Below are 134,094 nucleotides of genomic sequence, written 5' to 3'. Positions count from 1 at the left end.
GCATTGTGTACTGTTGTAGAACAGAGGGACCTAGGTGTGCAGGTACATAATTCTTTAAAGTTTGCATCAAATATAGACAGAGTGGTTAAAAAGGCATTTGGCATGCTTGCCTTCATTGCTCAGTCCTTTATGTATTGGAGTTGAGATGTTATGATGAGGTTGTACAGGACATTGGTGAGGCCTCTTCTGGAATATTGTGTCTGATTGCCCAGTTATAGAAAGGACACTATCGATCTGGAGAGGTTCAGAAGGGATTTCTGAGAACATTGCCAAATATGGAAGGCTTGAGTTGTAATGAAAGGCTGGATAGGCTGGGACTTCTCTCACTGGAGCGTAGAAGTTTGAGAGGTTACCTGATAGAAGTTTATAAAATAATGACAGGTATAGATAGAGCTGATTGTCATTGTCTTTTCTCTCAGTTGGGAAATTCCAAGATGAGGGGGCACATTTTTAAGGTGAGAGGACAAAGATTTAAAAATGTACATAAGAGGCAAATATTTTACAGAGAGTGGTTGGCGGGTGGAATGAACTTCCTGAGGAAGTGATGGATGCAGTTACAACTACAATATTTAAAAGACACTTGGATGAATACATGAGTAGGAAAGTTTTGGAGGGATATGGGTCAAGAGCAGGCAGGTGGGACTAGTTTAGTTTGGGATTATGTTCAGCATGGACTGGTTGGACCAAAGGTTCTGTTTCTGTACCGTATGATTCTATGATCTATGACTCTCTGATCTTATGGAATTTTGGAGCATGCTGGAGAGGATGGATGTCGTATTCTTGTTCCTATTTCCTATGTTATTATGCCTCATTATCCCCACACCACATCTCAATAGTGCCCCATTTGTTGTATTCTCCCAGAGGTACTGAGGCACATCAGTTGAAAACCACTGGTCTAGTAACCTTTCTTGAACAGTTTCTCATGCATTAACATCCTGGCTTAAGTCCAGTGACCAGTACCTAGTTGACATTGGATGATCTTTTTACATTTTAGACTATGAAAAGAGATTGTACACACATTTCACCTCTCTATTTTTTAAATAATGAACCATGTTGTCAAATAGATTTGCTTTCAAAGCTTATAGGTCATTTTATTTGCTTTGTGTGATTTTCTGTCTTCCTCTCCTTTGCTTCTCAAATTTATCAAACCAATTGTGTTCTTGGGGTCACTTTCTTCTTGTTGTTTACTTTGTAAACTAAGGATTACGGATAAACACATTGTCTTGTGCATTGAATGGTCTTTTGTTGTTTCTTTCCCCCAGAAGAATTCAATGGTCTTTCAATTTACAACTCCATCCATAAGCTCCTGAGATAGGACACAATGCCCATAGTCTTAATTAAGATGTTACATCTGAAAGGAGACACAAGGATTGCATTGAAGTGGGAGGGTAGTTGCAATGGAAGATCCTATTTCAGATAGCCAGGCAGAATTCTTAATGCTGAAAACTGTATGGGAAGATTCAATTTGTATGGCTGCTTGCACAGTCAGGAACGTGCCAGCATTGTTTAATTTCACACTCAAGTGCTGGAGTGTGACTGCGTATATAGTCTCCAAACTATTTTAACTAGTGGCTGAGTTGGAGTTGGACACAGAAAATGATATTCACAGATAAACTAGCGTGAAGCAAGTGGGGATGGGAGGGGAACATTGTAGGGGTGGGGAGGACTTTTTGTATTGCAAATTCTTTAAAACTGGAATACATTAATTGAAAGTGTGTTAGAAGCAAATGTATTGGCAACACAATTTAATATAATAAGGCATTTACTAACAAAAATTACAGAGCTATTTCAGAAAATCAGGGGAATGGGAATAATTTGATAGCTTTTTCAACTTGGCATATGCCACTGCTTAAACCTTTGGGTCTAGTCTGCTAAAGGCAGAAGATTCCATGATTCTATGAAGACTGACAATACTACCCTTGGCTGAAAGAATAAGCATTCCTGCTTGAACTGCTGTTGACAAGAAGAGTTTTGTGTCCGAATCATGAATCAAATCATTTGACACTAACGGTCATGTACAAGCTACTTTTACAGCCCTTTGTGTTGTCTTAAATTAAGCATGTCAGAGTTTCAGAAACTGAATGAAGGAATGAAATGGCAAGAATTAGTGTTGGTAAGGAAAGAGTGTGATCTTACATAAAACAGAGTTACATAAAGCAGAGAAAGGATTAGAAGATTAACTCTCCGTAATTCCCAACCAAATTCTCCTGAAACTGCCAGCTCTCTTGGCACAGTAATTTTGTCAAAAACAAATGTGGAAATGTACGTATAAAATTCTCAAATGTTGTGATCTTCTAAAAACAATTGTGGCAAAATTCTTTAAATGATAATATTGATTCTCCCCACCATTGCATAATGAGTTCAATGCAATAGAATATTTAACAACTTCTCATCTTCATTATTTATGTTGCATAGCTGCTTCCTTGTTTTTTTCAATCCTCATTTTGCACTCTGCTGTTGTCCTGTTTGAGAACAGCAAACTCCACCAGGGTTCCAGCCTCAGATCATCACAGAAACCCTTGGCAAAGGGGTCAAATGTAAGGATGCGATGCATTTACCTTTCATATACAGCAACAACAACATTTCCATTTATATAGTGCTCATAATGTCAGAAAACATTCTCTTCACAAATTTCTCAAGAGTGCTTTCCAACAAGACTTGATACTGAGCTGTGCGGTAACATCACCTGGAAGTTCTTTTCCAAGCTACATAACTTCTGGATTCGGAAATACATCTCAGTTCCTTTGCTGTTGTGAAAATGCTGGGACTCTCTCCCTAACAGCACTGTGAGTGTTCCTACACCAAATGAACTGCAGCTGTTCAAGTAGGCAGCTCCACACCTTCCTTCTCCAGGACAATTAGGGATGGCCAACAAATGTTGTCCCAACCAGCAATATCCACATCCTGCAAGGTAATGAAGAAAACACAAGTGGATATTAATGCATATTTAACCAAAGGCTTGGTCAAAGAAGTTGATTTTTAAAAATACCTAGAGTATGGGGCAGATAGGTAGAAAGGCAAAGACACTCAGAGAGGAAACTCCAGGTCTTCGGGCCTATCAGCTTGAAGACACAGTCAGAATTGGATTTTCCCACATGAATTTTGTGGATTTGGAATTTTAATGAAGAGCTGTAAGTGCTTTTTAATATATTTGTGGATTAATCCTAAATTCTCTTCGGAAGAGATTTGTTAGTGTCTGAATTTATATTTGCTTCCGTAAATACAAGTTCAGACACTGACAATTTGTTTTCTCTATGTGTGCCCCAAAGTTCCAGGTATTCTCCTAAAAAAATCTAAAGACAGAAATTATGTGCACTCAGGTCTCAGGTTCACGTGTAATATGGTGCTTTTAATCAAATGGCACACCCTGGCAACTGACAGGAGATGCAGAGTTCTGGACACACTAGCCAGGGCATTAGAACAGAGACCTTTACAGGCCTCCAACATAAAATCAAATGCCTCCTGTTTTGGTCACAATGTTAGTGCACACGCCTTCCTGCTGTTTGGTTTCTTCAGTTTGTTTAATGGCATACCTTAGTGAGATCGACAACTGAGGAAAATCCAGCTGATTGCTACTAATGAAAAGCAGCTGGCAGAAAGAACAGCAGCTCAGGGAGTGACTTATTCCTCACACTGCATTCATTGAAGGGCTGAACACTTTATTTCTGTGCTCCAGAAAGGTACCGGATACCTACGTGGAAACAGGAGCTTGCTCAGATCACGTTGACTGGAGCCTGTGTTGTAAAATCCTCCTGAAAACAGGCACCAGTGGGAGGCTAAAGTGGGAAGAATACCATCATTGTGTTAGTTTCCTAGCCAAGTAAAACTAAGCCAAAATGTTATTTTCTTAGCATGAAGTGAGGGGAAGGCAACTGGTTCATTGTAACTAAACTTGCAATTGGCCATGTTCTGATTCCCCCAGTATGGCTTCATAACTTCACAAAACAAATCCAACTTACTCTGCTCGTTGGTTACGTAAATAAATGTTTGCACTTGTATAATAATGGTTCCATTTATTGGCTTGTATTCTGAATTTTCAATGTAAGTCCACAAGAACACCAGAAAATCCAGAGCAATGGAAGTGAATGGTTCAGTTCCATCAATCATGTTTGATTTCTCAATTGGTCTTTCTGTCATAACTTCTGGATCTCTTCATTTCCATGAAATTTAATTTGCCAACCAATCAGCACCCATTGTTTCTGTTGTATATATTGTGCTTGTTTGAATTTTGGCATTCTTGCATGTGTCCTGATAAGAACAATAAAAAGCCTTTACAACCCATTTCCCGATTCAGGGGTATTTGAGATATGGATTGAAAGTACATATTTATTATTGTTGTTGTTAGATTTAATATGAAACCTTTTGCATGGAGCTGATTCTGCCAAGATTGGAGGTATCTTCATATCTGGAGGCATGTTGTGATCATTATTCACCCTGGAACTGGGACTGGGATTTTGATTTCATTGATGTCATTGCTGAAAATAACTTAGGAGAGGTGTTTGTACAAAACATGACCAAGGCCTCCTGAGATGCAGAAGAGGCAATGCTGAATTCAGTGGTGTATTCACATCCAGAAGCCTCATCTTTCTTGTTAACTGGAGCTCTCGCTGTCTCCAATACATAGAGTCCTTACTGTCTCTGGTGGGGAGTCAATTAGCTCAGGTGGTTCCAGTTCTCAGTTCAATTCCATGGATGTCCCACCTTCTTGAACACGCCTGTCGCCTGAGGCATGGTGACCCTCAGGTTAAACATGTAACTGGTCATTTGTCCCATGTGAGATTAGCCCTATGGTACTCTGGGACTATGGTGACTACTACTGTCTCTGATACCCAGAACCTTTGCTGCTTCTAATCTGTGTCACTCTCCCTCTGTCAAACTTTAATGGTGGATTAAAGCAAAGAAGAAAAGTGGAAGGAGAAGTCACAGTAAACAGACACCACAAGGGTTAACTGGATAAAGAATTTTCCTGTGATGTTCTTGGGTCAAGTGCTCACCAAGAGTAATCCTAATTTAGATTATCCCTTTCTGCATAAAGAGGGCATTCTGTGATACCTGCTTCATTGGTACTTAGAAAATTTACTTTGCTCTAAATTACACGCTGCCTCGCAGCTTAACTCATAAACAATGGTTTCTCATTCATGAAGTGGATTTGTTTGGAGCAAATAACCTTCTGTGCACAGGGGATCCTATTCTCCATTTGAGAGTTACATTATTACTGGCACTAACACTGCACCACAATTTTCAAATCCGTTATCTAAGCGAAGTGAACATTAACCTAATTTTCTTCACAAGGACACAACTCTAAAATTGAACTGCAATCCAGCTTCTCAGCATATAAGATAGGGAGGGGATCAAACTATTGAGCACAATATGCCACCTCAATAGCTAGCTAGCAAATTTATTTTTTGGTCGGACTGATATGGGACTTTATTTTTCACATTTTATTCCTTCCTCCCCTGAGCTCAGTGTCTTTCACTGTGCTATAATTTTATCACTGACCCAGTTAGCTTTGCCAACTCTGGTTGAATGTATTCCTGGAGACTTTGTCTCATGATTTCCAACCACACTCTCACCATCATGCTTCAACTATTGCTCACTTGATTTCCCCATCCTTATGCTGGACCATCTGCTGACACCAATCAAAAAGTGAAAAGACTCTTCATTATCTGATGAAGTGATTCTTGACTAACAAATTTTCCTGATCTCCGATGTTTTTCCACATTACTAAGAAGGCATGTAGGTTAAAAAAGGAATAATAAAACATAGGCAATTCTCTTCTACATCGGGGAGACAGGAGGCCAACTCACATAGCAGTTCGGGGTACATCTCTGGTCCACACTCACCAAACAACCCCACCACCCTGTGGCTAACCACTTCAACTCCCCCTCACATTCACCTAAGGGCATGCAAATCCTGGGCCTCCTCCATTACCAAATCAAAGTTTCCCACTAACTGGAGGAAGAATGCCTCATCTTCTGCCTTGGGACCCTACAACCGCACAGCATCAACATTGACTTCACCAATTTCCAAAACTGTCCTCCACCCACCTCATCCCAGATCCGGCAACCCGGCACCACCCTCTTGACCTGTCCTACCTGTCCATCTTCCTTCCCACCTATTCGCTCTACCCTGCCCACTGACCTCTCACAATTACTTCCGATCTGCATCCACCTATCATCATCCCACCTACCTTCCCCCAAGCCCCCCTATTTATCTGCCAGCCCCCTTCCCCCTCCACATTCCTGTTGAAGGGCTTACGCTCAAAACATTGACTCTCCTGCTCCTCGGATGCTGCCTGACCTGCTGTGCTTTTCCAACACCACACATCTTGAGTCTCAATTATCTTTTGTCCCCAGGGTTACTTATGGCAGTGTTCCATGGAGATTAATCTTCAGAGACTCGAAACCTCTCCTGGAGGGTTGGCAATCCTGTCTCAGTCCTACCCTATCTCAATCCAATTGTCCATTCTTAATGTGTTAGCCAAGACCATAATGTTGTCGGGTATTCAACTTTTGGATTTGATGGTGGGGGCATAGCATGACCAAGACTGATTCTTGACTTAGTCAAAACCTACACCTCCTTTCCCAGTAGGAATCATAAGGAAATGATGAGGAACCACTCTCTTCCTGATCTCCCTGTATCAGTTCATTGACAAAACATATTGTATGATTGATTGGGATCGTGGTCTTTGGGGTGCTATGGCCAGAAACTATTCTGAGAACATGGATTCCCAATCACAAGAGCAATAAATTAGCATCAGAACTGGGGAGGAGATCAGAGATGGACCTAGCACAGTGGCTTAGTTTTAAAAACTCAGGTAGGAACTGACACAATTCTTCATAAAATATTGAGAGCAGGTTGTAAAAATTCCTTTTCATTTCCAGGAGATTCCTATATTAGCTTGTGCTAATTGGCATTGAGCAGATATGACAGGTTCCCTGTGTCTCAGGAAAGGCTTAGGTATTGAGACCCATTGACCTCAGTTTTAGTGAAGCTTCTTGGTTCTCTATTCCTATCAACTCTTGCCTTATATTTTGCAGGCAGTTACTCTCAATCCGCCATTGTTTAGTATTAAAACAAAAGATGCTGGAAATCGCAGCAGGTCAGGCAGCATCCATGGAGTATCTTGATTGTGATCAAGGATGTGATTAAGTTTAAGAACTGGAGGGGACATAACAAAGTGCATATGGAAAGAATATTTCCTGTTGCGGGAGAATCTAATGCGAGGGCTCACTGTTTTAAAATAACAGGCTACCTATTTAGGGAAGGGAAGAGGAGAATCTGTTTCTCACAAAAGATCGTGAATCTTTGAAACACTTCCTGAAAAGGTAGGTGGAAAACTGAGTCTTTGAATGCTTTTAAGGTGAAGGTAGGTAGGTTCTTGATGACCAAGGGGTGAAATGTTACTATTGATGGTAGGAATGTGGAGTAATCAGATCAGCCATTACCTTATTGAATGATGGGACTACCCCGTTCCTAATTCACATGTTTTTACATCTGCAGTTTCCTGTGGACCTTCTGCTCCTGGACATGACGAGACTTGAGTTGGGAAAGGCTTTTAATGAGGCAAGCTGATGGCATACATAAAATTTATCGCTTCCACCGGAATTATGTTCTGTGCCAGAAAGTCCAAGTTGGCTGCCAATTGAAGCCCATAAGTGGCCAGTAAAGGACTGGTTAAGGGGCTTAGCCCACTGTCATTGGTATTAACTCAGTAACAGGTAGCATGTTACTATGGGGCATTGTCTGTTGCTGCTCTCCAGTGGCTGACTCATCATTTTGGAGGTGTGGGGATCAGAGGGAATTTGGGACAAAGGACCACCTGCCAAGGCAATCAGATCCCGATGAAAACATAGAAAATAGGAGCAATGGTAGTCTAAATGGCCCTTCGAGATTGCTCTGCCACTCAATATGATTATGGCTGATTCAGCACCCTGTTCCTGCTTTCTCTCCACATCCTTTGACCCCTTTCGATCTAAGAGCTGTATCTAACTGTCATGAAATCTTTCGATGTTTTGACCTCAAGTGCTTTCTGTGGCAGAGATTTCCATAGGGTCACCATTCTGCATGGAGAAACTGGGCATAGGGCAGCAAAGTGTCCACTGCCCTAGATTCAGAACCGTCTGTTCCCATACATCCCAGAGACTCTCAACCCATGAAACATTCACCCCCCTCCCCCATCACATCTACATCATTTACCCTTGCTCTAGATCCAAGGATGCTCTTCCTGGTAGAAGTCATGACCTCCTTCATTGAGCTGCGAAGTGCAAGGTCTGATTGGTTGTTGTCTGTGTTTTATTGATTGTATTTGTGGAAAATGACCTTTTGTCTTCTTCTCTGAAATTTTAAGGATTCTTCTTTAAACACCGAACCCAAGAATTATTCAACATGCTACGCATAACTGTTCCACAACTGTGAAAACGCATAGGATACAAACATCAGATCAGGTAGAATTTCATCTTGACATGATTAATAGATGTCTTGATTAAGAAGGAGTGGGTGAACTGTGTTTACTTTGGATGAGGGTAATTAGGAGAGACCGGAACTATATTTATGAAAGGCCCAGTGATTATTTGAAAGCTCAGCGACATTAGCCATTAATGACCTGTAACCCAAAGGGGTCAAAGTGCGGGTTGTAACCACTGAGCCAAATGATCTGATCTTAATTGGATGGCAAAGGTTATAGCTAGGTATATTTGTTCACACGACAAGGAGATGGAATGCCACACTGATTCCCACAGTTAAAGGTAATGTTGTTTTTACTGGGGCAGAACCTTTAATTGCAGTTAGTGCCGAGAGGCCAGAATGACTCAAATGATTATTTTTGATAGTCATTTCCTGTGTGGGTGATGCGCTATTAGGAGCCTATTTAGACTTAGTCCAAAGATGCACCCAATTTCTCCTTCTTTGGCCAAAGACCAGAATTCTCTTGGAAATACTGGGAATTAAAGTTTAAATTAATCTCTTCGACACTGCTACTAGCAAGGTAAAAACAATAACTGCAGATGCTGGAAAGCAAATACTGGATTAGTGGTGCTGGAAGAGCACAGCAGTTCAGGCAGCATCCAATGAGCAGCGAAATCGACATTTCGGGCAAAAGCCCTTCATCAGGAATAAAGGCAGTGAGCCTGAAGCGTGGAGAGATAAGCTAGAGGAGGGTGGGGGTGGGGAGAGAGTAGCATAGAGTATAATGGGTGAGTGGGGGAGGAGATAAAGGTGATAGGTCAAGGAGGAGAGGGTGGAGTGGATAGGTGGAAAAGGAGATAGGCAGGTCGGACAATTCCAGACAAGTCAAGGAGACAGTGCTGAGCTGGAAGTTTGAAACTAGGATGAGGTGGGGGAAGGGGAAATGAGGAAGCTGTTGAAGTCCACATTGATGCCCTGGGGTTGAAGTGTTCCGAGGCGGAAGATGAGGTGTTCTTCCTCCAGGCGTCTGGTGGTGAGGGAGCGGCGGTGAAGGAGGCCCAGGACCTCCATGTCCTCGGCAGAGTGGGAGGGGGAATTGAAATGTTGTGCCACGGGGCGGTTTGGATGATTGGTGCGGGTGTCTCTGAGATGTTCCCTAAAGCGCTCTGCTAGGAGGCGCCCAGTCTCCCCAATGTAGAGGAGACCACATCGGGGGCAATGGATACAATAAATAATATTAGTGGATGTGCAGGTAAAACTTTGATGGATGTGGAAGGCTCCTTTAGGGCCTTGGATAGAGGTGAGGGAGGAGGTGTGGGCACAGGTTTTACAGTTCATGCGGTGGCAGGGGAAAGTGCCAGAATGGGAGGGTGGGTCGTAGGAGGGTGTGGACCTGACCAGGTAGTCACGGATGGAACGGTCTTTGCGGAAGGCAGAAAGGGATGGGGAGGGAAATATATCCCTGGTGGTGGGGTCTTTTTGGAGGTGGCGGAAATGTCGGCGGATGATTTGGTTTATGCGAAGGTTGGTAGGGTGGAAGGTAAGCACCAGGGGCGTTCTGTCCTTGTTACGGTTGGAGGGGTGGGGTCTGAGGGCGAAGGTGCGGGATGTGGACGAGATGCGTTGGAGGGCATCTTTAACCACGTGGGAAGGGAAATTGCGGTCTCTAAAGAAGGAGACCATCTGGTGTGTTCTATGGTGGAACTGGTCCTCCTGGGAGCAGATACGGCGGAAGCGGAGAAATTGGGAATACGGGATGGCATTTTTGCAAGAGATAGGGTGGGAAGAGGTGTAATCCAGGTAGCTGTGGGAGTCGGTGGGTTTGTAAAAAATGTCAGTATCAAGTCGGTCGTCACTAATGGAGATGGAGAGGTCCAGGAAGGGGAGCGAGGTGTCAGAGATGGTCCAGGTAAATTTAAGGTCAGGATGGAATGTGTTGGTGAAGTTGATGAATTGCTCAACCTCCTCACGGGAGCACGAGGTGGTGCCAATGCAGTCATCAATGTAGCGGAGGAAGAGGTGGGGAGTGGTGCCAGTGTAATTACGGAAGATCAACTGCTCTACATAGCCAACAAAGAGACAGGCATAGCTGGGGCCCATACGTGTGCCCATGGCTACGCCTTTGGTCTGGAGGAAGTGGGAGGATTCAAAGGAGAAATTGTTAAGGGTGAGGACCAGTTCGGCCAAATGAATGAGAGTGTCGGTGGAAGGGTACTGTTTGGGATGTCTGGAGAGGAAAAAATGGAGGGCTTGGAGGCCGTGATCATGGCGGATGGAGGTGTAGAGGGATTGGATATCCATGGTGAAGATGAGGCATTGGGGGCCGGGGAAAATGAAGTCTTGGAGGAGGTGGAGGGCCAGGGTGGTGTCTCGAATGTATGTGGGGAGTTTCTGGACTAGGGAGGATAGGACAGTGTCAAGGTAGGTAGAGATGAGTTCAGTGGGGCAGGAGCATGCTGAGACAATGGATCGGCCAGGGTGGTCAGGCCTGTGGATCTTGGGAAGGAGGTAGAACCGGGCAGTGCGGGGTTCCCGGACTATGAGGTTGGAAGCTGCGGGTGGGAGATCTCCTGAGGTGATGAGATTTTGTATGGTCTGGGAGATGATGGTTTGGTGATGGGGGGTGGGGTCATGGTCAAGGGGCAGTAGGAAGAGGTGTCCTCGAGTTGGCGTTTGGCTTCAGCGGTGTAGAGGTCAGTGCGCCAGACTACCACTGCGCCCCCTTTATCCGCTGGCTTAATGGTGAGGTTGGGATTAGAGCAGAGGGATTGGAGGGCTGCACGTTGTGAGGGAGAGGGGTTGGAGTGGGGGAGGGGGGTTGACAGGTTGAGGCGGTTAATGTCCCGGCGGCAGTTGGAAATGAAGAGGTCGAGGGCAGGTAATAGGCCAGCGCGGGGTGTCCAGGTGGATGCAGTGTGTTGGAGGTGGGCGAAGGGGTCCTCGGAAGGTGGGCGGGAGTCCTGATTGTGAAAGTAAGCTCGGAGGCGGAGGCGACGGAAGAATTGTTCGATGTCACGTCGTGTATTAAATTCATTGATGTGTGGACGGAGGGGGATGAAGGTGAGTCCTTTGCTGAGGACTGATCATTCGTCCTCAGTGAGTGGGAGGTCTGGAGGGATGGTGAAAACTCGGCAGGGCCGGGAGCTAGGATCTGGTGTGGGTGTGGTGCTGGGAGTGGGATCGGAGCCAGTACCTGGAGTGGGTGTGATGGTGGGGGAAATGGGGGTGGAGGCATGAGCAGGGGTAGTGTTCCCCTCGGGGTTCTGGGGGGTGGGGATAGTGACAGTGGGGTCTGTGGGGGGCGTGTCAGCAGAATGCATGTGAGTGGCGCTGGTGGGGGCGGAAGTGGTGGTGATCATGGCAGTAGGGGTGGCGGAAGTCATTGAGTGTGAGGCATCAGCGATGATGTGAGCGCCGGAAGTGCCTGTGGGAGTGGACATGATGGGGGCGGAAGTGACATCATCACTCAGCGTGGGGGTGGTAGCTGCGTCAGCCGCATGGCTCATGGCGTTTCCGAGGCCAGGGGAATCTTCTGGAATGTTTGAGGAGCACTGGTTATGGAGGTGGGTGGATAAAAGTTTGTTGTACTTACAGTTTTTGATGTTTGAGATGGAATTGAAATACTGTTTGTTGAGAGTATGAATTGTCCTGAGGATGTAGTACAGAGTGGGTCCTTTACAATTCTGAGAGAGTGTGGCCCTCAGCTGAGGCAGGGCTGACTGTAGAGAGGTTAGGTGCCGGCGCATTGCTGCAAGCGTGGAGCGGAGGATCTTGAAGGAGAACTGTTGCTGGTGTCAATCCCAGTGAAGAATTCCTGGGGCCTTAAAAAAATTGCAGTACTTCTTAAAATTTTGATCAACACTTTTAGTTATGAATTATAAAAATGTTGGTGATGTGGAGAATAACTGTTTGACAGTTGGAGGTGGGAGGATACATGATAAAATCTCATGGGTTAAACCAGAATTGACAATCCTAACAACGAGGCTAATTATAGTGCATGATTTGGAGATGCCAGTGTTGGACTGGGGTCTTACAATCTTATATTCCACAACCACCTGATGAAGGAGCGGTGCTCTGAAACCTAATGCTTCCAACTAAACCTGAGGGACTACAACCTGCAACTTCAGTGCAGCCAGTCCTGGTTGAAATTTGCTAATGCACACACCAGGTGGAAACAGAAGACCCTTCAGTTCGGTTACTCTCCAAGAAGTGGTCAGTGCATTGAGTACAGGCATTGGGAAGTCATGTTGTGGCTGTACAGGACATTGGTTAGGTCACTTTTGGAATATTGCGTGCAGATCTGGTCTCCTGTGCTATAAGAAGGATGTTTGAAACTTGAAAAGGTTCAGAAAAGATTTACGAGGATGTTGTCAGTGTTGGAGAGTTTGAGCTATAGGGATAGTCTGAATAGGCTGGAGCTGTTTTCCCTGGAACGCCAGAGGCTGAGGGGTGACCTTGTAGAGACTTATACAATCATAAGGGGGTATGGATAGGGTGAATAAACAAAGTCTTTTCCCTTGGGTGGGGGAATCCAAAACTAGAGGGAAAAGGTTAAGGTGAGAAAGGAAATGTTTATAAGGGACCTAAGGGGCAACTTTTTCACACAGAGGGTGGTTCGTGTATGGAATGAACTTCTAGAGAGAGTGATGGAAGCTGATACAATTACAACATTTAAAAAGCATCTGGATATAAATAGGAAGGGTTTAGAAGGATATGGGCCAAATGCTGGCAAATGGGACTAGATTAATTTAAGATATCTGGTTGGTATGGATGGGTTGGACCAAAGGGTCTGTTTCCATGTTTTACAGCTCTATAACTCCATGACTCTAAAGGCCACTAGGTCAGGACTTTTGTATCCGTCATTGTCACCAGTCTCTTGGAACAAGGATGATGTCATAGAAAGTTATTGTATCATAGAGTTGCATGGCATAGAAGAGGTCCTTCAGCCTATCAAGTCTGAACCAACCTCTGTACACTCATGTCCAACACCTAGTCTTGAATATTATGACTTTTCAAGTGGTTATCCACATGAGTTTTACATGCTGAGATGTTTCCTGCCTCTATCTCCCTCCCAGGCAGTGCATTCCAGATTTCCACAATCCTCTGGATGAAAACATTTTCCTCAAGTCCTCTCTAAATTTCTTGCCCTTAAAAATACACCCGCTTGTTATCACCCCTGCCAGACTTTGTGATTTGTCTATCCTCAGCTGGCTCAGCAGACCAACTCTGGAGCACAGGTCTTTTAGATGTACAGCATCCAAGAGCTGCCCATGGACTGCTTTGTCTCCTTTCTCTTTCACCTCTTCTCCAAAGTGCAGTTTATATGGTCAGTCTTGGACTGTACTATGCCAGACACCATCACTTGACATGTTTTCTGGCAAAACGCTTCCACACAACCATTTCAATAAGGCCTTCGGATTGCCCTTAAAATGTGTTCCCTGCCATCTTTGAGATTGGGTGCCATCCGTAAGTTGTGAAAGGAGGAATCACTTTGGATGTTGATTGTTTGGTAGATGGTTGCTGTGTCTAGCCCATTGCGGCTGGTTTCAAAGGAGCATGGTTGTGTGATGTGGGAGGAATTGGTGAGGATGCTGGTAGTTGTTCAACTGTTTTCCCACTTGACTCTTTGGAGAAACGACTAGTGGGAATTCTACAACTTCCAGAAGTGTGTTTGGCAATAGACTCAAGACCTCTGCTGTATATGATATAAGCTGGTGACAGAGCAGCAGAACTGCACGCAGGGTCTTGACAGTGAGCCATCTGCTCCTGCGTGCTTTGTTTATTTTGTTTCTTTCTTTTACTTCTGCTCTGTCTCATTCAGTTTTCTTTTACTTGGAGCCTTTTGCAGTGGGTGGGTTGGCAAAAATGGAGGGGCAGCTGGAGGGGGCCATGTGTGGGATGCCGGCTCCTCCTGGCAGTCGGACAAAGCAACAGTCATGGCTCCTAATGGAGGTGGTAGTGGTGGCTGCAGCAGAGGCACCCATCCCCACCCCCACCCCTACCCCAGCGTTTGGGGCTGGCAGCAGCAGCAGCGGCAAATGTCCTCCAATGATCGGACAGGGTGGTGGCAGCGAACTTTTCACAGTGGAGGAGGCCAGCTGGAGCAAGACTCTCGGCAAGACCATGGTAGCAGCCTGACCTAGCAGCAGAACTGGGGACTCTTGGTTGCAGTAGGTCCGAAGTTGGGACTCCTGGTTGCAGTAGGCCCAGAGCTGGATCTCCTTGTTGGAGTAGGCCCGGAGCTGGGATTCCTGGTTGTAGTAGGCCCGAAGTTGGAACTTCTTGTTGCTCTAGGCCCGGAGCAGGGTCTCCTAGTTGCAGTAGGCCCGGAGCTGGGTCTCCTGGTTGCTGGGTCTCTATCATTGACATTGGCAGCTGTGTTGGCGAGGTGGGCCCAGCAGCGAAGAGATAATGCTTAAAGAGTTGCAGCTCCCACATTAGTGGGTCTGGTGGCAAGGCAGTGAAGGAGGGGTGGTGGTGCAGCATTCAGGAAGCTCCTTCAGTGATATATTTTTTCCTTTTCATTCTTAAACTATTCAAAATGGCAGCAGGTTGAAGTAGTGAAGAAGCTTTTCACTCTATTTTACTGTATTATTCAAGTGACGACAACTAAATAAATCAAACATAGAAACAACAGCAGTGGTGTGAATTAATCCAGCACCATGCTTAACAATGGAGTGATTAACCTGTTGTATGTCTCAAAGAAATTCAATAATTTTCCTCAAATGATCCTCCAACAAAATATGTGTATCTTGTGGATTCTCTTGGAATATTTTAGAATTTTAACACTTTATTTTTGTCATATTTAATTATGGCTTGCAGGTATCACAGACTAGGCCAGCATTTATTATCCATCCCAATTCCCTTTAAGAAGGTATTCAAAATGACTCTTTTGAATTACTGAAATCTGTAGGGCGTAGGTACAAACGCAGGATATTTAGGGACAGAGTTCAGGCTTTTGAGAGTGAAAGTGAAAGAATAGTGATAGGTTTTCAGCAGAGATGGGCTTAGAGGGGAACTTTAAGGTGGTGATGTTTCCAGGCATCTACTGCCCTTGTCCTTTTGGATGGTGGAGGTTGTGTTTGGAAGATGCTGTCAGAGTAACAATGTTGAGGAGTTACTTTATTTCATATTGTAGTGCCTCTGTGTCAGTGATGAAGGAAGTCAATGTACAAGTTGGTGGAAAAGGTGCTTTTGGCTGGATCGCGTCAAACATCTGAGTGTTGTTGGAGTGCACCCATTCAAGCATGTGGAGAGTATTCCATCACATTCCTGACCTATGTCTCGTACATGGAGGACAGGCACTGCAGAGTCAGGAGCTAAGTTAACCACCACAGAGTTCCTAGCCTCTGACCTGCTGTTGTAGCCACAGTATTTATTTGGCTGGTTTAGTCCAGTTTTTGATTAGTGGAGAACCTCCAGGGTGTTTAATAGGTGAAGGGTTCACGCAGTGAGGCCATATCATTGACTGTCAAGCAGTGACTGTTAGCAAATGGTCATTGTACAGCAATTCATTGACATGAATGTTACTTGCCATATATTAGTCTACCTTGGATATCGTTCAGGTCTTGCTGTATACGAACACAATCTGGTTCAATGGCTGAGGAGTTGTGAATGATGTTGTGCAATAATCAGTGAACTTGCCCACTTCTGATCTTGCAGTGGAACGAAGCCTGTGACCAGTGGTTTGCCACAAGGATCGGTGTTGGATCCACTACTTTTCATCATTTATGTAAATGATTTGGATGTGATCGTAAGAGGTATAGTTAGTGAGTTTGCAGTTGACACCAAAATTGGAGTTGTAGTGGACATTGAAGAACGTTATGTCAGATTACAACTGAATCTTGACCAGAGGGCTAATCGGCTGATGAGTGGCAGATGGAGTTTAATTTAGATAAATGCGAGGTGTTGCATTTTGGGAAAGCAAATCTTAGCAGAACTTACATACTCAATGGTCAGGTCCTAGGGAGTGTTGTTGAACAAAGAGACCTTGGAGTGCCGGTTCATAGCTCCTTGAAAGTGGAGTCGCAGGTAGATAAGATAGTGAAGAAGGCGTTTGGTATGATTTTGTTTATATGTCAGAGTATTCTGTACAGGAGTTGGGAGGTCATTTTGCAGCTGTAGGCCACTTTTGGAATATTGCATGCAATTCTGGTCTCCTTCCTATTGGAAGGATGTTGTGAAACTTGAAAGTATTCAGAAAAGATTTACAAGGATGTTGCCAGGGTTGGAGGATTTGAGCTATAGGGAGAGGTTGAATAGGCTGAGGCTGTTTTCCCTGGAGCGTTGGTGGTTGAGGGGTGACATTTTTCGAGGTTTATAAAGTCATGAAGGGAATAAATAGGATAAATAGACAACATTTAAAAGGCATTTGGATGGGTATGTGAATAAGAAGGGTTTGGAGGGATATGGGCCAGACGTTGGCAGGTGGGACTAGATTGAATTGGGATATCTGGTCGGCATAGATGAGTTGGACCAAAGAGTATGTTTCCGTGCTGTACATCTCTATGACTCTGACGCTAAGTGCCATTAAAGATGCAGCTGAAAATGGTGGGCCTCGCACAGTACCTGAGGAATTAAGGATTCTTATGATGCAGCGGTAGCGTCCTGGCCTCGAGGTCAGACAGCCTGGGTTCAAAATCCATCCTGCTAAAGTGTGTATTATGCCAAGTTTGATTAAAATATATATTCCCTGAGAAACTGGGGCATTTGTAGTGCATTGGTAGTATCCCTACATCTGAGCCAGGGCAATTAGGTTCAAATCCAACCTCCTACAGGTATGTAATGACATCTCTGAATAGGTTGGTTAGAATACATCTACCCCATGGAATCCATGCAGTGGCATCCTGGGACTGAGATCATTGATCTCCTCCAAACAGTCTTCCTTTGTTTTAGGTGTAAGTCCAATCTATGTAGAGTTTTCTGCCCTGATTTCCACTGATTCCAGTTTTGCTAGGGCTGTTTGATGCCAAACTGAGTCAAGTGTAGTCTTGATGTCAAGGGCAGTCACTCTCATCCAAGTTTGAACTAAGGCTCTAATGAGATCAGGAGCTGAAAAGTCCTGGCGGAACCCAAACTGAGTGTCAGTGGGCATATTATTGATAAGCAAATTGCATTTGATATCTATGCTGATGCTGCTTCCATCACTTTGCTGATGATTGAGAGTAGATAAGGTCATAATTTGCGGGATTAGCTTTGCCTGCTTTTTAATACTTGAGGAATTTTCTAATGTCATCCTAGCCTTTCTTCTCTGGCCCCTTCTTAAGGTCTGGCCACAATGACATATAAATTTTTCCCTTTCTTTAACGCTTGTTAAAACCGCAGCTTAGCAGTTGTGCCATGAAACTGTTAAAACTCCTGAGCTTCTCCAGTCTTCCCTTCCTGGAACAAACTTCAGGCTCAGAAAACCTGAACACAGCATCAGCTAATCACCACTTTCTGAGTTACTTTTCCTTCTACACTGTGCGACTTTCTTGGGTTTGCTCATTGATTAAAAAAAGTGAATAAATGCAAACTAGAGATGGCAAAAATCATGCAGCAAAGAGTTTAAATTGATTGTAGATCTCCCTGCAGGGTTAGCTCGGCACCTTCAGGAAAAGATGCAGAGGGAAAGAATGACAACTCTTGAACAAATAAATTGAATGAAGACTTGCCTGCAGCGGAAAGATAATAATTCCACGAGCCTTCCACTCTGATCATCTCCTTGTGGGAAAACACAAATCTATATGTGAACACTTCAATGTCATCCAGGAAATGGACAGGCACATCCTTTTTGCTGATCCTCAGATCTCAGGCTGCTGTGTTCTCTTTTTCTCTGGTTGGATGTAATTTGCAGATTTCCCTTCGACCCCCAGGTCCAAAGGCAGCTGTTTCCAGCCATTCTTCACAAGTGAAGTGTAGACACAGGGAGAGGAAGAGTTTGAGCCTCCTTATGAAGCTACGAGGAAGTGAGGTCTTGATTGGGGTCAGTGCGACATTAGTGGTGTGTAAATTTGTCGACCCTCCTCTTTCCTCCCTCATGTTATAGCTTGTCTCTTGGCTTGATGTCTAACAAAAGAAAATCCAACCCAATTTGTTTTTATATTCCAAGTTTTGTATTTTTCAAAGGCACCTAAATACGATAGTAGCTGTTCAAGTGTCACAGAATGATGGAAGTGTTATAGTACCAAAGGCCATTCAGTTCATCATGTTGTACTGGATCTTCAAATGAGTGTCATTCCCTACTGCCATTCTACTACTTATTTCCCCAAACCCATGCACATTACATCCGAATAACCATCCAATACCCCTTGAATGCCTCAATTGAACCTGCTTCTAACATGCTTCAAGGCAGTGCATTCCATATCCTAACTTCGTGTTGTGTAAAACAGTTTTTGCCATCAACGAAAAGCAAAGCCTTACATTTACAAAATACTTCTCATAAAAGGCAGACGTCTCTTGACACTTTATTGCCAATGAATTGGTTTTGAAGTGTAACTATTGTAATGTGGGAAACACAGCGGTAATTTTGCACTCAGCAAAACGTCAGAAACAGTAATCTCTTTTTGAGGAATAAAACGTAGCCAGTTAATTCCTTCACTCTTCTTTCAACTAAAGTGTGGACGTGCTGGTGTTGGACTGGGGTTGCCAAGGTTGGCAGTCACATGACACCAAGTTATAGTCCAATAGGTTTATTTGAAATCACAAGCTTTCGGAGCATAGCCCCTTTGTCAGTTGAAGTCAGATGTCTGATGACATCTGACCTTCAACGAAAGTGGCAGCGTCTCTTATTTTCATGCAATCAGGTAGATGGAAGCTTGATTTCAAGCTTTACCTGAGAGATGATCATTCCAACAGCACATGCTCAGTGTTATGCTGGAATGTCAACCTTGATTTTACGCCTTGAAGCTTTGAATTGGGACTTATGGCTCAGAGATCTATCAACTGAACCACAGTGGTCCTTTAAGAGAAGAACATTTGTCTGCAGTCTCTTGTCAATATTCTTTAACCAACAACAGACAAATTAACTGAACATTGCTTTTAATTGATATGTGGAATCACTTTCAGTGTGAAAAAGGTTAACTAATAATTCCAAAAATAAAATACTTCATCTTCAGCCCTACATACTTCGCAATCCTACACTGACCTAGAAGGTCCAACTTTAACTTCATTCATTATTTATCATGCAAATCTGTGATCATTGCAGTGGTGGAATTCTACCAAACGTTGACAAGGAAATAGTCCTTGAATGGTCATTTAAGCAGTCACAACCTCCGCGTGATCCCATTTTCTAAACTCTGTCTGCAGCACAAAGAGCTATTGAGTCTTCATTGCCGCCTATTCATGTTGTTCACTACCTGAGTGTTACAGGCATCTGAGACAATCAAGGCTTTGAGCACAGCAGAAGGAAGTGACTAGTATTGGAAATTCAAACTGAACGTTACCATTCCTGGAAGTTTATCATAGCGGGCAGTCACTGAAGCACAGAGGTATGTTATTTTGAGCAGGAAACTTTGGTAGAAACAGAAAGAAAACAGAGCAGCCAGAAGGGATCAATTCATTTTAACACCCACCCAATACTTCCAATGTCATGATTTAAATATTTACATAGGAGAAATGCAATGGTTTTCAGGGACAGAGCAAAATTCCAATTTCCACACAAACTTCAGACAATCTGATGGAATTTTCCATCGAACCTGTGAACTATAAGATTCTTCCTCCTTTATTGAACATGTCCTGCTGTAAAGACCGATCATTGTGTCATGCTAAAGTTGAAGATGTTATCCGAGGTCATAGTGATTCATATGGGACAGCAAGTTGTGTAACCTTCTGCCCCACCTCTTTACCAAACAGTTCATCATTGTTAATTTGTAAAAATATGTAAGCAGTTTCTTCTATCTGCTTTTTAAAATATATGAATCTATGAATTGGTAGTATTTGTTCCTGAGTTAAACACATCAACGTTTCTACATCCAGAGCTTAAGCTCTCTTAAAATAACATTGCTCTTAGGAATTTACAGTGCCCCAGTCAGGGCGGATACTGGCAAATGGGCACTTGGCAGAAGTCAGGAATTTCTCTCTTCTCAGCCAAGTTTTTGATATTTGTACCTTATTAAATGAGTGAAGACTCAGTGTTCCAATGCATTAATTTATTGACACATACACATTAGGACAATATTGAAAGGTCACACACAGTTGAGAAACAAATTAACTTGTATCTGACAATATGCTCAGTCCGAGATAGTGTTTTCCATAGGCTATGAGTGCTTGATGAGAAAGACTACAGAGTGCTTCAATCTGCATCTAACATCAAAATGTTTTTGAGTTAGGGGAATAGTTCCAGCAAAATGGGAGGGGAAGGGAGATGAGGATTTTTTTTCACTTTAACTTCCTGGTGAAAAACGAGTATTAGATTTGAGGTTTGTTTTGCACATATCCATTCTTCAACCCCCACCAATGCCATTGAAAGTTGTGGTGTTTGCAAAGCAACAGGCTATCCACCATTGGATCAGGGTAGACGATCATGTGGGGAGGTGTTGAGAGTTATTTGGAGTAGGGGGAAGTGATACACAGATATTTGACTGAGCCGCTGTTAGAGACAATGCGTAGTTCCTGCTTTCAAGAAATTTGTCAGTGTTATGCAGTCAGAACACAAAGGCACAATTCCCAGTTTATGGTAAATTAGCCAATCTCACTCAGAAGGGAAATAAACAAATTGGTCTTACTGCCTGGAATGGGAGGGATAGTCAATTTTGTTGAACCCAATTACAATCCAGTGAATCACATTGGGTTTGAAAGAGGAGGAAGTGGAATTAACATTGGAGCTATTAGTAAATTTTGCTGGTCACAGAAGAATAATACATTTCAACAAACTCACTCTAGTGTTTTGAATGATTGCTTTTGTCTGGAATAAAGTCTTGTGCCCACCTAGTTTTTCCCTGAAATCAATGACTTTTATTTGTTCAGGCATGTTATTCTTTGTGTGCAGCTAGACAGGATATTGAACATCCTATTGGACAGGATATTATTATATTGAACAGGATATTGAATCAATATGGGAAGCAAGGGGATGGGTGGAGTTACAGACGATGGCAGCCTTGATCTCACCGAGGGTGGGTGGGGGGTCAGGTCACGATGAGAAATTGGTCACAGTCGCTCACTAAACATTTTGTTCCCTACCTTGAGGTACAAATTCCAATGCTGCTCAGCTGTCTCAGAGATTGGCACTTAGGTAGCTGCTTGGTTTGCTCTAGGGATCATTAATATAAGGCACACATAATCTCATAGGGAATTTGGAAGGAACCTCCTTACTCAAAGATAATAAGAACGTGGAATTGTTATCACAGGAAATGGTTGAATCGCTTAGTATATTATTAGTTGAAAGAAAAGCTAGACAGGTATGAGAGAAAAAACTGAATATTATGTTAAAATGGTAGATTTAGAAGACAAAAGACAGGAGGTGACACAAATGCAAAATGAACAGCAGAGTGGACTGACTACCAGAAGATCAGTGCTGTACATCCTATTTGATTCTTCATGGAATTATCAAATAAATGGTGATATTTAAATTGTGATTAATAAATCTAAACAAACATTATTATATAAATATAGAGTTGCATGCAGCTTGATTGGAACAGGTCTTGTTGCATAATGGCAGCATCCCTTCCTCTGAACCAGGAGGCCTGGGTTCAAGTCCAACCTGCTCTAGAAGTTTGTCATAACACAGCTGAACAGATTAATTTAAAATATCTAGAGGATGAAAGGATTTTGTTACTCTAGGTTTCTCACTTTCCTTCTGATGTTTTTCCATGGCCTGAAGAGACATTATCCTTGGCCTCTGTTTAATCTTATGTGAGCAGCCAGCTAATGTCTATGAGCCCAATCAATGATTGTAACACAGCCAGTTATCAGCATGTCACAAACAGCCATGATTATGTCCTCATCCCACACAACCACTGTACAAGACAATAGCAGCAATGAGGAGGAGGATTCAAAGCCAATTTTTACTCTCAGGTACAATCCACATACAAACTGCCCCAGCCTCGTCTGATTTATGAGATTATCTGTAATTTGAACAAGAACAAAGCTACAGACCAGTCCACTCTATATTGGTTAGTGTCATATATGGAGCCTGTACTCTTAAAATACATCCAATCATAACCCTTTCCATTAGAAACCAAATGGATGGTTATTTAAAACTAGATATCTCAAAATGAATTTCAGATGAAAGATATTCCTCTGGCAGTCTCCTAACTAACAAGATCGTGACAATATTATGCAGACAAAATTAAACTTCTTATTCCAGATGTTAGGTTACAGTAACTAGTCATTAAACAATACAAAGAAATTGTTGTATGACAGTGTTTGGGAATGATATCAAACTATTGTTTCCTCTTTCCTATTCAATGTTCAAAGTTTTGTTATTAAATCTACTTTTTCCCTCTCAGAAAATCAGAAATGGTGAACTTTCTTTTCAACTCTATATCTTACCCCTAAAACCAGTGTTCCCTAGTTCCTGTCTATTCTCTTTGGGCTCATGCTATCTACAGCACAGAGGAAGATGAGTTAGCCTCAACAGGTCCACACAAGCATACTTTCTACTGATGGTGGCTCACTGGACCCTGAGCATAAACTCTGCTTTCTCTCCATAGATTCTGCCAGACCAGCTGAATTTTTCCAGCAATTTCTGTTTTTGTTTCATACTTTTCACTTCTTTGTTTAACCCCCATCTACACATCTTTTCTCTTTCTTAAGACTTGTCCTTAAATGTATCTGATATTCACTTCAGTTACTTCCTGTGGTAGCAAACTCTAACCACAGCTCAGTCAATAAGTCTCTCCTAAATTACTCATGCATTTGTTAGTGACCATCTTTTATCTAAGGCCCCTAGTATTGGTCACTGCTAAAAATGGAAACATCGTATCAAATCTTTTCCAAATCTTAAAATCATACAATTCCACACTGGAAAAAGTCTGCCAAGTATTCTTCATGTATAATTCTAGACAGATTGTGTGCATCCATAATGACCCAATAATAATCAGAAACTGGAACCCCAGCTAAAATATTTCCTCCCTGGAATGATGGAACCAATAAAGGGCACCAATTGAAGGCAAAAATCATGGGGAAAATAGTGATAAATTCAGGATTTTCAACATTTCAGCTGCAGATATTTCCGAGTCATTCAGCATGTACTGTATGAAAAGCATAATCCAGGTATTACAGGCCAGTTGCCATTTTAACTGAACCAAGCATGACCCCTAGAGGACATGTAGAGGTGGAACTCAAATAATGCAAATGCTGTCTGCAGATTGTTACCATAATCTAGTTTGACATTTCTCATTAGTGTTCTATTCCTGTAGAAACTTATCACAATCAGATTGGCCATTTATTTTCTTTCAAGATCAGATTCAGTTGACGCACACGATTCCTGTCTAGAATTATACATGAAGAATACTTGGCAGACATTTTCCAGGGTGGAATTGTATGATTTTAAGATTTGGAAAGGATTTGATAGGGTACATTTAATGATATTACCATTTTCTGCAAGGATAGTATTAGGGGTGTTAAGATGGTCATGAACAAACACATAAGTAATTTAGGAGAAACTTCTTCACCCAGGTGTGCTTAGTGTGTGCTACCACAAGAAGTAGCTGAAGTGAGTAACAAACCTTCAGTTTGTCTAATATCACTGGTATCTCAAATCCTGAAAACAGTGCCACTGTGATAAACTGACAGGACCAATGAATAAAATGCATTCTGCCTGATGGAGTCTCACATCATTGATAATAACCAAAGACGCACCAGCGTTCTGTAGAGCCTCTGGAAGAACAGTTTTTTGGGGGGTGAACTATTGGGAAGCCACTAACAATTGTGAAATGTGAAACTAGATAAATCAATGGGCAGCACAGTAGTTAGCAATGCTGCCTCACAGTGCCAGAGACCCGGGTTCAATTCCCACCTCAGGCGATTGACTGTGTGGAGTTTGCACATTCTCCCTGTGTCTGCGTGGGTTTCCTCTGGGTGCTCCGGTTTCCTCCCACAGTCCAAACATGTGCAGGTTAGGTGAATTGGCTATGCTAAATTGCCCGTAGTGTTAGGTGAAGGGGTAAATGTAGGGGAATGGGTCTGGGTGGGTTACGCTTCGACGGGTCGGTGTGGACTTGTTGGGCCGAAGGACCTGTTTCCACACTGTAAGTAATCTAAACTTAACCACTGTTAAAGAGACATCAAATCAAATGTTTTTGCCTCCTAACGGAAACAAAAGAAAATTGAAAGCTAGTGATAATTTATATAATGTACGCTGATTAGTTGAATAGCCTTTGGGCAATAATGTTTAATTCATACAGTAACTTGGAAAACAACTTCTGATACAAGGAGAAAGCTTTAAACCATCAGTTCAATTAGATATGGAGGACATCTGCTGGCAAAATCAGGAACTACATATAGTTATCCCACTGCTGGTCTCACGCTTTGAAAGCTACCCAGAAACCAGGTGCAACTACTTGCTGATAGACTTGGTTGACTAGTAGTAAACTACACAAGTATGCAAGTATACAGAATATGCAGTGGAGGGAGAATAAACCAATGTTTCAGGTTCATACCGATGTCAGATGTTGAACTTTTTTTCTCTTTAGACATCAATGGTTGACAAACTTACTTCAGGCAGTTTAAACTGAATAGTTTTTCTATTCCTCCCTTCCCAGATGTTGTACATTATCAGTATGTGTTCCACGTGATATGGAGTTCTCAAAAGAGTGAAACATTTGACTTGTTCTTTTTATACAACATGGTTTATTGCTGTTGCAATTAGCTTAGTTTGAATATTCTACCTTTCTGCGATCTTAATTTGATTTTCCAAGCGATGTTGTCTTACTTTGCTCTCAAATAATGACGATACTTTAGATTTAAGCAACCAAACTGCATGCATCCATCTTGTAGAGCATGCTGTCTTGGGCATGTGTCTTCAATGGACTACAAACAGCAGAGTCAACAAAAGATTCAACAAAAGAACAATCATAGTCGATTTTTTAAAAAAAAGTGTCACTAGAATTGAAACATTAACCCTGATTTCTCGCCAAATACTGTCAGACTTGCTGTGATTTTCCAGCAATTTTTGTTTTTGTTGTAGTCTTTTTGCTTGACGATTTGGATGAATCCATGGAAGACAGAGGGCTGGAAAGCGTATCCTACCAATGTATTCTCTCATCAATTAAAGCAACCCACTGCAAATCAACTTTTCAATCATTTAAAAGAGTCATCCTCAAACATAACTTATCACAATGCCCTGAGATAGCGTTCCCTAATATTGAGAAAACAAAGATTACCAGTTAGTTAACCAAATTCTCTTGGTGAACTGACTCATCCTTGACCTCAGGCTTGAGGATGTTTAATGTAAAATGTGTATTTGCAACAAATCAATGCCAGGCAGAGAAATTGCTCACAATGTTCATAGAATGCTTACTTAAGGAAGCAAGGATCTGGCAAAGCTTTAGAATATTACAGGGTAGCTAGGAAATAACTCAAAAATGGACTAAGATCTAGGCATGGAAAGCCTTGGTGGGAAGGATTAGAGAATACCCAAAGGCTTTCTACACTGAGATGAGGAATAAGAGCATGATCAGAGAGTGGGTTGAGCCAATCAGGGATAGTTGATGGAACTTGTGCCTGGAGTCTGAAGAGGTAGGCGAGGCCCTAAGTGAGTTTTTTGCTTCTGTATTCACTTGAGAGGCACCTTGTTGCTAGTGAGAACACTATGGACTAGGATAATAGGCTTGAACAGATGGATATTAAGAAAGTGGATGTGCTGGAAATTCTGAAAAGCATCAAGATAGATAAGTCCCAAGGGCTGGACCAGATAAATCCAAAGTTACTACGGGAAGCGAGGAATGAGATTGCTGCACCTCTGGCAACAATCTTTGCATCCTCACTCTCCATGGGTATAGTATTGGATGATATAGACAGACAAATGTTGTTCCACTGATCAATAAAAAGGAACAGGGAAATCCTTGGGAATTACAGAGCAGTCATCTTACATCTGTGGTAAGCAAGGTACTGGAAAGGATTCAGAGAGTTAGGATTTAGGATTATTTGGAAAAACATAGTTTGTTTAAAGATAGTCACCATGGTTTTTGTGAGGGGCAGGTCATGCCTTACAAACCTTATTGAATTCTTTGAGAATGTGATGAGACATGTTGACAAAGGTCAAGCAGTGGTTGTGGTGTATATGGATTTCAGTAAGACATTTCATAAGGCTCCTCACGGTAGGCTCATTCATAAAGTGAGGAGATATGGGATACAGGGAAATTTGGCTGCCTGGATACAGATTTGGCTGGCCGAAAGAAGACAACGAGTGGTAGTGGAGGGAAAGTATTCCATCTGGAGGTCAGTGACCAGTGTTATCCTACAGGAATCTGTTCTTGGGACTCTGCTGTTTGTAGTTTTTATAAATGACTTGCATGAAGAAGTGAAAGTGTGGGTTAGTAAGTTTGCTGATGACACAAAGGTTGCTGGTGTTGTGGGTAGCGTCAAAAGCTGTTGCAGGCTAAAAGACATTGACAGGATGCAGAGCTGGGCTAAGTGGCAGATGGAGTTCAACCTGGATAAATGCAAAGTGATTCACTTTGGAAGGTCACATTTGAATGCTGAAAACAGGGTTAAGGATAGGATTCTTTGCATTGTAAGAAACTGCAGAATCTTGGGGTCCCTCAAAGTTGCCACTCAAGTTGATAAGGTTGTTAAGAGGGCATATGGTGTTCTGACTTTCATTAACAGGGAGATTGAGTTTAAGAGCCATGAGGTTTTGCTGTACCTCTTATAAAATCCTGGTTAGACCACACTTGGAATATTGTGTCCAGTTCTGGTCGCTTTATTATAGGAAGGATGTTGTATAGTAGATGCTTTGGAGAGGGTGCAGAGATTTACCAGAATGCTGCCTGGATTGGAGAGCATGTGTCATGGTGAGCTAGGGCTTTTCATACTGAAGAGGAGTTGGAAGAGAGGCGACTTAATAGAGGATTACAAGGTAATAAGAGGCATCGAGAGATAGCAAGAGATCTACCAGAAATGGCTGTCACTGGGGATCATAATTTGAAGGTGAATGGAGGAAGGTATAGGGGAGATGTCAGAGGTAGGTTGCTTACTCAGTGGTGGGTGCATGGAATGCACTGCCAGCAGTGGTAATGGAGTCAGAGACATTAGGGACATTTAAGCGACTGTTGGACATGGATGGCACTAAATTGAGGGGTGTGTAGGTATGTTGATCTTAGATTAAGATAAATGCTCATCACAACATTGTGGGCCGAAGGGCCTGCACTATTTTATGTCCTAAATTACAGATCAGAAGTGGGCCAATTGGCCCAAAGACCCAACGTGTACCAAAGTATCTAACTCACCCATTACACATGTAGGTATTTCAAATAAGCTTCATATATTGAGGATATTTCCTTCTAAACTTAGAATACATGGATTTGTGAAAGACTGTATTCTTGACTTCAAATCATAAGCTGGTTAGTTCCTCAACTGACACCATAATAAAAGTGACTGATTAGCTGTTAAATTCTGGCAAAAAAAAAAGACTGTTTGCCTTCATATATCACATACATCAGTATCTAATTTTATGTCCTGGTTGAGAGTTTGAAAGAAACAACTCACTAAAATAGGGAAGGTTGAAAAATCTGATGGAGGTATCATAGTTTGGAGGTACTTTGATAAGGTAAACTAGTTAAATTTTTTTATAATGGTTAGCAAGTTGGTAACCAGAGGACGCAATTGACAAAAATCAGAAGAACAAATGGAGAAGGTGGGAGTTTACTTTTATTTTAGATGATAAAGGTGGTTAGAATATGAAATACTCTATCAATATCTGTGGAAGTTACAGAATTCATAAGCCAGAAATTGAAGCGAGTCAGTCCCAAAAAAGAAATAAGCGATTGGAACCATAGGGATAGCTTTTTCAGAGATATGGTAGACTTTGAGGCATATTGCACTCTTGTACATTGCTGGTTTTGTGATTAGAAATTATACAAATGAAAAAAGTTTCATAATTCTTCACGGAAGAAAATGCCCAAATTGGAGCTGAAACCAGAAAACTTTAAATTCATGTAATAGGTAGGTCAGCACCAGAAAATCAGATCTGTTTGCTCCAACGCAAGTCAACACAATGTTATGAAGGTTTTTAATACAATGTGACTTGGGAATTTAGATTCTAATATAGAGGTTAATGAGCTTTCAGCTTATGGCGCTGCAACTCTGTTTTCTTTTGAAAAAGAGTCAGAAAGTCATTGAGAACCGTGAGTTAGACAGTTGTTCCAAGAAATCATGCAACCACAACTAAATGAATTAACAAGCAACTTGGTAAGCTAAATGCTGTTGCTGACTTGAGATTTTATGAACCATAGAAGAGGCTAGAAACAGATGATAGTTTAGAAGAAATGATCCACACCAGCAATTGTGATGGTGTGCAACTTGAAAGAAGTCACATCCTTGAGTTTTGTCCTTAGACATCAAGGACAGAATCAGCGAGTTAGCCTACCTGTTCATGGGCTGACCATGATGACCACCAAACTGGAAAAATAAAACTGATGGTCTTTTTAATCCTGGTTTTCACTCTGAAATCTGAACTGTCTGGTAAGATGATCAGCTGGATTGGAAGAGTTTTATGTATTGTGTAACACGTACAAAGTGCATACTTTCTGAACATGGTGATAAATTCATCATTTATTTTAGCAAATAACTGTACAGAATGTTTCAATAGCTTTCAATTAAAAACACTTTACATCATTTTTACATCCACACCCCAAAATTTGTAAAACTTTATAGGCAATTTGCTATTTAATAAAAATTTGAAACATCACCCAGTGATCTGCATTCAACATCATGTGGCTAGTCCATATTCCTACCACATGGATCAAGATACCCTCTTTTTAGGTATTTAACACAAATCTAAAAGCCAGCAGCATCTCTGCAATTCCATTCTGTGAAATGCGTTTAAAATTAAAAGTGACAACTGCCAAGAAGTGCAACACTTGAAAAGATCAAATTACATTGAAGAGATTTAACAACACCTAACAGGTGTTCCTTCAACAAGAGTTAGCTTCAGAAAACATTCCATAACTCCAGTTTATAAACAAAAATTAAGTAGTAACTGAACTTCTCAAACTATCTACTTTGTGAGGAACAGAAATAAATAGTTTAAGATAAAGAACACCCACATTTCTCTGAAAGCATGTCTAGTACTGGATTAATAACCCTAAAAGTCTTAGCAAATGGATAGCCAAAGATAGCTGCTTTGAAATATTCTATGTGTCTTTTCACATTGATGCTCTAAAATAAGCATTGGCAGTTTAAACACAAGGCAAGACAAACCTTGAAGGTACTAAATTGACACCACTTAAATTATTGCAAATCGACCTAACTTCAATATTTAAAACTTGCAATGATACTGATCTCAAGTTGGATCAAAATGGACCTCCAGCCCATTCAATTTTATCTTCCCAGAATATTAACCTTCTTATCAGCAACTGCACTGCTACCCTCTCCCTAATACTTAAAGGAACTTCACTGAACTGACTATTTCAAACACATAACATTAGCTCTATATCTAGAATGAATCCCTCTTTTCACATGCTTGACACTTTATGGAAAAGATCTAGTAATTGGCCCATAGCATGTAAGCATGGATGTTCAGCCTTGCTTTCCATTAATCTTGGTTGTCTCAGCCAGCTTGCACTGAAACTTTGGGACATAAAACAAGGTTCAATCACAATGCACACCCATAATACAAATAAAAAAAACAACAAAATTTGACACATAAATAAATGAAATTTTAACATTCAGTCAGCCTTAACATATGAACACAGAATGTAGTGTTGTATTCTCTCTCCACTTCAAGTGCCACTTCACATCCACGATAATCACAAAGCAGTTTCCACTGTTTAAATATTTACTGCATTTCATATCATACATCTTCACAGAAAGGAACAATAACAAAGCAAGTTGAAGATAAAGCCAAGATTGAGATGCTCGCATTAACTGATTAGTTTTTTTCTGGAGTATGTTTTTGTGATGCAACGACGAACAGGCACCTTGGTGAAAGGAGAATAATCCTGGTCAGTGTCACCAGCAATTGTCATTCTCTTGCTAGCCAGGTTATCAGTCTGCAAATCCTCATGCGTAGCATCTGTCAAAAGATTCAGTACAATCAAAAACAGTACTTCAGTCACAAAACTCAAACTAAATGACTAAAAGGATTCTGGAACCAAAGATTCAGGTTCAATTTCTGGCCTATTCAGGGAACCCAAATTCAGGTGGATCTGTGACTTAAATTAAGCACAGAATAGACAAACAACCAGGCAGGCAAGATCATTCTAAATAAATCTCTAGTGGTAATGAAAAATCCACATGAGGCAGTCAGATAAGGACAGTAATAGTTGGGTCAGCAACGCTCGTCAGGGCAAAATGTTTTGCAATAGCAAGATCATCTAAGCTGCACAAAAAATGGCCACAATGCCAGCGACGAAGGAGGCCGAGAGCACGAAGAGAATTGTACTCCACAATGAGGCATCACCCAGAGTAGGAAATTTTAAAGAGCTGAAAGACGGGCAGAACTGGCTAATGAACTGAAGATAGGTTAATAGAAATACAAAAACTGAAAGAACTGCAGATGCAGTAAATCAGAAACAAGAACAGAAGTTGCTGGAGGAAGGGTCACCGGACCTGAAACGTTAACTTTGATTTCTCTCCACAGATGCTACCAGACCTGCTGAGCTTTTGCAGCAACTTCTGTTTTTGTTGTTAATAGAATTGTAGTTGCTGCAGGTGATTTATTTACCATACTTACTGTAAGAGCATGGAGACAGGGGTTATGGTAACCTTACACAATCATAATCTGACACAAATTGATTTTTTCTGTTCATTCATGGAACATGTATACCATTGGCAAAGCTTTCATTAACAAAGTTGAGTTTGAAAGCTGCTACCAAAGAAAACTTGGTGGATTACAGCAAGTTATCATGTTGATGGGATAGCATTCAGTCATAGCGGGTTAATGGTGGGAGGACTGAGCATTTAAGATGGTGGTTGGGGTGTCGGTCAAGTGGGCTGCTTTTTCAGTGATGATGTCAAAATCCTGATATGTTAACTGATTTGAGAACTAAATTAGTGCAGATGAATACACTATCTTACTAGCGAATATATTCCCAATGCAAAACACATCAGACTTTTATTTGAAGAGGGAGTGCTCTATATTCCACAACTGCTATTAACCAATTGCCACCTGTTCAAATCAAACTGTCATTGTTTTAATATTTAAAAAGAAGCCAAAATGACATTCCACCGAATACAGAAATGAATATTAGTGATAATGATGTGTTGTGCATATTGTGCACCTTTCCTTCATCATAAGGTCAGGAGTGGGGAAGTTTCCTGACAACTGCACTAATATTCAGAAGTATTTGTGACTCAACAGAAAGTCCACATGAAGCATAGCCTAGACAACATGCAGGCTTGGGCTGATAAGTGGCACGTAACAATCATGCCACAGAAGTGCTTGGCATGATCATCTCAACCAAGAGAGAATCTAACTATCACCTCTTATGCTCAATGATACACAATTGCTAAATTTTTCAACAACACATCCCTGAGGAGGTGACCAACATCCAGAAGCTAAACAGCACCTGCTAAAAACATTGAACTGCTCTTGTTGCCACCGTGAAGCTAGGACTTCTGCAAAAGTCAATTCTCCTTCCATCTCCCCAGTGCCAGACCACCATTTGCAAGGCACAAGTCAGGAACGTGATGGAATACTTTGAATTTGCCTGGATTGGTACATTGCTAAAACTCAAAAAGCTTGACACTATCCAGAACAAAAGCAGCCTGCTTGATTAGCACTCTGTCTATCACCATTGACATTCTCTCCGTTTATCAATAAAGCATAGCAAAGAGTAATATTTTCCCTCTACAAGATGCACTGCAGTAACTCACCAAGCCTCCATTAACACACTTTTTGAACCCACAATCTCTACCACATAGAAGGACAAAGGCAGCAGATGCACAAGGTCACCACCATATGTTTCTATCCCAAAGACTGCTGCAGCTTAAGGCAGCTCAGCACTATCTTCTCCAGGGCAAAAACCAGTGATGCCAATGGAGAGCTAGAGATACACAGCACGGAAACAGACCTTTCAATTCAACTTGTCCATGCTGACCAGAAATCCAACATTTGGCCCATATTCCTCTAACCCTTCCTATTCATGTACCCTTCCAGATGCCTGTTAAATGCTGTAATTGTACCAGCTTCCACCACTTCCTCTGGCAGCTCATTCCATATAAGCACCACCCTCTGCGTGAAGTTGCCCGTTAGGTCCCTTTTAAATCTGTCCCCTCCCACTTTAAACCTATGCCCTCCAGTTTTGGACTTCCCTAGCCTGGGGAAAAGACCTTGACTATTCACTCTTTCCACACCCCTCGTAATTTTTATAGCACCTTCCTCTGCAACCGCAAGAAATGCGAAACTTGCGCCCACACCTCCCCCCTTACTTCCCTCCAAGGCCCCAAGGGATCTTTATATATCCGCCACAAATTCACCTGCACCTCCACACACATCATTTACTGCATCTGCTGCACCAGATGCAGCCTCCTCTATATTGGGAAGACAGGCCGCCTACTTGCGGAACGTTTCGGAGAACACCTCTGGGACACCTGGACCAACCAACCCAACCACCCCGTGGCTCAACACTTTCAACTCCCCCTCCCACTCCACCAAGGACATGCAGGTTCTTGGACTCCTCCATCGCCAGATCATAGCAACACGATGGCTGGAGGAAGAGTGCCTCATCTTCCACCTAGGAACCCTCCAACCACAAGGGATGAACTCAGACTTCTCCAGTTTCCTCATTTCCCCTCCCCCCACCTTGTCTCAGTCCCAACCCTCGAACTCAGCACCACCTTCCTAACCTGCAATCTTCTTCCTGACCTCTCCGCCCCCACCCCCACTCTGGCCTATCACCCTCACCTTAACCTCCTTCCACCTATCGCATTACCAACACCCCTCCCCCATGTCCCTCCTCCCTACCTTTTACCTTAGCCTGCTTGGCACACTTTCCTCATTCCTGAAGAAGGGCACATGCCCGAAACGTCGATTCTCCTGCTCCTTGGATTCTGCCTGACCTGCTGCGCTTTTCCAGCAACACATTTTCACCTCATGATTTTATAACCTTCTATAATGTCACACCAGGAAAATTAGTCCCAGTCTATAAAGCACTTGCCTATAGCCTCAAACCCTGGCAACATCCTTGTAAATCTTTCCTGAGCCCTTTCAAGTTTCACAACATCTTTGCACGGAGACCAGAATTGGACACAGTGTTCAAAAAGTGGCCTAACCAATGTCCTGTACAGCTGCAACACAAACCAATCAATCCCTACATTCAATGCACTGATCAATAAAGACAAGCATATCAAATGCCTTGACTACCCTGTCTACATGCAACTCCACCTTCAAGGAATTATGAAACTGCACTTTAATGTGTCTTTGTCTGGCAACACTCCCAGGCACTTCATAACTAGCTCGAAAGTAGAAGACGGAGGGTGGTGGTGGGAGGGTTGCTTTTTTGACTGGATGCCTGTGACTGGGTGGTGTGCTGCAAGGATTGATGATGGATCCACTGCTTTTTGTCATTTATATAAATGATTTGTAAATGTAACAGGTACAGAGAGAGCAAGAGAGACAGACAGACAGACAGACACTGCACTGGAACATTTAAGACATAACTTTGCATTGAAAAAGTATTGCCTGATTTGTCATTACATTGAGCTGAGCTTAAAGAAAGAACATGATAGCAGTGTTGGACTACCAGCATAAGTTGGCATACAGCCTATATCAAAAGGAACCCAAAACAAGAAAATAACTTTAATTTATTCCAATAGCTTACATTTGCCATGTTGACAATGATAAATGGGAACTGAATTATACAATTTGGCTCCCATTTGATGTGCTAAAATTTGCACATACTCAAAACAAGGTAGATAAGCCATCAGGTAGATCTAACCAATGAAATGTTGATGCACACAACTTAAATAAATGGCAAACAACTTAAAGCAAGTGATTTTCATCCCAGGCCTTTCCATTTGCTTATGCTAATGTAATTCATAAAACTATTAAAGAAATAATAATCAGATATTACACTTAAACATGATAGAAAGTCTGAACTTTACCTCTTGTACCAGATCTTTTCTTTGCAGGTGTTCTCCCAGTATACAACAAAGGTGACTGAGTGAGTGCCAGCAGGCTGCTAGCAGACAGGGTTGATTTAACTTTACAGCTTGGTGATGTTTCAGCTTTACAACACAAATAAAAGCATTACAATCACAGGTAAAAAGCAGCTGCTCTACTAAGACAGCTCATAGGATACATTTTTATAACTCCGTGCAAGCTTTTCTACCCCAAACCATGAAAAAAACTAAACAATGTTATTTGGGCTTGTGACTGAACTACAGTGGCATATCTCTGCCTATTGCGGAGGACATGCACTCAACCCACATGCTTCGAGTTAGTCAAGAAACACCTACAAGATATATAGCAGCCACTCACCAACGTTGCTTCAACAGAACTTTCCAACCCATGATCATCATCTAGGAGCGAATGCGTGGAAACATCACCCCTGCAAGTCCCCTCAAATCATACACCACACTGACTTAAAACTATATTATCAATACTTCATTGTTGCTAGGTCAAATCCTGGAACTCCTTGTCTAACAGCACTCTGTGGTACCATATAGACAGCAGCAATTCAAGAGACACCTCATCACACTTTTACAGGCAATAAATACTAGCCTTGCCAGTGAGTCACATCCCTTAAAATGAATAAAAAGACAGCTCCACTACTGTAATCTACATTACAGTGATCAGAACAGTTACCAAGGCACTGAGGTCTATTTGCTCATTTGCTGTTGGTCAAAATTGATATGAACTACAATTAGATGAAGTTTAAAAAAAAATTACACAACACCAGGTTATCGCCCAACAGGAGCCGCGCTCCAAAAGCTTGTACTTCCAAATATATCTGTTAGACTATAACCTGGTGCTGTGTGATTTTTAACTTTATCCACCCCAGTCTAACATCGGCACCTCCATATCATGATCACAATTAGTTGGACCTTATTCCACAAACTTAACTTGCAATTTGCCCTTTTCCTATTGCATCAAACCTCCACAGGAACTCATACCTCTGAATCATCTTGCACACTGTTTGCTTGGCAAACACACACACTTAGAGAAGATCACAAGTCAGGCAATCCCTGGGTCTGTTCACAAGTCAATTTGTACATAAGTCAGAATACAATGCAGGACAATGTAAACCAGCTGTTCCTAAGTACAGAAAATATTTGTATGTCAAGTCTTTAAAACTAAACCCCTGTATGGGATCATGTTCATAAATCACGTTTGCAAATCAGAATCGTCTCTCGTCAAAGATTCCATGGAAAAGCAGAAATACAGAAATATTTAGAGACACAGTCCCAGATCTTCCTTATGATTTTAGTTTCTAATCAATTTCCAGCCACACCCTACCTCCAAGTTTTAGAACAAAAGATCAATTTAAACAAATTCCAAAGCAGCAAATGTTTTCTCTGTAGCTAGCTAGAATTGTCCTGAAGACTTTATTCAAGTGTAACCATACTCAGCTAAAAGAATTTTAGTTACAAAATAAGTATCATGCGACTATATTATAACCAATTAAGTGTGACTATACTGATGTTTTAGGATAGGACTAGATATATTCTGTCAATATACTGATTTTCAGTAAAAGTGCAAACTTGCATGCAAATTCCTAACTTCCAGCAAAACAGACAAATCAACAGTTAGTTAAACATAACAATCCAGCCACCATTTTTAAGAGACACTATGTCAAAAGAATTGTTTTTTCATGATTAAGCTATCTGTGTCGTATTTCCATTAATTTCCCTCACAAAAGAGCTCATAGCAATTGAGGTATGGTACAATGTTTATCAAACTGACAATTTTGGGAAAGTAAACTAAAGTAGGAGAATCACCTGGACTATCGAAAATCTTCTCATCTTCAACTGAACGCTGGCATGTGAAGGTATTACAGAAACGAGAGAAAGAATTAGGTGAAGACCGTTCCTTTTGCACTTCTTCCAACGCAAACTCTGTATATGAAGACATAGTTGTTCTGAAGTTTGCCTCCCTTGGTCTTTTTGCTTCCCTTCCCTCTTCTGATGTGGTAGAGATAAAATTATGCCCTCGTTTTCTCGACCGAAGGCCAAAATTTTCCTTTGGACTATTTGGAAACCTTTCATCCCATTCAATGGTAGGGGAATTGTCTTGTAACCTACATACTCCTTCCATATCAATCTCCTCCAAAGGCATGATTTTGTTACTGTCGTGCTCTGTGTAAAAGTTATCATCATTTTGTATAACTGTATTCTCTCCTTTCTGCTGCTTTGCACTAAGTGGGGTTGTGGCTGCCTTCTTCTTCCGCGGCCAGTTTTTGATAGCATCTGGTGTTTGAGAATGTCTCGCTTTGTGTTTGGGAGAAGGTGTCCAAGGGACCGACCCTAAATCCACTTGAGACGGAGAAGCAGCATTAGAGGAGCACTGGGTTGGTGTATATGACTGGCAAATAAAAGTCTGGACCCCACCTTTTCTGGGTGTAGCCTTTGCTGGAGTATTATGGGAATAATGGAAACAAAATGATGGAGATATATGGCCTCCATCCATTTTTCCCGAATGCTTAACACAGCGCTGCGCATTTCTCTCATCTAATGGGCTTTCACATCCATCCTTCTTTACACACATGGAGGAGGGACTGCCATTACTTTTGGTGACAGATTGCTCCAGCTGTGGACTAGTCACTGTACTAGAATTGGTCCGTTTGAATCGGAGTTTGGGAAGTCCAGAGTCTTGCATTTCCAGCTCAACCTCATAAGTTGGCATTGGTGGCCAATTCCGACTCTTTGGAGTTGAGATTTTCATGGGAAAGTCAGGTATCTGTTGCCGTGCTGCTGCTAGTCTCTGTCTCCTGTCTGCAGTCCAGCGGAATTCATAAGATGTGGATTTTGTTTGAAGCAAGGGAATGTCAGTAGTAACTACAGAGTTAGAAACACTGGAATCAGACCCTTTTCTGAGCACAGCAAACTTCATTTTCAATCCAGAGCTTTCACTTTGTAGGAGCCTAACCTGAGATATGTCTTTACTGTACTTCAATGGAGACTTTGCTGCACCAGCATCTGTTGCTCTAACCAAAGATGAATTCAGTCTCTCATTTATCAAATTGACACTGAAATCAGGTTCAGAACCTATGTTCTGAGAAGAGTGAAGGAAGGAATTTGAAGTATTTAATCCTACAACAGCATTAAGACAGTCCTTCCCAGAGTTATCACTCATTGCTGCAGACCAACTGTTAGATATGGTTTCATTGGATACAGAGCTTTCATTGGTGTTACAAATTTCAAACGTTATTTGTGGTATACTCTCACACAAGTTGGATTCTTGCAAGACATGACTCGCCTCACCAAATGTCTTCACATTCTTTGGTGTATTCCTCTGTACATTGCAAGTTGTGTTTCTATCTCTCTCTGGGGTTTTTAATATTTGGTCTAATTTAGTCATAGAGCTGGCAAGCTTTCCTGGCATTTTCACTGATTCAACATCTGCTTCAATCATAGATTCTGGTTTGGGTGATGCACACAGGATTGACTTAGATTTGGACAGTGTACTTAGGTCATGTTTGAAAGTTATAATGCTAAGGTCAGACTTTCTTCTTGAGGTTTTGAGATGTGTAGATGTTGAGCTAGATGTCTGTGGAGACAATGTTGCAGTTGGGCTTTTAGGTGGTGTTGAATTATATTTCGACATCGTTTGATCAACATTTGAGTGTGCAACATTAAGCCCAGTCTTTTGTCTTGGTGATTTGGGTTGTGGAGGTGTTCCAGGATGTTTAGAAAGATCAGTCAACTCAAACTTGATTGGTGTAACATTGAACATTGATCGTGTCCTCACTGGGCTTCTGGGTGGTGATCCAGTATATTTTGATGGCGTCTTCAACTTTGATTTTAATGGTGTTTCATTGAACACTGATAATGTCTGCACCGAGCTTTGAGGTGGTGTTACAGTACAATTTGGTGGTGTCTTCATCTTAGATTTTGATGGGGTGACATGAAATCCAACTTTTGTTCTTACTAAACTTTTAGACTGCATTGCATTGAGTCTATCTGGTGTAAGTATGTTATGCATTGATCTCGTTATCACTGAGCTTTTCAGTGGTGTTTGAAAACTGGCTTCCCAGCTACTTCTCTGTGTAGATGTGCTCCCATTTGATTTCCAAGATCTGCCCTGATCTGGTAAGCATGAAGTATCAGCAATCCTCTTCAAAAGTTTTGACATGGATACTTTTGGTGGAGAAACCACAGAATATTTTACTGCAGTGCGAGAGATGAATGCATCTTCAGACTTTGATCTCCTCAACTTTCTTTTATGTGGTGTACATGGAATTGATGATTCATCTTTTATCAAACTATTAACCGAATAAGATTGAGATTGCTTTCTTGATATCTTTTCTGGACTGTTTAATAGGGATAAATATTTCCTTGGTGTTTTTACTTGGGAAACCAATTCTAAAGTCTTTGAAGGTGCAAAAAAAACATTTACAGTTGAACTATTTCTGCAAGGTGACATTAAGCGTTCACTCCGTCTGGAAGACAATTTAACTGGTGAATGGTCCTTATAAGGTGATGACATCAAATGGCCACTCACCATGTCAGGGGATTTAAATGGGGACTGAACTTCCATTTTCCAAGTTGACTTATTTTTGTTAGGTGTTTCTTTATTCAGACGCTCACTTCGCCTAGGTGACTGAAAGTATGAATCAGTTATCAATTTCCATGGTGAAGATTCCTTACTTGTGTAATTAATGGTGCTAGATCTTGTTGTTGGGCTCTTGGAGATGCTTACACCCTTCTTGTGTGTCAAATAGCGGGATATTAGAGGGGACTTTTGTATGACTCTGCTCTTGTCTGGGGAGATCAGATGTTTCTTGGGAGTAAGTTTTGGAGTCTGACGGAAGTTAAAGCACAAAGTTAGTAAACTATTATTTCAAAAGTCCAACAGTTCATTAATCCTAGATTTTCACAAAAAGTCAATAAGAGTAAAAATACTAGCTAACCTGATGAATTAAAATGTTTCTTAGTCAATATCCTTACTGCTAATAATGTGCAAACTAAGCTAACAACTCAAAGGTTTATCGTCTAGCTTTTCTTTGCACTATCAACAGGTTAGGTATACTAATGGAATCTAACATTTACGACAATTTTCAATGCACTCAGTTTTAGTGATATCTTGCGCTCAATGGAACACCTAATCCAAGCCCCCAGTATCTGCATAATTTTTACGTTAAAGGCACTAAGCTTCCAATTTATTTCATTCACAGAAAGGAGACAATGGATCTTCTGAATCAAATTTTTAACTCAAACTTTCAAAGTAAATAATCCGTTTCTACTACAAAATGGGTGGGGTGAAAGAACAAGTCTATTTTGTTCATTTATTTTCTTTCTTTCTTTCAATAATATATCTGATTTTGTCTTGTATTCCCTAAATATAATTTAAGTTCAATCATACCTGAACTGCAGATAAGCTCTCAGAGTCTGAACAACAGCCCTTTGATGACTGCTTCTCTTTCGGACGGAGATGCCCAAGCACAGCACCGAAAAGCAGCAGATTTGGAGACTGGATGTTTTGATCGTCTAAAGAAAGAGGGATTAAGTCACTATCGAGCAGACAGATTCACTTTTGGCAGATACAAAGTTTTAACACCAATTTTACAATACTATTGATTTGTATTTACCTAATGCTTTGACCCAATACATACATTAATTTACATGCAAGTAATGTTTAGGCTATAGTTAAAAGACTATTTACCAACTTTTATTTCAGGAGTATTGATTCTGAGGTCAAATCTGGTTATCACTAAAAATGTTATGCTCTTTGATTATTTCACATTATTTTCCGACATCCACCTGAACTATTTGAGGCAGGAACATAAGCAATAAGAGGAGTAAGCTGCTTACCCCTTGAGACTGCTCTACCTTTCAACTAGATCATGGATAACTTACCTCAATGCCATTTCCTGCATTATCCCTCAGGCTGAGATCCCGAGTTGGAGCAGATCTCGCCAAGCTCCATCCCAGGTTACTTATCAACCTTGTTGGGCTGGACATACTGCAGTTTTGCCCCAATAACAGATTTCCTCTCTCCTGCCTTGCTGCTCTTCCAATCATAGACTTTGTCTTGTGAGATAGGAAATTTGTGATTGCAGCTTGAGAGACAGAATCTGTGATCAGAAAAGCAGCTACTCAGATTCTCTTATGCAGAAGTGACTTGACCCCAAACAGTCATCTGTGATTGAATTTTTCCAAGTGACGCGAGTACTTCAGAGGCAAAAATCTTCCACCACCCAGTGTATACTGAGTGCTCCCACTTGATCAAGTAAGTGACTCTTGCTAATAATATTTCACATTGTACAAGGTCAGAATAGAAGCAGGTAAAGATCCCAATTATTAAATAGCCCCAGCATCTGCATTCTTGGTTGTGTTACAACATAGCGGTGAACCCCTCTTAGTTAAACTAAACACCCAGAAAAGCTCACCTTGTAATCTGTTAAAATATGTGTGACAGAGAACTCCCACATTCCACTATTTAAAGAAAATAATGTCAATTTATTCTTTAAAAGTGAACAATATACAGCGATTCACAACTACAAGCCACCCCCCTCCTCTTAATTGCTTATTACCTGCCTCCAACTCTATAGCAATATACGGTTCCAATAAAACACTTATTAAAATTACATCAACTTAATTTCAAAACCATACAGTAGCTGTCACTTTCAATATCTTTCTTCTTTCAGCTGAAGATCTCTCTGGGTAGCCTTCTTTCTTTTTGTGAAGATGTTTCATGTGAAAAAGTTACCCTTGATAGGGAGTGTTTCAATGACTTGGGTCTCTCTCTCTCTCGATGACAGTTGCTCTGTCTGATTTTCAAAATGCCTGCCCTTTTTTATATCCTCCAACATATTGTCTTATTTGGTTCAATGTTGGCAAAACAATAAATTCAAACTTGATTGGGTTTTAGTATCCTGGAGCATAATTTAAACTGGTTGGTTAAATTCAAATTGTTATCAAAACAGCTACCAATTCAGGTATTTATTTCACGGCCAAATGCGACATTTTTTTCAATTTTCCAGTACACTCAGACTGCTCTTGTAATCTCTCAGTGCAGAACAGCATTCACTCTCTCAAAAAGGTACAGTACACACACTTTCAATTTCATTACAGTTGACAGATGACAAATGGCTGGCAGATACGCGCAACCATATCAAAAAGGAAAGAGGGGAAGCAAATGCAAAACATGCAATCAAGAGTTTAATAATTTTTAATTCAAGAATGTTTTTAAAACCAAAACTCAAGAGAGAGACTTCTCATTCGAGGCTTCTTTAAAAAAAACCTTAGCAAATGCAAAAACTTCTGAATTTTTGACCTGGGAATGAATAAAAACTTGTCCATTTTTCAATGTCACAGGAACATACATAGATGAGTGAAAAACAGTGTTTACCTGCTTTTTTTGTTTTTGCTGCTTGTATATGTGACAAGGATTGTACTCGCTCCAAACTCCGAGACTTTGGGCATGAACCAGAGTAAAAGGAAGTAGAACGACTCTTGGCAAGAGATGCCTTCTTGATGCGTGGGCTCCTCCTTAGAATACAATCTGCACATTACAAAAAATACGATTAGGAAGGGAATAATTAATTTCATATTTAATGTTTTCTGACTAATATCACAATAAAAACAGACTTGAATTCTGATCACTCAGTTGATGCTCAAAATATATGGTCAAATACTTAAATTATGCTAGATTGCTGCTGCTAAACATCAAATAAAAGCTGTAAGCTGAACTCCATTAATGAGAAGAATAATCTTTTGTGTAAAGTTGCACATTCACACAATTTTTGTATTCCTTTGTCACTACAGTAATTGCAAATTACAAGGTCAGTTGATTGATGTACAATAAATATTCTGGGGTCACATGGCTAGTATTATGGGTTATCTGAACTTGATCATCTACTTCAGAACCAACTGTCCAAACACAACTCACTTTTTAAACTCAGTAGCAAATCATTTGTTCTTTATTAAGAGTAATGCAATCAGTTAAATTACTCGGTTTCTCCCTCACCCGATCTACAAATCTTCCTCCAAATATTTATCAAAACGCTTATTATTGAATTTGCTTCCATCACTCTTTCAGGCAATATGTTCCAATAATTCTCTTTGTACTTTTAGAAAAAATAACATTGTCACATATCTCACTTCAGTGAAATCACATCAGCAGTAGTGAAATTTAATTTCATGGTAATTCAAGTGATAATTTGCTGAAGTTGAAGAAAATGAACATTACGAAATATTTCATCCATCAACCAAATACTTACCTGCAGATAGAGCTCTCTCTGGAGATTCCTTAACAATACTAACATCAGAACCAGCCTCTGAGCATCTGCAGAAACAGACATGAAATGTAATTTTCATACAGGTTGTCAATATATCCAAAACAACCTACCCCTCATTACAGTACATATTTGAATTATGTCAGTGATGCATTACACCAAAAAAATTCTATATATAGTTACATACCTCCCTCTAATCTGTTTGTCCAGGAGCCGGTGTGACACCTGTTTATGGAGAGGTGTCTCAGTCACCTTCCTGGTCAGTAATTTTCGATATCCTAAAAGGTGAAAACATTGTTAAATTTGTTCACTTTACAAAATTAGATGAGGTCCTGTTTGACTAAATATGCTCAAGCAAAATAAATCATCAGTCTGCAAAAATTTGAAATTAAGCTGATCTCCTATCTGTGTAAGCATTGTCTAGGCTTTGACAATGAAGAAATGAGCAAACCTGGTGAATATTTAATGGCTTCTGCTACAAAGAGTAGATACAGACATCAAACTTGGATGGGAGAACAATTTGCCATTGCCTGTATGATACATTTGGCAGAGATTTCAAAGAATTAAAAGGTAACTTTGTGATTGTAGCCAAATAATAAGGATCATCAGGAAGGGTAAGGGGAAAATAACCAAATTGCAGTAGTCTGAAATCTCTAGTATTAAATCAGTCAATTCACATCTAGAGTGTCAGAAAGTCACAATATGAATCAATACGAAATCACTGTTCTTTTGAAAAATGGAATGGAGTTTATAAAGTAACATATGTTTTGAAACCAATAACCTTTGCTATTTTTTTCTTTATTGTGCATCGCCCCTTCAACCACAGATTCAGAGTAGCTTTTTGGCATCTTCAGCTTTTTCTTTGGAGACAATTTTTCCCGATTGAATAGATTCCTTCGCACTTTTGTCACCTCTATGAAGATAAAAACAGAAGGTTAGGGGGTCACTTGAGAGGATGCCCAACCAGAAAAGTTAGACAAAGTAACTCCTGGTAATTTATTTTATATACTAGGACAAACATTACAGCATTTTTTTCCAATATTCTTTCCAAGTATCAAATCCTTTTGGGAATAAATTTCCATTCGCACAAACAATGCTCAAATACCTGATCACAAACAGAAAATAACCACCAGCAGAATATTCCACTACAGGTCCATGATTCTCTAAATATTAATTTACAGGCACGTGAAATAATGTTTCCTCATAGTAGTCATGATCACAAATAATTGCTTCTTTTTTCTAAAAACGTACCTAGCTCAGAAGCTGAGACTTTATCCCGCTTTGGGACAAGCAAATTTCAAAGTAAGCATTCAATTTTCTTTAACTTGTCCATTTCCAATCAGTTACTGTAGTTACTAAACTCAAATTTACTACCAGCCAATTACTACAAACTGCAAACTCATGGACCTTATGTGAAATTTGCTTACATGAAATGCTGTAGTTTTAAAAGCCAGTTACAGCGTTTGGTCCCTATCAATTGTTCTACCCTGAAGTGTGCAGAATTCCGCTGGTTCACTGTCACTCCAAATCCAACTGATACTGAAACAATTTTCTAAAACAAAAGCACCTATCCAAATTAATTCCAATATTTGTCAACAAAACGTTCAGAGGCTGAACAGTGTGGTTCAGAATCAATGAAGAGGAATTATACCCAGTATATTAGCTAGGACTGATCCCTTAATTAATATCTAAAGCAAATCAGCTGGTCATCAGATTGGTGAAATAAATCGATTTAGCATTCCTGGCATTATCTTACCATCATAGAAACCCTACAGTGTGGAAACAGGTCATTTGGCCCAACTGGTCCACACGGGGCAGCATTCCACTCAGACCCATCTCCCTACCTCGTAACTCTGCATTTCTCACAGCTAGGCCACCCAGCCTGCACATCCCCCTGAACATTACGGGTAATTTAGCTTGGCCAATCCACCTAAACTGCACATCTTTGGACTGAGGGAGGAAAACTGAGCACCTGGCGGAAACCCACGCGGGCACAGGGAGAATATGCAAACTCCACACAGATTAGCCACTCTAAGGTGAAATCGAACCTGGGTCCCTGGCGCGGTGAGACAGCAGTGTTAACCACTGAGCCACCATGATACTGACTATACATCAAAAGTATATTATTGACTGCAAAGCACATCAGGGTGTCCAGAAGTTGAGAATGATACTCTAACAGTTTTTGTTTCTCTTTAATGGCCTTTCTTGGTGCACTGTCAGCTATGCTCAGGAGCACTTGTTGACAACCAAGTGTAATATATCAAAATTTATTGAAGTACATCAGATTTCAGAGTTTTTACTTGTAGTTTTGGGAATGCTCTCAAATCCTGAGAATAACTTTGGAAAACACAATTATCTGATATTGCATTGGTAGTCTGCATGTCTTAAGTTTATAATACACAGTACCAGTTACATTTAAGCAATTGAAAAGTAACATCTCTTAAGTTTTCAGTTGCTCCTTCAAGATATGTTTCTACATGCCCAACAATACATTTGTCACTGACTCAAAAATGCTGACTGTGATAAATGCAAATTTAGTTCAGACATATTGAACGATCGTTGTAGAAAGAAAACAAGTGAATGCACCAGTTTACAGACTCTAAATTCTCTTCTGATGTAACAAAAACCCACTTAATTGTAATTACCTAAAATCCCAATGATAGGTAACTTACAAAACAAAAATGCATTAATTTAAATTTATATTGTCCCTATACAAAGACTTCTTCCTTTATAAATTCTGGAGTTCCTCTCTAAAAGAATTTACATTTACATAGAATAAACGTCACAAATGTCACTCTCAGAAATATTATTTTCTTTACAAAATGAAGTGAAAAGGTATTAGAACTAACCAAATTCTTGTTTAAAGATTGGGTTTCAAAGAGGGTTTTAACAGCTGACAATGCAAGTATAAATTCGTTGCCCTTCTGCAAATGTTGAAATTTTTAAAAAAATATCTGCCTCAGCAGGGTGATGAACCCTCAATTTAACATCTCCATAGCACAAGCCATCCTTTACTGATGCAATGTGTCATCAGCACTGTAGTGAAACAATTGATGTCCTTGCCTCTGAATTCAATGTCCACTTCTTCCACAATGCAGCTGCCTGTAGATCACCTACAGGCTGCACTACAGCACCTCATCAAGCTCACACAAAAAAAAAAGCTCCTTCTTCCCCTATGAATTCTCTCAGATATAGGAGATCCTGATTTGGATATGCATTATCGTTAGGTCCAAATTCTAAAGTTCCTACCTGGCATTGTTCTAGCAGCATCAAAATACGGTGCAATGGTACAGTGGAGCAAATGACAGATGCCAAACAAAACTAGTCAGACATAATACAGTGAAGTGAGGCTGTGAAGGATTTTTAAAAGAGCATGCTGAACCAAATGATCAGTACGCTACAGCTGGTAAAATGCCATGTTTAGACTATTGAAGCTACATAACAAAAAAAAAAGGAAATAAACAGCAATAGTTTTCAATAAATCCTGTTATATTTGCCTCAGACATTTCAAATTAGCAAACACTGCAACAACTCACAAATGGGCACATCAACAAATGGCAGAGTTATGACTGAAGCAAGGTATTAGCTTCTCTGTAACCAATGGGTTCAATACTCAGTGAAGAAAACTAAATATATATTTAACTATAAACGCTACAGCACAACATAAATATTAGCAAATTGTACCTTGTACTTCCTTTTGTGAAGGTAATGAAGGTAATACTGGGTGTTCAATAGCAATGGGGAAGCGAGACTGTAAATTTTCCTGCTACAATAAACAGATTTTATTAGTATAATTTCCAGCTAGACTTTTATGTTGCAACTTTCCACACAAATCACAAGACATTCATCATATTTTACATTTGTAAAGTTTTTCAAGCGGTTCCTCTAAAATTTCTTTCAAGCCAGAAACTAATAATGGATATATTACCCAAATAATGATTTAAATTTTTTGGTTTAAACAGTGTAATATAATACAAATGAAAAGTGGATTCTATGAAATTCTTTTTCTAGACAGTTACAGCACAGGACAAGTGCAATATATAGTCTTACAATGTATCTAATCAATGATGATATTAAACTTTGTAAAGGCAGATGAACTAGTGAGATTATCAAATAAAATTTACCATCTTTGAGCTGATCGATTTTAGTTGGAAAAATTAGATAAGGCAATGAAAGCTAAAGAACACAATTCTACCCAGATGCAGGTAGAGTGCATATGCAGAATGTTTGAAGTGGCAGGAAAAGTTTAGACAGCTGTTCTTTAAAGTAAACTTTTCCTTATGAGAATATTTATTACAATGACGTTTAACAGCAGAAGCACTAAGTTCTACACTTTCAGCTGTATCTAATCTTCCCCAAAACCACTACCACTCCCCCACCTCAGTTGTGATCACACAGTCCTCCCCCCACCCCCAAAACACTTACCAGTTCCACAGATTTCTTTGGTATTTGAATTTGTCGCAGATTATGAGAAACCTCAGATACGCTCCGATGCCTTGTCAACCTAAAAGACAATATTTGAACAGAACTGGTTCTTGAATGTTGACATTTACTGCAACTAAACATTCATTTTATAATTTTAACACATTGGTTCAAACCATAGTCTGTGCTGGTGATCTAAATTGCAGAAAGTAAATGTGGTTTCTTTCAGAGAATTGAAGTTTTTTGATCGATAAATCTTAAAATTTGACACAGGACATTTAATCTGACAGCAGCACTGTTCAGTAAAAGGCACTGCTTTAATCAACTGATCTGTCAAATTTGACAAAAGCTGAGCATCAAGTTACAACCAAAATGTCACCCTTTCACCATACTGCAAGATGTGGCTGAGAGGGACAGAGGAATATTTAAATTCTAGGTGGAACAAAGTGGACATGTAGCTCACACTAACAAATACTTTGTTATTTTATGATCTATGCAGCACAATATAAATTTAAAATGATTCATATAGCCTTATTGTCCTCAAAACATCCCAACAATACTCCACAAGCAATGAAATTTGGCATCCAATACTATATTGAAGTGTCAGCCTATATGATTTTCAATGTTATTGTGTGATTGCATTCACGCCTCACTTATATGACAGATGTTATTTTTATAGCCATCAAATATCATGCTGGAAAACACACAGCTAGAGGCCTCCACACATCTTACCTCAATGCTGCCCACTAGGATTTTAGTCATGTAAAATTAGTACAGGTATGAAAGATTGTCATGATACACAGTTAAAATGAGTAAAAATACAACACTGATCAGAATGATATTTAGAATTTGTGATTGTATATGCAGTAGAACACAAAAGCAAAATACTGCAGCTTTTGGAAATCTGGGGGGAAAAAAAAAGTGCAAAGCCCTGGATACACTGATGAAATCCTATTGAGCTGAAATGCTAACACTGTTTCTCACTCTGATGTCGCCTACCCTAGTCAGTTGTTATGGACTAGGCCAGACCATTTAAAAACATTCTTAAGCAGGCAGCCCAGACCATAACTTTGCAATTTGTTTCACTAAGAGTACAGTGAAAATTACCCGGAGGGAGTTAGGTAGGTTGACTGCCAGGTTTTAAAACAGACAAAAATTTATTCACAAAATTACACAACGAACAGAATAAAGAACACCTACAGAACTCAGTCTACCCAAACTTAATTATGCTGTTCTGAATATACACAACAGCCCCAATAAGCAAACCCCTTAAACACAGTGAGAATGAAACAAAGGCTTACAGGTTGAAGTGAGAAGGGCAGAAGGAGAAAAAGTTTAGCAGCCTTTCTTCACACAGTCCACAGTTGAACTCCCTAAACTAGTTCTGGACTAAACTGCTCAGCGAGAGAGCTGGCCACATCCCTTGACTTGTACAGGTTACTTCTAAAAACATAAAAGCTTGAGCCTAAAGACTAATCTGTTTACGTATAAACAAAAGGCCTTTCTGCTCTATACCAAACCCAGCCATGTCGCAGTTTAGCCTGTTTACCCCTCTGGAAAAAAAACAAGGACACAGTATCCTTGAGAAAAGGAACAGCTTTGAGAAAAAAGGACCAGCTTTGTGACACAATATTTCCAAATGTTCTCTTGCTGTTCATTCACAGGCCTATAATGGTGTTCGCCATGGTTCGAGCAATTTGAGATTACAAATCCTTTTGTGCAGAAAGACAAACAGGAAAAGAAACAAGACTCCAATACCTTCTCTTTTGAGATGATCTTGTACGTAGTTCTTCCAACTGCTCTCCTTCACAACTTCCAAAGTTTGCTTCAATGGCCACCAGCATGTCAGGTGACTCTGTGTTTTGGCTCATGGACTCATCACTCAAGAAGTCAGCAGGAAGCACTGCTGCCAGTTGTGCTGGGACATTCTGTCCTAATGCATAGTATAGCTCACCCAATATCTTTGGCACTGTAAGCAAATACCTGAAAAGTAATATGATTAAAATTACCTGAATCATGTTAATACAACATTAAAAGAATAACTGAGAGAAAAGAAGATGCCAAATGCCAGTTGCTCCACCCAGTCATTAATCGTACACACTTTTCTGCAGAAGTAAAATCCAACTAACAGATTTATGCTGGACTATAATTAAATATCTAACAAAATATATCTAAAATTACTTCACTCCCAACTTCCCCACTAAATTACAAATGTACACTCCGTATCCATTCAACATCATTCCTGTTATTCCTCAAGGCAGGTTTAATATTTTGATATAGTGGACTAAAGTACTTTGTGAAAAATGGGGTCAGAGTTTGAACTCCAGCAGTTCCCCTTCCAAACCTAAAAGGTTGTGTGTACTTCCCGAATGGAAAAGTGAACTCTTTTAAATGTAATATTAAAGTGTATAGTGGGAAAGCAAAGTGCAAACAGACTGTTCTTATGTTGCGAATCTACATCACAACTAATAACCACCTAAGAGGACACACCAAATAAAATAATAAATAATGTGCTACAAACATTGCAGACTTTGAAATATTATACAATACAAATGATTTTTCAACATTAATATTTCCTACATCAAAGTCCTTGAATTTAACATTTTTTTCCAAAGATAAGAAATGTAAAATATATGAAATGATGCAGCCACAATGGTCATATCCTTTCCTAAACTGACTATAGAATATATGGGCCAAGATTTTATATTGATTTAATTCAATCAAATGTGTGATTGAGGTGGTTTCCTCATCTCCATTGACCCACTGGATAAAAGGCACAATATAGAAAAGCACCAGGTCACAGAGATATAAAATTGATAAGTGATAAGTTCTATTAAATAAGATCTGATTGTAATCTCAAATTTACATCTAACCCCAACAATCTTGTACACTGTACTTAACAAGAATTATCTAGAATTGTGGAATCTCTACAGTGTGGAAAGTGACCATTTGACTCATCGAATCTGGACTGACCCTCCAAAGAGCATCCCACCCAGACCCCTATTTCACCATGGCTAATTCACCTAACTTGCACATCCTAGACACCATGGACAATTTAGAATGGGCAATCCACCTAACTTGCACACTTTTAGAATGTAGGAGGAAATCTGAACATCGGTGGAAACCTATGCAGTCACGCAAAGAACATGCAAACTCCATATAGGCAGTCACCCAAGGCTGGAATCGAACCTGGGTCCCAGTCATTGTGAGGCAGCAGTGCTAACAACAGAGCCACTGTTCTGCCAATACTTGTCTGAAACTTACACAAAAACTCTGCTTCCGCCACCCTTTCAGGAAGGGTTCCAACGAATCAAGCCTCTGAGAAAACGTTTGAGCTTAGCCTATTTTAAATGTACAATCCCCGAGAAAATGGAAGGGGAAGATTCCCATCAATTGAAATAGCATGCAGGACATTTAGAACATAAGCAGTCTTAAGACTGGATGATTATTTTAAACTTACGTGTTTAAGATCTCTTCTTCCAGAAATTTGGCAAGAAAGGTGGTGTCTTTTGTTAGAGATATGATGCGCAGCAAATTTGTCATCTGTAATCAAAAACAAAGTGATTACCTTTAGAAAAAGTATTTGACTTGCTAATGTATTATTAAAATACATTTAAACTCCTATTACAAACCAGTGTCACAGTCTGCAACAGGCAAATCACATTCATAATCTTAAACATGGATTGCGCTCTGACAGAAGCTTCTGGAACTGTCATTATTTATTAAAAGAAAGGACACTGATGAACTAATAAGATGACTGTGGCAACTTCAAAACAGCCCAAGTGGCTGGAAAATTCAGACATCGATCATAATGGGAAGCTACCTTCCCTTTGGCTGGACATGCCTAAAACATCACTTCTTTGGAATTCACACCTGACCAATCTTCAAAGTTTACCCATTAAAAACAAAGTCAATGGACTCCTAGACTCTTATATCTCTAATTGTGCAATATAACAGAGGAAAGCTGACAAGACTAGTCATCCACAAATTAAATGTGAAAGTGAAACATTTGCCTTCAACAGAATATCAATGACCTTCGGCCATAGGAAAGAAACTGGTTGTCTGATACTGAAATTCTTTACACCCAAAACTCAGAAGAAACATGGCATAGTCTGAACAATAACACTGACAAAACAGCTGTACAAAAAAACCATACTACCTTTGTCTTTCAAGAACAGTGCTCAATGTACTTTAAAGAGCCTTTAAGCCTGATTCCAACACTCTAATTTCACCTGGGAAAGAAACTGAACTGCCTGTCACAGCAGTCACAAGTGTCTGTCTACATGACCTGAACAGCCTTCTCTATGAAGGGTGCTAAGCAATTAACTCAGATAGGCAAAAGTGAGGACTGAAAATGCTGGAAACCGGAGTTTAGATCAGAGTAGTGCTGCAAAAGCACAACAGGTCAGGCAGCATCCAAGAAGCAGGAAATTAGACGTTTCAGGCAAAAGCCCTTCATCAGAATTAACCCAGATATTCCATCCCACCTATCTGAAGTACAAGTCAAGAATGGTAAAATGATTCCTTCTTTACTGGACTCTTAAAGATGTGAATTGCTAACTTTCTTTGATTTAAAAACCGTAGACATGCACTAAATTCTGCAATTGCATCACTCTAGAGTATGGTTGATGTAGTGTCAGATCATTCAGGCTAAGTGTAAATAAACAATCCTGTGTTTAACCCACACAAGTCTGCTGCTGTAATTTTTTTAAAATGACCATAGTTTTATCGAGATTTAGAGAAACACATCCAGTTTCTCAAAAAGTAAATCACACATATTAGTCAGTTGAGAAGAGAATTTGAGGCTTCAGTTTTTCTGTCCCCCCAAGACCATAACAAGTCATACATCAATGCAAAACAAATGGTCCAATGGCTGTTTTTTTCTAAAACACAGATATGCTCAAGTCCATGACCAGCATCTCCAGTATCTGCTCCATAGAGAGTACATCAAAAATTTTGAAGGAAACTAAAAGAGAGACGGTTATTCCAGTGGACAGTTTTGACTAAATGCACTTCAAGTATTTATAACATCTGTGAAACATTGTAAAAGTGCTAAATATGCCCAATGCATCCTTGCATTTTTTTAAAATTACCCTGCCCTCTGAAGTTGAGTAGCATTTCATATGACATCAAACCCAAGCAGAACAGAACTAACTCGTGTCTTATCTAGTAAAAATATCATCAAGATCATGGTCAGACCTTCAGGATTGAGAGCAACTGGGTGTAACTCGGAAGATGTATTGGGACCTTGTGATATATTCAGTGCACAGACTCTACAGAAGTTTCCCAAGTTGCTGAAACTACCACAGGTTCAACTACCTTATATTTGTTATCTGCCAAAAAAAACCCAAGTCTGCAATAGAGGTAGAATCTAATATTTTGCTGCAATATCCCTATATTGGACCCACAACCCAAAAGCCTCAATTCATACGACCAGAACCCAAGAAACCTGACCCAACTCTTCCTCCTGTCCAGCCAATCCTCAAACCCACACTGATCCCACTCCCTCATCAATCCTGACTCAACCTGAACACTTGCCCACTCACTTGGTACCATGTCTCCAAGTTCACTTACATAATACACTTTTTGCTCAGGAGCTGTCAAAGTAGCTGGAGAAACTTTGATTGTAGGGAAATGCAGTCAAACAAAAAAAGGATACGGTTTCAACACCAATCCTGCCTGTTGTTGAAGGCATGGATTGCTAGCCTGAACAAGAATGCTTCAGCTGGGAAGGCTCTGAACCAGAGTTTCACATAGAAAACCACTCCAAAAGGTAAGCACGCATGTTATTGACTAATCAGGGTTGCAAATGGGAGGCTGAACTTTACAAGAAACTGGTTAGGTGTCAATTTTGACAAGTTTCCAAAGGATTCTCATATTATCTTTCCAAAATCACCACATTACCTATGCACGTTTAGAGAGCCAGTGGCAGAGTGCCATTGTCACTGGACTAGTAATCCAAAGATTCACACTAACACGTGTTTGAATTCCACCATAGTAGATGGCGAAATCTAATCATTGTTGATTGCTGCACCCAGCTGGTTCACTAATATCCTTGAGAGGAAATTCTGTCATCCTTACTTGGTCCAGCCTATATGACTTCAGACCCACAGCAATGCTTTCTGAAATGGCTCTAACATGCCAATCAGTTCAAACAGCAGTAAGGAACGAGCAATAAATGCTGGCCAAGCAGTGACATCCATATGAACGAATTAACAAATATAAAAAAAAACCATGCCCCTCCAGTGCCCAGTTCTTTGAATTCTTCCACTTGCCACAGGTGGATGTATGCACCATTGCTGGGATCCCTGATACACCATCTGTAAAACACAACTACATACCCCATCAAGTGTTGCAGCCCAGAGCTCTCCTGTGCAATTCATGAGTACTGGATAAAGGGAAATTGGCACCCGCTTTGCCAACAGTGACTTGAAGAACCTGATGGATGGGATGGTGCAGAGGAAGGCCATTCTCTTCTCTCAGGACCAGCAGAGACATGGCACCATCACACCTATCACTGGAACACTGCTGCAGGTCCAAATAGCCTGATTTAAAGATGTGAACTGAAGGCTAAAATGTAGGAGTTTACTTTCAAAAACAATAGTACTATAGGATTACCAGTACATTTATGACAAGACTATTTCATGCACCCAATGATGTGATAAAGCTTGAGCATCAGTTACAGTATAGTCAGGATCACTCTAGCCAATGCAGAAGAGTAATTAATCATATATGAATACCCTTACAAGTAAAAAAACAGTGAATCTTTATTTGGACATTCTAATAGGGAAACTGTTTGAGATCTGTTGTGCACTTAGATTCAAGCTAATGAAGAACTGAATACAAAATACATTAAATTCATTTCACATCACAATTTGGAATGATGGGACATAAGCTTCTGATTCAAATTTAAACAAAGACATGCAATTGTGCATTTCGTCTGGGATCTAACACTATACTCACTTCTTCCACAAGCTGTTCCAACTGTTCATTGTCACTCTGCAACGATGGAAACTGCTGGAACATCTCTAAGCGTAACAAGACCTGGAGCTGGCAACTGTAATAGGACCCATCATAAAGATTAACACAAAGATGTCCTCCAACAGTTAAATCATAAATGCAGATAAGATTGATCTTTCCTGACTATACCCCTACCCTACATCATTATTTTCTCCTCAGAGTAATTTAGTTTAATGTATAATTTTCTAGTTGGTTATCTGGTGTTAGTAAAGACCATTCTTAAGTCAGGTGCGCAAAACTCAAGTCTGAAGCAAGTTAAATTCGCTTACAATTTACTTTTCCTGCAAATAGGGCCTTAAGCCAACTTAATCATTATACAGGTGGCCTCTGATAAAAGCACATTTCAATTATGTATTTTCTATTTAGCATCATTTATAAATTAGGTAGACTCCCCAGAGAACAATGCCTCTAAATTTCAAGTGCTTACTGTACAAGTCTGAAAACACATTGTAACTTTGCACGTTCAGACTTTCTTTTAAAGAGAAAAACAATCATTATTCTACTTTATTAATTCCCTTGCACTTCCCACTCCCAATCCTACCACTCACTATTCCATCCCATCCCCATCCCTCCCAACCTTCTTGCTCATATTCAGGGTGAGGAAGGCAAAGGGGTGGTGGCATGGAGCATTCAGCCAGAGAGTCAAGACAGGAAAGCAGTGAGTAAAAGACATTAAGTAGGAGGCTCGTGGAAAAGTGTAAGCAAGTTACAAGTTAGTAAGAAAGAGATTTTTGGGCCACATAGTTTCAAGGCAGTCATATGTTTTAATGGAAAAAGCTCAGGAACAATCCAGAGTTATTACATATTTTCTTATGGGAAATAATTTTAGGAATGCGGTTCGAGTGCTACATGAGGAATGGGCATTCTTTAATACAGTGAATTTCTGTTTCCTGTAATACACAGAGGGAAAGCTTGAACTATACATTTCATCAATGGGGATAATTTTTCTTTATGGATAGTTTCATGCAAGTTTGCTAGAACCATCACACTAGGGACAAGTATTGAATTAAATATACTGCATTTGAGTGTCAATAAGAGGGTAAATAATGATGTCATCAATTTAAATAGTGTTACTTACTCTCTGACTTTGAGTTCCTTATTCTCCTGGTTTCCATACTGTTGCCGAATGGATTTAGTGCTCTTCAGTAATTGCATTCTAATCAAATTTATACATGTAGTCTTTAAATAAAAGAGAAAAACTGTTACATTCAAAAGGTGCACAAACTAATCAGTATTGAAACTATACTGCATTCAGAATTTTGAAAAGGCACCCAGCAGTAAGACTATGCAGTTGTCCTTCCTAATTTGATTATCCAGGGAGCTCTGGTGGCAATAACTGTGAGAATTTATATCCCATATCGAGTTGCAGAGTACTGCACAGAATTTACAACAGAGGAAGTAGCCATTTGGACAACAGTCTCATGCTGGTGTTTATGCCGCCTGTCACTCTTCACTTCACTCAATCAGCACTTCTTCACGTTTATTTACCTTCCCCATGTATCTGTCTGCATTAGCCACCTGAATTCCTCATGGTAAAGTGATCCACATCCTCATCATTCCTCCAGAGACATTTCTTTTGAATTTTCTATTGTACTTATATTCTACAGTATATAGTGTGCTCCTTAAAAAAGGGCACTCTCTATAGCTTCTCTAGTAATTTCACAGTTGGTTCACCTTTTGGTCTTATCTTCTCCTGTTCCATCTTCTTTGGTAGAAATATTCTCTTAATTCTGATTAGTTCTAGCAAAAATCTATTTGTATTTTCCCAGTGGTTCTGTATCCTTTTTGGAGGTTGAACTCCAATGGTGGTCTTACCAAGATTATAAACAGGTTTAACATAGCATTTTTGATATTTATTTCTATCCTGCTAGAAATAAATTTCAGTCACTATTTTCGCATTTTGAAAATCTCATTATACAAATCATAGAGTTTGCAGGTTTGGATGCTGCTGTTAAAGAAGACTTGGTGAGATACTTCTCACTGCCGCCACTGTGTCCCATTGGAGGAAACAGTGCATGTTTATAATGCTGGACAGAATATGACGCCATACCAATTAAGCAGGCTGCTCTGTCCTAAATGACGACGGAGGATTACACCCAAAACGTCGACTTCCCTATCCTTTGATGCAACCTGGCTTCCTGTGTTCTTCCAACCTCCTGCCTGTCTACTTTGTCCGAAATTACATCAATCTTCAAGTGCTGCTGCAGCTCCAATCACTCAGGAAAGAAAGTATTCTATCAGACTTCTGACTGGTACTTTGTATGTAGTCAACAGGCTTTAAATCTGGCAAGTTATTCTCCACCAGAATTTACTGTTTCTGCCGTTTTTTGAACTACTCAATTACACAGCTAGTCTAGTTCAATTTCTGGTGAACTGCATCCCCATGATGCTCATGGAGGTAGATTTAGAGCTGACTGTATGTCATTCACCAACTGAATATTGAAAGATGGTTAGATTCTGTCTTGTGCGTTAAAGTTTACATAATTCTTATAATATAATTGTATTAGCATATGAAACACAGGTGACAATATTGCAATAATATGTAATAACATATAGCAATTGATTTCAAATTGCTAGGATTCATCTAAATTATAAATCTTTTAAGATTTTTTTGTAAAAGCTTTGCCGATAAGATTACATTACTTCAGAATTACCAGGCCATCAAATTAGAAGCTGATAATACCTCATGCACATTAGTGTTTGCAGATTTCAGGTACATTTTAATGACTAAAACTGTATTCTGTATGAAACTAAGCTGGGACAATCCATTTGCCACATGCTTCTGGTAATTTTCTTTCAAACTGGACATCATCTCCTCTTCGCTATTAAAATCTGTAACAGAGACATAATGAGAAATCAAAGTTTGATGCTGCAAATAGGCAACAAGTAAATAATAGTCAATAGTGGAAGATAACTTGCTTTTAACTGGTTTTTTTTCTACTCAGACCTAATCATACAATTTTCCATAAAGGAATGTTGGATAGGACAACATACGACTTTTAAAGATCTTATTCTGCATTTTTAAACTACTAAAGGAATTTTGCTCAACATATCTGCATCTTTCTGCGATAGGTTTCACAGACACTCATGACTCTAAGTCCATTCTTCAATATTTTAGTCTTAACCCAATCCCTACTGAACACCAAAGCACAACACAAAACTGTTCCTCTTCCTATAATGCAATGGTGATCAACCTACCAATTTTACTGCTTTTGCAAACTATTTTGCTAATCAACTTATTCAGAGATGTTATTACGTATCTCTGGAGCAGGTGGGACCTGATCCAGGTCTTTTGGTTCAGGGGTATAGACGCTACCTCTGTGCCACAAGAGGGGCTTCTGCTTTCTCAAACCTCTCATGCAATAATGAATTGCAAGTGACTGACTAATGTTTCAAATAGTCAATTAAAGCCTAAGCATCTATACTTACTCTTCTCAAAATGCTTCAAACATCTGAAAACAGTATTTCATCTAAAATAAACAACATAGAAACCTATCCATAATTTTGGCAAAAAGACAGTTAGTAAGACATACCTACAGTAATGTTGTTAATTCTTTTAGATTTTTGTTTGTTCCCCAAATGCATCTTGGGCTGATGCACAGGCTCATCCCCAATGGAAAGTTGCATTCCATCTGGTTGGTTTTTTTGTGCCTTAAGATTTAGTCGAGCGACATTCAACATCTGAAGAGAGCGACTCATTGACCTCATCCTCTGCCGAACAGGGGTTCGAGGACCACCTGAAATTAATTTAACAAAAATATTCAAGACAAGAAAGGAAGATCAGAAGTGATCTATTGAGCAAGCTAACCAAAGGAGAAAGTTACAACTGGCAAAAAAGTTTGATCAGAATGGCCTGAGCACTCTCAAATGCTAATATGCTGAAGTTTTCCCAAAATGAGTTATATCCTAGGCTGTTGAGGGAGCGAGGGGAGGAGGTTGTGGTAGTAATTTTCAAATACTCTCTGGCCAAGAATGAGTTGCCAGAATATTGCCATTATTAAAAGAAAAGGAGATTGTGTTTCACAGCTGAGATCAAGTCTGTTGTAGGGGTAATCAGGAGTGTTGACGATAACAATGCATTCAATGCCAGATCAATGTATTTAAGCAAGCTTATGATAAGGTCCCACATCATAGACTGGCCAAGAAAGTAAGAGCGCATGGGATCCAAGACAAAAATGGTATATTAAGCCAATTTTGGATCGAGAGCTAAAGCAGAGGGTGATGATACTGGGATGTTTCTGCGACTGGAAGTCTGTTTCCAGTAGAGTACTACAAGCCTCAGTTCTGGGGTCCTAGAAGTATGCAGTACACATGAATGATTTGGACATAACTGTATCAATAAGCTCACGGATGACACAAATATGGTAAGGTTTTAAATAGTGGGGAGGATTGCTGTAAACTGCAGGACAACCTCAATGGACTAGTCAGAGCGTAGTGATAAATGGAATTCAACCTGGAAAAGGGGGGGGGGGGGGATGTATGCAGTTGGGAAGAAATAACATTATTACACCAGGCATCACACTATGAATGATGGGACTTTGAAAAGTACTAAAGGTCAGAGGATGTTGGTGGGTCTAGTCATAGATCCCTGAAGGTAGCATGGCAAGTAGATAAGGTGACATATGGTATTTTTGTCATTATTAGTAGGGGATATGGAATACAGAAAAAGGATAAACTGGAACTGCACAAAACACTTATTAGGCCACAACTGGAGTACTGCACACAGTTCTGGCGTGAGATTGCACCAGGGAAGGTGCAGAGGTGATTTACCAGGATGCTGCCTGTGCAGGGGTTTGTGAGCTGTAAGGAAAAATTGGATGGGCTGGAGTTGTTTCCCATGGAAATGATGGTTGAGAGAGGTTATGTGGGGCATAGTGTGAATGTGAAGGCACTTGTCCCAATAAAAGTGGGATGAATAACTGGGGGCTTTGAAGTAAGGTTCAAGGTAAGGGTCGAGAGAAGAGTTAAGTAGAAATGTTTTCATTCAGAGGATGGTGGGAGTCTGGCACATTCTGCCTGAAAGAGTGGTTGAGTCAGAAACTGCCATAACACATAAGTGATGTTTAGATATTCACTTGTGTTGCCACAGCCTCCAGGGCTATAGGCCAAAAGCTGGGATTATAGTGGAATCAGATCGTTGTTGACCAGTGATGACATGATGGGCCAAATATTCTTCTTCTGCAGTGTAAATGTCTATGAGTCTAATTTGAATAGGATTTGTCTTGAGTCAGAATCTACCTTGCCTTACACATTTGAACAGCATGTTGATATTCAATGTTTGAGATACAATTAAATCATAGGCAAGGAACAGTAGCATAATTGAGACATCTCATTTGGAACAGAAAGGGAAACAACTGTAGAATGTGGGGAAAAGGGAGAAAAAGCATCAAGGCAATCTCCTGTTAACATTCTTCTTTAAATTTCAAGCAAGTTATTCTACACTTACGCTGTCTTCTTTTTACCGCATGGTCTGCAACTTCAGCTTCATCTGCAGATTTCTTCTGGTAGAACTCAGCTAACTGATTAGTTAGGGAGGTTTCATAGTCCACGTTCGCTTTCTCATCAACTCCTTGCATTGACCTAATGCACAAACAGCAAGTTCAGAAGGCTTTAGGAAACTGTAACTTAATCGTCCGTAGAGTACATCTTTATCACTACAATTTAATCAAGTTACCTGAACGATTCCCTTAGAGTACAGGTATGTTACAACAACATAAATGTAATCTCATGGAGCTTTTTAAATTTCTATGCTAGCAAATGAGGCCAGAATTTCATTGTGTCAGTATTTCATAAACTGTTTTACACAAGTTATTCAACTTTATTGAAAAAAAGTGTACACTTTTGTCACGACAATTTAATCATGTTACCTGAATGATTTCATTAGAGTAGAGCTCGGTCCTGATAACTCAGATAATGGAAACCAGCCTTCAGCAAAAGAAATCCTTTGTTGCGAAGTCTCAGCCAGCTCCAGTTGTACCCAATCTGGAAGAGTAACCTCTTATGGAAGAAAAGACAAGTTCAATTCGAAATTTTAATGTATATCATTAGCCAGATTTGGCAGCTTGAATTTTATCACATTGGGAAGAGAAGGGTTATGTTATTTTACTTTTTCTTTTTTTTAAAAAAAAATGATTTCCTACAGTATGGAAACAGGCCATTTGGCCCAACAAGTCCACACCGACTCTCCGAACAGCAACCCACCCAGACCCATTCCCCTATCCTATATTTATCCCTGACTAACACTATGGGCGATTTATCATAGCCAGTTCACCTGACCTGCACATCTTTGGATTGTGGGAGGAAACTGGAGCACTTGGAGGAAATCCATGCAGACACGGGGAAGAATGTGCAAACTGCACACAGACAGTCACCCGAGGTCGGAATCGAACCCGGGTTTCTAGCGCTGAGGCAGCAGTGTTAACCACTGAGCCACCATGCCACCTACCCCCTCCCTCCCACCCCCACAAGATTACAAAATTAGAGAAATCAAACCTCACTGACATTTTGATCTCTTACAAATTTCAGAGGCAGAAAACATGGATTAAAGTGCATACTGAATTCATGGAATGGAATCCTCAGCTAATAGGCAGACAGTATGGAAAAACTCACAGCAAGGTTAAGTGTATTTGAGGATTGGGTAACAATTTTTTGGACTAGCCAAAATGGACGACAAGCTTATTCTTTCTAGATTCCTTGACTAAGGTATGCTTCATCTAATCAGATTTGTGAGCTGTTTAAAGATCGCTATTTATTATTTGTATGTTTAGTACTTGATTGGTATTAAAAAAAGATTTCTGGCTGTTTAAATTTACAAAGTTAGAAATGAAATGCTAGTAAACGGGGCCCAATTTATAATTTATGAGTTATAAATTATAAACCCATAATTTATTCAACTTCATTGAAAAAAATGTTCCTTTGCTGGGCTACTATGTGATTTATTCCCTTTCTCTCGGAGAGTTTGTTTTTTGGGAAGAGAAATGGAATACAAACCTGTCAAATAGTACTGCTTTAAACAGAGACCATAGCCCCAGGCAAGACTGACTTTATTTCAGGATATTTTTCAATCAACCTGTTCAAATATGTTACAACACACCTCTGAAGCAGGTCGGATTTGAACAAAGGCCTCTTGCCTCAGAGGTAGAGACACTACACCGCACAACAGCCCACTGTTAAATTTAATTGCTACAGAAATCATTGCTGTCTTCGAGCATTTAAGATCACTTAAATAGCAGCATACAGCTCTCATTATTATTGAAAACCTCTATGTAATAGGAAATAATAAACTCAACTAACATTGTTAATCCATTAACATTACTGCCACATACTATCAACTCCTCATAACTCAAAATGGCTTTTACACAAAAATTTTGTTATCAATAAATTTGAATGAGAAAATGTCAATAATGAGTTACATTAGGGTCGTGGTACAATTGTCGTGCCTTATCACTGGGACAGACGATTTCAGTTCAAGTCCTACCCATCCAAGGTGGGTCATAGTATGCCGGAACAAGTTGATAGAAAAAGATTACAAGTTTACTAAGGTGCACATAGATAATCCAAAACATACACTGGATTGATTATATTAGCATCAACAAGCCCCTTATAAACACTGGGGAACCGCAAATCAAATTACATTTGTTTATTTAGCATAAACAAAGATACAACACTGCAAATATAAATATGAACATTTCATATTAGTTCTTTAGCATTTGTAGATCACAGTGCACAAACCTAGCAAACAAGTTGCGCCATTAAAACACTTCACTGTACGGTAGACAACATATTTACTTACCTTACAGCTTACACGCAATCACATTATAAAACATTTCTAAATGCAGGAACAAAGTTTATTATAAATAATAAACACATAAAACCAAAAATGCACAGAAAAGCAGTCTCTCAGATAGTTTATTTCCAGCATTTGGTTTTGATTTCATTTTACATTTCCCTAATACTTAGCATTTTAGTCTTTAAGGATCTTCTGGTTGCTCTATTCAAATTCAATACATCAAATTTCATACCAGATGTTGAATCAATATCCATGTTCCATGATTTGACTATAAACTCTATATTTGTGAATTGCCCAACATAACCAACTTTGGCCGCAAGGCTTCTTCATCCATTTAAAAAAGGTATATAACTAAATCTGTCAATTTTGAACACTATATAATAATAATAATAATAATAATATATATAGAAAACAAGACTTGAAAAAAGTTCATTTTCCAGCAGTTTACTTAATACCTTGGGGTTAATTTTTTTTAAACAGTCTAGTCATTTTTGATGTCAAGTACAGTATGATTACATGAGCCAAAGCCTGCACTAACTGAATTCCTGATAGCCACAGGACCAATGACAGCTCTGAAAAGTGTAATACCAGACCTCGTAACAAGATGACAAAGACTCCGCACCAATTGCCAAACTTGTTATGAAATTTCTAGTATTTTAACAATGGATAGAACAATCTTCAGTTTATCTGATTCAGTGTTCTTTTGTACAGGACTTAAATACTTCCCATCCATCAAATATCAACATTCTCATTCAAAGATACCAACATCACAAATATGTTTGATCCAAGTTTCACATCTCACTAAAGTTTGTTAAGTCCTGTCATCTAAAATTAACAAGAACTAAGAAATTACTGGAAAGTATTCTTGATACACTTAACAAGAGGAGGTATAAAACCATATACAAAATTAATGCTACTACTTCTCTTTCTTACCGGAACTGGGTAAATGTTCAGCAAAATCAGAGGACAGAGTCAATGCTCTGTCTACAGCATCCATGACCTCCAACGACATTGTCTGGTTGCTCTCAGTTACTTCAGCCTGCAAAAGAAGCTCTTCAAACTCTGGTTCTTGTTCTCGAGAGATTAATGTAAGCACTGCAGTGCCACTAAGTAGGGGAGACAGTAGTCCTGTACACGGGGGCAAACAATTATTTATCTCCACATCAACAACCTGGAAAAAATATGAAAAAGTACATAACATTTTTGATTGTATTGCAAACATTTCTTCTATTAGTTTTCCCCATATGCAGACTATATTTTGACTGACTACTAAGTAGAACAATGTGATTAATATCAAAAATGATGTTTGAAAAGATACCTTTTATGATCAAATCTTTTAAATGAGTGACAATGAAAATCCCAGGGGAGAAAAGTATGACCATAACAGGAATTAATACAATGAAAATACCTACCAGATATATATCATTGTAGGTCATTTGCTCCAGAAGTCGTTGAAGAAAATAATTCTCTTTTGTTTCCTTTTGTTTCGCACCTTGTAGAATCCAAGCATGTCTTGACAACTGATTAGTCCTTTGCTGATCCCAATCTTTGACAGCTCCTTTTACGATGATGCTCATGGGCACAGTTACGTTTTTCAGACAAGTAACTGGCTCCAAAGTGACAGGACAGTACACTACCTTCTCCCCTATTCATGACCAGAAACCATAATTTTTACAATTTTGAGTTATAACACAAAGAACAGTATAGCACAGGCACAGGACCTTCGGCCCACCAAGACTGTGCCGACACAATATGCTCCAACTAAACTAAAAAGACAATTTTGCCCGCCACATGGTTCATATCCCTAATTCTCTGCATATACATATATCCTCCAAGATACCTCTCTTAAGCATTGCAATTATACTCACCTCTACCATCACTAGCAGCGCATTCCTGGCACTTACCACTGTGTGTAAAAACCTACCTCTCTCATCTCATTTAAACTTACCGATTTTTACCTTAAACATATTTGCCCTAGTATTTGACATTTCTACCCTGGGTAAAAGACTCCGACTATTCATTCTACCCATATCATTCAATACTGTAAACTTCCATCAGGTTCGCCCCTCACCCTTTGATGTTCAAATGAAAACAAACCAAGTTTATCCAATTTCCCCTCAGAGCTCATCCCCTCCAAACCATGCAACATCCTGATAAACCATTTCTGTAACCTCTCCAAAGCCTCCACATCCTTCTGGTACTGTAATGACTAGAACTGCACATAAAATTCCAAAGGTGGTCAATTGAAGTTGTATACAGCTGCACATAACTTGTCATTTTTTATACTTCTATGCCTGATCAATGAAGGTATGCCATATGCCTTCTTGACTGACTTATCCATTTGTCCAATAAAACAATAAAATGAAACCTCAACTGGAAGAGTTTGCATTAGAAGTAGCACCTTTTAAAAAACTTTCAAAAATGTTCCAAAGATACCACGTACAATATAATAAAACGCAATGTGGTATTATGGGCAACATTTAACATTGTATGATGGGGGAAAAAAAAATTGATCAATTCTCAAGTTATAATTCAGTAAGTTAAAAGACAAAATGTCAGAAACAGCTTTCAGGGCCAGGCTGAATGCAAACAAATTCCATAAGTTTGATAAAACTTCAGTAATCATTTTCACGGCTCTGAACTGCAGAATATTTCAAACTGCAGATCTTAGCCTAAACAAAAGCTCCATATAATAGAACAGAGTTATGTCATGATGCAAATTATTAATTTTTCTTTAGACTAAGGTTCAGTGTTACAGGTGATGCACATTTCATGATAATCTGTCATTGCTAAGGATATTTTAAAGTATATAATACGTGTTCCTTTTCTTTTGTAAAGGAGCGAAACTTTGAAGGGAAACGGAACAATCTGGATCCCTCCTCCTTCCAAGTCTCAGCTGAACTGCTGTAGTATTTACAATAAAAGCTGATTGTCAGTTCAATTGATGTTTTTTTTGAGTATTGTTGATTTTTCTTTGCTCTCACTGATCCCTGCTAAATAAATTCTGCAACAACAAGAACAGGCCCGTTGGCAAGCCTGTGCCAATTCCTTATCCTTATTTAAAGCCACTATTTTTTGTCTATGTGCAGTTTCTGTCCCTCTATTGGGGTCTTGTTCACGTGTCTATCAAGATTAGCCTTAAATGTTGCTAACATATGAGCTTCCATCACCTCCTTGCACTGTATTCCAGGCAGCCACAACCCTGTGCAAAATGTTTTCCCTGCACTTCTCCTCTAAACTTTCACCTTGAATCTATGTACTTTTGTCGTTGACATTTTCACCCTGAGAAATGCCTCTGACTAACCACTTTATTTAAGCCTCTCAATTTTGTAGCCCTCTATCAGGGGTCACTCCTCAGCTTCCATCTTTCCAGTGATCGTTCTGGTAGTGTGGTGATCAGAACTGCATGTAATATCTCAAATGTAGCCTAACTAAAGTTTTGTATAGCTGTAATATAGCTAGTCAACTTTTATATTGAATATCCCGACCGATGAAGGCAAGTGCGTCATATGCCTTCTTGACCACTTATCCACCGGTGTTGCCACTTTCGGGAATCTGTGGACCTGTATACCCAGACCCCTCTGTATGTTAATGCACTTAAGGGCGTTGTCATTCACACCTAAATTTAAGCTTCCAAAATGCATCATCTCGTATGTGACTAGATTAAACTTCATCTGCCATTTTTCTGCTGTATCCTCTGACAATCCTCACTATCTACAACTATGGCCAATTTTGGTGTCACCTGCAAACTTACTAATCAGACGACCTACATTTTCCTCCCGATCAAATATATTAAACAATGAAGGCCCCAGCTCTGATCTCTGTGGAACACCACTAGTTACTGATCCAAAAAGTACTTTTTTTACTGCTACTCTATCTTCTATAACCATAAGACACAGGAGCAGAACTTAGGTCATGCAGGCCATCAAATGTGCTGCGCCATTCACCATTTTTCTCCCTATAATCCTTGATCGCCTTTACAATCAAGAACCTATTTATCTTTGTCTTAAATACACTTAATGACCAGCTTCTGTGCCAGTGAATTCCATACATTCACCACTCTCTGGCTGAAGGAGTTTCTCCTCATCTCCATTCTAAAAGGAGTCTTCCCTTTACTCAAAGGCTGTAATCTTGGGTCCGAGGCTCTCCTACCGATGAAAGCACCTTCACAACATCCACTCGGTCCAGGCCATCCAGTATTCTGTAAGTTTCATTACTTCTACAAAGACTTCTAGCAGATTTGTCAGGCATGACCAACCCTTGACAAAACTATGCTGACTCTGCCCTATTTTATCGCACACTTCCAAGTATGCAGAAATCTGATCCTTCATGATGGATTCCAGAATCTTACGCATGATCAAGGTTAGGCTAACTGGTCTGTAATTTTCCATCTTCTGCCTTACTCCCTTTTTATATAAGCATGTTATCTTAGTAATTTTCCAGTCCTCTGGGACTGTCCTTGATTCGAGTGATCCCTAACAGATTACCACTAACACCTCCACTATCTCTTCAGCTAGCTCCCTTAGAACTCAAGGGTGTAGAGCTTAAAAATGTGTTGCTGGAAAAGCACAGGTCAGGCAGCATCAAAGGTGAAGGAGAATCGATGTTTCGGGCATAAGCCCTTCTTCAGGAAGGAGGAGGGTGTGCCAAGCAGGCCAAGTTAAAAAGGTAGGGAGAAGGGACTTGGGGGGGGGGGGGGGAAATATATGTGATAGGTGGAAGGAGGTTAAGGTGAGGGTGATAGGCCGGAGAGGGAGTGGGGGCGGAGAGGTCGGGAAGAAGATTGCAGGTCAAGAAGGCGGTGCTGAGTCTGAGGGTTGGGACTGAGAAAAGGTGGGGGAGAGGAAATGAGGAAGCTGGAGAAGTCTGTATTCATCCCTTGTGGTTGGAGGGTTCCTAGGCGGAAGATGAGTCGCTCTTCCTCCAGGCATCGTGTTGCCATGGTCTGGCGATGGAGGAGACCAAGGACCTGCACGTCCTTGGCAGTGTGAGGGGGGGAATTAAAGTGTTGAGCCACGGGGCGGTTGGGTTGGTTGGTGCGGGTATCCCGGAGGTGTTCTGTGAAACGTTCCGCAAGTAGGCGGCCTGTCTCCCCAATGTATAGGAGGCCACATCGGGTGCAGCGGATGCAGTAAATGATGTGTGTGGAGGTGCAGGTGAATTTCTGATGGATATTGAAGGATCCCTTGGGGCCTTGGAGGGAAGTGGGGAGGGAGGTGTGGGTGTACGTTTTGCATTTTTTGCGGTTGCAGGGGAAGGTGCCGGGAGTGGAGGTTGGGTTGGTGGGGGGGCGGGGTGAATCTGACAAGTCGCGGAGGGAGTGGTCTTTCCGGAACGCTGATAGGGGTGGGGAGGGAAATATATCCTTGGTGGTGGGGTCCGTTTGGAGGTGGCGGAAATGACGAAGGATGATCCGATGTATCTGGAGGTTGGGTGGTAGGTGATGCCCAGCATCTGCAGTCCTCACTTTCTCCTAACTCAGGGGTGTAGTCTATCTGGTCCAGGTGATTAATCTACTTTCAGGCCATTCAGTTTCTCTAGCACCTTCTCTTTGATTATGGCCGTCATACTCAGCTCTGCCCCCTTACGCTCTTGAATATTTTGGGAAATTACTCGTATCTTCCACTGTGAAGACTGACACAAAATATTTATTCAGTTCCTCAGCCATTTCTTTGGTCCCCACCATCATCTCTCCTGCATCATTTTCCAGCTGCCTAATGTCCACTTTTTCCTCTCTTTTGCTCTTTATATATCTAAACAAACTCTTACAGTCTTCCTTTATATCACTGGCTAGCTTACCCTCATATTTAATCTTCACCCTCCTTATTTTTTTTTGTCGCCCTCTGTTTGTCTTTGTAAGCTTCCCAATCCTCATGTTTCGCACTGTTCTTCGCTACTTTATATGCTTTTTTTTTGCTATTATGCTATCTCTGACTTTCCTAGTCAGTCATGGTTGCCTCATCCACCCTGTACCATGCTTTTTCCTCCAGATGAATCTCTGCTGTGCCTTCTGAATTACTCCCAGAAACTCCTGCCATTGCTGTTCCACTGTTTTTTCCCTGCTCGGCTCTTCCCCCCCCCCCAAATCAATTCTACCCAGCTCCTCCCTAATGCCCTGTAGTTGCCTTTATTCAGATGAAATACTGTTACCTCTGATTCTATCTTCTCTCTCTCAAATTACAGAGTAAATTTGATCATGTTATGATCACTGCTTCCTAAGGGTTCCTTCACATTCAGCTCCCTTATCAAGTCTGCCTCTTTGCATGACACTAACACAGTATTGCCTGTTCTCTTGTGGGTTCCATCACAAACTGCTCCAAGAAGCCATCTCATAGACATTCCAAATTCCTTCGTGGTTCCTTAGTGCGAACCACTAACTACCTGATTTTCCCAGTCCACCTGCATTTTGAAACCCCCCCCCCCCCCCCACCACCACCATGATCACTGCAACTTTACTTTGTTACTTTAGCGGTTCCTCAATTCTACTCAGACAAATTCTACATCATCTGACCTTACCTGGTTTCTTACTATTGATTTAATTTCATTCCTTACTAATAGGGCAACCCCACCCCCTCTGCCCACCTGCCTATCTACCAGGCCAGTTTTGCATCCATCTAGCCAGCTCACCATGGAGCCCACGAGACTCTACCTTCTTTAAAGGTTTTGTGAAGATCTGTAGCTCGGGAGCTGGTTGGATTTGTTGTTCGCTGAGCTGAAGAAGAACTCAGCACCCACTATGTGCAGGACAAATGCAATTTATAAAATCTCATGCAGCGTCTGCACTGAGCACGACGTAGGACAAACAGGCAGACAACTAGCGACCCACACTAGCGAACACAAACTAGCAACCAAGTGACACGACCAACTATCCCCGGTATCCATGCACAGGGACAACAAGAGCCACGGGTTTGGCTAGGACAACAACACTAGGACAGGCCAAATAAAGAATGGCAAGTGAATTCCTGGAAGCATAGTACTCATCCTCAGACTCCCATCAACAAACACGTGGACCTGGACCCAATATACAAACTGCTGCAATGGAAAATCAAAACTGGCACCAATCAGAACCAGCTCAAACAGCACCACAAATTCAAAGTGGAACAATACAGCGGCACTTCACAGGTGGCGAAACAGCACTGATGATGTCACTTAGAAATGGAATGAAATATCTGCCAACAACCTACCAGCTAGGTAAATGGACTAACAACTAATCCACTCGGTCTTCTGTACGAGTCTGCCATGTGCTACCTTAACAAATGTCTTACTAAAGTCCACATGGAAGACATCCACTGCCTTTCCTTCAATCATTCTTGTCGTCTCCTCAAAAAACTCAATTAAGTTGATGAGACATGACCTTCTCCGCACAAAACCATCCTGTCTAACATGAACAAGTCTATTCACTTTCTAATGTGAATAAATTCTATCTCTCTGTATTTTCTCCAAGCTTCCCCACCACTGACGTCAGACTCACTTGCCTGTAATTACCTGTTTCCTTTGTTAACCCCAACGAACAACATTGATCATTCTCCACTCCTCTGGAACTTTGCCTGACACCAAACAGGATGCAAAGATGTCCGTTCAGGCCCCAGTTGTTTCTTCCTTTTCCTCCCACAGTATCCTGTGATAGATCCTGTTTGGCCTTGGGACTTGTCTACCTTAACATACTTCAAAACACTCAACACTTCTTCCTCCATTATGTTGACCTGCTCGAGAGCATTTACACACCTTTTTTCAACCTCAACATCCCTCACTTTGGTGAAAACCGATGCAAAGTGCTCATCAAGGATGCCAGGCAATGTTCCGGGGACCTGGGTTCGAATCCCACCACAGCAGTTGGTGGAATTTGAATTCAGTGAAAAGAAAGAGTCAAACGATCACCATGAAGCCACCATTAATTATCAGAAAAAAAAACCCTCCTGGCTCACTAATGTCCTAGATCTGACTCTACTGGCTTAGATGGGAGTCCAGACCCACAACAATACGGTTGACTCAACTACCCTCTGGACAATTAGGGATGGACAGTGAATGCTGGCTTAGCTGGACACACTTAAATCCCTATAAATGAAGTAAGAACCTATTTCCTCAGACTCCACACATAACCTCCCCTCTTTATGCTTGAGTGAGCCTACTGATTTTTGCCCCAAAACATCAATTCTCCTGCTCCTCAGATGCTGCCTGACCTGCTGTGCTTTTCGAGCACCACAATCTCGTCTCTAAATCTCCGGCATCTGTAGTCCTCACTTTCGCCTGAGCTTATTCTTTCCCGAGCTACGCTCTTGCTCTTAATATATGTATAAAATGCCTTGGGATTCTTCTTACCACTGCTCCCCCTTTCGCCCTCCTAACTCCCCGTTTGAGCACCTTCCTACTTTCTCTATATCGTTCAAGAAGGGCCTGTTTCCATACTGTAGGGAATCTAATCTAATCAAACTTTGTTTTTAGTTGCCCAGACCTTAGGTTTGTTTCCTTTCTCCTTGTCTAAACTGATAATTTTCTGTCATCCAAGGTTCCCGAACCCTACCATCCCTGTCCTTCATTTTCACAAGAACATCCCCGTCCTGCACTCTAATCTACTAGTCCTTAAAAGACTCTTACATGTCAGAATGGGATTTACCCTCAAACAGCCACTCCCAAACCACATTCGCCAATTTTTTCCTTAATCAGTTATACTTGTTTTTCCACCGATTTAACACCTTAATCTGAAGTCCATTCTTGTCCTTATCCATAAGTATCCAAAAACATATGGAAACAGGATCACTATTCCCAAAATGCTTCCCCACTGAACTTTGATCACCTGACCAGGCTCATTTCCCATTTCCACGTCCAGTACGGCCCCCTCACTCATTGGACACTCCACCTACTGCTTGAAAAAAAAACAAACCCTGGACACACCTGACAAATTGCTCCTCATTCAAGCTCCCAGCACTAAGGGAGTCCCAGTCAGTCGATCTTCACATTCACATTCAATAACCTATTTTGAAAGGCAGCATTTATGCATGGCTTCAGCAACTGTGTTGCACACAGCATGAGGCAACACCATGAAATCAGAGAATCAGTTAATTCACTTGAATGGTGTTGAGGATGAAATTTTGCCCAAAACAGAAGGAGAACTATCTACACTTTTTAAATAGTAAATAGGATCTTAATAAGAGCAAAGACCAGGTAGATGGTCTCATTTCGCAAAAATAATAGAAATATGAATTATTAAGAGTAAGCACAATAAGTTTGTAATACTCCATTCACCAAATTTAATTATATATTGGGTAGTAAGTGAGTGAGAAAGTTAATATCCCGCCCATTAGAGCAGCTATAAATCAAATACTAAACAGACAAAATTCAATATATATACCCATGATTGTTCACACTTCAGGTTGCATTTATGAAACTTTGAAAATAATCTTCTGGAGAGTTGTAAAAGTCACAGGTAGTCATAGCCCTGAACAATTTTGACATGATAATGGATTGGCATTCCCTGGCTGTCAAATTAAAATGTCTTGCAGAGGAAGTTTAACTCAGATTGCTCCCACACTCCAGATTAAAATCAGAAATTAGATTTGACAAAAGTGGAAGGTGCTTTGTGCCATTAGTAACTGTTACCTTGGAACTTCAGCAAAGGTAAAGCTAAAATGCCTCAATAGAATTCAAGGCAGGGAATTTTAAAAAAATTTTCATTAATATACAGAACGGAGACTTTCAAAACTGACAATGGCAGGAAAAGGGATTATAATTACCTTGTGAGATAGTCAGCAATCCTTGCTGAAGAGGAAACATCTTCCGATAGAAACTTTCAGCGTTCACAAAGTAATTCATACTGCAATCAAATGGAAAGACCGCTTCTATTGTTTTCCTCAGTTTCACAAATTCCTTTTTAACTACTCCATTCTTCTCAAAAGCAGTCTTCTTCTGACCAACTTGAGAAGTTTTGCCCAATAGTAATGCAGAGTCATTAACTGAAAGTTGCATTAAAGCTGCAAAGGGAATTAAACTTCCACCAACTAAGTGCATCACTTCAGAGACGACTTTATACCCAATATGATCAGAAGTTCCAACAAACTAGAAAGGAAATAGAAACACAAGGTTTTCGTAAAACTAAAACATACAAATCATAAAAGCAAAACATGTGCACAGCAAAGTCTCATACAAACAATGGGGTACAATGGAATGACTTAATAATCTGTTTTCATTACATTGTTTGAGGAATAAATATCCACCAGGTCAACAACAGGATCCTCACCCACCTTTTTGATCTCTGCACACGTCAGTTAATACTACTTTAGAATAGTTGACATTCACCCAAAACAGACCATCAAAATTAAAAACAAATCAAGTAGCAAGGAAAAGACAGAGCTGCAAATAAGACAGTTGCACAGCTTTTGAGAACTAGATTGGCTCAGCCTGTGACTCCAAAGGTCTGCAGCCTAGAAATTTCCTTTAAAGCTATACAATGCTTTGCATTCTAGAGGTGAATTAGAGGACAATTGCTCCACCCAGTTCTTAAAAGTCAATTATGGGTCAAGAAAAGCAACAAGAAATAATTAATGCTGTGACTGCAATTTGTATGCATGACAAATGCAAAACACAATGTGACAAAAATATTAGACAATCTCTTACAATGCCAAGTGAAAATTCACCACTTTACAACAATGTTCAGTGTGATCAGTAGCATAAATAAGCCTCATCGCCAGAACTTTCCAACAAGCAGCAAGACGTCGCTTGGCTGGTGGCAAGAAGGACACTACAAGTGAGATGCTTCATGTACACAGAGATTCTCTGCACCACCGTACGCCATTCTTGAAGCAGCTGTGGGGAGTAGAGATTGTCACATCTGCTGGAATGTATCTTTGCCAAATAATTCTGGAGACAGACGCAGTGGTTCTTGTTAAGATTTGCCCCAAGCAACTCCTTGATGCAGGACTCTATGCTCTGTTCTCCAGGACACAAACAAAGACAAATATTGATTATACCTGGAGGACCATCAACTCTATGAAAGATGTTCTTTGGTCTGCCCAGATCTTGTTAGTTGTCCAGTACAAGGAGTTAACCTCGACCAAGTGTTTGCCAAGGTGCAGTGGGGAAAGACCACCATCTAAGGTCATTTAGCCAAAGCACAATGAGAGTCTGTTCAGTTATCGGACTCTCCCACTACCTAAGAAATGCCTTGCATTTGCTGGAACTGTCAGGAAAGTCAAACTTCAATGTTTGTATGTTTTCCATAAGCTAAGACCACAGAATCAAACTGCTTTAGTGATTATGAAATGTATATAAAGTTTTTTTTAAAATGAATAAAGTATATTTTGAAATAAGAAAAAAAAATTCATTGTATGGAAGAGGCCTACTTAGAAGTGATAAATGCTTATCGGTTTTCAGGACAAGCTAAAGAATTTTATATCCGATTAATTACTTATTGAAATGTAGTAACTGTTAGTTGGCATATACAACAACTCAGGTGTACACATCAAGATCACAAATATTAAAACAATCAGGTTTTTGATAAATTGGTCAAGGAAAAACATTAGCATGGATACTTCTCTACACTTTCAATTGCCGAGGAGCAGAATTAGCAGTTTAACATTCCACCTGGATAGATACGCTTTATACAATTACATATTAACTCTTATGCATACTATGTAGTAGCTACAAAATTTACATTGGCTGTTGTTGAGCATTCATAAGTACAATTGATACAACATAATCTGACCAATTCTTTTCCCATAAACTAGTAAACCTTAGAGGACATACTAAAGCACAATTTATGTGGCAAAACACGCAGTTATTTGATATGTAGGAGAATGCATCTATCAATTTATGCACAAAAGTCCCTGAAAGTCATAATAAATATGCAAACTGGGACATCAGAAATCTGTGCAATTCCACAAACGGTGCCACAGGAATATTCCTTTTAATATTAACCAGTATTGGCAGATAATAGTGGTTTTACCTTTTATCCACAAGTACAATATTCCCACAATACAGCACTGAAATGTCAATCAAAATCATGTCAAGTCTTAGAGTAGGACTGTATCTGGACCATGCCTGGGTGGCTTTGGAAAGGGTGCATACAATATCTGAAACCTTCTATGGCCAGTAGGCACTATAGGAAAAATGCATTTTATAGATGTTAAAAGTGCAATCACTTATTTAGATTCTTTCTGATTTTGCTTGAACGTTTGCTGTATAAATTGTTATCTTTTAAGTTTAATTCAACCACGTTTATTTCTTCTCGATGATGGGCAGAGCTCTTTGAGACTTGTAAGAAATTACTGATGTGAGTGGAAGGTGGTGAGACGGGGGGGGGGAAGAAGGGAGCTGAAATGTGGAATGAGAGAAACGAAGTGAGGGGAGCAAGATAATGTCGGGGATGATCAAGTGTGTGTGTGTGTGTGTGTGTGTGTGGTGGGGGGGGGGGGGGGGGAGAGAAGAGGGTGCCAAGTGAGAGGGGAAAGGAGGGGTCGAAGTGAGAGATGGGGGTACGAGATCGGGAACAAAATAACGTGGAGGGCGAAGTGAGGGGCACGAGGGAGAGGGAGACGAGGCGAAACTCGGGAAAGGGCGAAGTTGGGGAGGGGGTTGGTAGTGGGTGGGGCGAGAAATTGAAAGCAGGGACAGGACTTTAAACGAGATATTAAAGAGCGGATACCTGCTGGAGGCACTGGGTGTCCACCCAATGGAGGGCGATGGAATGGCTGGAGAGCAGGGTCCGCACTGAAGCCGGGATAATTTTCTCGGCCAGTTGCTGGCAGCTGTGGCTAGCGGGGAGCTGTAGGAAGCCGAGTAACTGACCCCGGGAGTGCGGGCAGGGGGCGAAGAGGAAGAGCGAACTCTGAGCTCGGGGCTGCGGGGCCTCAGCTCCTGACCCCCGGCAGGACTTGGCGGGGGAGGTGATGTCCGGCCGGTCCCACTGATAGTCCGACAAGGCCTCGATCAGCGCGGTCTGAGTGGCGGAGGCAACGGCGGACCCCCGCCCCCGCTCCCGCTCCCGCTCCGCCGCCTCCCGGCTCAGGGCCTCCTCGAGCTCCTCGAGGTGCCGGAGCCGCAGCTCCCTGAAGCCGTGGCCCCGGCAGCCGCGGCGGCCTCTCGCCCTCGCCGCCGCCGGGTCGAAGAGTTTGAAAGCCCAGCGGACGTTGTGGAGGCCGGAGCCACAGGCCGAATGCAGTAGCACTCGCAGAGCGGCCCGGCGAACCAAGCCGGGCTCCGCCGCCGTGTCCACCAGGAAAGCGATGTTGTGAGAAACCATGGCCGACCCCCCCAGGATACAGCCTGGCACTCGCCGCTCCTAGAGCCTGAGGGAAAAGGCCCTCACTACGGGCTCCGCCACCGTCCGGGAACCGCCGCGATTCCGAGCTTCAACCGACAATTCTTGGCGCCCTTTCCATCCTCAACGCCCATTGGTCACAAACCCACCGCCGTGTCTGCCCATTGGACAATTCACCGACCGTGCCGCTCCTCCGATTGGTCTAACATTCGTCGGGCTGGCTCCTTGGCGATTGGCCAATACACGCGGACTAGCCATCGCTGATTGGCCCTCTTAGAGCACAGCTGGGCGTCATGACGCTGTGATTGGACACTGCGCTGCGACCGTTAGCCAATCGCCATGGACAGAGCTGGCTCCAGTCTTCGATTGGACAGCCGGATTGTAAACAGCAAGGTCCAGCCAATGGGATCGTTAGGTTGCGAAGGCCTACTCTGCAGTTTGTCCTTTTAAATACATTGTAACAATGTCACTCTTGCCAGGGATAGAAACTTATTTGTACAGGAGAAGGTCTCGTTATATCTGTGTTAATGTTGATTGAGAAATATTGGTCAGACCTATTTCCACTGCTTCTCTTTAAAATAATGCCCCAATTCAGTATTTTGTACTTCCACTTGACAAGGGCCCATGGTGTCCTTGGGTTAACTCATTATCCAAAAGATGGCATCGACCTCAGGAAGTCGGATTTAAACCCTCAACCTTCTGACTCGGGGGCAAGAGTACAATCACCACTATCACTTTGCCATGGGGCTAGCAGCAGAGGTGTATCCCACAACCAACCCGTGCCTGTCTTGAACTTACGCTGCTATGTTGTTCGTTGCGGAAGCTTTTCATCATAGTCATATAATGGCAGTATTATGCAGCACAGGAACAGACACGTTTGTCTTGTGCCTGCTGACCAAATATCCTAAATCAATCTGGTCCTATTTGCCAGCATTTGGCACATATCCTACCCATGTACCTGTTCAGATGCGCTTTAAATGTTGTACTTGTACCAGCTTCCATCAAGTCCTCTGGCACTCAGTCCATGCACGCATCATCCTTGGTATGGTGGAAAAATGCCCCTTAGATCTCTTTTAAATCTTTCCCCTCTCACCTTAAACCCATACCCCCTAGATTTAGACTACCCTACCCTGGAATAAAGACCTTGGCTATTTATCCTACCTATACCCCTCATGCTTTTATAAACCTGTATAAGGTCTCCAACAATCCAGGGAAAATAGCCCCAGCCTATTCAGCCACTCCCTATAGCCCAAGCCCTCCAATCTTAGCAGCAGCCTTGTATATATTTTCTGAACCTTTTCAAGTTTAACAACATCTTTCCTATAGCAGAGAGACCAGAATCAAATGCCGTATTCCAAAAGTGACTTAACCAATGTCCTGTACAGCCAAAATATGACTTCCCACCTCCTATACTCATTGCACTGACCAATAAAGGTATGTTTACTAAACACCTTCTTCACTATCCCGTCTACCTGCGACCCTGGACTCAAGGTACCTTTGTTTGACAAGACTCCCCAGGAGTCTACTATTAAATGTGTACATCCTGCTCTGATTTGTCTTACTAAAATGCAGAACCTCGCATTCATCTGAATTAAACACCATCTGTCACTCCTCAGTCCATTGGCCTGTCTGATTAAGGTTACGTTGTACTCTGAGATAACTGCCTGAACTGTCCACTATGCTACCAGCTTTGGTGTCATTTGCAAACTTATTAACCATATCGCTTTTATTCTTATCCAAACCATTTATATAAATAACAAAAGGCAGTGGACCCAGCACCGATCCTGGTGGTGCATTGCTGGTCACAGGCCTCCAGTCCAAAAAGTGACCCTTTACCACTGTTAGGTTCGTTTCTTGAGATTCTTACATACTTGATGGAACTGTTGTATGCCAACTTCGGTGAACAACCAAAATTTATTAAGCAACTACAAACTTTTGGAGGAACCTTTAACACTAGTTGCCATGCTTGCGAAGCCATGTCAGGAGTTCTCTCTGAATAAAGGAACAGTCCTTCTTTTATACAAGATTTTTACATCATAGTCAGTAATGCCCACAATGCCAAGCCATTCCCTCACAGACACATGCCTCTCAAGACACAATGCAGTGACCTGATCATCTCCAGAAACAATATAATGTAAATTGTCCCTTAATTGCAAGACCTGCTGCAAATTGTATTTGTTTTTTGTAACTGTAGTGTGTGGTCAGAATTTTAATTGATTTTGAATAGGGGATGATGATGCAAAAGGCTCTGTATGGCAAAAGATGACAATGTAAATTCACTCTGAATAACGAGAAAATGGCCATGCAAGTGGCTCTGAATGGTAAGAGATGAGAATATAAATTCCTTACATTCTACTCATAAGACAAAGGCATACTACCCTAAGATAGAGGCTTACTACCCTACCCTCAGGACATCCAATTTCCTGCAGGTCAACAGAGCAAATTAACCCTTTATATCTCAACCACCATCCTCCGTCTCCTACCTTCAAACCAATGATATATCCAAATGGCTAGCTCTCCCTGGATTCCATGTGCTCTAACCTTGCTAACCAGTTTACCATGTGGAAATTTGCTGATCGCCTTGCTGAAGTCCATGTTGACAACGTCCACTATTCAGCCTTCATCAATATGCTTTATCACTTGAAAAAAATCAACCAATTAGTGAGACACAATTGTTGACTATCCCTAACCAGTCTTTGCCTTTCCAGATACATGGAAATCCTGTACCTCAGAATCCCCTCCAATAACTTACTCACCACGGATGTCAGACTCACTGGTCTATCGTTCCCGGGGTTTTCCTTATTGACTTTCTTAAATAATGGCACCACGTGAGTCAACCTCCAATCTTCTGGCACCTCACCTCTGGCTATCAACGATACAAATATCCCAGCAATCACTTCCCCAACTTCCAACAAAATTCTGGGATACACCTGATCATTTTCATCACAATTTCTTACATTTAATATACTTCATAACCACCCACATAAGTAACCCTTTTATGCATCCAATTGTTTCTGCAGTTTTAGCAATCTGGAGCGGGGTATTCTGCAATCTTTCAACTCTTATTGGGAAAACATTGTGTTTGCATTTTGGTTCAAAATCAAAGGTATAATATTCTTCTCATTCTAGATTCTTCTACAGAGGCAAGAGTCTAACCTTCAAATGTCTATCATTTTGTTGCATATTTCAATCACTAATACAATTGCAACATTTAAAAGGCACCTGGATGGGTATATAAATAGAAAGGGTTTGGAGGGATATGGGCCAGGTGCTGGCAGGTGGGACTAGATTGGGTTAGGATGTCTGGTTGGCATGGGTGTGTTGGACCGAAGGGTCTGTTTCCGTGCTGTACATCACTATGACTCTTTGTCACCCATTTGATTTAAGGGGAGAAGCTCCCAAATGACTGTAATTACAGACACAAAGAAAGATTGGGACTCTGATTGTTGGAAGCCAACTATCTCAGCCCTGGGACAATTCTGCAGGATTTCTCATTGCCACATCCCTACCATGAATATCTTGACAGCCCATCGTTTACTAGAAATTGAACTGCTGCTAACTTACCATGCCTACTAGAGTAAGGCTGGATATGCTTAAGAAAATGGCTCACCTCCTGACTTCCCAAAGCCTCTGTACCACTGTTAGGGCGCAACTCATTTTCCTGGATTGATGCAACTTCAATACTGAGGAATGTCACTCTCATTCGGGACACGAAGACTTGATCAGTGCTCCATCCAGTGGTTTAAGTACCCACTCTCTGCACTACTAGTATTGTGATTACAGTTTTTTTTTGTTGCTTTCTGCAGGACGCACAAAAGAAATTCATCAGGGCTTCTTTAATAGTGCCCTCTAGACCTCGAAGCTTCATCACTTAAAAGGCATCAGGTGTATAAGAACAGAATTGCCTTGATCTTCCCATTAAAGTAAATATCCTTTACTTCATTGTCACCAGATAATATTCCTAGGACTTTCTACCTAACAGTAATGTAGGAGTATGTTACCACATAAATTTCCGCAGCTCAAGAATGCTTTCCTTTATTGGTCAGAGCATTGAGTACAGGAGTTGGGTGGTCATGTTGCGGCTGTACAGGACATTGATTAGGCTGCTTTTGGAATATGATGTGCAATTCTGGTCTCCTTCTTATCGGAAAGATGTTGTGAAACTTGAAAGGGTTCAGAAAAGATCTACAAGGATGTTGCCAGGATTGGAGGATTTGAGCTATAAGGAGAGGCTGAATAGACTAGGGCTATTTTCCCTGGAACATTGGAGGCTGAGGGGCGACCTTATAGAGGTTTACAAAATCATGAGGGACATGGATACAGTCAATAGACAATAGCCTTTTCCCTGGGATGGGGGAGCCCAGAACTAGAGGGCATAGATTTAGGGTGAGAGGGAAAAAATTTAAAAGGACCTAAGGGGCAACTATTTAAAGCAGAGGGTGATGCGTGTATGGAATAAGCTGCCAGACGAAGTGGTGGAGGCTGGTACAATTACAATATTTAAAAGGCCTCTGGATAGGTATATGAATATGAAGAATAGAGGAATTAGAGGAATATGGGCCAAGTGCTGACAAATGGGACTAGATTAGGTTAGGTTATCTGGTCAGCATGGACGAGTTGGACCAAAGGGTCTGTTTCCGTGCTGTACATCTCTATGCCTCTAAGTCCCATCACTATTTTCAAAAGGGTCTAGATACAGGTAACAGACAATAGCCTTGTCCTGAAAATAATTAAAATATTAAAACTTTTGATGTCTAGACAATATTTCAAAATACTTTTTAATAATTGTTGAAGGAATATTTGACAAAATATTTAAATGTTTTATAAGCATACATCTTTGTAAATATTTAATTTTCACTTTTCTATGTAAATTTCACAAGAAACTTTTTCCATTTTTATCTTGCCTGAAAATTTAATACAAAATCACACAAATGAAATTGCACTTTGTTTCTGAGCTAATAATCATTCACACATACTTCCCAAGAGTGCTCAGGTAATAAATTCAAGCTCAGGCTGTCACAATTATTTAGTGCATCAGTCAGACATAGGAAGCGCTTGTAAGTAACCTGCGCTGAGGTTATGCTTACTGGCTACTTCCACTCTCAGTCCCATGGATTTGTTTTCCTGTGAATCAATGTTATGGCATCATTGCATTGTGCATGCTGCATCACATCTCTTCTGCATCCCAAAGAAAACAGATTGATTTTCTATAGCATTTTACTCAGCTGTGATTACTCTTTTGATTTTTTCTTTGACATCTGTTCATAGATGGTGAAACATGAAAGAACCTGAAGCTATAATGACTGAATTGAAGACCCAAAATGAAATCATGTGACATCTTCCCAGTGAGTTCAACAGTTCAGCCTCCATGGAAAAAGTAATATAAAATAGCACTCTTCCATTTGGTGAGCCACAATTCTGTTAACCCTTACTTTTCTGTACCTGACATGAAGGTATTTAAAGCGTCCAATAATTTAATCTGAATGAAAGGGTAGCAATTTGGTCTGATGCTACAGGGCATTTTTCTTATTAATGACTAATTGGATTAAAACCCCCACTTGACATGCACAGAGTGACAGCTCAGATGGAAATGAGGCAACCCCATATGTCAGTGCCCCCAAGGAGAGATCTTACCTGGACAGGATGGGAAATGCTCATTGGAATTAAAAACCCTCTGATAATAAGACACTTCAGTCCAAGTTCATTTGAGCCATGGTCACAAATAGGATTTGACAAGAACACTATCTATTTGGTCAACCTACACGAGTCTGGCTGTCTATTGTATGTCAAACAAATTTCTGTATGGAATCATGTGCATTTTCCTTCCATAATCAAAGAGACAGTGTGATTTTTTTTCCCCCTGAGTTTGTGAACAGAGCTGAAGTGGTTTAGGATTAAACAGAAGTAATGTATATTGTTAGTCTTTGTAAGCTTTCTTTAACTTGAACCAAAGCAAGCAAACTCATTCTATTAATACTGTTCTTAATCATTCTAAACTACACAATTTAATCTTCACAACTTGTGTGAACACCTGAGTCAGAGGTTTTGAATTGTTGCTCCACTATATGCCTTTGCTTCCATGCTCAGTGTGTTGAAATCATCTGCAACACTAATTTATTCTCTCCACAAGACTTCAAGATTTTAGACCTCAGTCATCGGTCCTGTTGCAATCTGAGAGCTGAGCTTGGTGTCATTTAATCACAGCTTCTTAATGAATATCTTCATCTTTCCTGGGTACTCTCACTTTGGTTCCTGCTGGGTATGAGTCTGCAGTGTCACCCAGAGAGGTCACAAGATGTATTTGATATGGAAAATGGAAAAGTATCATTAGCATGCAAAAGAATGTTTTTTCTGCATCCAACTTGGCTGTGTAGACGGGCTTGTGTAATAGGAGCTTCATTTGGGATCCAACCTGTCTGTACCTGACCTATGTACGTTTAATGGGCAGTACAGCGAGAGCTTTAGCCTGAATCACTCTAATGCTGCACCTTACCTCTCTGTGTTTCATGAGGCAGTGTAAATATTTATATACAGTGCCAAACTTGATCTGCAAGTGCTTGAGGCTAGCATTGGGTGGCTGAAATGGAAATTGTTCCAGTCTCCTGCTGATAATTTTTCATCTTACTGTGAAACAAATGTACAAAAAAAGACTAAACAAATAAAACCAATTGTAGTTTAAGGATGGGCATCTCTTTAATGTTGATGTAATTGTTTAAGGAAACGGCCTGCTGCTGATATGGTGGAAGTAATTAGTGATGAGGGGTCACCTCTCAAAGATAATGCATTTGCTTGAGTAGCAGATAACCATCAGGCACAATTAGCATTGGGCACAGATGATGTAAATAAGGGCATGTTGTTATTTTAATTGCTGCATTCAAAAAGACTGTATTACACAGACCTACTGTAATTATTTTGATTTCATTAATTTTTGACATGAACATTGTAAAACTGTAAAGTTTGTTGCTGCAATAATTGAAAGCCATGAAAAATTTAAGCTGTCCACTAATGGCAATGCATTTTATATCAGTGAAAAATACAAAAGTTTCTATTAATATTTTAGTCTAATTTACGTTGTGTGGCTTAGAGAGTCTGTATAAAAGGTCTGTTGGCCGCAGGGTACCATCTGTTCCTGGGCCTTCGGTTGATGTCTGGGTTGCTGTCCCATATTGGATGATGCAGGACAGAAATGAAACGGAGGAGCAGCTGGCATCTGATAAGCCGCATTTCTGAGTGTGGAACCAAAACAAAGGAGAGCAGGACTCACGGTTATTATATATATATATATATATAATACTGTGGGTAAGGTGGATTTATGCAATGTGAATGTTTGATTCAGAAAGTCTACATATATTTAAAGTTTTTCTATTAATTTTTCTGCCCATCGAAGTGACAGATACCAGGTTAGTGCTAAACCAGAGGGGGCCTTGCTCCTTGGTCCAGTTCACTAGACACTTGATTGAGATTACAGGAACTCGTACTGGACCACTGTGAGTAGCAGACAAAGAAAACTCTCACCCTATTGGCCTGGGCTTGACTTGAACCCAAGTCCCAGAGGTGAATTGACTCATGCAATGCATCAACTTTTCTTCAAAATATTTGTTGAAGTATGAATCAAAATAATTTCAAGTTTAAAAATACTTTTCTTCTCTCCTGCAGGTTTTCTCACTCTCAATTTTAATTGATTTCCCTTACTTCTTTGTATTCTTAATGAGGTTCATAAAAAAAAGAACAGAACAATACATAAACAGGCCCTTTGGCCCACTAAAGTTGCGCTGAAACATGATGCCTTTCTGTACTAGAAACCTTTTTGCCTTTACACAGTCTATATCCCTCTATTCCCTGTCTATTCATATATCTGTCAAGATGACTCTTAAACATTGCTATTGTATCTGCCTCCACCAGATCCTCTGGCAGCATATTCCAGGCACTTCACACCATCTGAGTAAAAAAACCTGCCTCGCACATCTCCTTTAAACGTATCCACTTTTACCTTAAACCTATGTGCCCCAGTAATTAACATTTCTACCCTGGGGGAAAAAACTCTGACTATCCATTCCTTCACACCTTGCATAACTTTGTAAACTTCTATCAGGACACACCTCATCCTTTGACATTCAGGCGAAAACAAACTTCGTTTGTCCAATCTCTCTTCATAGCTAATAGCCTTCAAACCAGGAAAAGGCCTAATAAATTATTTCTGTGCATTGACTGAATAAGATGGCATCGGAGTAGGGCTCCTGAGTTCAAGCTCATTCATTTCGACTGCGTTTTGCTTCATTTTTTCCTTTATTTCTCCCTTTTTTTTCTCTCTGGATCTTCATTTACCTTTTGTCCTGAGCGAGCTTGGATGGGATCAGCAGCAGCGAGCGACCACTATGGACCTCGAGCTGGCTTAGCATGGGGGAGAGTGGGCCCAGCGTGGACTGTGATTGAGCACTTACTTACTTCTCCAGTGTAAGCATGAGATCTGTCTGCGGAATCAGCAGCTGCTACATCAGTAGAGGTGAGAAGGTGATGTAAGGCCAACGATGAAAGATGGTGCCTGAGGATCAGTGACTTTGATGTTGGTTTGGTCCGCTGTAGATGGCGGTGAAATGGTGGAGGACTGATGGCAGCACAGGTGTCATTGATGATGAACTTGATGGAACTCTTTAAGCTCTAACTTTCTTTTTTGTCCTTATTCTTAAATTATTCAAAAGGGCTCCAAATCATGGAGACAAATGAAAGCTTTTCACTGTATTTTGTTATATTCTTAACATTAAATACAGTTGACTATAAATTCATTCATTCATCCAAAGCTTTCATATCCTTCCGGCAGAAGTAACCAGAACTGTACACAATATTCCAAATGTGGCCTAGACAGCTACAATGTGACTTTCCAACATTTATATTCCATGCCCGACTGCTGAAGGCAAACATTTCATATGCCTTCTTGAACACCTTATCCACTTTCAGGGAACTGTGGATCTGTATGCCTAGATCTTCTGTAGATGCGACTAAGGGTTCTGCCATTTACTGTATACTTCCCTCCTGCATTAGGCCTTTTAAAATGCATCACTTTGCATTTGTCTGGAAAACATTTGAAAGGATGACAAAGTGCTGCATGCTGTCTGACATGCTGAGTTTCTTCAGAACTTTGTTTTTAGATATTTTTAATCCATCTGTTCAGATGTGTTAAACCTTAAAGGAAGGTGGGACTTCTGGCTCAAAGATAGGGACACTGCCACGCTGCTGCAAGAACACTTGTCTAATCCCACGCAGCATTTTTTGATTCTCCATTCAAGTGACTTTCAATCAACAAGTCCAAGTAGTAACTGCCAACAGAGCAGTCAAGCGTCTGCAGGAGTCATTACAGGACCTTGTCTGAAGGTACCATACATTGGGCTGCTTAATAAGGTAAAAGACAGAAAAACCGCAGATGCTGGAATCCAAAGTAGAGAGGCCCTGAAGGACGGTTACACCTGAAATGTTAAAAGAGTCTTGAAGAAGGTTACACAGGGAATGTTGACTTCTGCGAATCCTGAAGAAGGGTTCAACCCGAAACGTCTACTTTTGCACCTCCTGATGCTGCCTGGCTTGCTGTGTTCTTCCAGCCGCCTGCCTGTCTAATAAGGTAAACGTCCATGGTGTTGGAGGTAATATATCAGCACATATAGAGAATTGACTAACTAATTGAAGATAGAGGATTGGAATAAGAGGCATTTTTCAGGATGGCAACCTGTAACTAGTGGAGTACCACAGGGATTAGTGCTAGGGCCACAGTTATACACAATATATATTAATAGAGTCATAGAGATGTACAGCATGGAAACAGACCTTTAGGTCCAACTTGTCCATGCCGACCAGATATTCTAGCATTTGCTAGCACTTGGCCATATTCCTCTAAACCCCTCCTATTCATATACCCATCCAGATGCCTTTTAAATGCTGTAATTGTACCAGCCTCCACTGGACCATCTGATCAAGATCCCCTTATACTCTGACCACCACACCTCCAATTTTGGTGTCATCTGCAAACTTACTAACTATACTTCCTACATTCGCATCAAAATCACTTATATATATGACGAAAAGCAGTGAACCCAGCACAGATCCATGTGGCACACCACAGGCCTCCAGTCTGAAAAGCAATCCTCCACCACCATCCTCTGTCTTCTACCTTCAAGCCGGTTCTCTATTCCATGAGATTTAAACTTGCTAACCGGTCTACCATGAGGAACCTTGTCAATCACCTTAATGAAATCCATATAGATCACGTCCACTGCTCTGCCCTCATCAATGCTCTTCGTTACTTCTTCAGAAAACTCACATCAAACTTGTGAGACATGATTTCCCACACATAAAGCCATGCTGTCTATCACTAATCAGTCTTTGCCTTTCCAAATGCATGTTAATCTTGTCTCTCAGGATTCCCTTCAACCAATTTCAGGCTCACCGATCTATAGTTCCCTGACTTTTCCTTACCATCTTTCTTAAACAATGGCACCACGCTAGCCAACCTCCAGTCTTCCGGCACCTCACCTACGATAATCGATAATACAAATATTTCAGCAAGTCGCCCAGCAATCACTTCCCTAGCTTCCCACAGAGTTCTAGAGTACACCTGATCAGGTCTTGGGGATTTATCCACTGTTATGCATTTTAAGAAAGCCAGCACCTCCTCCTCAGTAATATGGACATTTTTCAAGATGTCACCATCTATTTCCCCACATTCTATATCTTCCATGTCCTTCTCCACAGTAAACACAGATGCAATAACCTGGAAGAGGAAAGTGAATTTACTACAGACAGTCACTGGGTTGTGAACAGGTTCTGATATTTAGTCTGTTCACAAGTCGATTTGTACACAAATCAGAACACAGTGTAGGACAATATAAAATTGCCATTTGGAAGTATAGGAAGCATTCATATGTCGAATCTTTAAAATTACACCCCGTATGGTGTAACACCATGTAAATACTAGTGTTCATAAATTGGGAAACCCCTGTACAGCCAACTTTGCAGATGACACAAAAATAGATGTGAAAGAATCCAGAAAAGGAAGGAAAGCGGTTAAGTGGATGGTCAAGACATGACAGAATATAATGTGGAAAAATGTTATGCACATTGGCAGGTAGACTAGGAGAACCGCATATTATTCAAATAGAGAAAGACTGCCGAACAGAGAGACTTTGGAGTTCTCATCTCGCACAAGAAGCTAGAAGCCAACTTCAGTGGATAATAGAGAAGGCAACTTGAATATTGATCTTTGTTTCAAATGGAATGAAATTTTAAATGTTGGGAGATCTTGTAAAGTTCTACAAGGCACTAGTCACACCACAGCTGAAATACAGTGATTAGTTTTCATCCTCTTATCTAAGGAATGCTATACTGCTATTGAGGGCAGACCAGAGACGATTCACTGGCCTGATACTAGGTATGGAGGGACTGTGTTATCAGGAGAAGTTGAATAGATTGGGCCTGCACTCATCGGTGTTTAGAAGAATAAGAGTCAACATTATTGAAACATACAAGATTCTTAGGGTCTTGACAAAGTAGATGTGGAAACGTTGTTTCCCAAAGTGGGAAAATCTAAGGCTAGAGGGCATAATCTCAGAATAAGAGGTTGCAGATTTGAAGACAGGGATGAGGTTGAATTTCTTTTCTTTTGGGGAGTGAACCTGTGGAATTCTTTAATGCAGGTGGCTTTTGAAGTTGGGTCATTAAATATTTTCATGGCTGAGATTGACAGATAGACGGATGGATGGACAAACAAGCAATAAGTAAATCAAAAGTTATAGGGGAAAGGCAGGAAGGTCAAGGTGAGGATTATTAGATCAACCACAATGTCACTGAATGGTGGATCATCCTCGAAGGGCCAAATGACCTCTTTCTACTCCTATGTCTTATGGCCTTATTGTCTTCTCTAATCTGTCCATGTAACTGAAGTCCCTCATTCTTGGAATAATTCTTATAATATTAGGGATCTTGTGACAGTGTCCCTATCCCTGGGAAATGAGTCAGGCTACCTCATGAATGTCTTTCTGCAGGTACAAGTGGCGAGCTGGTAGAAATAAGCTATTGCTTAAAATGATTTGATTTCTTTAATTGTTCCAATCTCTTGATGAATGGAGTGTGAATTGAGTCAGTAATATTGAATAACCACTAGATGGAACCAAACAGTCACTGCTCCTGTGTTCGCTCCTTAACAAGTCCAGAGTAAGAAGTAGGTTCAGATCCTGGGTGAAAGTCAAAATCTCACCCTCTTCTTTAGTCAGTAAATTAAGTAGATCTGTTATTCCAAAAAAATTCTTATAACTTTAATTCTTAAAACTTTTAACTTAACTTATAACAGCCTGGCTACTGATGATTACACGTAGTTAAAAATCAAACAACACCTGGTTATAGTCCAACAGGTTTGTATATATTTGAAAGTACAAGCTTTCAGAGCACTGCTCCTTCATCAGGTAGCCAGTGGGGCAGGATATGTAGGACACATAATTTATAAATAAAAGACCAAAGTGTCATACAACTGATGCGATGCATTAAACTAATGTGGATTGCTGTTAAGTCTTTAATCACTTAGAATGGGGACGCAGTTTTCGAAACATGTCATCTAATTTCATGTTCCTCTTGCCACTCAGGCTGTTTCTGTGTGACTGATAAGATTCAGCTCGTTGTCTTCACACTGAGGGTAAAAATTAAAGGCAATCATGAGTAAAAGTGCTGACTGCAGAATTCAAGAGAGAGAGAGAAAACAATATGGAGCACAGATCAGCAAGGTGGCATGGAAGCACAGTGCTTGATACACTCCTCAGCTATTCTTCTTGATTATTTCCTATTGCTCGATTTTTGTAAAACCCAGATCCAGAATTTTCACAAGAACTGCAGTAAACTCCCAGTGGAAGAAGAATGCCTGTGGGTAATAATTAATGGCTCTTTATATCAATTTTCTACCCAACTCTCACTGGTTGTAACTGGAACAGCCAGAATGAAAACTTCAGAACGTGTTTTGTAATATTCAAAATAACAATGTTCATAGAGGGATTTAGAACCTATAGTAACAAAGAAACAAGGACTTATTTCAGGCATCAGTGTAAGTACTAAATCATGCACACACGGATGAAATGGGGATTAAATTCCACTCTGTTGTAATCTAAAAGCATGCTCTAGTAGAACGTCAGGTTATCATTTCTAGTTCCTGCACCAAGCCCACCCTATAGCCTCTGTGAGAGTTCCAAATATGGTCTGTGCTGGAAAACAAGAGGGACTTGGAGCGAAGGTTAATTGGATGAGAATTAAAACAGACAACAAAATTAAAACTTCCCTGCACAGTGGTCTAGAATGTACAATCAGAGGCCCTTCTTTCTGTTAGTGAAGGAGCGATCATGTCAAATTTTAAGAAAACGTTAGGTGGCTGGTTGAGCTAAAAGGGAATGAAGGCAGTTCAGAGCAGGGGGTTCAATTGTTTGGGCAGCATGGTGGCACAGTGGTTAGCACTGCTGCCTCATAGTGCCATGGACCTGGTTTCGATTCCACCTTGGGTGATTGTCTATGTGGAGTTTGCACAAGGGGCAGCATGGTGCTTAGCATTGTTGTCTCACAGTGCCAGAGACCCAGGTTTGATTCCAGCCTTGGTGACTGTCTATGTGGAGTTCTCCTAATGTCTGCACAGGTTTCCTCTGGGTACTGTGGTTTCCTCCCACAGTGCAAATGATGTGCTGGTTAGGTGGATTGACCATGCTAAGTTGCCCTAGTATGCAGGGATGTGCAAGTTAGGTGTATTGGCCATGAGACATGCAGGATTACAGGGATAAGGTGGGTCTGGGTGTGTTCGTCTTCGATGGGCCAAATGGCCTGTTTCTGCACTACAGGGATTCTACAATGATTCTAATTGTCCCTCTCAAGATTTGAAAATATTATACAGGCTTTTTCTTTCAATGCAGTCAAAATGGCTTTTAAATGTTGTAATTGTGCTCACATCCATCACTTCCTTGGGAAGTTCATTCCACAAGTGAACGAACCTCTGTGTTAAACATTTGCCCCCATATCTTTTTTAATGTTAAATATGTGTCCCCTAGTTTTGAAATCCTCCATCTTAGAGAAAAGACACCTACGATTAACTCTATCTATACCCCTTATGATTTTATAAACTTCTTTAATGGGGAAGCTGTTGGCTTATCTAAGAGGAAGTCAAGTCCGGGATGATGACAAGAAATAGGATTAGTGAAGAATGATTTGGAACCTAAGAACATAAAGAATAGAGGCAAGAATTAACCATACAACCCTCAAACGACAGATCATGGCTGATCCTCCACCTCACCTTCACTTCACATCCTCTACATTACAGCTGGATGCCCTGTGAGACTGTCTACCTCAGTATAAAATAAAGACAATCATGCAGAATTGATGACCTTCTTGATGGAGGTTTCCAAATATTTATAGCCATTTGAATCAAAAAATTTCTCCTCATCAGTTCTGAATGGAAACTCTTATCCTCAGACTACACTAGGATCGAGACTCCACAGCCAAGGAAAACAACCTTTCAAGTGTAAACTGTGGTAATTCCCTCAGAATTTATGTGTTTCATTAATTTAAACTCCAGACAGTACAGACTCAATTTACCCAGCCTCTCATTTCAGAACACTTCCATTGCAGAAACCTACCCTTGGCTGTACTGCCTCCAATATAAATAGTTCCTCAGATATGATGACCAAAATTGTGCATTCTATCCCAAGCCTGGTCTCACCAAAACCTTGTGGATGACATGGGAAATTGTCAACTTAGTGAATAAAAAGGAAGCAAACCTAAAATCTAGGCAACTAAAATCTGGTGAAATTCTTAAAGAATATAGAGAAAGTAGGAAGGAGCTCAAATGGGAAGTTAGGTGGGCATGAAATGTCCTTGGCCAACAGGGTTAAGGAGAATTCCAAGGCATTTTATACATATGTTATGAGCAAGAGGGTAGCTGGGAAAGTGTAGGCCCACTCAAGGCTAAAGGAAGGAAGTTATGTGTGGAGCTGGAGGAAGCGGGTGAGATCCTTAATGGTACTTTACATCGGTATTCACCAAAGAGAGGGTTGTGAGGGATGTTGAGGTTAGGAAAAGGTGTGAACATTCTTAGGCAGGCCAACATAATAAAGGAGGAAGTGTTGGGTGTTTTGAAATACATTAATGTAGACATGTCCTCAGGGCCAGATGGGTTCTATATGGGGTTACTGTGGGAGGCAAGGGAGGAAATAGCTGAGGCCTCAACAGGTTTCTTTCCATCTCTTTGGCTTCAGGCAAGGTTCCAGGGGACTGGAGAATAGCCTTTGTTTAAGAAGGGAAACAGAGCTAATCCAGGTAATCACAGGCTGGTGAACCTAACATCAGTTGAGAAGCTTTTAGAGAAAATACAGAGAGACGGGATTTATTCACATTTGGAAGCAAATAGACTTGTTAGTGGTAGGCAGCACAGGTTTGTGCGGGGAAGGTCATGTCTCACCAACTTGATTACATTTTTTGAGGTGGTGACAAGAATGATTGATGAGGGAAGGGCAGTAGATATTTTCTACATTGACTTTAGTAAGGCATTTGATGCGGTAACTCATGGCAGATTGGTTCAGAAGGTAGAGTCTCATGGGATCCAGGGTCAGTTCACGAGATGGATACAGAACTAGTTTGTGTTGACGGATACAGAACATAGAAAATAGAGAGTAGCAATGGAAGGGTACTTTTTGGAATGGAGATCAGTAATTAGTGTTGTACTGCAGGGATCAGTGCTGGGGCATTTGTCATTTGTAATATATATAAATGATCTGGAGAAAAATGTAGGTGATCTGATCAGAAAGTTTGCAGATGACATCTAAATTGGTGGAGTTGCAGATAGTGACGAGGACTGTCAAAGGATATAGCAGGATATAGATTGCAAGTGTTTGCAAACAAATGGCAGAGGGACTTTAATCTGGAGAAACGCGATGCATTTTGGAAGATCAAATTTAGGTGCGAATTATACAAACATTGACATACAGAGGGATCTGGGCATACAGGTTCACAGATCCCTGAAAGTTGCAACACCTGTGAATAAGGTGTACGACATGCTTGCCTTCATCGGTCAAGGCCTCGAATATAAAAGTTGGCAAGTTATGTTACAGCTATACAAAACTTTAGTTCGGCCACATTTGGAATAGTGCATGCAGTCCTGATTGCCACAATACCAGAAGGATGTGAATGTTTCAGAGAGAAAGTTTACCAGGATATTGCCTAATTTGGAGGGTTTTAGTTATGAGACGGGTTGGATAAACTCAGATTGTTTTCACTGGAAAGATGAAGGCTGAGGTTCAATCTGATAGAGGACTATAAAATTGAGAGGCATGGATAGAGTGGATAGTCAGAGGCTTTTTCTGAGGGTGGAAAAGTCAACTACAAGAAGGCACAGGTTCAAGGTGAAAGTTTAAGGGAGAAGTGCGGGGAAAGTATTTCACAGAGGGTGGTGGTTGCCTAGAATGCAGTGCCAGTGAGGTGGTGGAAGCAGGCACGTTAGCAACGTTTAAGACGTATCTTGATAGACACAGGAACAATAGGCCAACATAGGGACAAAAATTGCACATGGGCAATAAGTAGCAGCTCTAAATAAGGATAAAGAATCGGTACAGTCTTGGTGGGCCAAAGGGCCTGTTCCTGTGCTTTATTGTATTATGTATTGTATTGTAACTTTGGAACGTTTCTGCAAGTTTTAAAAGGTGCTACTTCTAATGCAAACTTTTCCAGTTGAGGTTTCACTTTAGTGTTTTCTTGGACAAGTTGTTAAGTCAATCAAGATACGGCATTCCTTCATCGATTAGGTATAGAAGTATAAAAAAATGACAAGTCATGTACAGCTGTATACAACTTTTGTTGAGCCACATTTGGAATTTTATGTACAGTTCTGTTCTCTACACTACCAGAAGAATGAGGAGGCTTTGGAGAGGTTACAGAAATGGTTTATCCAGATGTTGCCTGTTTTGGAGGGTATGAACTCTGAGGAGAGATTGGATAAACTTGGTTTGTTTTCACTTGAACATCAAAGGATGGGGCCAAACCTGATGGAAGTTTACAGTATGGAAAGACATGGGCAGAATGGATAGTCAGTGTCTTTTCCCCAGGGTAGAAATGTTAAATACTAGGGCAAATAGGTTTAAAGTTAAAAAATAGGTAAGTTTAAATGAGATGTGAGAGGCAGGTTTTTTACACAAGGTGGTAAGTGCCTGAAAAGTGCTGCTGGATGAAGTAGTAGAGATGGATATAATTGTAATGTTTAAGAGGTATCTTGACAAATATATGAATCAGCGAGTAAGGATCATGTGAAGGGCAAAGGTTTTTTAGTTTAGATAGGGCATATTATGTCAGCACGGTCTTGGTGGGCTGAACAGCCTGTGCCTCTGCTACAATGTTCTTTCTATTGTAACTCTAAATTGTAAAAATTATGGTTTCTGGTCATGAACAAGAGAGCAGATGGTGTACTGTCCTGTCACTTGGAGCCAGTTTTGTCAGGTCAGAAAAATGTGATTGCACCCTTAAACATCATCGTAAAAGGAGCAGTAAGAGATTTGGATCAGCAAAGGACTAATCAGTTGACAACACATGCATGGTATTCTGCAGGGATCACTGCTGGGACATTCGTTGTCTATAATTGTAAATGATCTGGAGGAAAGTGTTGGTGGTCTGATCAATACATATTTGGATGATGTCAAAATTGGCAGAGTTGCAGATAGGGAGAAATGTCAAGGGATAAAATGGGATATAGCTAGATTGCAGATTTAGGCAGCTATTCAGCCAACTGGATCACAGGTCGAGCAAGCCATTAAGAAGGCAGTTGGCTGGATGGCTGCCTTATGATGCAAAGTGACTCCAACAATGTAGGTTCAATTCCCGTGCTAGCTGAGGTTTCAAATAAGGCTCCAACCTCTCAACTTTACCCCTCACCAGGTGATTGTCAAGTAAAATTCACCACCAGTCATCTCTCTGTAATGATAGACCAGCCTCTGGGCCTATGGTGATTTTTACAGCACTAAGTACAGATGTTGGAGCCACTTTCTCAATGTGCTCTCAGTTGCCCTGGTTTTAACTCCGCAGACAATTCCCATACTCACAGGCTCCTGCACTTTAAAATTCTGCTCTATACGGCGGCTTATGAGGCGCCCAGGACTGATCTTGTCTTTAAAATTCCACCGCTTCAGCACATTGTGAAAAATGATATGCAAGGTGTGAATTGATAAGCGACTGATGCTGGTACCAGATATACGTTGGTAGGAACTGGTTAGAACCAGCCAACAGGTACCAATTCTGACCCTGTCCCTATTGTGAAAGTAACATCTATGTATAGTTGAAATGTTCCAGATTCCAGCATTGTTCTGTGACACTTGAGAATTTGCAAATGTTTCTCTGCATTTCCCCAATCTCCAGTAGGTAAAGGCTAAAATGTGATAGTGAGCCCTTCACATCTGGAAGACAATTATGACCACAGTCATTCCCAGTCTGTACCGAGTTCATTGATTGCAGGAGTAAAGGAAGAGCGGCTATAACTGACCTCAGCCAGGGCAGTCTTGGGTGTCCACTCCTGGTCACTGCCAGGTGGCTACTATCGGGCCCCATAAGCCTGTTCAGGCATTCATTGAGATAATGGATGGTCGGTATCTTGACACCATACATAGAACATAGAACATAGAACATAGAACAATACAGCACAGAACAGGCCCTTCAGCCCACGATGTTGTGCCGAACTTCTAACCTAGATTAAGCACCCATCCATGTACCCATCCAAATGCCGCTTAAAGGTCGCCAATGATTCTGACAATGATTCATACACATTCTTTGGCCACTCAAAAGTGTTATGATGCATGGGTCAAACATCTCTGTTAATTAAAACCAAACACCCAGAAAAGCTTGCCTCGCCTCGTAATCTGTTAAAATGTGAGTGACAGAGAACTCCTAAACTCCACATTTAAAGAAAAATAACAATTTATTTTCTAAACTCTAATAGTGAACACTAAACAATAATTACTTACAAAATCTAAGCCCTTTCTTTCTTAACTACTTACTATCTGACCCCAACTCTATAAAAAATGTTGCCCCAATGCCAAAAATGATTAAATATTACATTAACTTAATCTCAAGACCACACAGTCTCTGTCTTCTCCGCTGTACTCACATGTCTGTCTGCTGGTCTCCCTGACTCATCTTCTTTCTTTTTATTGCAAGTTTGTTTTGTATGAAAAGGTACCTTTGATACAGCATGTCTTCTAATTTCTTTAGAGCAAGATTTTAGATGGACAGTTAGCTTTCCGGCTCTATGGCAGTTCCTCGTCTGATCGATAGCAATTGCTCTCCAACCAATTTTCAAAATGCTCCACAGTTTTATTCCCCCCCAAGTTGTACCATCTCATTGGTCCAATGTTGTCAAAACAATAAATTCAAACTCAATTAGGTTTTAGTATCCTCGGCATAACGTAAACTAATTGGTTAAATTCGAATTGTTGTCAAAACAGCAATCAAAACTCAGGTATCCTAGCCATGCCATTCGGGCAACTGAGTCTGCACTTTACTTCAAAATTCAGAGAACACTTTATATTTTATAGTGAACATACACTCATCTGACTTCATAACAAAAGTAAAATACTGAAGTAAGAAAAAAAAGCCTGGAGAAACTTGACATATCAAGCAGCATGTGAGGGAAATAGAGTTAATATTTCAAATTGTGAACTGAGTCAATATTCTGATGATCAGTTTGAAAAATCTGCAATACAGACCGAGATTTAGTTTTCCAAGTCCCAAGTGTAGGGGTGGGCATCTTCAGTAGTGACTGACTTCCTTCCCCTAACAATGAGACAGCTTGCCAGATCAGGGTCCAATCAGATGGGCAAGAACTGACAGGTGAGTTTCTCAGCAAATCATAGGCCTCAGTACTGAAGTATCACTAGAAACCGCCAGCCAATCAGAGGCTAGCAGATTCTGGATGTTAGAAATCTTTGTTTGCAGCCTAGATTGGGGTCCAGTGGTGAGAAAGTAGGTCCAGGTGACATGGGGTGCTCAAGGGGAAAGAGGGATGGGAGAGTGTTGGATACAAGAATAGGGAAGTGGCCATCCCTTTTCCCCAAAGGAAGGAAATGTGGTTGAAATCAACTATCTGACCAGAGACTAATGACTGATCCTCAGTAAAGCTTTACAAGAATTATCACCAAGTGATGAGGGGTAAGTCAGCTTCCCTCCTTATAACCACTTTCAATCAGCCACACCAAATATTTATTTGTGCCCGGTTCAGGTCCCAACTGCTCCAGAGGTGTGTAATAACATTTCTGAACAGGCCAATTAGAAAAATAGATTACATTTTTAAAAAAGCAAATCCTTCAGGGTCCCCATCAGGTTGAGTGGTAGTGTCCCTACCCCTGGACCAAGAGGCCCTGGATCCCTGGTTCAAGTCCCACATGTGCCTAGGTGTGTAATGACACCTCTGAACAGGTTGATTAGAAAAATAGATTAAATAAGAAAAAACCCTCAGGGCTCTATTATGGTGCAGTGATATTGTACTTTCCCTGGATTAGGAGGCCTGGGTTAAAGACCCACCTGTCCCGGAGTTGTGTCATAACATTTCTGAACAGGTTGATTAGAAAAATAGGTTAAATAAAAATTATAAAGCAGAACCATATTTCCTCCTCCAACTCCATTTTAATTTAGTTGCTTCCTGCTCACCGTACCACCCCCTCACGTTTGATAGTTAATATTGACTGGAATGGGCACCTCATGCAAATATCCAACTAGCTACATTTTTTACTGGTGGTGTTAATAGATTAAAACAGACATTTCTGCATAGCTATATATTTTTTAAAAAAGTAGACCCCTATCAAGCCTCATATGTAAACATCTAATTGGCTAGATGGGTAATTTACTGGTAGTGGTTAATAGTTAAAATCAAAGAAAATTCACTGTAATTTGTTGATTGGGAAAAAAAAGTCAGTGTTGTTTAAGAGCACTTCGAGATACATAATAAAAATGAAGCAAACCCAAGGATGGTATTCAACAATAAGCGATGTTTCTTTCCAGGCAAAAGTGAGGACTGCAGATGCTGGAAACCAGAGTTTAGATCAGCATGGTGCTGGAAAAGCACAGCAGGTGAGACAGCATCCGAGAAGCAGGAACATGAACGTTTCGGACAAAAGCCCTTCAATAGGAATAGAGGCAGGAAGTCTCCAGGGTGGAGAGATAAATGGGGGGTGGGGGAGGAGCTGGGGAGAAGACAGCAAAGAGTACAATAGGAGAATGGGGGTGGGGATGGAGGTGATAGGTCAGAGAAGAGGGTGGGGGAAGGTAGCAAAGAGTACAATAGGTGAATGGGGGTGGGGATGGAGGTGATAGGTCAGAGAGGAAGGTGGGGGAAGGTAGCAAAGAGTACAATAGGTGAATGGGGGTGGGGGTGGAGGTGACAGGTCAGAGACGAGGGTGGGGGAACGTAGCAAAGAGTACAATAGGTGAATGGGGGTGGAGCGGATAGGTGGGAAGGGAGATAGGCAGATAGGACATGTCATGAGGACAATGCTGAGCTGGAAAGTTGGAACTGAGGTGAGGTGGGGGATGGGGAAATGAGGAAACTAATAAAGTCCACATTGATGCCCTGGGGTTGAAGTGTTCCGAGGCGGAAGATGAGGTGTTCTTCCTCCAGGCATCGGGTGGTGAGGGAGCAGCGGTGGAGGAGGCTCAGGACCTGCATGTCCTCGGCAGAGTGGGAGGGAGAGTTGAAATGTTGGGCCACGGGGCGGTGGGGTTGATTGGTGCGGGTGTCCCAGAGACGTTCCCTGAAGCGCTCTGCGAGGTGGCGTCCAGTCTCTCCAATGTAGAGGAGACCGCATCGGGTACAACGGATACAATAAATGACATTGGTGGAATTGCAGGTGAAACTTTGATGAATGTAGAAGGCTCCTTTGGGGCCTTGGATGGTGGTGAGGGAGGAGGTGTGGGTGTAGGTTTTGCACTTTCTTTAAATATTTCTTTAAATAGTGGAATTTAGGAGTTTTCTGTCACTCACAGCTTAACAGATTACGAGGTCCGTGACTACCTGGTCAGGTCCACGCCCCCCAACAACCCACCCTCCCCTCCTGGCACCTTCCCCTGCCACCGCAGGAATTGCAAAACCTACGCTCACACCTCCTCCCTCACCACCATCCAAGGCCCCAAAGGAGCCTTCCACATCCATCAAAGGTTTACCTGCACATACACCAATATCATTTATTGTATCCGTTGTACCCGATGTGGTCTCCTCTACATTTGGGAGACTGGACACCTCCTCGCAGAGCGCTTCAGGGAACATCTCCGGGACACCCGCACCAATTAATCCCTCCGCCCCGTGGCCCAACATTTCAACTCCCCCTCCCACTCTGCTGAGGACATGAAGGTCCTGGGACTCCTTCACCGCCGCTCCCTCACCACTCGACGTCTGGAGGAAGAAAGCCTCATCTTCCACCTCGGAACACTTCAATCCCAGGGCATCAATGTGGACTTCCCCCTCCCCCCAACCTTACCTCAGTTCCACCCTTCCAGCTCAGCACTGTCCTCATGACCTGTCCTACCTGCCAATCTCCCTTCCCACCTATCTGCTCCACCCCATTCGCCTATTGTACTCTTTGCTACCTTCCCCCACCCTCGTCTCTGACCTGTCACCTCCATCCCCACCTCCATTCACCTATTGTACTCTTTGCTACTTTTTCCTCAGACCCGCCCCCCCCATTTATTTCTCTACCCTGGAGGCTTCCTGCCTCTATTCCTGATGAAGTGCTTTCGCCTGAAACGTTGATTTTCCTGCTTCTCGGATGCTGCTTGACCTGCCGTGCTTTTCCATCACCACTCTGATCTAAACTGTTCCTTTCCAGTTGGACTTCCTAAGTTATTACAACCTAAAATACTGGTAGGGGACAAATTCCAAGATTCTGCCCAAGTGACAATGGAGGGAATCTTCAACTCCCAGGGTGGCCTACTTAGAGATAGGAAGGGACTTGATTAGACAGGATGATGGCATCCCAAACATCACCCCTTTTTGCCTTCACTGGAATTAAGCAGACCATTCCGCCCCAGGCTAATGGAGGCCATAAAATAGTAATTAAGAACCTGCTCAGGGTCTCAAGGATTACCCCAGTTACAAGCAGGCCTGTTGCCATGCAGTGTGTCCAAAAAGTCCAAATTTGTGTTGTCACATTGGGTGGGGGGTGCGAAGGTGGTGGATGGGTTTTCTTTGAACAAAGGCACTCCGTGCAATAGTCCATTCTGTAGCATACTCTATGTCAGGGGACTGGACATAGCGCATGGGGTATCCCCTGAGGACAACCACCTAGTGAGCCTTTCCCCTCAACATCTGATTCTGCAAACCACCCCTTACCCACAAATCATGCACCTTGCTCATGGGTACTCCATGGTGCTGGTTGTTCTTCTGGCAGCATTTCAGCCTTTTCTATGGTATCGTTGAGGGCAAGAGCTGCCAACCTTTGATTGGCCTGCACATCTCACTCAATGGTATTTCTGCACCTCGGGTCTTAATTCCACGGTTCCCAGTCAGCTGATGTGAGAAACAAAACTCACATATTAATAATTTTCAATCTGAGTTAAATTCTGAAGCAGAAAATTTTATTGATACGTACTTGCAAGAACGGGTGCCTAATGAGTAAGCACCCCGATCTGAGGGTTACATTCTGATTTATGCTGTTCAGCTGCGTCTCTCGGTCCTCCCCTTTCACCCCATAGGCTACGTGCTACAGCAAAAATAACCAATCGCAAGCTCTAGCTTCACTCCACCTTTGTCTAGCTTCTCTCCACCTCTGTTTACATCTCCCATTAATCTAAACCTGTCGCCCCTTACTCTTATTTATCTCATTCCTTATATGTGACTATTCTGCCATAGTTTGCTGTCTTCATGCGATCATCCTGCCAAACTAAATTTTATCCATTGGCTACATCCCTCCTGAGACTGGCGTACTATTCTCCTGTTACTGGTACATCCCGCTACACGGTCACTCTGCCCTATTAGTCATGGATAATTCTACCTGTTTTCGCTTCTCACTGTTTAGTATTTGCATGCACAGCCTAATTTTATAATGTAAGCTTTTGCAGAAGCAACACCTGTTCCCTTATTCTGCACAATTTTAACCCAATACCTTACAGCTGACAATACCCCACTAATTCAGTAACATTCCAAACCATGAGGGGATGGTGATAATACTCCAAGTTACAATGGTGTGTTAACTAACGTTGTCACGAATGGAATGGGAAGAATGCAATATCTTTCACTGGCTTCATTACTTCATAAGTTATGACATAAATTTCTTTGTTTACCTGGTTCTTGACATGACCAGACATATGCTTTCACTTTATTAGACTTTCAATAAAAAAAATCCATCATCCAAGTTTATTTAATAAATGCAAATTTATAATTTATTATAAAACAAAGCTTACTCAATGTATATGCAAAACTAAGTTAAAATCACACACCACCAGGCTATGGTCCAACAGGTTTATTTGGAAGCACTAGCTTTCGGAGCACTGCTCCTTCATCAGGTGGTTGTGGAGCAGGGCCATAAGATACAGAATTTATAGCAAAAGGTTACAATGTTATGCAACTGAAATGATATATTGAACAAACCTAAATTGTTGTTAAGTCTTTCATCTTTTAGAATGGGTTGCAGGTTTCGGTTCATTAATATGTAAATCCCAGAACTTCTTTTAAGTCACATTATCAAGATAACTTAAAAGTTTTATTAAAAAAAAAGTGACATCTCAGCTCAGACAATGTATTAAAGGTGTGAGGTTAGAGGCTGTCTGTATCCCAGTCTTGAGTCAGATTGGTTCTATTTCCAAAGTGGAATTTATAAAATATTACATGGATTGACTACCTGCATTGACTACCTGCAGATTGTGCATTATTTTGAGCAAAATAGAATGTATCTGCAAATAGAATTCTGCAAATACAAAATCACCCTATAGACTTGTATGTGTGTGCGCGTGCATGAGAGACAGAGTGTGTGTGTGTGTATGTGTGAGTGTGAGTGAGCATGAGAGAGTGTGTGTTTGCATGTGTGCAAGCTTGGTAAAGTGTATGTGTGAGTGTGATGGAGTACTGCCTGTGAAAGGGTATCTGCGTGGGTGAGAGTGTGGGGGTGTCTGTATGTGTGGTGTATGAAAGAGGGTCTGCATGAGTGTGTGAGTATGCAAGTGTGTGTGAGTATGTAAGTGTGTGTGAGTGTGTGTGTGTGAGAGAGAGAAGAGCATATAGTGTAATGGGTCACCTGCAGTGTGACATGAACCCAAGGTCCCGGTTGAGGCCATCCTCATGGGTACTGAACTTGGCAATCACGCTCTACCTGGCTACTTTACATTGTTGCCTCACTCAAAGTCTGCCTTGGATGATGGTCACCTAATGATCTGAGTTGGTCTCTAATCTGGTGTTGTGTGAATTTTAACTTTGTCCACCCCAGTCCAACACTGGCTCCTCCATATTATGCAAACCAGTTAACATACTAAGTTTGTAATATGAAATTATAAATGTTTATCCCTTAAATACTTAAGCAAACACACATATACTGGATAAAGGCAAGCAATGGATTTCTTTCTGCAGATGTTCACTTTGAAAAAAAAATACTTAGCCAATGGACCTTACTTAGTTCTTGAATGGAAAAAAAATTAAAGATTTGAGATGTTCAGCTGGCTGGCACTCTAATGTCTTGGTAAGTGTAGATGATTGTCACATAAACAGAGGTTTTTTATATCGGGCATCTCGGCTGACACAACTTGGTTTGGAAACAGTGTTGAGAAATCTTTTGGCTGTGTTTCAAGAGGGCAAATCAGATTATTTTGAAGAGTTGAAGTGGTAGTCTGCTCCCTTTGGCAGATGTGTGGCCATCTACTGAAAACAATTTTCAAAGCCTAAGCTGCAATGTGACAATCATAACCCCAGGCAGTAGGTCATTGTAATCAAGAAGTTCTCACATGATACTTAACTACCCAAGAAATGCTTTCTTGAAATAAACTATTGTTCTTTTATTGACCTCTTTTTTAAAAATCCATTTATCCACAATCCTTCAAACTTCAGTCCAGAAGTACACAACCACCATAATGAGGGGAACTTCCATTGGTGATGATCCCTTACATTTGCAGTCTTTATTCTTCCAAGCAGTCAAAGTTATAGGTTCTGATGGTCTGTTAGTGTAAATGAAACAAAACTCAAACGAAGAACAAAAGACTGCTTCACAATTATACCTCACTTTACATGTCTCTCAGAAACATCTCAGGGTGTTTCACAGACATCTATGCCAGCGCAAATTCATGGGGGCAGTGGTGGAGGTAAGTTTGGGCCCAGGACAAGACCTGGCAGCATCGGCAGTGGCTGCACGGGTGAGATCTGCCCAAAGCAGCAGCTTGGAGTTTAGGCCAGTGTGGTACCCAGCAGCATCGGTGGCATCTGCATTGGTGAAGTCCAGCGAGGACTCATAGTGCTGGAGGCAAGATGATGCCAAAGAGTTTCGACTTCTGTTCCAGCGGCAGTGGTGCGGAGGACGGGACTCATACCTAGCCACCAGGCTCACGGCCCATGGCAGAGCACTCCATAACAAGGGCTGTTTCTTTTTATCTTTTTCTTTTTTTTCACTTCTCTGTCTTTGTATTGTATGATTTGGTTTATTTTTCTGTGTGTGTTTTGAGATGGTGCCAGAGAGTAGCGACACTATTTTCACTGAATTTCATAACAAAATACATGAGACAATAAATAATTCAAAATCAAATAAATCAAAATAGCTATACACATGTGTAAATGTTTGGGCAAGAATACACACAGCAAGTCCCAACAAAAACAACCACCAAAACTTATTAATTTTTTCAGTGCTTTTGTTTGAAGGAAGGAATGACAGCTAAAATATCATAAGAACTTCCTGCTTTTCCTCAAACTCAATGTGGGATCTTTAATGCCTGCAAAAAGAGAAAGATCAAGCTACTAATCTGACTTAATCGGTTAGCCTTTATTAATACGGGCAGACTTCAGTGGTGAAAAGGGACTGGTCGAATGCCTTTAGGGAAAGGTGGACATCACAGGAGATAGACTGTTTTATTTCTGCCTCCAACCCCACTTTGATTTAGTCCCCTCCTTCTCTCGTTACACCTCCTCCACCCCACACCCTTCGCTTTTTGACGTAAGCATTGCCTTTGTCAGGCTTTGCATGTTAATGTTTCATTAACCACATGGTGTTTTCCTGGTGGTGGAAAAATATAAAGTCTTTGCACAATGGTGTCTTTTTTTACAGTGTTCACATAGACACACAGCCACAAGTGTTTTGGAGGGAAAGAAACAGGAAAAAAATAAACAGGGGTGTCAAAAATAAAATGAAAAATGACCTTTTACTTATTGATATCCTTTGATCAGTTGTTCCTATGATTTGTGTTGTTGCAAGGCAACGAGTTTCTGGAATGTTCTCAAAAGTATTTTCTATATTTTTTAATCAGGCTGGTCCAGCAGAGCAATTCTTGCATAATCTGCTTGCGTATGTTCTTGAGTGGCAGCATTTTACTGGAACTGGCAGAATGTGAGTTGTTTGTTGCTGAACTGGTGCAGGTTGATTTTCAAAGTTTGAACAATTGTAAAGTCAAGGTGACATAAGTGCTTGCAGCAACCACACCCTCCCCAAACCCAGCAGCTGGTAGCTCCATTTATGTATTAAGATTTAAAAAGTCAAAGGCACAGATTTTATTGCCAAACTAATAAGTTTAATGTATCACTGTTCATGTCCAAGTCATTCAGCAATATGCGGTGAGCAAGGGATCCAGTATAAATTGCAAATCCAACATTAGTCCCACAAAAATGACAGCTCACTCTCAACCTTCCCTGAGTGACACAAATTACTGCACTTGTGAGTTCATTTATTAACTCATTACAGAAAGTTCAGAGTGCTCCTAAACAATGTAAATATATTTTAAGAGAAGAGATTTATATTTCTGCAATACCAATCAATGTCAATAATCCAGAAAGAGATTAAGGAGCATACCTTTCTTGGGCGGCACGGTGGCACAGTGGTTAGCACTGCTGCCTCACAACGCCAGAGACCTGCATTCAATTCCCGCCTCAGGCAACTGTGTGGAGTTTGCACATTCTCCGTGTGTCTGCGTGGGTTTCCTCAGGGTGCTCCTTTTCCTCCCACAGTCCAAAAATGTGCAAGTTAGGTGAATTGGCCATGCTAAATTGCCTGTAGTGTTAGGTGAAGGGGTAAATGTAGGGGAATGGGTCTGGGTGGGTTGTTCTTCGGAGGGTCGGTGTGGACTTGTTGGGCCGAAGGGCCTGTTTTCACACTGTATTTCTCTTGCTTTCCGTGCCTAATTTGATTTTAATTCAACTGATTTCCATTATTTCTTCTTTCTTTCTGAATTGGTATAGAGATAGTTTGCTGGTTCCTTCATTCGTCAAGGTTTGAAAATGCTTTGTTGCCCTTACACTTCCAAAAAAATTTCTTGAGCTGAAGGGTGAGAGAGAAGTTGCAACTGAAGGGTGATGGAGAAATTGCAACTGATTGCAATTGCAATTGCTTGTCTAAAGCTGTCAGTTGAAATATTGCAAAATAAAATTATCAATTAAAATGCTTAACTGTAAAACAAAAAGCTTTTACCAGAAGTGATTCAGCTCAGAGAAAGGTGGGTTGGGAAAGGTAGGACAGCATATGGGCATGGTCCAGGATTAACCTTCATTAGTGCTGTGTTTGTTAATGTGAGTGGAATGGCAATAGTAGACGACAGTTGCTTTAGGTTAAGGAAGTCAATAAAAATATTTTATTAGGCCCCATTTCTGATCACAATACAGTGTGAACATTTGGGTGTCAAGAGATGACAGGTTCAATCCTGTGTGTAATTCTCTCTGCAGGTTAATAGTTTTCTGATGCCAAGGCTTTGCAGAAATTAGGTTAGTGGTCATGGTGGTAGTGGGGAGTGGTCACTGTCAGGTGGGGTGGTTGCACTGGAATCTGGCAGCAATTTATACAAACCTCAGCAGAATCATAGAGTCATAGGGGTATACAGCACAGAAATAGGCCCATTGGCCCAACTTGTCCATGCTGACAAGCTTGTCTAAACTGAACTAGTCTCATTTGTCTGCATTGATGCATATCCCTCTAAGTCCCTCCTATCCATTTACCTTCTTTCAAATGTTTTAATTGTACCTGCCTCTACCACTTTCTCTGGCAACACCACCCTCTGTGTGAAAAGGTTGCACTTCAGGTCCGTTTTAAATCCTTCCCTTCTCACCTTAAACCTATGCCCTCTAGTTTAGGACTCCTCTACTCTGGTTATTCATCTAATTTGTGATTTTATAAACCTCTGTAGGGTCACCCCTCAGCCTCCTGTGCTCCAGGGTAGAAAGTCCCAGTCTATCCAGCCTCTCCTCATAACTCAAACTCTCCAATTTTAGTAATACCTTTGTAAATCTTTCATGCACCTTTTCCAGTTTAATAACATCCTTCCCATAGCAGGCCGACCAGAATTGTATGTAGTACTGCAAACGTGGCCGTACCAATGTCTGTAACATAATGTCTCAACTCCTGTACTCAATGCTTTGACCAATGAAGGCAAGCATGCCAAACATCTTCTTTGCCATCCTGTCTACCTGTGATGCCACTTTCAAAGAACTATATACCTGTACCCCTTGGTCTATGTGTTTGACAACACTCCCTAGGGTCCCAGCATTAGCTGATTAAGTCCTGCCTAGTTTGCCTTATCAAAATGCAGTACCTCACATTTATAGAGTCATAGAGATATATAGCATGGAAACAGACCCTTCAGTCCAACCTGTCCATGCTGACCAGATATCCTAACCCAATCTAGTCCCACCTGCCAGCACCCAGCCCATATCCCTCCAAACCCTTCCTGTTCATATTCCCATCCAAATGCCTCTTAAATGCTGCATTTGTACCAGCCTCCACCACATCCTCTGGCAGCTCATTCCACACACGTACCACCCTCTGCGTGAAAGAGTTGCCCCTTAGGTCTCTTTTACATCTTTCCCCTCTCACCCTAAACCTATGCCATTCGTCCGCCCACTGGCCCAGTTGACCAAGATCCCATTACACTCTTAGATAACCTTCTTCACTGTCTACCAATTTTGGTGTCATCCACAAACTTACTAACCATGCCTCCGATATTCTCTTCCAAATTGTTTATATAAATTATGAACATCAGTGGACGCAGCACTGATATTTGCGGTACACCACTGATCACAGGTGTCCAGTCTCAACAACAACCCTCTACACCACCTTCTGTCTTCTACTGTCAAGCCAAATTTGTAACCAATTGGCTAGCTCTCCCTGGGTCCCATGTGATCTAACCTTACTAATCAATCTACTATATGGGACCTTATCAAAGGCTTTGCTAAAAGCCATGTATACAACATCTACCACACTGCTTTTATTTATCTACTTGGTACCTCTTTAACCAACTCTATGAAATTTGTGAGATACAATTTCCAATGCACAAAGATGTGCTGACTATCCCTATTCAGTCCTTATTGTATCAAATGCATGTACATCCTGTATCTCAAAATCCTTTCCAACAATTTAGGCACCACTGATGTTAGGCTCACTGGTCTGTACTTCCCTGGTTTTTTCTTGCAGTCTTTCTTAAATAATGACACAGCATTAGCCACCGTTCAGTCTTCTGGTACCTCATTCGTGGCTGTCAATGATATAAATAACTCCACTTGAAGCCATGCAATTTCTTCCCTAGCTTCCCACAATGTCCTGGAAGACACTACTATCTATTTGAATACAGAGCAAGCTCGAAGGTTGAAGACAAAGGGTGATGGTGGAGGGTTGCCTTTCAGACCAGCGGTGTGCCACAAGGATCGGTGCTGGGTCCACTGCTTTTCATCATTTATATAAATGATTTGATGTGAACATAGAAGGTATAATTAGTACGTTTGCTGATGACACCAAAATTGGAGGTGTAGTCGACAGTGAAGACGGTTACCTCAGAGTACAATGGGATCTTGATCAGATGGGCCAATGGACCAAGGAGTGGCAGTTAGAGTTTAATTTAGATAAATGTGAGGTGCTGCAATTTGAAAAGGCTAATCAGGGCAGGACATATTCATTTAATGGTATTGTGAGAAATGAAGCCCACTGTTCAATAATTTCAGTCCGAGTCAAATTCTGAAGCAGTCTTTATTCATACGTTCTTGCAAGCCCAGGTGACCGCAAAATAGGTACCCCAATCAGGAGGTTACATTACAATTTATATAGTTCAGTTGAGTCTCTCGGTACTCCCCTTTTACTTCATATATGACAGTAGTGTTGCTCTGTGCAGCTGCTAATCTAATCGGCTTATCACATCTGTCTGTGGCCTTTTGTATAGCGTGCAACAGCCCCCTTTGATAGGTGGGTCTTATTACCTTTGCTGACACAACACTGGGTCTTATTTGGTTATCTTGTTCATACTAATTCCCTATGTGCATGACAATTGCAACTGTCATGTCAATACATCTGTTTCTACCAGTCGATCACCTCCCTTTTCGGTTAGTTATTTCTTGGTATACACCAACGTGATTTCACCTTGCAATTTTTGCAGAAGCAAGATACAGCTACTTGTAGCTGTTTGCACAAGCATATCTAGCTTAACATATACCCCCCTCATGACTCAGCCTTGAGATTTTTGCAGAAACAACAACATTTGCAAGTGCTTCCCACAGTATGATCCTGGGGAGTGTTGCTGAACAAGCATGCACACACGCAAACACACACTCTCTCACACACATTCACAAACACATCCACATGCACACAGTCACATTCTCTCTCATGCATGTGCACACATATATAAGTCTATGGGGTGAATTGGCATTTGCAGAATTATATTTGCCGATATGTTCTATATTGCTCAAAAAACACACAATCTGCAGGGAGTCAATCCATATAACATTTTGAAATTTCTACTTTGGAAATAGAACCAGTCTGACTCAAGACTGGGATACAGACAAACTCTAACCTCACCATTGTATGAACTGAGACGTCACATTTCTTATATAAAATCTTAACTTATCTCGAGAATGTGACTTAAAAGAAGTCCTCAGATTCACATATTAATGAACCGAAACCTGGAACCCATTCTAAAAGATGGAAGACTTAACAGCAGTCCAGGTTTGTTGAATATATCATTTCTGCTGTATGACACTATAATCTTTTGCTATAAATTCTGTGTCTTATGATCCTGCTCCACAGCTACCTGATAAAGGAGCAGAGCTCCAAAAGCTAGTGCTTCCAAATAAACCTGCTGGAATATAACCTGGTGTTGTGTGATTTTTAACTTTATCCACCCCAGTTCAACACTGGCATCTCCATATCATGACTGAGCAAAGAGAATTTGGAGTGCAGGTTCATAATTCCTTAAAAGTGGGTCGATAGGATAGTGAAGAAGGCGTTTAGTATACTTTCCTTCATTGGTCAGAGCATTCAGTATAGGTGTTGGGAGGTCATATTGCAGCTGTACAGGACATTGGTTAGGCCACTTTTGGAATATTGCGTGCAATTCTGGTCTCCCTCCTATAGGAAGAATGTTGTGAAACCTGAAAGAGTTCAGAAAAGATTTACAAGGATGTTGTTCGGGTTGGAGCATTTGAGCTATAGGGAGAGATTAAATAGACTTGGGCTGTTTTCCCTCGAGCATTGGAAGCTGAGGGGGTGACCTTATAGAGGTTTATAAAATCATGAGATCATGGATAGGATAAATAGACAGGGTCTTTTCCCTGGGTTGGGTGAGTTCAGAACTAGAGGACATAGGTTTAGGGTGAGAGGGAATAGATTTAAAAGGGATCCAAGGGGCAACCTTTTCATGCAAAGGGTGGTATGCATATGCCAGAGGAACTGGTGAAGGCTGATACAATTACAACATTTAGAAGGCATCTGGATGGGTATATGAATAGGAAGAGTTAAGATGGATATGGGCCAAGTGGGGACAAACGGGATTAGATTAATTTAGAGTATCTAGTTGGCATGGATGAATTGGACCGAAGGGTCTGTTTCCGTGCTGTACACCTCTAAGACTCTATGACTTGATCAGGTACCTTTATTTGTTTGAATACCTCAGGCACCTCCTGTTCTGTATTGTTTTTAAGCCATCACTATTTGTTATCCCGAGTTCCCTAGCTTCCATGTCTTTCTCCATGCTAAATACTGATGAGAAATATTCATTCAGGATATCACCAATCTTACTGCGGCTCTACACATAGACAACTTTATTAATGCTTAAGGGGCCTTAATCTCTTTCTAGTTAATCTTTTTCCCTTAATATACTTGTAGAATCTCCTTAAATTGTCCTTTATATTATTCCCCAAAGCTATCTCATGTTCCCTTCCTATTTCTCAGTTCTACCTTTATCGCATTACTAGATGATCTCTCAGAAATATCTTCTCTATGTACTGCCATGAAGTCTTCCCTGAACAAAACTGTCACTCCCCCTCCTTTCTTGCCTCTCTTTCTGTTTCCAATAGCATCCGCACCCTGGAACATTGAGATGTCACTCCTGTCATATCCTCAGACATGTTTCTGTAATAGCTATGATATCCCAGTCCCAAGTTCTCATCCATGCCCTGAGTTCACCTGTCAGGCCACTTATATTGAAATAAATGCACTCTAATTAATCAGTCTTCCCTCGTTCCCTGCAGTGTTCTTGCCTGCCTTGTCGATTTAACATGCTGTCTTTAACTTCTATACTAGCCTCAACCTTCTGTTCTATTTCACTACCATTTAGGGTCCCTCCCACCTCCTCCTCCCCCCACCCCATGGACCAACTTAAAGCCTCCTGATTAACACTGACAAATCTTTCCACCGGGATATTGGCCCTGCTCCGGTTCAGGTGCATCCCATTCCTCTTGTACAGGTCACCTCTGCCACAGAGGAGATCCCAATTATCCAAAAATCTGAATTCCTGTCCTCTGCACCAGCTCCTCAGCCACACATTCATCTGCCCTATCCTCCTAATCCTACTTTCACTATACGTGGCAGCAATATAATCCAGAGATTACGACCCTTGATGCCCTGCTTTTTAATCTCCTGCCTAACTCCTTACATTTACTCTGCAGGACCTCTTCCCTTTTTCTACCCATGTCATTGGAACCAAGATGTACATCAATTCCTGGCTGCTCAAGCTCCCCTTTGCTGCAACCACTCTGAGGTGTCCTTGATCCTGGCACTAGGGAGTCAACACAACATCCTGGAGTATTACTCGCAGCCACAGAAACACCTGTCTGTGCCCCTGACTAAAGAGTCCCCTGTCACAATTGCTCCCTCTCAACAACTGGTCAGCTTTGTCAGAGGTTGACAGTGAGATACTATAGGCTTGAGGGCTTAGCCAGGGGTTAGTGGAGGGTGAGGTTTGGAAGTCTCAGGCATGATTTGGGGTTGAAGGAAAAGTCTCTGACTGGGATAAGGAAGGCCCTGGAGAAGTTCCAAATGTGGATATTAAAGCCCAACTCTTCCTGGTGAATCCTGAAGGAGAGCTTCTCCACATTGTAACCAAAATTAAACTTTTAAAAAAAAACTAACTTTACCTTCTAGTCCTCTTCTGCCACATCATCCAACTTTTGAATGTTTGGAAAAATAGTGGTGCTGACCCTAGCCCCAGCTTCAGACCTATGAGGAAAAGAATTGAAAGGATGAACAGGCTAAGTTTGTCTTGGGAGAACAAAAGCAGGCTGAGAGGTTACCCCTCTTTAACATTTTGAAATGTTTTGATGAGATGGATACAGAAAGAACGTTACCACTTGTGTGGAAGAGTGTAACTAAGGATTTCTATCAATATAAAACAGTCACCAAGAAATCCAATAAGGAATTCATGAGAAACCTCTTTATCCAAACAGTGTTGAGAATGTGGAATGTGCTATATAGCAGTGTTTGAAGCAAATAGTATGGATGCGTTTAAAAGGCAGCTAGGAAAGGAGTAGGGTGAAAAAGAAATAAAAGGTTTCTACTGCAAATGAGGAACATAAAGGATCACATGAACCAGCTGAGCGGAATGGTCTGTTTCTGTGCCATTATATCTTACACGATAGGTATGTATCCAATGCCTTCATATTGACATAGGTGGTCCATTTTTTCCGTCATGAGTGTAAGGCTGTGTTGCCTTCCAAGAAATATCACATTTGCCTACTCAATAGAATGAGTTAAGAACAAGAAATGGTGAGAAGGTAGGATTGGAGAAGGTAAAGTACTAGCCTTATTTTAACCTTCCCTCTCTACAATCCCTCACAATCTCTGCCACTTGGCTTTCGCAGGGCAGGGACAACTATATTCAAAACCTAATTGTTTAGGCACCTAAATTAGAAATGCCCACCTGAGGAGGTATTTAAAGCAACAGATGATTCTGGAATCATCCACAGGAAGTCATTGCCTTTGTAAGATGAACCCCGAAGCAATATCCTGAAATTTATCACAGGCATCAAGATACCAATGTCATGCTAAAAAACAGGGCCTGAACCCACACTTGCCAGCAATCTTACCTCAGGCTCTCTGTGCTATCAGCCCCAATAAAATCCTACAGCTCTGAAGCTTCAGAATCTCTATGGGAAAGATGATCACTACTGAGGCAGGTAGATGGCCTCGGGAGCTGGCCAAGGTAAGTTTAAAAAAGAATACTAAAAGTCAATGGGTTGATTAATGGAGAGTATAACCCTCAAGAGAGTTTATTGAACCTTCAGGGGATTCCATCCCTTTCCCTGAAAGCATTTGGCTTCTGTCTCCATTTAGCTGCTGGCCTGCCATGTGTCAATGGGGGACTATCACCCTGCAATTGGCAACAGCATCATACCATGGTCTCTCATTGCATCTACAATTGGTGCAAGCAGCAACTCCCCGTCAGATCCAGTCTTCATTAAAATGTCCTGGTGGTGGGACCATATCAGAATTGATATGAACTTGAAATGATATATAGATTATGGGAAATAGCTAGTTTCATGATAGCTGCCAGTTTTTAGACAAGTGTGTATTAGAGAAGTGTGACCATTGTGTTTCATTGGCCTGGATTAAGTTCTGAATGATGAAGACACTACTTAATAGGATTTCATCATCCACAACCATTTAAGTGCACTAACTATCAAGACTCAGCAAACTAATTAGCAACAATAAGCCTTAAAAACAGTCACTTAAGATCAGCTATAAAACCCCTGAAGTTATTTCAATCTTGAGGATATCAGATGCAGATCAGTTCACAAAATTGCATGATAATTACAGAGAAGAAAGTTCATTTCACCATTTTAGTTCATTTATCCAGAATGATCCTACAGTCTCTCTATCTGCATCATGTAATTGTTTCTTGAATGATTCCAGGGTTTTTGCCCTCACTCTTGCAAGGTAATCAAGGTAAAGTGAATAGGCAATTTAATCAGTTGTTATACCAGCCTCTTTATTGCTTCACATTGTAAAGTTAGTTTGCCATCATAAAGAGACAACACAGGGAACTTTGGCAACTACTGATTAATGCAAATTCATTGGCTTGCTCATTCTTTCCTATTTCACTGCAGCAAATAGTAAGTGCTGGACCAGCCTATGTTTCCTCAAAACTACATGTTCACAAACATAGCATACTGCTGACATTTTGGAAAACATTGCCTCCTTACAGAGACTTTTTTATTTTTCTTTTATATTAGTCTGCAGAAAATATTTAATGTTAAGCAGAATAGGACTACTATAAACAGGGTCTGCACCAAATTGCAATCCTTAACTCAAAGTGAGGAGGAAACTTTCAAGATACTGTGCCAATAGACAGATAGGAGTCAAATGCCTACTCCAAATTCATGACAACTTTTTATCGCTTATCTACTTTATTTATGCACATCCTCCTCCCCACAAAATCTTAAACTCATAAGACTCTAGTAGAACATAACGTAATTTAAGAAAGGTGATAAGGACAAGCCGGGGAACTATAGACCAGTGAGCCAGACCTCGGTGGTGGATAAGTTGTTGGAGGGAATCCTGAGGGACAGGATGTACATGTATTTGGAAAGAATAGGACTGATTAGGGATAGTCAACATGGCTTTGTGCGTGGGAAATCATGTCTCACAAACTTGATTGAGATTTTTGAAGAAGTAACAAAGAGAATTGATGAGGGCAGAGTGGTGGACGTGATCTATATGGACTTCAGTAAGGCATTCGACATGGTTCCCCATAGGAGACTGGTGGGCAAGGTTAGATCTCATGGAATACAGGGAGGACGAGCCACTTGGATACAGAACTAGCTCAGAGATAGAAGACAGAGGGTGGTGGTGGAGGGTTGTTTTTCAGACTGGAGGCCTGTGACCAGTGGAGTGCCACAAGGATTGGTGCTGGGTCCACTATTTTTCATCATTTATATAAATGATTTGGATGTGAGCATAAGAGGTATAATTAGTACGTTTGCAGATGACACTAAAATTGGAGGTGTAGTGAACAGCGAAGAAAGTTACCTTAGATTACAATGAGATCTTGATCAGAAGGGCCAATGGGCTGAGGAGTGGCAGGTGGAGTTTAATTTAGATAAATGCGAGGTGCTGCATTTTGGGAAGGCAAATCTTAGCAGGACTTATACACTTAATGGTAAGGTCCTAGGGAGTGTTGCTGAACAAAGAGACCTTGGACTGCAGGTTCATAGCACTTTGAAAGTGGAGTCACAGGTAGATAGAATAATGAAGACATTTGGTATGCTTTCCTTTATTGGTCAGAATATTGAGTGCAGGAGTTGGGAGGTCATGTTGCAGCTGTACAGGTTAGGCCACTGTTGGAATATTGCATGCAATTCTGGTCTCCTTCCTTTCAGAAGGATGTTGTGAATCTTGAAAGCATTCAGAAAAGACTTACATGAATCTTGCCATGGCTGGAGAATTTGAGCTATAGGGAGAGGTTGAATAGGCTGGGGCAGTTTTCTCTGGGGCATCAGAGGTTGAGGGGTGACCTTATAGAGATTTATAAAATCATGAGGGGCATGGACAGGGTAAACAGACATGGTATTTTCCCTAGGGTAGGGGAGTCCAGACCTCGAGGGCATAGGTTTAGGGTGAGAGGGGAAAGATATAAAAGAGACCTAAGGGGCAACTTTTTCACGCAGAGGGTGGTGCGTGTGTGGAATGAGCTGCCAGAGGAAGTGGTAGAGGCTAGTACAATTGCAACATTTGAAAGGCATCTGGATGGGTATATGAATAGGGAAGGTTTGGAGAGATATGGGCTGGGTGCTGGCAGGTGAGACTAGATTGGGTTGGGCTATCTGGTCAGCATGGACGAGTTGGTCCAAAGGATCTGTTTCTGTGCTGTACATCTCTATGACACTTTGGCTGTAAGAACTAGGAGCAGGAATTGAATTCAGCCCCTCAAGCCTGCTCTACCATTCAATATGATCATGGTTGATTTCATCTCTGCCATAACCTCACTCTGCTGCCTGCTCTCCATCACCTTTCAAACCTTCAACCTATTTATAATTAAAACATTTGTCTATCTCATCCTGAAATTTACTCAGTGTCTCAGCATCCACCACACCCTTTGTGTAGTCAATTTCACAGATTCACAACACTTTGACAGAAATAATTTCTTCTCACCTCTGCTATAAAGCTGCTATGCCTTATTCTGAAACTATGACCCCTCATTTGTGAATGCTTCATATGAGGATTCATCCTCTCTATGTCTACTTTGTCAATCCCCTTTAGCATCTTATAGATCTTCTCTCATACTCCTAAATTCCAGACATGTGCACATAAATTGCTCAATATCTTCATAAGACAAACCTCTCATCTGTGGAATCTAGTGAACCTCCATTACAACTATATGCCTCCTCAAGTAAGGGGACCAACATTGTACAAAGTACTCCAAGTGTGGTCTTGCTAATGGTTGTACAGTTGCAACAAACATCCCTACTTTTATACTCTATTTCTTTAGCAATATATGCCAAAATTCCATTTGCCTTTCTTATTACCTGTTGTTCCTGAATATTAGATTTTTGTGATACATTCATGAGGATACATAAATCCCTTTGCACTGAAGGACTCTGAAGTTTCTCTCCATTGAGATTGAAAGTTATTTTTTTCCCCTCTACTCAAAATGAATAATGAGTTTTGAGAAGATTTGTAGCTCAGGATGAGGTTTTGGATGTAGGTTTGCTCGCTGAGCTGGAAGGTTCATTTCCAGACGTTTCGTCACCCTACTAGGTTAACATTGTCAGTGGGCCTCAGGCAAAGCACTGCTGATAATTTCTGCTTTCTATTTATATGTTTGCGTTTCTTTGGGATGGTGATGTCATTTCCTATGGTGAAGTCACTTGGTGTTCCTTGTCTCTGAGGGTGGTAGATGGGGTCTAACCCGATGTGCTTGTTGATAGAGTTCCAGTTGGAATTCCATGATTCTAGGAATTCTCATGCATGCCTTTGTTTGGCTTGTCCTAGGATGTGTTGCCCCAGTCGAAGTGGTGTCCTTCCTCATCGGTATGTAAGGATACTAGTGAGAGAGGGTCATGTCTTTTTGTGGCTAGTTGGTGTTTATGTGTCCTGGTGGCTAGTTTTCTGCATGTTTGTCCAATGTAGTATTTGTTACAGTCCTTGCACGGAAATAGATAAGCTCAGAACTATCCATGTTAAGTTCTACCTGCTGCAGTTTGGCCCATTGACCTAGGCTGTTCATATCCATTTGTAAATTTCTTACTTGTTGATTGCAAGTTTTCCACCTATTTTAGTGTCATCTGCAAGTTTGGCAAATTTTCTATCTTCACATTCAAGTTATTAATATAGATTAATATCGACTAATCATAGAATAATTGGGGCCCAAGGACCCAACCCTTTGGCATCTTACTATCTTGCCAACCAGAAAAAGACCCATTTAGTCTGACTCTCTGCTTTCTGTTGTTCATATTATGAAAATGTTGGGCATGGGAACAGTACAAATGTCCTTATCTTAGTAATATTGATCACCCTGTATTGAGGAACATTCAAAAGTGATACTGTTTAACACAACGACAGCTGATGCAAGTGAATGTGATCACATACATCAGAAGGCAGTGCCCTGTTGAAGATACTGCTAATATTGGACAGCAGTCTAGACATTGCAGAAGTAACAACCCTCATCAGATGTTCCTTTCAACCAAATGTTAAAAAAAATGACCTCGGAGTCTGGAGATGTAATGGTGAGGCACATATATTATCTCAAGAACATTGTTCTCATCTTGAGATCAGTTGAAAGGAAAGGGTTTCCTGCACTGGTTTTCTCTTAATGTGAAATGGTACAAAAAAGTTTATGAGAAACCGAAGCCCAAGGGTTTGTTCTATAAGGCAATTAAAAATCTTGATAGTAACTAACTGTTGGCTGCTTTTGTATGCTTGGGTGAACATTGGTCTGCATTAAAACTGAAATAAAACTGATAAAATGGCAGTGAGTTACACATGATCTTTCCTTTATGGATTTTACATTCTAAGTACAGACAATTAACTTCTATTTATATTTTCCAAGCCCACTGACCAAATTCACCTTATGACTCCAACATTGAAAGAAATGTGGCAGTGACATTGATAACAAGGTCAATTCATTTGGGAGCAAGCCTTTTCTAAGTGTTTACAGTGTAAAAAGAAACAGCGTACTGTATTTCGTTAGGAAAATTATTAATATATTGTGAACTTTGTAATGGTTCAATGAGTAAATGCTCTTCCTGCATAGAGCATAACAATGCAAGGTTCTCTCTCAATTACCATTAACTTAGCTAATTGTTATTGGCTTCCACAACCCTGCAAGCGAATTCAGAATAAAAGCAAAATACTGCCAATCTCAGAAATCTGAGATAAAAACTGGATATTTTAGAAAACTAAGCATTAATATTTCATAACTCCCTGGCCAACAGCGTGAATTCAGAAACAGAGACAATAGATGAAGAGTTCAGCGCTTTACTGAGTTTAAAGTTTATTGAGCTGATGGTGTAAGGGGATGATGCTAGAGCTTTTGGTGAGAGCAGATAAGTCAGAGATAGGAAGGAAAAGAGGGTGGAGGGAAAGTGAAAGAGGAAGATAAAAATCCAGCCAAGGTTCCCACAACTGAGTGCTGTCCAGTTATCCTCTAGTAAAGAGAATTGGTGTCAAATGATGCCTCCAGGTCTAATGGTTTGATGAATCTCACATACAATGAACATATGTAATGGATAATTTTTTTTTAGATTAGATTAGATTACTTACAGTGTGGAAACAGGCCCTTCGGCCCAACAAGTCCACACCGCCCCGCCGAAGTGTAACCCACCCATACCACTACATCTACCCCTTACCTAACACTACGGGCAATTTAGCATGGCCAATTCACCTGACCTGCACATCTTGGGAGTGTGGGAGGAAACCGGAGCACCCGGAGGAAACCCACGCAGACACGGGGAGAACGTGCAAACTCCACACAGTCAGTCGCCTGAGGCGGGAATTGAACCCGGGTCTCTGGCGCTGTGAGGCAGCAGTGCTAACCACTGCGCCACCGTGCCGCCCACTCACTTTATACTACCCTATATTACCATACCTGTTGGAGCAGGAGAGAAGGTTGAAACAATAGGTCTGAAAGCAAAAAATACTGCAAATCAGAGCATCTGTGGAGAGTGAGCAAGCTAATGTTTTGATGACTGATCATCAGAGCTGACATGAAGTGTGGAGGAGGTGGCATTTTTGCAATAGTTGGTTGGGGGGTGGGGGAGTGCTTGGGAGAAAGGGTGTTAATAGTTCACATTAAGTGATTGCAATGTGAGAATGCCAGAACAATGGTGTGTCCAATTGCCAAACTGGAAAGAACAGGTGGTTCCACTGGAGTAGGGAGAAGGGAGAGAGGACATGGTGACAGAGAATGCAACAAGTAAAGCTGAAAGAAATGGAAGAAATGGGAGTGTTGAACTCGAATGTTAAATCCAGAAGGTTGCAAAATGCCTAGTCTCCAGCATCCGCGTAATTTGCTCCTAAACTGAAACAATGCGACTGTGTGTGTGTGTGCGCGCGTGCGTGTGTGGGGTGTGTGTGTGTGTTAGGGCATGATATTATACTTTTTCTCAATAATTCTCTGGTGTTCACAGTTCCTTCTAAATTTGTAATGTTTAGGGCCAACAGGTTCCAGAAAATGTCCTAGGTAAAAACAATGACTGCAGATGCTGAAAACCAAATACTGGATTAGTGGTGCTGGAAGAGCACAGCAGTTCAGGCAGCATCCAACGAGCAGCGAAATCGACGTTTCGGGCAAAAGCCCTTCATCAGGAATAAAGGCAGTGAGCCTGAAGCATGGAGAGATAAGCTAGAGGAGGGTGGGGGTGGGGAGAGAGTAGCATAGAGTATAATGGATGAGTGGGGGAGGAGATGAAGGTGATAGGTCAAGGAGGAGAGAGTGGAGTGGACAGGTGGAAAAGAAGATAGGCAGGTCGGACAAGTCCGGGCAAGTCAAGGTGACAGTTACTGAGCTGAAAGTTTAGAACTAGGGTGAGGTGGGGGAAGGGGAAATGAGGAAGCTGTTGAAGTCCACATTGATGCCCTGGGGTTGAAGTGTTCCGAGGCGGAAGATGAGGCGTTCTTCCTCCAGGCGTCTGGTGGTGAGGGAGCGGTGGTGAAGGAGGCCCAGGACCTCCATGTCCTCGGCAGAGTGGGAGGGGGAGTTGAAATGTTGGGCCACGGGGCGGTTTGGTTGATTGGTGCGGGTGTCTCGGAGATGTTCCCTAAAGCGCTCTGCTAGGAGGCGCCCAGTCTCCCCAATGTAGAGGAGACCGCATCGGGAGCAACGGATACAATAAATGATATTGGTGGATGTGGAGGTGAAACTTTGATGGATGTGGAAGGCTCCTTTAGGGCCTTGGATAGAGGTGAGGGAGGAGGTGTGGGCACAGGTTTTACAGTTCCTGCGGTGGAAGGGGAAAGTGCCAGAATGGGAGGGTGGGTCGTAGGGGGGTGTGGACCTGACCAGGTAGTCACGGAGGGAACGGTCTTTGCGGAAGGCGGAAAGGGGTGGGGAGGGAAATATATCCCTGGTGATGGGGTCTTTTTGGAGGTGGCGGAAATGTCGGTGGATGATTTGGTTGATGCGAAGGTTTGTAGGGTGGAAGGTGAGCACCAGGGGCGTTCTGTCCTTGTTACGGTTGGAGGGGTGGGGTCTGAGGGCGGAGGTGCGGGATGTGGACGAGATGCGTTGGAGGGCATCTTTAACCACGTGGGAAGGGAAATTGCAGTCTCTAAAAAAGGAGGCCATCTGGTGTGTCCTATGGTGGAACTGGTCCTCCTGGGAGCAGATACGGCGGAGGCGGAGAAATTGGGAATACGGGATGGCATTTTTGCAAGACATAGGGTGGGAAGAGGTCTAATCCAGGTAGCTATGGGAGTCAGTGGGTTTGTAAAAAATGTCAGTGTCAAGTCGGTCATCACTAATGGAGATGGAGAGGTCCAGGAAGGGGAGCGAGGTGTCAGAGATAGTCCAGGTAAATTTAAGGTCAGGGTGGAATGTGCTGGTGAAGTTGATGAATTGCTCAACCTCCTCGCGGGAGCACGAGGTGGCGCCAATGCAGTCATCAATGTAGCGGAGGAAGAGGTGGGGAGTGGTGCCGGTGTAATTACGGAAGATCAACTGTTCTACATAGCCAACAAAGAGACAGGCATAGCTGGGGCCCATACGTGTGCCCATGACTACGCCTTTGGTCTGGAGGAAGTGGGAGGATTCAAAGGAGAAATTGTTAAGGGTGAGGACCAGTTCGGCTAAACGAATGAGAGTGTCAGTGGAAGGGTACTGTTGGGGACGTCTGGAGAGGAAAAAACGGAGGGCTTGGAGGCCCTGGTCATGGCGAATGGAGGTGTAGAGGGATTAGATATCTATGGTGAAGATAAGGCGTTGGGGGCCGGGGAAACGGAAGTCTTGGAGGAGGTGGAGGGCGTGGGTGGTGTCTCGAACGTATGTGGGGAGTTCCTGGACTAGGGGGGATAGGACAGTGTCAAGGTAGGTAGAGATGAGTTCAGTGGGGCAGGAGCATGCTGAGACAATGGGTCGGCCAGGGTGGTCAGGCTTGTGGATCTTGGGAAGGAGGTAGAACCGGACAGTGCGGGGTTCCCGGACTATGAGGTTGGAAGCTATGGGTGGGAGATCTCCTGAGGTGATGAGGTTCTGTATGGTCTGGGAGATGATGGTTTGGTGATGGGGGTGGGGTCATGGTCGAGGGGGCGGTAGGAAGAGGTGTCCTCGAGTTGGCGTTTGGCTTCAGCGGTGGAGAGGTCAGTGTGCCAGACTACCACTGCGCCCCCTTTATCCGCTGGCTTAATGGTGAGGTTGGGATTGGAGCAGAGGGATTGGAGGGCTGCGCGTTGTGAGGGTGAGAGGTTGGAGTGGGGGAGGGGGGGACGACAGGTTGAGGCGGTTAATGTCCCGCCGGCAGTTGGAAATGAAGAGGTCGAGGGCAGTAATAGGCCAGCGCGAGGTGTCCAGGTGGATGCAGTGTGTTGGAGGTGGGCGAAAGGGGTCCTCGGAAGGTGGGCGAGAGTCCTGATTGTGAAAGTAAGCTCGGAGGCGGAGGCGACGGAAGAATTGTTCGATGTCACGTCGTGTATTAAATTCATTGATGCGTGGACGGAGGGGGATGAAGGTGAGTCCTTTGCTGAGGACTGATCGTTCGTCCTCAGTGAGTGGGAGGTCTGGAGGGATGGTGAAAACTCGGCAGGGCCGGGAGCTGGGATCTGGTGTGGGTGTGGAGCTGGGAGTGGGGTCGGAGCCAGTACCTGGAGTGGGTGTGATGGTGGGGGGAATGGGGGTGGAGGCATGAGCTGGGGTAATGTTGCCCTCGGGGTTCTGGGGTGTGGGGATAGTGACAGTGGGGTCTGTGGGGGGCGTGTCAGCAGAATGCAGGTGGGTGGCGCTGGTGGAGGCGGAAGTGGTGGTGATCATGGCAGTAGGGGTGGCGGAAGTCACTGAGCGTGTGGCATCAGCGATGATGTGAGACCCGGAAGTGGCTGTGGGAGTGGCCATGATGTGGGTGGAAGTGACATCATCACTCAGCGTGGGAGTGGTACCTGCGTCAGCCGCATGGCTAATGGCGTTTCCGAGGCCAGGGGAATCTTCTGGAATGTTTGAGGAGCGCTGGTTATGGAGGTGGGTGGATAAAAGTTTGTTGTACTTACAGTTTTTGATGTTTGAGATGGAATTGAAATACTGTTTGTTGAGAGTATGAATTCTCCTGAGGATGTAGTACAGAGTGGGTCCTTTGCAATTCTGAGAGAGTGTGGCCCTCAGCTGAGGCCCAGAAAACGTCCTTCCCACTGTGCATTCCAATGTTTCCTAAACTGGCTATTAAAACAACTGCGTGGTGACACGACACAATCCATTCTTCTGTCGCTTCATTGCGAAGACATTGTTTATTTTTATCTCAGCTAATTTAATAAAATGGAGGAATAAACAATGCAAATCACAGTGAGAATGTAAGTAGTTGGAATCATTAAAGGTATTATGGCCAAACAGCCCCTTCTTTACAACTAATCATGATCTGTTTACAGTGATACGTTTCTTGACCAACAAGTGTTGCTTATTATGTTCACATATTATAACTTCTCAACATTACTTTTATGTCCGGTGATAGAGTATGGGGTTTGCAGTTCCACAGATGTTGAATTTTAGTTCTAGTCATGTCACTGTGAGCTTTGCAAAGTTGAGGTGAACCAGCTCTACCTTGTAGATGAGTAAAAAAAAACAAAGGGCCAATAGTGCAATGTAATTGGGCCTTTTAAACCCTGATGCCCAACTTTCAAACTTCCTGCAGAACAAAAAAACCTGAGTATTACTGAAAAAAGAGACATGCCTTTTGTCTTGCACTCATCAGGACAAACATGCAAGAATATCACATTTCAAAGGGAATATTAATTTATGTTGCAATGAGGACTCTGATTGCTGATTGACATGGACAATGTTCAATGGAACTTAAATTCAAATGAGGCAAGTTGACTTTGATTACTCAAGGCATTGCTGTGGGGAATGCATCAGGAAAAGACTGAGCTAAAACTTCAATTGACAATGTCATATTGCATAAACAATGTCATATTGTTTGCAAAAGACAGCCCTGATGTGAATTCATGCAATTTTTAGCACACAGTCTTATCACAATATTTAGCAACATTTGAATATACTTTATGCTCAATGCTGTACTTTTAAATAGTCATTACTTGATGTAAATAAATTAGAGTGTTGAGAAATTCATCTCTGTAACAGTGCTTCTAATGGCAGTGCAGAAGCCTAGCACATTTTGTTGGGATGGTCTGTGACTTCTGGCATGTCTTCCTTGCACTCTTTAGAAGGGCACCCACATTGGCATTCTCAGTCTGTACTGGAGGACTGGGAATCAGCATTATCATGACATTGCACAGGCCTCCTGGTACGATGCCAGGACATCTAATGTGGGTTATGGAGGATTTGGCAATGTATTCATATCTCACACCACCGATGATGGACATTAAACTGCAAGATAGAAAGCATAGAAAGGGCAGGCATTCAAATTGCAGGTATTTTATTTTTGAGAACTTCAGCTTTTACAGCCTGCCAGGTGATTTCCTGCATATTTCAGCAGGCGCTGAGCTTAGATTTCCAGTGGGAGTTGCTGCAGTCTTTGACAGAAACGTGACCTGTCCACACAAGGGCTGCAACAGATAGAGGGGCAGGAGTATGGCTGTCTGTGATAAAATGGAGATGGAAAACAGGTTGGAGAAGAGTTTGCATAGAGGGGAAGCTCTGCGCAATGCTCTTTATCAAAGTGGGCTGTTCAAGCAGCTTGACATTGACAGGAAGCTGATTGGCCGGCAAGTCTATGCCTCCAACATCTTGGTGTGCACACTCATCAACACTGTCAAGTTTTCTGCCCTTTCCAGGTTCTCATCTGAGTGCTGTACAGCAGAATTCATTTGCAACCTCACATTCCTATGAGATAACAAATAAACATGAATTGCAAACCCTGTATCCCAAAAAATTGTTGCAAGTGAATTTTTAGCCCATCCAGGGCTGGAAAACAATGTTAATCCATTTCTGACATTGCAGTCCTGGTGTCAAGAACAAACATAAAACCTTCAACATTCACCTAAACCACTGGTATATTTGAAACTTTAGTTTAATGCTCATTCAAGAAGCAGCTTTTCAAGCAAGTTTGGCATTCTCTCATATTGCACAGTATTATTTGCTCACATTCTAAGGTGGAACTTGAACCAACTGCTCAAGGGAATGAATGGAGGACTTCCATTTCTATAGTGCCTTTCACTACCCCAGGACATCCTAAAGAATTTACAGCTCATAAAGTATAGTCACTGCTGTCAAAGTAAGCATGTAGTGAACAGATCTCAGTGTGATGGTCAGTTAGCCTCCATGTCCTTGAAGGTGAACAGATGGTTTCCACTCTGCAGGCCATTCAGTGACTTTTACACAAATGGAGCAAATATAAAATCCAGCTGCGTTCCATCTCCTCATTAATATTCCAACTTTCTGTTTCCTCTTCTCAAAACATGAATCGAATAAGAAGTCATTGTATGTGGGTAACATCAGCATTTATTACTGTCCCTAATTGCCCTTGAACTGAGTGGCTTGTGGAGTCAACCACCTCGTCGTAATCTGGAGTCATTTGAAGGCCAGACCAGGTAAGGATGGCAGATTTCCTTCCCTGAAGAACTTTAGTGAACTAGATGGGGTTTTACAACAACCCAAATCTTCATAGCATTAGTTTGGATTATGAGTCTCATGACAATAAAACTATGCTAACTACCTCGCCTATGTCAGTTATAGAATACAGTCACAAAAGCCATCTTGTTATGTAATAAATCTTGACAATTGACTCAGTTCTGCCGCAGGTTATTTTGCAGTAGCAATGAGCTAAAGAATGCAGAACAAGGTGCTAAATATATCATGTTGATTCAGCCAAGTTCCTATCTATTTGTCCTATTTCAAAATAAAATGTTCTTTCAGATTGTACATCTGATTACTTGCATACCTCCCTGTTCTTGAATGTGATTGGTTTTGTAATAATGTGGAACAGTAGGAATAGGGGAAAGACACTTGTGGCCTTCAGAAAAAGTCAGAGCAGCTTTCAACATCATTGCTTGAGGCTGGTATTACGTTGGGTTGCTGAGGGCTGTTGCTATTATCTCTAGTTGCAAAATGCACAGAGAGTTATAGTGTCATACAGCACTGAAACTGATCTTTCGGTCCAATGTATCCATACTGATCAATTTTCCAAAACTAAACCAGTACCACTTGCCTGTGTTCGGCCCATTTCTATTCATGTACCTATCCAAATGTCTTTGAAATGTTGTAACTTTATCCACATCTCTGGCTATTCATTTCACATACAAACCACCCTTTGTGTGAAAATGTTGCTCCTCAGGTCCCTTTAAAATCTTTCTCCTCTCACCTTAAAAATATTTCCTCTAATTTTAAAATTCCCCACCCTATAGAAAAGACCTTTGCTATTCACCTTATCTAACCCGCTCATAATTTTGCTGACAGGCATGGCAAGTTGCCCAGTTTGGTGTCAGCGCTAAGCAACACAGAAAGACTGAAATATTATGAGCTTTTAAGGTTGAGCTGAGAGGGCAAAATGCAAAAAGTCAGGACAAGGCAAGGCAGAGGTGCTGTGAGAAGTCAGATAAGTTCAGAGTGAGTGACAAGAAAGCAATTGAACAGCTCTGAGATGTAGCCTGCTCCCAGCCTGAACTGAACCATGGAATCCTGACAGTGCAGATAGAAGTCATTGAGCCAATCAAGTCTGCACCGACCCTCTGAAGAGCGCCCTATCCCCATAACCCTGTATTAGCAATGGCTAATCAACCTAGTCTGCACACTACAGAGCAATTTAGCATGGCCAATCCACCTAATCTGCACATCTTTGGATAGGGAAGAAACCGGAGCACCCGATGTAACCTATGCAGATACGGGGAGAACGTGCAAACAGATAGTGTCCCAAGGCTGAATCAAACTTATACCAACCCTTTAGGAGTACTTAAGCAGTACACACTGATCAAATTTTTTGTTCTAAACCTTTCAGATTAAATTGAAAAACAAAGTACAGCATTACTTTCTTTGTCAGTTTAGCAAATGCCAATTGTTCAAAACTTCTCAATCATTTCTTAACAAATAATGTACACTTTACCCCTAGACCCTTGACCTTGGAAACTTACATACTCTTCCTATGTAGAAGCCAGAGTTAGCGAGATCTGTGGGAACCATCTTTCAGTGTTCTGATTCTCTTGCTGCTCACTATAAGATCTCATCTTCCTGGCTACGATTGCCCCCATCACTGTCAGCAATTCCCTCAATGACCCAATACAGTGAAGCCCATCCCCAGAATTGAATTGCCTGCTTTCCCCAGGGATCTGTTGATTAAACTTAAAAACTTAAGTCATAAGTATTAAGTTAGCCTGGAGCATGTTTTGTAGTGCTATTTTCTAGGTCTGCAGATTGGAAGAAGCAAAAATGGCCCTTAGTAGGGTGATGATGCTCTTCTTTTTGGATGTGGGGGTTTAGGGAGAGTTTACATGTTACTGAGGATTATATCTGCATTAAATACCGTTAGTTGTGAATCCTGTCAGATTGAATGGATCGGTTGGAGCGACAGTCAGAGGCAATGAGGAATTTACATGAGCAAGGGAGTGAGATGGATGGCAGTTATAGGAAGGTAGAAAAGCTGCAGATACAGTCACATAGATGGGTTAACTCCAGGAAAGGTAAAAGACATAGGCAGGTAGTGCAGGAGTTCTGTGGCTATCCCCATTTCAAACAAGTATGCTGTTTGGAAAATGTAAGGGGTGATGGATTCTCAGGGGAATGTAGCATGAACAGCCAAGTTTCTGGTATCGAGACTGGCTCTAATGCAATGAGGGGTACCTCGGGTTCCAAGAGATTGATTGTGTTAGGGGACTCTCTAGTTCTAGGCACAAACAGACATTTCTGTGGCCAGCAGCAAAAAAATCAGAATGGTGTGTTGCTTTCCTGGTGCCAGGATCAAGGATGTCTCAGAGAAGGTGCAGAATGTTCTCAAGGGGGAGACGGCCCAGCAGGAGGTTATAATAAACATTGGAACCAAGGATATTGGAAGGGAAAAGGGTGAGATTCTGAGGGGAGTATATAGAGAGTTAGGCAGGAATTTAAAAAATGAGGTCCTTGAGAGTAGTAATATCTGGAATACTCCTGGAGCTATGAGCTAGTGAGGGTAGGAATAGGAGGATAGAGCAGATGAATATATGTCTGAGGAGCTAGTGTACGGGAAAAGGATTCACATTTTTGCATCTTTGGAATCTCTTGTGGGGTAGAAGTGGCCTGTACAAGAAGGATGGATTGCACCTGATTTGGAAGAGAATTAACATACTGCTAGAGCTGCTCGGGAGGATTTAAACTAGTAAGGTGGGGGTGGGGGGAAGCCAAGGAGGAGATAGTGAGGAAATAGATGAATCTGAGACTAGTACAGTCGAGAAAAGGAGCAAGTCAAACAGTCAGGGTAGGCAGGGACAAAGCAGAGAACAAGCTAGGGCTGATAAATTAAACTGCATTTATTTCAATACAATAGCAATTACAGAAATATGGCTCAGAGATGAACAGGACTGGCAGCTTAATGTTCCAAGATACAAATGCTACAGGAAGATCAGAAAGGGCGGTGAGAGAGGAGGGTGTTTTTGATAAGGAATAGCATTACAGCTGAGGAGTGAGGGAGGATATTCCCAGAAATACATCCAGGGAAGTTTCTTGGGTGGAACTGAGAAATAAGAAAGGGATGATCACCTTATTGGGATTGTATTAAAGATCCACTAATAGTCAGCAGGAAATTGAGAAACAAATTTGTAAGGAGATTTCAGTTATCTGTAAGAATAATAGGGTGGTTTTGGAAGGGGATTTTAACGTTCCAAACTTAAACTGGAACTGCCATAGTGTCAAGGGTTTAAATGGAGAGGAATTTGTTAAGTGTATACAAGAACATTTTCTGACTTAGTATGTGGATGTACCTACCAGAGAAGGGGCAAAACTTAACCTACACTTGGGAAATAAGGCAGGGCAGGTGACTCAGGTGTCAGTGGTGGAGCACTTTGGGGCCAGTGACCATAATTCTATTAGTTTTAAAATAGTGATGGAGAAAGAGAGACAAGATCTAAAAGTTGAAGTTCTAAGTTGGAGAAAAGCTAATTTTGACAGGATTAGGCAAGAACTTTTAAAAGCTGATTGGGGTCTGATGTTCACAGGTAAAGGGACGGCTGGAAAATGGGAAGCCTTCAGAAATGAGATAACGAGAGTCCAGAGAAAGTATATTCCTGTTAGGGTGAAAGGAAAGGCTGGTGGGTGTGGGGAATGCTGGATGACTAGAAATTGAGGGTTTGGTTAAGAAAAAGAAGGAAACATATGTCAAGTATAGACAGGATAGATTGAGTGATTCCTTAGGCAGTAGGAGTATACTTAATAGGGAAATCAGGAGGGCAAAAAGGGGATATGAGATAGTTTCAGCAAATAGAGTTAAGGAAAATCCAAAGGGTTTTTACAAATACATTAAGAATAAAAGGGTAACTAGGGAGAGAACAGGGCCCCTTAAAAATCAACAAGGCGGCCTTTGTGTGGAGCCGCAGGAGATGGGGGAGATACTAAACGAGTATTTTGCATCAGTGTTTACCGTGGAAAAGGACATGGAAGATATAGAATGTAATGAAATAGATGGTGAATCTTGAAAAATGTCCATATTACAGAGGAGGAAGTGCTGGATGTCTTGAAATGCATAAATATGGATAACTCCCCAGGACCTGATCAGGTGTACCCTAGAACACTGTGGGCCTCTTACTGAGATATTTGTATCATCGATAGTCACAGGTGAGGGGTCGGAAGGCTCGAGGTTGGTTAATGCTGTGCCACTATTTAAGAAGATTGGCAAGGACAAGCTAGGGAACTACAGACCGGTGAGCCTGACGTTGGTGGTGGACAAGTTGTTGGAGGGAATCCTTAGGGACAGGGTGTACATATATTTGGAAAGGCAAGGACTGATTAGGGATAGTCAACATGGCTTTGTGCATGGGAAATCATGTCTCACAAACTTGATTAAGTTTCTTGAAGTAACAAGGAGGATTGAAGAGGACAGAACAATAGACGTCGTCACCTATATGGACTTCAGTAAGGCATTTGACAAGGTTCCCCATGGGAGACTGGTTAGCAAGGTTAGATCTCATGGAATACAGGGAGAACATGCCATTTGGATACAGAATTGGCTCGAAGGTAGAAGACAGAGAGTGGTGGAGGGTTGTTTTTCAGACTGGAGGCCTGTGACCAGTGGAATGCCACAAGGATCATTGCTGGATCCACTACTTTTTGTCATTTATTTAAATGATTTGGATGTGAGCAGAAGAGGTATAAATAGTAACTTTGCAGATGATGCCAAAATTGAAGGTGTAGTGGACAGCAAAGAAAGTTACTTTAGATTACAATAGGATCTTGATCAGAAGGGCCAATGGGCTGAGGAGTGACAGATGGAATTTAATTTAGATAAATGCGAAGTGCTGCATTTTGGGAAAGCAAATCTTAGCAGGACTTAGCAGAGGGTGGTACATGTATGGAATGAGCTGCCAGAGGAAGTGACGGAGACTAGTACAATTGTAACATTTAAAAGGCATCTAGATAGGTATATGAATAGAAAGAGTTTGGAGGGATATGGACTGGTTGCTGGCAGGGAGGACTAGATTGGGTTGGGATATATGGTCAGCACGGATGAGTTGGACCAAAGGGACTGTGTCTGAGCTGTACATCTCCATGACTTTATGACTCCATGGCCTGACTCCTAATAGAGTCTCCTACTATTAATGACCCATGGCCCACCCTGAGACTGATATCTCACAGCACTCTGAATGACTTGCCTACATTCCCTGGAATGACTGCAGTTGACCTGCAAGGTCCAAGCCCCAGACTCCGGTATCACAGAATCACACATATTTTATGATATAGCAAGAGGTCATTTAGCTCATTATGTCTGGACCAGCTCTTCAAACAAATGTTATTATCTACCACCAATCTCCTGCTTTGACCCATACCTCTCACATTAATTTCTATCTAAAAAGTCATCCAGTACCTTCTTGAAGGTAGGACCAAGTGCCTGAAGGACTGTGGTCAATGACAGTGACCCGTAGTGTAATTGGATAAGCCCCTTGACTGAATTTTTTTTATCCATTCATGGATGAAAGCATTGCTGGCTAGGCAGCATTTATTGCGCATCCCTAATTGCCCACAGGGTAGTTGAGAGTCAACCACATTGCTCTGGGTCTGGAGTCATATGTAAGCCAGAACAGGTAAAGGTGGCAGTTTCTTCCCTAGACAATGGTGAATCAGATGTGTTTTTCTGACAATTCCAGATATTTTTATTGAATTCAAATTCCACCATCTGCCGTGCCAGTATTTGAGCCCTGGATTAACAGTCCAACAATAATAATACTACTAGGCCATCGCCTCCCCACTGTGGCATTACAGACCAACTGAGAGTAGTCCCCCTTTGATTTTCACATATAACCATTTACTTGAAGCATGTGCAACATGCTTGCCATGTTAGCTACTGGCACATGCCACAAATATGACTTTGATGTACCACACATAACACCATGTCCAGCCCCTTGACTGTTCACGATCCCCACTTTCACAAGCTTCCTGCCCCTCCTTCTACACTGAAAAGCAATGCAAGCCACAGAAGCTAGCCATCTGAAATTCAGCACTGAAGATTTAGTGTACAAAGAAAGTAACTTGAGCCAGACAGAGGCATAAGCCAAAGCTGACACCAGTGAAGGTAGCTAAGAAAGCAGTATGCGGTACAGGTAAGTTCTGGATTAGTGGTGCTGGAAGAGCACAGCAGTTCAGGCAGCATCCAACGAGCAGCGAAATCAACGTTTCGGGCAAAAGCCCTTCATCAGGAATAAAGGCAGTGAGCCTGAAGCGTGGAGAGATAAGCTGGAGGAGGGTGGGGGTGGGGAGAGAGTAGCATAGAGTACAATGGGTGAGTGGGGGAGGAGATGAAGGTGATAGGTCAAGGAGGAGAGGGTGGAGTGCATAGGTGGAAAAGAAGATAGGCAGGTCGGACAAGTCAAGGAGACATTAACTGAGCTGGAAGTTTGAAACTAGGATGAGGTGTGGGAAGGAGAAATGAGGAAGCTGTTGAAGTCCACATTGATGCCCTGGGGTTGAAGTGTTCCGAGGCGGAAGATGAGGCGTTCTTCCTCCAGACGTCTGGTGGTGAGGGAGCGGCGGTGAAGGAGGCCCAGGACCTCCATGTCCTCGGCAGAGTGGGAGGGGGAGTTGAAATGTTGGGCCACGGGGCGGTTTGGTTGATTGGTGCGGGAGTCTCGGAGATGTTCCCTAAAGCGCTCTGCTAGGAGGCGCCCAGTCTCCCCAATGTAGAGGAGACCACATTGGGAGCAACGGATACAATAAATGATATTAGTGGATCTGCAGGTGAAACTTTGATGGATGTGGAAGGCTCCTTTAGGGCCTTGGATAGAGGTGAGGGAGGAGGTGTGGGCACAGGTTTTACAGTTCCTGCGGTGGCAGGGGAAAGTGCCAGAATGGGAGGGTGGGTCGTAGGGGGGTGTGGAACTGACCAGGTAGTCATGGAGGGAATGGTCTTTGCGGAAGGCGGATCGGGGTGGGGAGGGAAATATATCCCTGGTGGTGGGGTCTTTTTGGAGGTGGCGGAAATGTCGGTGGATGATTTGGTTGATGCGAAGGTTTGGAGGGTGGAAGGTGAGCACCAGGGGCGTTCTGTCCTTGTTACGGTTGGAGGGGTGGGGTCTGAGGGCGGAGGTGCGGGATGTGGACGAGCTGCGTTGGAGGGCATCTTTAACCACGTGGGAAGGGAAATTGCGGTCTCTAAAGAAGGAGGCCATCTGGTGTGTCCTATGGTGGAACTGGTCCTCCTGGGAGCAGATACGGCGGAGGCGGAGAAATTGGGAATACGGGATGGCATTTTTGCAAGAGATAGGGTGGGAAGAGGTGTAATCCAGGTAGCTATGGGAGTCAGTGGGTTTGTAAAAAATGTCAGTGTCAAGTCGGTCGTCACTAATGGAGATGGAGAGGTCCAGGAAGGGGAGCGAGGTGTCAGAGATAGTCCAGGTAAATTTAAGGTCAGGGTGGAATGTGTTGGTGAAGTTGATGAATTGCTCAACCTCCTCGCGGGAGCACGAGGTGGCGCCAATGCAGTCAACAATGTAGAGGAGGAAGAGGTGGGGAGTGGTGCCGGTGTAATTACAGAAGATCAACTGTTCTACGTAGCCAACAAAGAGACAGGCATAGCTGGGGCCCATACGTGTGCCCATGGCTACGCCTTTGGTCTGGAGGAAGTGTACAGGTAAGTTGGCAGCCAACAAATATGTAGTAACGTAATTATGTGCTAATGAAGGAAGCTAAGATACGTACTGTGAAAATGTATAACATGCCTGTGTACATGCGTGCAAAATGACCTGGCAGAAACAATCAATTCATAAGTGTCCTTCAGTTCTAAAGTAAAGCATTGACAGGATGAAGTGTTGTGAAGTTGATCTGAGAGCAGGCAGGACGAGGTGGTGAGATGAGTGGTTTGTTGATGCCAATTTGTGTGGGTAAAGGATTGAGGGAGGTGGTGGTGATGGAGCATACTATAACACTGTTGTGAGGAAGCAATTGCAACGTGGCCAGGATAAGAATTAGCAAGCTGAAGTGGCACTCATTTCTGATGTGGGTATTTGCTTTCTGAAGGAGAGGGCAATTGGGAGTGGTGTAGAAATGAGGCGATTTGGGGCATTCTTTTCCCATCACCAAAATCAGTTGTGGATTTTTTCCACCTATTAACCACCACCAGTAATTCACCCACGTTTCCAGTTGAGTAATTTACATGTAAGGCCAGTTAAAGACAATGCAAATCATCAAAGGTAAAGGAAAGGTAGGAAGGCAGGGAGCAGGCTAAATCAAGTTGGAAGGGGAGGTAAAGCACTTGACTCCTTGCGGTGCCCACCTCTCTTTAAAGGAATCGGGCATTTTGGTGGACACCATATGCTCCCTCTCCAAGAACACCCGGGCACAAACATAGTGACAGAAGTAGGACAGACAGTCAGCAAGTGACTTGGGATATTCATGAGATTCAGATGCATGGCCATAAGGTAATCACAACTCACTGGTGACCAGGAGGGGAAACCTCTGTCAAAAATCTCCAAGTGTCCATTCCTCAGATATACTATCAAAGGACATTATAGCTTTGATCTGATATTCACACACTTTCTGGCAGGATCATGGGATGTGTGACAAATGGAAGGAAATGGTGGTTGATAATCTTTCATTTCTAAAACCTCGACGTCTACGTTCAATTATACTATCCAATGGAGGCCCAGAAAAGTTAATTAGACAGAGTGGAACAATATCAAGGATCAGAGGTCAACCTTTGAGCTATTAAAATTAAATGTTAAAGTGAGCAATATAATGGGCACCTGGTATCCTGTACCCAGGTTGTAAGGTTGTTGGGTCCAGTTTTAATACATTCCAAATCACCCACTTGCACAGAGTTGGAATCAGACAGAAACTGTCAGTTCAGACATCATTGGAGGGCTGCTTGATTCATTGATTGATTGTTATCACATATCATCGAGTTAGAGTTGTACGAAATGGAAACAGACCCTACAGTCCAACTTGTCCATGCTGACCAGAAATCCTCAATTAGTCTGGTCCCATTTTCCAGCACTTGGCACATATCCATCTAAACCCTTTGTATTCATGTAACCATCAGTTGCCTTTTAAATGTTGTAATAGTACACACACACACACACACACACACACACACACACATGGCTATTCACTGATTACATGTCCCTCATGATTTTGTAAACTTCTATAAGGTCACCCCTCAATGTCCAACATCCCAGGAAAAACAGCCCCAGCCTATTCAGCCTCTCCCTATAGCTCAAACCTGTAGCCGATGAATTTTTACACAAAAACATGAAAGATAGACTGCACTGGAGGGAATATCTTTGCTCTGACTAGCCTATATATGAAGAATTGGTTGGGATGCAGCATAGACAGGAAAAACCAGTGTTAAACATTCATACACCAATTTAGAATATGCATAATGGAACAGGAATCTGGTCCGTTCTGTTGGAGATGTCTAATCTTCCCTGCCAGATTTTCCTATTATTGGTTCACTCAGGTTTTATGTCCAGACAATGAAGATGAAAATCTGCCCTATAGAATTTTATGACATTGATGGAAATCATTTGACCCATTGTGCTGATGTCATTTCGAAAAGACTTTTGGACTTAGTCCTATTCTATTGCTATTTCCTCATTCCATTGACTTATATAATTTTCAATAATTTATTTTAGAGTTCCTACTATTTGCTTCCACCAATGTTTCTGGAAGGGTTTTTTTTCCTAACAACCATCTAAACAAAACATTTATTTTTTGTTTTTCCATTTGTTACAACCAGTCCCCAGGTGATATTCCCCAATTTGATTTGATTTGTTATTGTCACATACCAAGATACAGTGAAGAGTATTGTTTTGCGGTCTGCAGGTCAGGAAGTCAAGAAGCAGAATACTGGGTCTCGGAGTTTGAAAATGAGTTTGGTTGGAATTATGGTGTTGAAGTTGGAGCTAAAGTCAATAAATAGGAGTCTGATGTAGGTATCCAGATGTTTCAGGAATGAGCGTAGGGCCAGGCAGATGGTATCTGCTGTGGACCTGTTGCAATAGTATTTATTCTGTTTCCAGTTGGGAGGCCCCATATTATCAGCTCTTGGGTGAGGAAGACTGAATTGGCTAACATTCTTTCTTCACCTATCTTCTCAGTCAATCACAATAAGATTAGTTTAAAAGGGATGCTTTCCTTTACCGATAACTTACTCCAGACCCAAATGAATTTATGTTTTGAAAGGAGCTATTTTAAAAGCTTTACTGAGTTAATGAAAGGGTGAGTTTATTAGTGACTAAACTTGAAAAGATACATTCACCAATTAGAAATGACAGGTGAGTCCAAAGATATAAGAGTTCTGTGAAGAGTAAACAATGGTCATTACTTTGAGCAATATTGGAAGCACATGTTGGTAGGTAAACAGTTGCTTTTGATATGCTTGGCATTGTGAGTTATCTGAAAGGCCTTTGTTCTGTTTCCTTTCGACTTTAGTTTTACGTGTTTTCTGCTTCTAGAAAAGAGACTTATTTCCAGTTTATCTGCAGTGAAGGATTGTCCAGGACTTTTCTCAGTTATGATCCTCAGATCACATATCTTTATCCTCAGACACATACAGACCAGGTCTGAAACTGGTTTCACCCTCAGTTATTGCTGTTTTAACTCTGCTATTCCTAAAAGGGGAGAACACAAACATGTCCTTCAAGCATTTCTTTTTCTCATCATGCCCACACTCTGAATTATTGGAAAGGAGATTACAGTTCAGTTTGTAGTGTATTTTTTCTTTTGAGGTCCTTCTCTTTGAAGCTTCTTTGGTATGTTTTCAGGATATCGGTATCATGGCAGTTTCCAGGGTATCTGGTGCAGACTTTATGCAACATGCATTCACAAGCAACACGAGTATAGAAGGCAAAGAGAGTTGTTGGTAGTAGAATCCCTTTTAATTAAAATAACAGCTGTTTTGGGACACTACAAGCAATATTGGCAAACTGAATAGCATGCTGGGAAAACTAGCCAACTGAAAAGCATACTGGGTATTGGATCAAGCCAAACAGACAGTTATGCAAACCAGTTAAGTTGTTTGAGTACAGAGGAACCTCAATTATCCGGCATTCGATTATCCGAAT

At 41.5% G+C, this 134,094-nt stretch overlaps 1 protein-coding gene across 2 annotated transcripts; it reads right to left on the bottom strand.

Annotated features, from left to right (window-relative positions):
• Window positions 1-29,092: 29,092 nt before the first annotated feature.
• On the bottom strand, window positions 29,093-75,499 carry ticrr (TopBP1-interacting, checkpoint, and replication regulator). Of its 2 annotated transcripts, XM_072565176.1 has the most exons (22): window positions 74,756-75,498; window positions 71,850-72,171; window positions 63,531-63,763; window positions 63,052-63,289; window positions 60,197-60,326; window positions 59,776-59,909; window positions 57,863-58,066; window positions 57,013-57,161; window positions 55,408-55,508; window positions 54,273-54,366; window positions 50,770-50,852; window positions 49,068-49,292; window positions 47,313-47,391; window positions 46,572-46,653; window positions 43,669-43,800; window positions 43,075-43,165; window positions 42,873-42,937; window positions 42,002-42,154; window positions 40,013-40,137; window positions 36,430-39,451; window positions 34,594-34,716; window positions 29,093-30,562 (listed from the first exon to the last, which is right to left on the bottom strand). In XM_072565176.1, the coding sequence occupies exons 1-22, from the start codon at window positions 75,350-75,352 to the stop codon at window positions 30,411-30,413; spliced, it is 6,534 nt and encodes a 2,177-aa protein (XP_072421277.1). In that variant the 5' UTR covers window positions 75,353-75,498; the 3' UTR covers window positions 29,093-30,410. The 2 variants fall into 2 exon arrangements, with proteins under 2 accessions (XP_072421277.1, XP_072421278.1); XM_072565177.1 differs by lacking the exon at window positions 43,669-43,800 and having other exon boundaries at window positions 74,756-75,499.
• Between the last annotated feature and the right edge of the window lie 58,595 nt (window positions 75,500-134,094).

This window comes from Chiloscyllium punctatum, chromosome 48, assembly GCF_047496795.1.
Source record: "Chiloscyllium punctatum isolate Juve2018m chromosome 48, sChiPun1.3, whole genome shotgun sequence".
In the NCBI taxonomy this organism is placed as follows: Eukaryota; Metazoa; Chordata; class Chondrichthyes; order Orectolobiformes; family Hemiscylliidae; genus Chiloscyllium; species Chiloscyllium punctatum.
This window is presented reverse-complemented; position numbering and strand designations above follow the sequence as displayed.

Bases quoted from the DNA above. Each gene is read 5' to 3' on its own strand.
- ticrr (XM_072565176.1), bottom strand. From the start codon at position 75,352: ATGGTTTCTCACAACATCGCTTTCCTGGTGGACACGGCGGCGGAGCCC. The intron at 57,162-57,862 runs GTATGTCTTACT...TCTCTGTTACAG, and splicing joins AATTAACAACATTACTGTAG to ATTTTAATAGCGAAGAGGAG. The intron at 43,166-43,668 runs GTTATTGGTTTC...TTCACCTTTTAG, and splicing joins TAAAGAAAAAAATAGCAAAG to GATATCGAAAATTACTGACC.